Source organism: Diadema antillarum, unplaced genomic scaffold (genome assembly GCF_040938485.1).
Source record: "Diadema antillarum isolate AM-2024a unplaced genomic scaffold, OU_Dant_1.0 seq00000690_RagTag, whole genome shotgun sequence".
In the NCBI taxonomy this organism is placed as follows: domain Eukaryota; kingdom Metazoa; phylum Echinodermata; class Echinoidea; order Diadematoida; family Diadematidae; genus Diadema; species Diadema antillarum.
In genome coordinates this window covers 6,839-117,384 of record NW_027271595.1, presented here as the reverse complement: position 1 = coordinate 117,384, position 110,546 = coordinate 6,839, and the positions used below count along the sequence as shown (strand labels likewise).

The window sequence follows — 110,546 nt, the reverse complement described above, 5'->3', positions numbered from 1 at the left end:
TGACAAGGAAAATCCCCAACACCTACCAACACACGTACAAAACGTACAAAACGTACATGGTATTCACATAGCATCCGTGCCAATGGAGTGCTTTATGATAGCACTACGCGCTGCCCCATCATTTGCTTTTCTTTAACCACTGTGTTTTGATTTTTGATCGAGACCGTCATACCGTGCGCGTAGATTTCTCAACCGTCGGGGCGCACCTGCTTACGTTGACAGTTATATCTCTGCCATTAATCACGTACACTGTCACAACATCAATCTACCTCGTAGTGCCTTTTTTTTAACTATTTTTTTTTTTTTGCCTTTCACGAAGTTTACTTCCCCGAGAACGCAAGCACTGAAACTTTTTTTTTTTCCCCAGCAATGCGATTATGAAAATCTGGAAGTATAGGCCGATCACAATGAAGAATAGAATACACAGGGCTCCGCACTAAGTTTTATCGGGCCACCAATATCATTGATTTTTATTTTCTGGTGGTCGAAAGTAAAATCTGGTGACAAAAAAAAAAAAATCTGGAAACATATTAGAAAAACTAAATCGGTCCTACTAAACATAGACAAATTAATATTAAGCATTATTGAAGTGATACAGATGTCCATGTCTAAAACAAATGAATAGAAAATTCAATCATCTTACTCTGTGTTTAAAGATTTGACAAATAGGCGTAGATATTATTATAAAAGTTGATGGCCATATATTGAGGAGGTCAAAACTTACGTTTGAAATGAGAAAATGGGAGCATTTGCTGACATTTGTTAGCATCCGACATTTGTTTTAGCATTGTAAAAAGCCGAAGGTTACCGTTATTCATTTTTAAATGTAAAAGCAAACAACCGACATTCATTTTAGAATCTTACGGAGCTGAATACTATCCTAATCCATTTCCAAACGTGAAAGCAAACATCCGCTATTTGTTTTAGCATCTAACTGAGCGGATTAATACCATTAATCATTTCCAAAATTTAAAGCAACAATCTGTTATTTATTTTTGCATCGTACGGAGCAGAATATTACCGTTATTCATTTCAAACATCCGACATTTATTTCATTATCGAACGGAGCCGAATGTTACTGCTGTCCACTTCCGAAAGTGAAATGAATCATCTGACAATTATTTTATCATCGCACGGAGCTGAATGTTACTGTTTTTCATTTTTGAACGTCAAGGCAGACATCAGACATTTTGGACTATGAAACGTATAGCTGAATGTTACTGATATTTATTTTGAAATGTACCGTAGCAAATATCCAATATTTTTTTTTTATCATCGTATGGGGCAGAATGTTACTGCTGTTCACTTCCAAACATGCTAAACGTAAAAGCAATCATTCGACATGTATTTTAGCATTTTCCGGAGCTGAATGCTATTGACATTTACTTTCGAACGTAAAAGCACACATCCGGCATTTATTTTATCAGCGTACGGAGTTGAATATTATTGTTATTCACTTCAGAACATCAAAGCAAACATTCGACATTTATTTTAGCATCTTCCGGAGCTAAATGTTATTGCAATTTACTTTCGAACATAAAAGCAAACATCCAGCATTTATTTCGTCATTGTCAGGAGTTGAATATTATTGTTACTCTTTTCCGAACGTCAAAGCAAACATCAAACATTGATTTTGCCATTAAACGCAGCTGAATGTTACTGTTATTCATTTCGAAATTTAAAAGCAAACATCAGACAGTTATTTTAGCATCATATGGACATGATGGAGCAGAATATTACTACTATTCTCTTCCGAACATAAAAACGATCATCTGACATCTATTTTAGCATCTTCCGGAGCCGAATGCTATTGCTATTTACTTTCAAAAGGAAACATCCGACATTTATTTAACCATCGTACGGAGTTGAATGTTGTTTTTCATTTCCGAACGTCATAGCAAAAATTCGACATTTATTTCAGCGTCTTCCGGAGCCGAATGTTATCCTTATTCATTTCCGAACGCAAAATCAAATATCTAACATTAGTTTTAGCACCATACGGAGCTGAGTCTTATCGTTATTCATTTCCAAAAGTATGAGCAAACATCCGACATTTATTTTAGTATCATACCGAGTCGAATATTACCGTCATTCATTTCCACAATTAAACGCAAAACTCTGACATTTATTTTAGCATCTTACGTAGCCGATTGTTACCGCTGTTCATTTTGAAAAGTAAAGGCAAACATCCCACTTTTTTTTTTTTTTTGGTGGCGCGATCGGGCCACCAAAATCTTTATTTCTGAAATGTTGATTTCATTTCCGATTTTCACTCAATTCATTCATATAAAAGTTAATTCAATTCAAATTGACAAGCATGCAAACAATCAGTATTCACTATAACAGACACCATGTTGAACATCGATAAACGTTGAACATCGATAAACATCGGATAAGTCGAAGAAAATTCGACGTACGCGTACCTCGAAATTCGCGTACGTCGAACCATTTTCTTCAGTCCCGACGAATTCGAGGTATCCGAGTTTGACTGTATAATCTGCTCAGTAGAATGTTGGGGAATTTTTTCCAGCTGGAATGAATATTGCAGACATGTATATGGCTTCAAAGTCATGTACAAACATGCCACACATTGTAGACAAATGGTGAAAACAGTGACATAATAATCACCATGATGTGTCACAAGTTTGCATTTTGGATTTCCATCTGATCTGTTCTTAGTTATGAGCATCAAGCACAAGCCGTTTGAAACATGTTTGTACATGTACTCTGCAGTAATTCATGGGAAGAATGCTTTAAAACTGTGATTTCTAGATACAAGTTGAAAGTCAAACAATATCGTATGTGAGCAGGTTCATCCACTATCAAACAACAAATAAAAGTGACACATTTTGGGGAAGGAAAAATAATTTGTGTCTTTCTCTTATAAAAACATAAATGATTATCAGTCCCAGAAATATATGGGTGTGCATATCATATAGCATTCAGAACATCTTTTATCTCTTTATTGGTTTTCATCATATACTTCCCCGATCATCAACCGTCCTTATTACAACTAGACGTCAGTTTTGTTAGCATTGACGAAACAATCTCAAGCAATGAAAAATAACACACACACACAATAAAATGAATTTAATAACTTTAAGGCAAATGTAATGACAAAATAATGATTTTCGACAAGTTAGTAGCAAAGTGGAATACAATTCATTTCCTGAGAATGTAGTGCACAACGCCTGATATAAGAGCTGGGTTTGAAGAAACAGGACCATATTTGCAAAAGTGATGCAACACACCGTGATAGATTGAACACTCCGAGTCACAATACCATATTTCATGTAAATTGCGAAACAGAACACCTACAAAACTTGTTTCTGAGTTTATAGGACTCAACTTTCAGAGAGTTAGTGAGAATACACATGTCCAATTTCATGCAACTGGCACAAGCACAATATATACCCAGTGCTACCAATTTCTGCAGATCTAAAAACATGATGCAAATTTAACACTTTTTGATAAAGACAAAATCATATTTGGCTTTAAAAATGGGAAAATTATATATAGTGAGCATGCTGATATCAGATTTTCAAAAAGAACAAAAAAATGCTTATTTCTTGTGAAGATAAAAAAGACATGATAAATTTTGTTTAAAAAAAATAAAAGCTGGCAGCTCAGTAGGTGCAGTAAACAAAGCCCATGTTTGAGATTTGTTCTCGTGACTGAACTGTAACCGACAACCTTTTTATCATGGAAAATAATGGATTAACCCGTTGAGGACGAGCCCTGAGTATACTCGGGCAGGTGTCTATGGGAAATGCGTGTTGTAGAAAATTAATCAGGCCGTCTTTAACAAGTTAAGAGTACATTGTAATTTCTCAACGTTTGTATCTAGGATTCTTTTGTGTGTGACCTGCACCAGTGAAATAAGCCTCCACGGTAAGACTCATCGTTCATTCTACATAAAAGCTTCAGTGCAGTGTAGACGCATCGTGTTTTACTATTATGGTCAAGGTGAACCTTGTTTTACTGTCCATCAAGTGTTCTTTGATGATTTTTGCCTCTTTCACAGGTGCTGAATTCAAATCTCGATGATGCAACTCTTGAAGTCTTCAAAGCTTTGAGAGATTCAAAATGGCAAACAAAATGGCCAACAAAATGGCCTCCAAAATTTGCAATTCCTACATATTTCTGTTGACATAAATGGTGAAAAATTGGACACAACAATGAAGGCTTTACCTTTTTTCAAGGGTGCTGAATCCAAATCTGGATACAATTTTAGCTTCCTTGAGGGTTTTGAGATATTCAAAATGCCACCAAAATGGCCACCAAAAATCTTCAATATCTCAAACCCTCGTGGATGCAAGTGTTGCATCAAACAGACTCAGATTCAGCAGAATTCAGAAATAGGGTTTAACTACCAATTTATTTTCAATTTATTTACCACTTACAAGAAAAACTCATATTAAAGTTGCAATTTTTGGCAGCCATTTTAAATAACTCAAAACCCTCAGGGATGTAAGAGTTGGCTCATTCAGAATGGATTCAGCATCCTTGAAATATGTTAAACCCACCAAATCTTTTAATTTTTTTTTTTTACTATTTATACAAAAATACTTATCTTAAAATTACAATTTTTGGTACCCATGTTGGATATCTCAGAGCATTCACGGGTGCAAGAGTTGCATCATCAAGATTCAGATTCAACCATCTAAAAATATCAGACGGACAGTAAACTACGGTTAGGAAAAAAAAACAAATCTGACTTTGGCACCCACACTATTTCATATCCCTCTTTATTCCTACAACAGGATTCCAGAAAACTAGCTTTAAACCCCTCCCTTTCTTTGTTAAAGAACAGTAAAAGACAGACATAGCAGTTTGTATGACGAATAGCTCGACTACCTAGTGGGTACAGTCAAATACAGTACACGTACACAGTTTGTCAAGGAGACAATTTTGTCATGTCTTTTTAAAAAAGTTAATCACTACATAAAGAAATTAGATGTGTCATTGACTCATGAGGCAGTAGGTATTGGCATGTGCATTAATGTTTTGAAAGACTTGCACTGGAATGCTAAACTTGGTTCTCTCTCACTGCTATAATCATCATTGAGAGTAGGACCAAATCTTTTCTAACATTGTAGATTAATTTACATTTAAAATGGCTTTCAAAAAAAAACAACAAATATATTTCACTGTAGTCACGCTTCCTTTGGTGTAGAAGACAGGCAGATATCAACTTCAGCAGAGTTGAAATCCAGCAAATAAAAAGTAAAAAGTTGAATTATTAGGTCCACATGAATGCAACATAAGCAAGGCCAGCCGAATGTCCTGAGCAAATACATCAACAAATGCCAGCTTCAGCACCATCAGTTACATTTTATTGCAGTCAGTCATCAGTGAAACATTCCTTTCAATAAGCAAAATATTTTTCGGTTATTCTCTCCAGTAAACCCTCGATGCTGTGATCATGCCATTGCACACTTAAAGCATATCGTCTTCGTGCATCTGCCTGGGCCCTGGCACACGGATGAGAATGATGACTGCATGGATGAGGATGAGGAGGTTGGCGAAGCAAGGAGCATCTCAGGGCAACTTTCATCACTTCCCCTTCCCTTACTGTCCCTCTTTTCCCTTTTAGTAGTTTCCAGGCTCACATCACTATCAGTGTGAATGAACAAGTCACAAGATCTCTGTGAATTCTTTAACTGCAACTTCCTTGGGGTGTTGCATGAGTTTCTATGTTCACTGTGCGAACTGCTCCGGGGTGTATGTGCTTTTGAGGATGGATTTCTCCCCCTTAGAGGACTTCTCCCCGCTGGAGGACCTGTGCTTCTGTCGGTGGTGGAACCAAGTCGCCTACGCTTGGAGGGAGTGGATCCATTTGTGGCTGGCAGAGCAACACACAATGGAAAAAGAGAATTTTCAATGACTTATTGTAGTTCATGATGAAAGGCATGCTGAAAATTGAACTGATAAATGCACTTCCCTTTCTATTTAGATAAGTTGTCTTTGGCAATGTCTGTCCTGACCTCAACTACATCTAGCCAAAACTGTAATAACACATTCAAATTAGTCGGACTTTTCCTTTTACTGTCAAGCTTCACGAATACAGTCCATGATCTGAGACTCCAACCCCAAGCACCTTGAACAGGAGACTTTCCCTGCCCGAACCCCTCAGCAAGCTGGAGAATCTGATTGCATGAACATACGTGTACACACATCACAAGCTTGGAGTGCAACATCCTTTGCAGCCTGTGTCCAGGGCCCACTCCAGGGCCCTGGACACATACCATCATAAATGCTCTCTAGTGTTTTCTCAGCCATTTTCTAAAAGATAGTCAACCTCGCCTAGTCGAATCTATTTGGACTGAAAGAACAGCTTTGACTTTTAATAGAGAAAATTTGACTTATGAGGGATTAAAAGCAATAGAACATGAAGAGAAGAGGACTTGAAAAAAAAACCTTCGACTTCGGTGATTATTTGACTTAAAGGACAAGTTCACCTTCATATACATGTGGATTGAGTGAAGGTAACAATATTAGTATAACACATCAGTGAAAGTTTGGGGAAAATCTGACAATCCGTTCAAAAGTTATGAATTATTAAAACATCTGTACAATCACTGCTGGAGGAGAAGACTACTACAGTGTATGATGTCACATGCGTACAACAATATAAGGAAAATAAAAAGAGAATTTCACAAAACTTGACTTTTTGAATAAAGTGCACATTTCTTCTACTTGTTACTGACGTATGTTAGGGGTAACATTATTCCCTCTGACTTCTGAAAGAGAGAAGTCGAGTGTTCTTTTATTATGTGAGAAAAGTGAGAATATCTTGAATTTTCTTTATAATTTCTTTATATAGTTGTACTCATATGACTACACAAGCTATAATAGTCTTCTCATCCAGCCGTGACTCAGCAGAAACTTCAAAAATGCATAACTTTTGAATGAATTGTCCGATTTTCCTCAAACTCTCATTGATGTGTTCTACTAAAATTGCTGCATTCACTCAACCCACATGTCTATGAAGGTGAACTTGTCCTTTAAGCAAGGTTGACTGTATATGACAAAAAGAAAGTTGAGCGGAGAAATGCAAGTTTAAAGCAGAAGAAAACACATCTTGAAAGGGAGGCACACAGTTAGAACAGGAGAAATTCAAACCCAAGTGGGTAACGTGGGAGACATTGAGAAAACGGCCTCAAAGTGGGAGATCTCCTGCTGAAAGCAAAAGAATTGGAGTCTCTTCATAATATGTTTGTAGAGTTGTTTAATTCAATAAAAAAGTAATAGACAAAATTACATCTAGAGGTACAAACAACTCTTAACCACAATGACACTGGCATTGACTAATGCACCTATGATATGTGCACCTATGATATGATATGATATGTTATAAAGGCACTCAGGGCGAGCTGACCAAAAATTCCTCCAGAATGACTTCTATGCTAATCCAGGGGGATTTCATCTTAATGAGCTCAGATACAACAAAGGGACAACATTGACTTAATTCCACTGAAGTCAACACTGATCACTGAGAAAACAATCTGCATATGGCAGGTTATACCATGCAATTTTACGAAAAGTAAGTATATGTACCTTCTTGTCTTCCATGACTTTGGTGGCATTCTTCTTTCGTGCGCCATCTTGAGTGCCCCTGAAGAGAAGACTGCTTCCTCCTCCGAGATTTTACCTCATCTTCTGGGTGGTGATTTCTTCGTTGTCGGTTATCATCAGATGCAGACTCAAAGCAGCTGTTGTATTTGTTGTGACAGTTGACATCACTGGAGCCATTGACGTCAATCCTTGTGGAAGACAGAAATGACATATGGCCATCAAATCCTTCCTCCTGCTCCGTGCTTCTCCTGCCAGTTTGGGGTTTTGGTATTCTATCTCCAGCGCTGCTCTTACCTGTCGGCTTGTGGTGCCGAAAGTTGCTGTGGGACTCCTTCAACTGGTAACATTCCTGTTTTGTTTGATCAAGTGCAGCATTCTTCTGTATCCTGTGCCCTATATGAGCCGGTCGCTTGCCATCCTTGTCTTTTGATGAGTCTCTCTGACTAGGATGGTAGCGCACATGGTCTTTCTGAGCTACAGCATCAGACCCATTAGAGCCTCTATGAGGATGATATTTCTGAGAAGTGGTTTGTTTCCTGTCTGAACAGGGAGGGCCATTAGCTAATTTGGAGAGGCAAGAAGACCCACTTGCAGGATTTTTTGGCCTTTCTGACTTTATATTTTCTGCTCCTTTCTCCTCTTTGAATGGTCTGTGTCCACTGGTTCCACAAAGTCTGCGGGCTTGAAACAAATCATCTTCAGCTCCCTTTGCCTTGCTTCCTCTGCTCTTGGAAGAGTGATCATGCACACATGATTCATGCAGGTTTGACTTCATGCAGGCACTTGCACCAAGATCATCCTCGGAGCACCTGAAATCCTGGATGTGCTGCTTTCCAGATGTAAACAGCTTTCGCTCAGGCAGAGTCAGTTGTTCAGAGCTATACTTTGTACTCGGGGATAGCTTACAATCTCCATTTACACGCTTTTTCATCTGGACCTCAGGCTTGTGGTAGTTTGGTTTCCTTGACTCTGGAGACATTTCTATTAAATCCTCAATCTCTTCTCCACCAGTGTCACTGTCGTCATCGTCACTGCTAAAGACCAATATTTCCATGTCCTTTCTCAGGCCATTTCTTGATTGCGCACATTCTTTCTGCTCCTCTTGAAACTCAAGGCCTCTTGATGTTGGCTTTTGTTTTTCATCTCTCCTCATACTAACTTTGTTCGATGGGGATTTTGCAGCAGAATCCAACATCATGTGGCCAAATGGTGAGGTAATGCTTGGAGTCTTAGCCAACCTTGTGAGATTTCGTGAAGACCGCTGAAAAGGAGAGGGAGTTGTCATGGTCTCCAGTGTACATTCCTGCCCACATAATGACTCTGCCATCTTCAGGTCATCACTGCTGCTGTTAGTTAAGAGTGACACGTTGCTTTCGTCGTCCTCACCACTGGAACATAACTCAGCTGCTTGCAATTTGGAAAAATGGCATTTAGGCACACTTTTCTCCAGCTCGTTTTTAAGCTCAGCAACAACAAACGTGTTGGATTTCCTGTCAGTCTCTGAATGATCCCTCACATTTTCCTGGGAACCCTGGGTAGGAGATTCCTGGTGTTGTTTGTCAATAGAAGCTGCTGAATCTCGAGTGTCTGTCACAAGGTCCTTGATCAACGTCTCCCTGTGGGGGCTGAAAGCTAAACCCCTACCAACCCTCCTGCCCTTGGCAGTCCTGCCAGTGCCCTCTGCCTTTGATGATAAGACTGGCATTGGTCTGTTTAACAGCTGTGGTAAGGGAGACTTGAAGAAGTCCATGATGTTGCTGAGGATATCTTCAGAGGAATTTCTACCCTTCATTCCGTCGCATCCTATAGGGTACTGGAATGCTTTGCTCTGGGACTTTGGCACATTTCTGCTATGTGGTGTTTTAGGAGTCCTCAAAAGTTTGCTGCACGACTCTCTGACATAGTCTGATCCATGATCTTCATGACCACCTGGAACATTCCATTTCCGTGGCAAAGGTGAAGCGGGAGATATGGCATGATCTTTCTTCCTGTGATCACTTCTTAGTGTGGCCAGTTCCATTTGCCCTCCAGGACACTTCACCAGTTCAATACTACTTTCTCTTGCATGACCAGTAGCATTAGTGACGGCATCAGCATCTCCAAGCAAGTCAAAGTCACTTTCATCAAAATGGCCTGCTAAAATAGTGCTCCCATTGTGTGCAAGGAATGGTGAGTCTTCTGGAGACAGGTCTTCTATCTCTCTGCTGTTGCTTACATGAGTTCTTTGGACAATGTCTGACTTTCCAGGAAAACTTAGAGCTCTTCTTGATGTGTTCCTTGTAGACTCTCCCTCTGACCCATTTAACTGTTCAAAATGTTGCTCATGAAGGACAGAGCTCCTCTTGTGGTTGGGTGCACCCGATGTCTCTTCTGTTGAAACAGAAGCATCATCTGTGGCACTATCCCCATTGTTTTCAACAAGCATTGACTTAAGCTTCCTCACAAACCTAGCCTTCACTTGAGCGAGAGACACTTCTTCTTCGACAAGCTCGTCACCATCTTCAGTCTCATCACCACTCAGTGGAAACAGATCTTCTGTTGAGGAGTCCTGGCTCTCTTCCTCTTGATCAGTATGAGCCAAAGCTGCTGTAGGATGCTCACCATCATCATCCAAGATGGGAGTAGTATCTTGGATGCAGGCATCCTGGAATGCATCATCACTCAAACTGGTCACTTGCATGTTGTCACTGGGAGAATGGGAATGTCTGCTTTGATTGACAGCTTTCTCCCTTGTCAGAGAATCTCTGTCATCTCCAAAGACATCCTCCCCTGCATCTTCATGTCTTAGAACACATTTTCCACTCCATCTGTCAGCCTCGGGTGTATTCGTTGGGCCACTGCACACTGATTCCAGATCATCGTCTGATTCATCTGACGAGTCAGCAGAAGAAAGCCTGCCTTCACCTGACAAGAGGGTAAAGGAATATCACAAAAAGGTCTGTTGATACCCATTTCATATGACAAGACAACGAATCACACAGTGAACAAAAGTTGTTCTTGTCAATTATACAGGCTACATAATTTGAGTAAACAGTACAGGATATTCTCTTTCTTTACACAAATTATTTGCAGTCTCTGCTCCTTTCAACTTCTTTAGAAATAATTTTCTCTCCTATAAAATGATGCAGTTTTATTTTGAACTACGTAAATGAGACAATTATGTACCGCTATATCACTGACCTTAACATGAGCAGAACATTTCAAGAGTTTTAATTGATGAACTGGACGTTTGCATTAATTGTACATAAAAATTGATTACTAGCAGCAAATACATCTGTCAGCATTGGATATTCAACCATTTAGAATTAAATCTAGTCTGCATCTCCAGTGTAAAGACAGACACTTCTGAACATATTGCTTTTTGATCTATTGACTTGAAGTAACATAAAGGAATTTAATAAATAACAGATTGCAAATATTTATTGTAGCAGTTTGCTGAACTGTCATCTTATCACATTTTAGTTGATTAAAGAGAGATTGGTCAGCTTGTGGTGACATCATACAATCCTGTTGTAGCTAAAGATGTCTATTTGAATTATCGGATTATGATTTCATCATCTATATCATTTGAGTTTTCATGCCAGATTCTAAGAAATCAAACACATAACTACAGTGTACTTCTGATTATTGCAGAGTATATGTTCTGCTATACATACTCAGAACTTGAATTAAACTGTGTAAAGTCTAAGTTTTACCTTGTTCCATTCCAATAATTTCTGGATGTGCACTGAAGGAGTTGTACTTGTAGCGCATAAGTGTACCCAAAGCAGAGGAAGTGTCATTCGTGAAGTCAAGGTTTTGCTGGAGGAGCAAAAACAGAATTCATATCAATATAAGTAGCGAAACATGTGAATCAGTCCACTCAACTTCAATTAATTCAATTACTTTTACTGATCTCTTCCATCCCTCAGATATAACATCAAATGGAGGACCCTTGTGAAAGGGAGTTAAGTCTCACATGTGTAAAAGATCCCACAGCACTTCCTTGCAAAGAGCAGGGTGCTAACCCGGTCCATGTTCCACCCTACACACCCACTCCAGAAATCGGGCGAATAATGCCGACCCCTCGTGGTTGGCCCCAGCTGACTTAGTAATAGTCAGCATCAAGATCAACCAGGCACATTGTCTCGTATGAAGAATAAGAAGAGGACTGATCACTTGCTTTAAATTCTGTTTTCATAATTGCAAGATTTGTTGGTTCCACTTTTCAAGGGGAGGGGCAGTTGAGGACTGTATGGATGTTCACATACGTAAAGCTTCAGCTCATGTACTGATATGCAATTTTTCATATTAGACAATATTAATAATAATAATAATAATAGCTGGTTTTTATATAGCGCATTTCACACACTTCAGGGTTTCAATGCGCTTTACAGACTATTATTACCCCGGTCACTGGAAACATTATTTCCAACCAGCACTAACAGTGCTCATTCTCCACTCCCTGGGGAGCATTCCAGCCAGTCGCAGCCATTTTACAGGCGCGCACATGCTGATCAACCAACATAAGCTTTCTCATCCTACCGGGTACCCATTTATACTCCTGGGTGGAGAGCAGCAATGTGGATAAAGTGCCTTGCTGAAGGGCAAACGTGTCGGGCTTGGCATGGGCTCGAACCCACGAACCATACCACGCTCATGTCGTTCACAGACGAGCACTCTTATCCACTCAGCCACGACACCTCTCGATGTCATAAAGACAAAATAGACAAACAAACAAAAATAGAATGTTACCAGCGGGAAAATTCCATCTTCTCCTCTTGCTTCCTCATCAGTGAAAAAGGATGATGTCTTGGATGAAGAAAGAGTGGAACCCAAGGCACTGTCTGAACTTACACCTCCCTTCCTCTTTAATCCTGGCAAATTGAAAACAAAAACAAAAACAAACAGTGAGGTTATTCGCTTCGAGACACTTCAGCCTTTCACACTCTACTTACCTTGGAAGGTATACATATATAGTCTGCGCATTGATTGCTCTGAATGGTAACATAAAGTTGGGTATATTTTACTTGTTAAATTATTAAATGAAATCACATTTTATCTAATGATAAAGCGTATAACAGAAGTTAATTTCATCCAGAATATGTGCAAAAGTGCAAATCTGAGGTGTATGTTGTGAAAGTATTGGAAACTGTGCCCTCCTGGAAAGCCAATATATCACCATTCCAATTAATTGCAGCAAATTAAACTACTATGATATATGCTTCAAGCATGGCTCTCTATGTCAGATTGGTGTTCAGACATATCCAGTCAAGTTATTTGAATTTTATTTCAGCAATCTTTGCACAATTTCTATTTGCGCATCCTTGTGTCTTTACCGTTACGTACCACTCATATTTTATACGTAAGGATGGTGAAAAGTAATGACCAAATAAAACATAAAGACATATCTCCCTCTGAGTGTGGCAGGTTATTATGCAATGAGACCTGAATCAATTGTCTTTCTATCAGCGAGGCAGATCAAGGTTGGCACATACTTTAAATATTTTTGAGTGGAAATCAAATGGAATAAGACTGTTGTGACTCCATCCCTTGAACCTCCTTCTAAAGTACACTGTATGACATGAGTATCGTGATGATAATCAATGGAGAATAACATTAATTCCTGTGGTCCACCTTTTGTTCAGAAAAATACATTTCTACCACTGTCAGAATAAGGTATATTTCATAGGAAAGTTGTTTCCTGATCTTTAAGATACATCAAGGAGTACATGTATACAACACTACCTTTTTTCAGATCAGTTGCGAGGACAGTCCATCCAAACGGCTGAAAGAAGTTCAGTTTTTTAGATTCTACAAACAAAAAATGAAAGACATGGCATGTTAAAGTTAAATCAACAACATTTTATTAAGTTCTAAATTATAGAAAATGCTGCAAATGACCTTCAAACACTTTTATTTCAACTTTTAAAAAAAGGAAATAAACATATTTGAAAAGTGTGTTTTTAGGCTTTTAGCAGAGTGAAAAGTCTGAAATCATATCAAACTTCCCTCTCACATCCCTGCATGACTATCAACAAATATTGTCAACAACAAACAATAGGACTTTATTAGGAGTAGCAATAGAAGAAGTAGAAGTGAAGTTGATAAGCAGAACTGCCATCACTGTTAAGATACTTGTTACATACACCAATGAATTTTCATGAATAGAAGACAAGAACAAAGAAGAATTGGATACTATGGACAGATCACTTGCCAGCAAATGTTTGGAAAGCACTTACAGTCATCATGTATTAATCAAATTATTTCAATGCTTCAGAGATTTTTAAAAAAAACTGACTCCTAAGAAATAACAGTATACATATAATATGAGAGCTACAGCTGTATCAAAATTGACAATAACACATCCATAATTCAACCACCAGCTACATACATGTAGAAATCTTTTCATTCTACGGGGGTTTAAATTTGGTACGGGAGGTCAAATTTTGGTATGGGTACCTGTGCATTAAGCCGCCCATAAATTCATCCACAATGGCGTCCAAAATTTGACTGCCTGCTACATGTAGACACCTTTGCTTTTGCATGGAGTCAATTTTGGGCATGGGAGGTCGAATCTTGGTGTGGGTTTTTGTGTCATGAAATGAATTTTAATACCTCCTTTAAAAGGATGAGCATATAAATTCAAACCTTACCAGTTTCATTATCCACTGCCAGCTGGTTGAGGTCCACAACTGGAGAATCTTCAAATGGCTTGTCATACTTTAAAGACAAGAAAAAAGACGGGATGTAAATTTATGCATAGAAATTGAAGGGAATGCATTCCAACTTGATGCTACTGATGCAGATGTGGATACAAAATAAGATGTAGACAGAAAGATCCGTCTGTCCGGAGGACTCTTTTATATTTTGCCATTAACGTTGTCCTCCGTAGACAGACGGAAGGTTGCAGTACCCATTGCTGTGTGGATGTTCTTAACCACTGTCTCTATGGAAAATTGGGTGAGGTACCTCACCCTTCTCGATTGCGTCTAATTCACGGCCCTAGGTCGGCAAATTTAAGCTTGTATGGTGAAATTATTTTTTTAAGAATACGTTACACTCACCAGATTAATGAATAATCCAATATTTTAGGAGAATTTTCAACGTAAAACACAGCCTGTCGCGTCGTCACATTCAAACTGCAGAAACATACACTATGAATCTATTAGCCAATCACATGCGAGGTAGTTTCTACGTGTTTGTTTTACTAAAACACGTACCTCGCATGTGATTGGCTTAGCAATTGTTACAGATTCAAAATGGCGACTTACTGCTCGCGAACGGCGATGTTGCGATATCGATAAAATTTCTGCATTATAACCGAGGTCATGTGAGTATTTCGATTGCAAAATGTGAGAAATTTATCCCAAATATTGCTGCATAATGTGTCATGTCATGTCATACTTGTTTGAATGTAAAAAAGCTGTCTGAAATTTGGTTTATCGTAACGTTTGATCTGTGCGCGACTGCTCCACACAGGAGCGGCAATCATTGACTTCGGTCTGTATACGGAGGGGATCCGTGAAGCCAGACGCAGTCTCCGCGGAACATTCCCCGACGGACAGATACAGACCGATCTTTCGGTCAAAATAAGATGAAGCTTTAGACAGGTATTTGAACATCTTAATCTAACCCTGTATTTACATTATTAGGCCTACTAGATTTTATGTCCATCACATGTTCATAATTGCAAGATTCATTTATGATTATGAAGCCAACAATTTGCTGAAATTTACATGATTAAAATTTATCTACAGTCGTGTAAATCAAATTTACTTTTAGACAAACAACTTACATGACTTATGTCTAGCTAGTCATGTTAATTATTGTTATAGTTAGTCTAGTAACAAAATTACTAACGTGGAGAGTCTAGACTTGGCCTTAACGTAGTAAAGATCTTTAAATTACTAACGGTAACCATCGGTTGAATTAGGAATAACAGTTGAGTTAGGATTTATTCTTTCGACTCGTCACTTTCATTTCCAATCTAGCAAAGCTATTAAAGAAGGAACACTCAAAATTGACATTTTCCTAATACAACAAAACAGCCCTTAGGTTAACCACCCATTTCTTACTCCTACCTCATGTTCATTATTTGCAACTCTGACTTTTTTTAGAAATAGAATGTTCAAAGTTCAAGTTGGTTAGACAAATTTGAGGTAGATGCATGCACAAACTCAAATATCATTATATGGGACTGTACAAATACTGCGGCCACCGCTCGCTTGCTTAACTTGACAACACTGCGCGATATGCGCGTATATAAATCATAGCTACTGCAATACTAAATACCTTATTGATAATGGATTCAAAATTGAGGCGAAGTCTGTCCTTGACTTCCATCGCTCGTGAATCTGCAGAGCATCTCTCTCTACAATTCGTCCTGACGGTCGATCGTCTATTCGTGGGTGGCGCCATCTTTTAGTTTCGCAGTGAAGCGCCACTCGTGTTGATCGCCTCTCTTTTTCGAGGTCGAGGTACTACGCCACCTACGATGGTCAGGAAAACTAGGAATTTTTTAAATAGCTGTGTTTGTTTGTTTGTTTGTTTGTTTGTTTGTTTGTTTGTTTGTTTGTTTTTGTTTTGTTTTGTTTTTTTTGTTTATAGGTAGACTATCCCACGTTGCTGCCTGAAATCTTTCGGATGAGACCTAAGGGGAAAAATAATCACAGTTCTAACAATTTATTGAAATATAGATCTAGGCCTAATGTAAGCGAGAAAAGAAGATCACAATAGGCCTAACAAATGTTACAGGCGTACTGCATGGCCCATTTTTGCCCTCGGGCTTTTCAATAATATTGCTTTTGCCCCACTGCACTGATCTTTCATTCGGGGCTTTCAAAGCGTCTTCACCACTCACTGGCATTACGTTATTGCACTGAGTGATCTGTATGAATTCTGTCCGGAAATTAATTATACTGAAAATGAAATAGGGTATTTGTTTTCGTCGGGTAACAGACATGGAAGACGAGGGAGTAATGGATACAGGCCTTCCAAAATACCTGCTGGTGAATCGATCAACAAAATGAAAAGAAGTGTAAGAAAAGGAGAATAAATTCCCCTTTGCGTGAATGGATCACACTAGTCGTGAAATGTGTATGTGTATATTAAAATGTTATAATCATTGATGGAAATGAAATAAGCGAAATGACATAAAATGAAAGGTTGAGTTTCCTTACATCGCAAAAGCAAGAACGCCGGACACTCACAAAAGTAACAGAAACATGGACCCGTTGAGAATGATGACCAGCAAAATCTATCAAAATAGCCCATACGGTGCAACGGACTATGACATAGGTACGGATGTTTAGAAGTGCCACCGAGAATACGAGATAATTCATCTCCTTCTCGTTTTTGTTTTTTGTTTGTTGGTTGGTTTTTTTTTTTGTTTGTTTGTTAGTTTGCTTTTGTTTGTTTGGTTGTTTGTTGTTGTTGTTGTTGTTGTTGTTTTTTGTTGTTTTTCGTGTTTTTTTTTGTTTTTTTTTTGTTTTGTTTTTTTTTTTTTTTTTGGGGGGGGGGGGGGAGGTGGGGGTCAGTCCAAACCCGGGAACCGATATCTCATTGTCTTGAATTCCCTGTTCAGATTAGAGAAGACAAGATCTCCCATCACACGGTCTTCTATCCCCAGGGGTAGAAGTCGAGAAGACGAGTTCTCGGACCATTACAGACTTGGTTCTATCACAGAGACCTGATATACAAGCAAACTACGATAATGGATTGACACGCATAAAGGATCTGCTTCGACTGTCGGTACCTTTTGTGAGGAAGGGAGGGTGAAAATGTCTAACTGGAGAGTACAACATACTGTGTAAACATCGCGAATAGCTTAGCTTAATATTAATGTCTGCACCACATGATTTAATACAGGGAAATTATCTACTTCTCAATGCGCATATAGTATATACTTGTAGATTACTGAAAATTGGGTGAGTGCCCAACCTAGAGTTCTACAAGGGTAATATGGATAATGGAAAGAGTTGTCAAATGGAAGGAGGACGCGTTGTATGAGCAGCAGGACACTCAGATGATGGCAACACTGTGAGGAGAACTGAAACCTGGGCCCCGTTTTATCAAAGGATAAAATTGATTTTAAATTTCTTTACCACACAGGTTCCTATAGACTTACAGTTGAAATCAACTACAATATGTATAATAATCAATTTTAACTCTTCATAAACCAGGGCCCTGGGCCCAAATGTAATTACTTTTGCATAGGAACGATTCCGCCTACGAACGTTGTGCAGTGCAAAGCCACACACACACACACACGCACACACACACGCGCGCACACACACGCATACACACACACGCACACACACAAAGAAAAGGCATCGACATGCATAATTGTATCACATTCATGGTGAATGAAACTTTCGAACATATCACCATTGTCTGTACAGGTACTTCGTTATCTGGCCAAGAAGGATATAAAGGAAGACAAACTCTCGACGTAACAGGTGGTATCCCGATGAATCCCGCCGAGAGCAAAAGCGTATAGGTCCTACTATAATTTAAAAAACATCATGTCGCGAGACTGCCACGTCTAGATGAATCATGTCATCCAGGACAGACGACCCTGATTATGATTGCGATCATGATCTTTTTACTTTGATGTCCATAGAAACAGTTGAGTAGGAGCTAGAGAAAGAAAGGAGATAAATGGATGAATCGTATTATGCCGATCGAGAACTATAGAAGAGAACATCCCAGAAGGTTGAGAAATGTGAGGACAAAAGTGATATTCTCATCGTGACTGTGGCAATACTAAGATATCTATACTCAGTTGAATTATAGATTACTGACTGCATAATTTCAATGCGACGTCTTGGAATAACAGAGCCTCGACGGAGGGCTATACCATGACCTGTGCAAAATCAATTCCTTGAACAAGAAAATAATCAGGTATGTATATTGTACGCAATAATAATTGATGTCACTGAAGAGCATAACAAAATATTAATTACCTCTGGTAATTACCAACGTAACATTTTATGTCATTGCACTGAACACGCAATCGGAAAGACAACAGGCTCCTCGTTGCATCAGCAGCAAAGTGATATCAAGCAATTTTCTGAAGATTTGACTGTCTTGAATATTGGCGACTCATTGTCCATGCGGTCAAAGAGCATTTGTATATAATTGGATCGCATTGTGAGCTCGTACTCGTTGTCCCAATAATTATGAATCTCTCCTTTGGGATCTTTATTGTTAATCCCAACGGTATAGTGGACGCATTGACAGGTTGGTAAAAAAACTAAACTTTTGATGCACCTGAACAAAAACAAAAACAAAAAGTTTAGTTACTAAGGTCCGGGCTTGGGACTTGATTGTTTCAAGACAAACAACAGTGCTATGATTTACAAATTTGGCTTTTGGATATAACGTGAGATGTGTTTGGACATACGTTTGGACGTGCGTCTGTTTGTTTAAAAAACCGCGTTCGATTTTCTGGCAAAACTTTAGAAGGGATATTATTTTGACTGTAAACAGTATTGCTCCAATGAAATAGAAATAAGAATTTGTTGAAACAACGTGCATGTATTGCGCTGGGTAACCTAAATGCTTGAGTATATTCCGAAACGTGGAATACGAATTGTCGAGCGAGTAGCACAGAGTTAAGGCACGATCAACAGTTTCGCACAAAAGCACGGTATGATCATGTTTCCAGTCCCCGCATGCAATCCCCTGTAAAGACCATATTATTATGGACATTAAGAAAGGATGAGCCATAATAAGAAACACTTTTCTTAAGAGCTCAAACTTATCAAAATTATTATGACCCTGTATACCAGCACAAAACAGCAATAACAATCCCCGACGCCCACAATCATATTAATAGACTAGCCCATTGTTTATGACTGAAATGAATGTATCTAAAGGTTGTGTTCAGCCTAGAGTGATAAGGTTAAGCCCCAGAATTTTGATCTTTGATACTGTGGTCCTTTACTTAATATTCAGAACTACATACAGACAAAATGAAATGCTTTCCCAATCATCTATAGGGTAAGGCTAACTATTGTGTGTGTGTGTGTGTGTGTGTGTGTGTGTGTGTGTGTGTGTGTGTGTGTGTGTGTGTGTGTTTGGATTTATACAAATTACAACTTTAGGCATTTCACTAAACAGTGAATAGAGTTCAGTCTCGTTATGCCGAAACTATAATCTCATAACCAGCATTCCAACCCCCCCCCCAAAAAAAAAAACAACCCAACAAAAACGGCTGCAATAAATTGCACGAGGTCTTCATTATCGTTTTCCTGGTGTCTCTCTTCTCCCTCCATCTCCCAATCTGATCCTCTCTCCCCTCCCCCTCCCCCTCCCCCTCCCCCGCCCCTTCCCTTTCTCTCCTTATGCTCTGATAGACTGATAGTCATCATTAAAGTAATAGTCCTTGTTCCGTAGCAGACACATCATGATGTGCTCTGCAATCTCATTAGAGAAGAGCTTTTGCGTGGATGCTTTTTCTTCCCCTTTTTACCGTTTTTTCTTTTTTCTTGCGAAGCTCCTAAAGACGGACCAGCACCATCGTCAACGCGCCAGCCACATAATTGACTACAGGTTTCACCATTATGGTTACAAAGGCCCACATTTACTTTTTGAGAAATAGAAGACGATGAGGCGTGGGATTAATAAAGTGTTCGTCTCATTCTGAGGGAGGGGGGGGGGGGGGTGAGGGAGACTTTTTGTCTAGATCATTGCGAACGATCCCCTTCTTACTGCAAAAAAAAAATGTGAATCATATTTTGCAAATTTCTGATGATGATCATTATTGAGTCTCTTCAAGCATTGTTAATTAGAATGTAACTCAGTGCATTTTTCCGCAAAGCACATAGACACACACACACACACACACACACACACACACACACACACACACACACACACACACACACACACACACACACACACACACACACTCAAGAACACGCAAACAGATGCATTTTGAATCTTACCAACGTATACGTATACGTATGTTCATATCTCTGAGAGAATGACGGAATTAGAACTCTTTTGTTAATCGACATCTTTTCAAGATAGGGTTGATAGCATGTATTAAAAAAAGAAATTATTGGTAGAGAGACGAAGTATATTAGCATTATGGAATTACATTCCTCTGAATGTATGGTCATAGACCTAATCGTCATACGATATGCAATATCTATCTTCTCGTAAAGCTAGATCATGTCAGAATTCAGCCACATGTAGTAAAATTCCATGGACGTGGGACAGAAAGACAATAGGCAATATAACTTGTAAGACCTGAATGAAAAACGGAAAAAAGTCCTGAAATTTTGCAGAAATGAAATAGGTTTGAACTAACGTCAGTTATTGTCTTTCCCTTTATACTCTCTTCCTTTAACCGTCTTTCTCCCGACTCGATCCTCCCTCTCTCTCTCTCTGTAAATTCCCACTTTCTTTTCCTCTCACTCTCTCTTTGTACACGTAATTGTTGATCAATAAAGAGTAACATCAAAGCGGGTATACCGTAAGGGTCAACAAAGGTACTGTTGGTGGTTTTTATGCATTTTTATTTCATACCAGTGCTGTTTGGATTTAAAAGCGGAATATCTGTAGTGGAAAATATGACACTTTGGATATTTAACTACTTTGGCAGGAGGAATTATAATTCCTACATGAACTGATGTAAACTGATTAATTTCGAACACAGATGACGTTTGTTTGAAAGAAATTGGTTCAGAAATGGCTGAAATATCAACGGAATATACGTCAAGATTTGTACTCAAGGTGCATGTCGTGCGAAATTAATGCACTTATAGTACGTGCATGGAGTCATGTTACCAACAAGATTCCCATGCGTGCGAACAACTAAGCGCCGTTAAGCCGTGAGAGACAGGGTAGGTGGTCCGTAGCGAGGGGAGAATTAGCAGTAGATAAGTGATCATTAATTTTGGATATTCTTGTTGAAAATTAGCGGAAATCACAAATAGATAACCAGATGATCTCACTCATGTACAGGATAGAATGAGACCATCTTTATCAGGAACATGTCAACTTTCATTTTGCTACATACCATGCATTACTGATCTGTACCCTTACGTAAGACAGTGATGCCGCAAAGGCAGGTCCTGGAGTTCAGGTACACCACTGACCACCAGGTCATCCAGAAACCATGGAAAGTCCTTGGGTTTAAGAGGATTTGTAAGGATTTTCAGACTTTTATGCTTTGATTCTCTCTTTTTCGTATGATAGATGTACATTTCGTTTAATGTAGGCAAACTGTGTGTGTATGTGTGTATGTATGTATGTGTGGGAACTTATTTTAAACTTCAATTGCTGATATGAAATGCATGAAAAACATATTTATACTTTGCCCGGCAGAAGCTGACAAATTGCGAAAGTACAATGACATTTTTTTTACATTTATATTTGTCATCGAGAAGAAAAACAGATGGCATACATTTATTGATGTGATTCCCAAGGCCCAGTGGTTTACAGCTGTATGAGCACACCAACGATGGATGACTAATGACTGAAGGATTATGAAAACATTTTGTATGAAATAATCATTAATTGTCAAATACTACTTGTGCTGAGATCTCATTCAATGCAATGTTTAATGTATAGATCAATCACACGCTCGCGTATGAAAATTATACACCTGAATAATATGTACATAAAAAGATCAACATTGCTGATGATGATTAAACTTAACCGAGTATACCTCGTGAAAAGAAAAAGATTAAATGACGTTTAATATAGATTAAACAGGCGGCGCTTTTCTAAAAAGCTTAATTGAACGAAAGTGAAAATCAAGTTCAATTTGTGTTAAAGTGCATTAGAATCGCGAACATAATTTTATGGATGTATAATGGCAATCGCAACTATACATCCCATCTTGTCTTCTCCTGGACACGAAAATCTCACTGAAAAAGCAATTGCTTTTTCTTGATGAGCTTGGGCGATGATTCATGACAAATTCTTCGAGCTGGAAACGAGACCGACATGGTGATGCGATCACCACTTTAATTTCATTTTCATTTCCACGACCCTCGTTTTTCAGATCAGTGGCAATGATCGTGGTGTAGCAATACTCATTTGAAAGAGTATTATTCTTTCATCGACGTTCCCTGACCACCAAGATGATAACGATGGTGAAGATAGTTATAAAGGTAGCAATTAAAAAATTGGAAAGTCAATATCGAAATGAATATGATAGCGTTAGTAATACTGATGATGATGATGATGATGATAATGATACTAATGACAATAATAGTAATTATAATAGTAATAGTAGTAGTAATAATAATAATGATAATATTATCATTATTATTATTATTATTATTATTATTATTATTATTATTATTATTATTATTATTGTTATCATTATCTGTTCATTATTATCATTCTAAGTCATTAAAATAGAACGAGATGAGGAAACTGTAAGAACGCTGGGTTCTTTATTACTGGATATCCTAATATATATTCCTGAGTGTTGTGCAAACCAAACGTCTAGAATGAGAAGACGTCACTCCCATGGTTCAGTCCTATGCAATTACGTGTTGTACCCCACGTGATATAACAAGAGATGCCGAATATAGAGACACAGACACAGACACCGACACCAATGGGTATACTTCAGTCAGAATGCGATGGTACTCCAACCCCCATCATCGATTATAAATAAAAGCTAAATTCATACTGCAAACACTCATGAACGTCTCCGCCAAGTCGCTTCGTATTTGACAGTGATATGAACTTGAGAATTTCATTCCATTCGATGGACATAACAACTGGAGCTCACATAGGGCACGTATATACTCCGATTAACGGTAATACAGTGTCTCGATATCTTCTTGCCCGTTCATTTTGGCTGCAGTCACTTAGTGATTACATCAAAAGAGCAATGTCTTTCAATTGCTTGCACGCAGTCTGCAGGACAAAGCATCAGACAACATACCAGTAAGTTCATCTCCCGTCCGCGCTCACTGTATGATTTTAATCTAGGTCAAGGTCTAGTTTATAATCATGAAAAGAAAGGCAGTGCCTTTTACTGTAACCATTTCGCCATCTCCGAATGGCCCATAGTTTACGATAGGAAGTAAAAACAACCCGGACGATGTAGTAAATGCATGAATAAACTGCAGGACGTACTGGTACTGTAGTAGTTTGAAATATGATTATAATTCTGTGCTTGTAGTCGACATTGGCATCTACAGAAGGAAGGCACCAAAATTCCTGCCGAAATAACCACTGTGGTGACTGGAAGCATTTAGTGTTGGTATATGTGCTTCATAGGCCTCTTGATACATAGTTAGCATGCATTTCATACGCATCATTTTGTGCTTATTCTTTTCTTTCGCCAGGTGTGGCTACCATGGAAGGAACACCAAGGAAAAGAGCCGGATTGACCAGTGGGGTGATTCCATCTTTGACCCGGAATGGATGATTATTCGGAGAAAAGAGAAAAAGTTGTAACTTTATTACAGTCGTTGTTAAAATGGCAAAGAACTTGACAACGTCATTAGACTCCATTATTTTGCACGAAGCCCCCTCCTTCATTACGTTCATCCTTGCCCCCCCCCCCCCCCACACACACACACACCCTGTTCGTGCAGCCGCTTATATTTTATTCATACAGCCGTTATGATGAATAAATGGACGAGAGAGCGACGAGACGCTTTCGTGTAATTAGGCCGAATGGAAAACGACAGTGGGAAAAAAAAAACTGCGTTGATCGGATGACTTCACGCATTAGCCTCCCAGCTTCACCAAGTGATCACTCTATTCAAAGTGACCGGGGATAGATTATCGATTAACGCGTACTCCTCCTGATCCGTTTGAAATTTTAAGAAGAATTCAACCCTCTTAGGAAAGGAGAACGTAAACCGGTGTAAGAGGATGTTAATAGATGGGAATACCACTATGCCTAATCCACTCCAAATCGGTGACGACGAGGCGGGGCGAGTGGTTTGGGTGCCACTTATCGATGCTGTCCTCGTTTTTATCATCGTCGCGTCTGTCTTCGGCAATCTGTTGGTTTGCATAGCCATCGCCATCGATCGCGATCTCCGAAAACCCAGCAATCTCTTCATCGGTTCTCTCGCCGTGGCCGATCTCCTTGTCGCCCTCCTTGTCATGCCGGTGTCGCTGTCTACTGACCTCATCCCTTCAAGCATTTTCGGAGATGTCCTCTGCAAAGCCTGGATATGTGCCGACATCGTGTTTTCTTCTGCATCGCTCTGGCACCTGCTTTTGATCAGCATCGACCGCTACCTACACATCAAGAAACCCTTCTTATACAAGCGATGGATGACAAACACCGTTGCTATAGCAACGATTGCTACCTTGTGGTTAGTGACCATTGCCAAAACCTGTATACCAGTTTATCTGGACTGGTATTCGAATGGTCCTTCGACTGGCCACAACGCCACATCAAGTTTAGTTTGGAAGTCTCAGTCAGTCGGAGACACGGGCAGCTCAGGGTGGACTCTTGCCGGATTTATCTATTGCGACCATGCTTACAATTTTACGTTCTCTATCGTGTCGTCGTGTATGGATTTTTTCTTCCCCAGTATAGTTATGGTAACTGTGTATGCGCGTGTCTACCTGATCGTCAGGAATCGCGCCAAAAAGTTACGCAGCGGCCACCTCGACGCGAGTAAACGCCATGGAGGGCGCGACGAACATACCACGGGTGAAATACGCGTCAGCAATCAGAATGCTTCTGACGTGAAAGCGTTGATCACGCTCGGCACCATTATTGGTCTTTTTCTCCTCTGCTGGTCTCCGTTTTTCGTAAACCTTGTAATCTGCGCCTTTCGTAGTTGTTACTCCTTTCATTCTCCCACTGAGGAAGTTTTCACCTGGTTCGGTTTCTTTAACTCTTGCCTAAACCCCTGTGTGTATGCAATTTCAAATCGCCAATTTCGTCGGTCATTCAAATACATCTTGCATGGTCGACCGAGGACCTGGATTTCGTACGCGTCTCGGAGACAAAGGTCGAGAGAAACTAACAGCTTGGCCCTCACTGAACAACGCCGAACCCATGTCCAGCGTTTGTAGCTGATATAAAGCACAATAACGATTCACCTTACCTTTACAGGGTAATATTGTATTATCGGCTAAAGAATTCTGAAGCTGTGATCAGATTTACAAAATAAGATCACCGTAGATGGAGTACATTGGGAACACCTGCGTCTAATAACCAACTGAAGAAGAGAACAACCGTATCCTGACCACTAACACCTTGTTTCTGGCACGTCGAACTTTGCGCAAATTTCCTCTGATTGTTAGTTTTCACCATTACTGGGCATTAAAAGAAATACGTTCAGAGGCAATTGTTGCCTTTGCAATTTGACATAAATTATAGTACGGGACCATCAACGCAGGATGGACGGCTCTCAGCGAATATTTGGAAATCGTGCTGAGAGAGAAGTACTTCGATGCTCAAGTCTTCTTCGATATTTTAAGTTAATGAATCAAACAATCAGAAGGTAGAAATTTGATTAAAATCAGGCGTAAAGTTTAAAAATGGAATGTGTGAAGTTTTATAATAAATGTTCAATGAAGCAATGACATTAGTAACTATCACTGTACAAAGTAGAGGAGGTAAGATGACTATAGAAATGTTAAGAGATATCTTGACAAGGCTGACAAGGTGGAAGACATCTTTTTCATTTTTTGTCATGTTATACATGACCTTAATTTCGTCAAACTACAGTTCTAATTACTAAGAACAATGTATTCACTCCACATTCTGATTCAATTGTCTTATTCACCGCAGTATGCGGCGTGAAACTTTGGTATAATCTGTCAATGATCTGTCTCTTCACAAGACGTCAGTTCCAAGTTGGAGATAGTCTGCAATGACCTCTGAACCACAGACTTCACAGAACTTGGATTGATCTTTGATGTTGAAGAGCAGTTGAAACCAGCTAAACACGAACGTGGTAATTTCCATTTATAAGTGCTGCATGAATAGCCATTTCATTTTAATTCAGTTGAAAAGTATTGACATTCCCCTCTACATTCCGATTTGTTTAATATGCACCTAGTTTATACATGAATATTTATAGCATAGTTTTCATGAAGACTATCATACCATTACGGTTTTAAATACCTCAGTAACAAGTCAGTTTCAAAAGGTCTGCAATGACCTTAATTATAGACACCTGCTCACGTTGTAACTAGGAACTGGCTTATTATCCAAATTATATCACTTTATCAATCTACCCTTTTCCACTTTCAATCCAAAGTTGCCTCTAGCTGTTATTACCCTGTTAATTTTTCTCCGCTCGTGTCTCCTTTCATTTCGTTTTTGTGCTTATAATTTCCTTTAATTATATAATTTATGATATATTTATGTGGAAAAGATGCGTACTGAACGCAATTTCTATCCATTATACGATCTTGTTCCGCTGTGTAAGTTTTGCTTTAGCAAACGCAGCAAAAAAAAAGAGAAAGTGAACACTTTTTCTATTTCATATTTTTCACAGAAGATTTAGACAAAAACCAATGTATTATATATCATATTCACAGTGATTTAATTGTCTATCAACGTGGTAGATTGTCACAAAGGGAAATTTGCACCTGAGTGAACACATTTGTTTTGTCCTCCGAGGCACAAAAGCAATATTTACAAAAATTGACACACGCCATTCATTTGCAAATACCATTCAAGATAACAAAGATAACAAAATATCAATTAAACGCAATGAGAGACATGAATAAAATACCAAAAATAAGTTCTCATTCTTTCATATCTCTTTATAGACTCAAACAGAAACAACGTGGGAAAATAAAGGGGAAGATAAGAATTTTCTGCCAACTCCAACTTCAATAATGACTTAGGGAGTAAAGCCACAAAGGTGATTGGATGGATAGAATTTCTTGAAAACAAAATCATTCTTTTGATTTAGGAACATAAGAATTCACGAGACAAAGTCAAGAATAAAATGTCATTTTCATTTTTTTTTAATTTGAAATAACAATTACATTTCTACTATTTTTGTTACAATTGATTCTTTTCTAATGTAATTTGAATTTGGGTCTCTCAGAAGATTTTTCATTTTCCTCTAGTACTTTTAGCCTTTCTTTATCTTTGGGGCTACAAAGACGCTACAGAGATAAAAGGTTTATTTTTGCATAGTGATTCATGTTTCTCATAGCGTTAATATTTCATCTTTTGTTCTCATTGTTATATGGAAAAGCTCTGAAGCAATGAATGACAATATTACTTTTGTGCCATGGAAGAGTAAAACAAATGCATTCACTCATTCATAAAATTTCCCTCTTGATTGACCTGCCAGTTTGATAACCAATCAAATAACCTTTAATATGGTGTATAATGCATTAATTTCAGCCAAATGCTATATGAAAAATATGAACTTGAAAAAGTGTGTACTGTCTTATTTTTTTTTGTGAGTGCATGATTTTATCTTCATTGATATACTATATACAAATTATATTGATATGTTAATGCATTGGATGAGGTAATGATCAAATTGTTAGATAGTTGCATCAAAATAATGTAATAAATGGTTACCCAGTGATTGTGTAAATGTAGTAGATTTTAAGATAACTCTCTCGTATACCCGTCAAAAACGAAGCCGAGTATAAATAGAGGCCAGACTTCTTCTTCTTCTTCTTCTTGTAAACACGGGTGTTATATTTGATTTTGTTTATGTGTCTCATGTTCTTTACAGTCTCTTTACGCTCATTAACTAAATCATCCAATAGAAATTCTTAGAAACACACACACACACACACACACACACACACACATATATACACACACATGCACCATCGTTAGGTATAGGCAATACAAATATAAACACATAACGCACATACAATAATATTAGAATGAAACTGTTTTGCATCAAAGTTGCAAATCATTAATATGGATTCTCGATGGTATTAGATACTCATATATTCTTAGTTATACTTGACGAGCGCGTTTGGATCATATCGACATCGCGCCTGCGCAACCAACAGCGGTGACAACCTTCCATCAATAAAAAAAATGCGAAATATGATGGATATTCATCGTACAGTTTGTTTCTTATTTTGTCAAGGACATATAAATCGTTTAAGGCCGTATCACATCTTTCCGGGCAAGTCTTGGGTGCGACTTGCGAAGAACAATTTTTACTACCCGGAGGTCCCCGCAGATGACCGCACATGACAGTACCTAGCACGTATCTCACTTGTAGTTACCCGGAGTTGCTCACGCAAGTCCTATTCACCCGTAGCCAAGTTTAAGCCCTGTCACACCTTTCCGGGCAAGCTAGGCGGGTTTGTTGCGTGTGGGGATTTTCCAGCGAGCAGGACAATTTTTGCAGGCGGACAAGGATTTGGGCAAGTTTCGCATGCGTCTTACCTGCTGGACCAGTGCTACTTACGTTCTATTTCAGAGTGACCCGAGTGTCAGTTGCATGGGTGGCGAGTGAGGGCTGACAACTCGAAGGAATCCCTCTGAAGGAATGGCAGAAATCCCACAGAATGTCATTATCTTGGCCGCATACGGGGACTGCGAAGTACCTGCGTGGGGGTTGCCTGCAAAGTGCTGCCGCTAAGCGCCTCCTATACTGGCGTTCTGCGTGGACCTCTGCGGGCAATCACCGCGACTCACCCGGAAAAAGTTTTGGTCATGCTCAAAATGTGGCTGCGGGTAAATCGGACTTGCGTGCGCACCTCCGGAAAACTACGGGCGAGATACGCGCTACGCACTGTCAGGTGCTTACCAACTGTGGAGAGCTCCGTGTAGCAAATTTGTTTCCCCGCAAGTCAACCCGCAAAACTTCCCCAGATACGGTATGACAAGGCTTTGAGCATGCTCAAAACTTGTTCCGAGTGAGTCTTGGGGGTTCGCTCGCAGAGGTATACGCAGAACACCAGTAGGAGACCCTTACCGGCAGCACCTCGCAGGCAACTCTAACGCAGGTACTTCGCAGCTGTAACGCAGGTACTTCGCAGTCCTCGTATGTCGCTCGCGAGCTGAAAATGGATCGGTTTCAAAGCTCTCAGGCAAATCACACGGAATACACGCAAGTAGCAGGTAAATAACACGCGCCTAGCAATAAGACGCAAGTACGGAACTCGCTAACAACCTTCTCCGCCCGCAGAAAATTCTCCTGCGTGCTGGAAAATCTCTACTCGCAATTACAAGCCCGCGTAGCTTACCCGGAAAGGTGTGACACGGCCTTTACGGGGAGACAAGCCCTACATTGGTTGAGAGAAGACTCTTTTATATGTACCACCATGCTCTAAAGCGGTGCATTGGCAGCCGACAAGTGCGGATGATACATATGGTTATGTTTGGGAAATTTAACATGACTGTGAAAAAACAAAACAACTACGCGTCGATTTCTAGTTTACAGAAATAGATTTATGACAATCCAACGTACAGATGCTCCAAAAGAGAAATTTACGAGGATGCACTGTTACAACTACAGGCCTATGTATCTACTGTAACTTTATATGGGGCCGTGCATCTGCTTACCTTTTAAAGAGATTAGCGGTGATACAGAAGCAGGCTGTTCGTCTTTGTACCGGCTCACATTACCGTGGGCATATACACATGACCTATTTAGACGCCCTCGACGTTTTAGCTTTGTCTGATTTGGTTTTGTATAAGACGGGAATGTTTATGCATGAGTTCATCCATAATAAACTTCCACCTATTTTCACTAATCATCTCAAACGCCACAGTGAAGTTCGCTCAAGAAACACCCGGCATCAATCTTATACCTGTATTATGTTATTCATTTTGTTTCCGAAAAGTTCGTGCCCAAACACAGTCTTTAAAGTTTCATGGATCTAATACTTCAATATCTTCTTGCTTTTTCTTCAGCATAGTCTGACTGTCAAATACAAATTATATTATTCTGTTAATTATCATTATGCCTTTCACTCGTGCTTCAATCAGTAATGCTATCTTGTGCTGTTAACACGTATAATTCAGTCTCGTTCGATACCTCGTTTAGTTTAGTTTAGTTTCGTTTTGTTTTGACTTTCTATTTGTTTTGTTAATATTTAAGTGTGTTTCATTCTTTCCGTGCTCCTTTTTTATTGTCACTAACTTTTATCATTTGGTATTGTAATGTTTATATTGCAATATGTGTATGATTTGATTTTTAAGAGTACGTTTTATTTCAACAAGCCTCTGGTTTTCACAGAATTGTACCTGTTACATTTTGTATATTATACACATTTCATACTGTATACAAACGATTGTTATTACTGAATAATGTAAGATTCAATGCTAACCATGAAGCGTGTAATAACAATCTGTCCAGCAATCATGAAACTTAATAGTTGAAATTGTAAATGTCGTAAGTTGCGTTTATGAAAACTCAGGAAGTCATAATATGGCGGGAGAGGGTGGAAATGTTTTCGAATATTCTCACTAGACCTTTGTACAGAAGCGAAATGATGCTACCCTCCTCCACCTTGAGGGACTGAAACGGCTGATAAGGATGAGTCTGATATCATATCCAATAGATAATTGTAGCTGAAGCTTGGTTTCCTTGCCTTCGCCATTCAAAACGCGCAATATTGACAACCACACCGCGTATACGTCAAAAATATTTCATTATTTGTATGCTTTTCTCTTGCTGAGATGTGGCTGTGGACTTATGTGCTTAAGTGGAAATTTGTTTGATCTCGTCCATGCACGAACAATATTGTCTGTTTGCCCATCAATCCAAACGGAAGGGACGTAGAATTGTCACAGTGAGTGTCCGCTATCTTTCACGTTTCTCCTAAAGAAGGGAGAGCGAGATGATTACGGTACAGAAGAATGGACGGATATAGACAGCACGCTAGGCGGCTAGAAACATGAATCAATCATGCATTATTAGTAGAAACACAAACACGCAAGCACACACACACATGGTGTATCTATTCATTCACTGATATATCCAACTATGTTAAGGAGAGGTGAAAGTAAGATGTAAGAGTGTATCCTAATATTCCGCAAGCAGTTATTACAAATTACTTTTTTAGATTGCTGCCGTTAACATGCAGTGTCCTTTGAAGTGCAAACAAAACTTCTAATAAATGTGCAGCCGTACTAATATGGGCACCTAATTCCATCTCAACCGCGGGCAACGTTCAATCCCAAAATGAAAAATACAAAAATGCCTCATCGTTTTCTACAAAAATGATAACTGCCGTAAGTGAGGAAGCGGTGTTTACCGAGTCACATCGTACTGTGCTATTATCCCTCACGTGGTTCGCATCCAATTAAAGTACAAATCCACCCAATGCTCTTGACGGGTTTGATGATTAGTGTAAAAACAAACCACGACAATATAGAAGATTTGTCAACATGTGGGCATGAAGCTAAAAGACAGTGTTGAGTGCCGCACAACGATGATTTTACCCAGGAGTAACATGAATTATCTTTATAATGATGCTCAAAATCTTGCTTTAGGACATGATTCGTTTGGGTGCCAGATAACGTGTAATTTTGACCAAAGAAGGGAAAAAGCAAATGAAGAAACTGCATCTTAGGATGCAGTGTCTACGGAAATCTTAGGATGGAGCTTTTGGAATTTCGTGTTTGTGCTTTTTGTTTCTTTTTAACGAGCGGAAAAGATATGTGTGTGTATGTGTGTGTGTGTGGTGGGGGGGGGGGGGGACTGCAGCCCCCACCCCCGTTTCGCAGCCCCTGTATACGAGACAGACGAGAGAGAAAGGTGGCGAATGAAAATCATATTAAGACGTGTCACAGATGAAATGCCTCGTTAGTCGTAAAAAAGATCAGTCACAAGGGGAAAGAGTGGAGAGAAGAGCTGCAAAATGGAAGTAGAGATAACAGGGAGTGCAGAAAAGATTACAATTTGAATAATTACGCAGTACCCGCTGCATGCTATAGGGATTAGAACCAACACTTGCTGTCGGGCGGAAGAGCGGTGGTCTAGTGGAGATGACGCCTGCTCGGAGATCTGGAGGTCGTAGGTTCGAATCCTGCTCGAGTGTGTACACCCATGATTTATTCATTTATTTATTTATTACTCATGGCTACTACTAAAACACTGATCAATTCAGCGTTTATTTACGTCGATGTAGGGCAATTTGTCAATTAGTTGCAATAAAAACATCTCGACGAAAGAATTAAATCTTCATGAATTTGGAGAAAGATTACAGAAGGTTGACAGAACTGACGTGTGAAGTTGTACGGTGAAAATCAGCTAATGAGAGGGATGGGGGCAGTTGATATGTAGCAACTTTGCTAGGTTAATCAATATTTTTAAAAGGTAAATGAAATCAAAATAAACATGTGGATTGAGTGAACACAGCACTATTAGTAGACCACATCAGCTTGCTTTGAGGAAAATCGGAAAATACATTAGAAAGTTTTGAATTTTTAAAGTTTCAGTGCAGCTACTGCCAGATACTACAGTTTGTGACTTCATATACGTTAAACAATATAATGGAGCTATAAAGCAGAATTCCACAAAATTCCTTTAAAAAAAACAAACTAAAATTACTTATTCCCTGGACTTGTTATTGAGACATATTAAGGATAATATCATATTATTCCCCCCTGCTTTTTGCAAGAGGTAAGTCACATGCCCTTTCATTATGTCGGAAAAGTGAAAATATATTGAATTTCCTTTAAATTTTCATATTATCAATACATGACATCATAAAGCATTATGGTCTTCTTCTCATCCAGCAATGGCTGCACCAAAACTGTAAAAATTTCTAAATTTTCAAAAGATTTTCCTCACACTGATGCTGATGTGTTCTACTTTTATTGCTGCATTCCTTCACTCCACACATATTTGGGTTTCATTCCTTTCAAACCTTAGGTGTCATGTCTATGATGCATATTGCGAGCTCATATCACTTGTATCATCTTGCAATTCTCAAGAACAATTCAAAGTATAAAGGGGTTGTATAGTTTGGTGGGATGGGAGTATAGGTTTGAACTTTTTGTGACATAATTTTATGAGATAATAAAGAGCATACAATTTCAAGAGTAAGAGGAATTCCGAATTTTCTTGACGAAAATTGGTTTTGAAACAGCTGATATATCCAAAAACAAAGTGGATCCTCCTTTTATAAGGACCACTTTGTTTTGCACTGTTTTTGGATATCTCAGCCATTTCATAACATATTTTCATGAAATAAACTTTTAATCCTCTTAGAATTGTATCCTCTTCAAAATTCCATACAAGTGGTTTCTAATTACCTTGCAGAAAGTTAAAATCTGAATCCCCATCTCAACCATAACTATACCATCTTTTTAAACATGCATGCACACACATATATATAAATACCACACATGCACACACAAACACAAACACACATACACAAACACACACACACAAACACACACACACAGAGGAACACCCAATAAGAAGAGAGAAATAGATCAATATTTGTCATGTAATATGTTTTGTTATTTTATTGAACCAGAGAAAGGTAGAAAGAGATTTCTCTGCTGTAACAAAAAATGCTGACTTTAAACCCACACAATGGCAAGTGGCAGCAAGGCAGACTTTATCATATTTTTTTCCTCAAGTCACATGCCCCTTAAATATGGTGCCACAACACCACCATAATTTTTCCAGCTTTTTTATTTGAAAACAGCAAGAGTGGTCCTTTCCTTCTTCTTTTATTCTTTTTTTGAACGTAGTAATATCGTTTTCCAGTGTAAAATGGTGCTGAACAATGGTAGATTAACTTTGTCATAGCAAAGCTCAACATAGTTGCATAGGAAAATGTCTGAAGTCTTGTCATTCCATTGTTAAGTGGAGAGGAACGCCGTCTAAAAAGCGTTTTGATTGCGTTGCTTGTCGTCGCAGAGTACAAGAGCGAGAGAGAGAGAGAGAGAGAGACTGTGCCACTTCCAACCAAAACAGTTGGAGAAAATAAAACGCGGTGCTCAAAAATGCTTTGAACACATCCGACGATGCAACAAGACACTATGTCACCAAGAAGTCTTCTTCTGTTGTATACTCTGACAACATTACCTCAATAATTGGTGCACAAAGAGAGGCAAAAACCCACGGTCTTTTGACCTTTAAATACACAGCAAATACCCATTACAATCGTAATCTCCATTCCACACATAAACCTTTTCGTCTTCTACATGCCAGCTATTTACTTCTTCATCGCAAAAAGAAAAGAGCAGAAAGACTGTAAAATGTAGAATCCATTTATAAAATCAAACCGATGTGAGTGCTGAAAAAGGTAGAATGGTTTAAATCTTTAAGTTGAACGTCACAACACTTTTGAGTCAATAATCTCTGCTAGTCTACGCAAGAAAAAAAAAAACCTTTCCTTATGTCCAGATGATTTCACTAGATGCAGGAAGTTTTTAAAGTAAGCTTTCACAATTTCTCAGATCCCTAAGCATCACTGTCATCCATCACCATGATGAAACCAGACCATAGATTAAACAATGAAACAACCACTAACATAAGCCATGGTATATATTATTGGCATATTTGACATGTCTCTTTAACAATGACATATACCATCCGCTGCGCACGTCTCACATTCAGTAATAGCTACACACGCTTTAACTGTGATGTTACGTAGACTGCCGTTTCTCTCCCATTTTCAGCAAGTACATCTCAATGAAACAACACGTACTGTACACACACCAATGAAACATTATTTAGTAGTGAAGCACATTATGGGCCATCTGCAGAAAAAAAAAAAAAGGATGGTTGCATTACAATATATGGAAGTATATACACCTCAACATCACTTGCACCAATGCCTTTTGAATTGGATTGGTTTGACGAGAAGAAAACCCAAAATGGCTGACGCACTTGGAGAAGACAGAATTTGAAAGAGCTTGAAACAGAAAACACGAAGGAAGAATTAGCGCAGACAAAAAGAGGGCGACACAGATGCAAGGCTGCACACAATGCATAGCCAAATCAAAAGTACAATAGGAATAACTCTCAGCTAAAATTAAAAGAAGAAAAAAATATCACACAAAATTTGACGTCAAGAAGAAGATATGTTATTGCTGAAGAGATGATCGAATGAAGTGGTAAATCAACTACGCAATTTAACTAGAAATGCTCTCATATCTGCCAAGCACCTTTTACTATAAAAACTATCCTATCCAGCAATTTTTAATTTCCAGATGGTCACTGATGTCAGAAAAAACATGCATAAAACCGAAAATCATCATTTATGTCAATGAGTTCTCTTGATTTTTCTCCTGCATGCCTGTAGCATCCTTATCTGGATCTCAACAGAAGATGCCTTTTGGCCTACCTATTTAATCTAACATTGCAACCACAATTTGTCAGTAGTCTCAGCTAAAGGGATTAATTGACTGTTTGGCGAAACCTGTTCCGTGCCGAATTCTGAAATCCCCATAGATTTAATACACAGGCCGCCAGGTTCCTGTAGGGAATGGGTAAAAGAGCTCCTCTGAGCTTCAAAACCATTCAGTAATTTTGGAACACGGGCTGAAGCCTTCAATAAACTAAACAGTGCACATAAGTATGTAACGGAAGCGCATACCTGACACACATGGCTTGGGCAAATGATCTGCAGTGGTTCTAGAATACTAATTCTGAGGATTGTCAGGTGTAGAAAAATTCAGTCTTAAAATTCTTTTTTTTTTCCCCCCACATTATGTACAGACTGACAGAACTTAATGAACACACGCATTGTGATCTTAATTCCTTCAAAAACATTGATTAAGTCTTGCTATATTCTATAACTCTGATGTTCCCTTGTTCTCCAGAATCCTCTTCTTTTTTTTAAAATAAATATAAAAATAAATAATTTAAGCCATTAGGAGTCCATATGGCAACAGAGGCCCAAGGAGACGACTTGGTGATCATAGAAAATAGTTAATTAGCAAATACTCAACAATTCAACAGTGCAAAAAAAAAATATATATACCATGTTGGCATACACTTTCCCCTAGGCACTCGTCTTCTACAAGCCAACAATGAAGTACATTGAGCTTTGGCATTCTTTATGGTGAATGAAAGATACCACATTGCAAGATAATTGTCAAGATAACCACCCATCAAAACTCTTCAGTTTTGTAAATTGTCTACGACATCTTGGCAGAATCTACAGTAAAGTTATTCCTAATTGCACATATCTAGTTCAAGGAGTCAATACTAAACCACAAATGAGATTTATTTACTGAAAAGGCTAAAGGTTTGTGTTTTTCCATACTCTTACAACAGAGACAAATGAATCAGCCAATTGAGACTTGAGAGTTCCATTTGAAATTGACATGCCTTTTGGTGCTTCACATACACACTTAACACTGAGATGTACTTGCTGGAACCTATGATGACATCACAAAGAGAAGTTCAGTAAACACTACAGATAATCTGAGCCAGACTCAACAGTGAGAAAAGGAGGCAATAGGAAATCAAAGACACAGAGAAAGGGAGGGAGGAAGAGGAAAGAATTAGCAATGCACTCTGACAATGATTCAAGGATGGTGATAGAGTCAATGGGATAGAGATAGAAACAAACAAACAAAGAAAACAGAGTGGAATAATATGGCTATAGATGGGAAGAATGAAAGGAGAGAGTGGAGAGAGGAAGGGGAGGAAGGGGATAGGATAAGGGGAGGGGGAGAGGGAAAGGGAGGGGAGAGGGACGAGAAGGGGGAGGGGAAGGGGGAGGGAAGGGGGAGGGGAAGGGGGAGGGGAAGGGGAGGGAAGGGGAGGGAAGGGGGAGGGGAAGGGGAGGGGAGGGGTAGAGGAGAGGGATGGGAGAGGGAGGGAAGAGAGGAAAAAGTAGATGGAGGGGAGGGGAGAGGGAGGGGAAGGGGAGGGGAAGGGGGAGGGGAGAGGGAGAGTGACTAGAAGGATAGAAGAAGGGAGAAGTGAGGGAGGGGAAGAGAAGGAAGGAGGATAGAGGAGAGGAGAGGGACAGATTTGAATTAAAGATGGTGTCTGTGTCTGTGGGGTATAGACAGAACAAAGATGAATATGAAAGAGAAGGAATATTTTCTGAAGGTTTTCTATTAAAAGTAGAATATCTTTCAGATCACGAGGAGTAAAAGGCAAACAGGAGAAGGAGTGGTGTGAATGATGGATAAGACAAACAGGCTGCAGACAAGAGTACGGTACGATAGAAAGAAATGCTCTCTTAAACATGAACAAGACACAAAAGAACGAGGACAGGTGTAGCATTAGATATACAAAGACAAAGGAGGAAAATGACGTAGGTCTACAGAGACATACACACCACAGTCTTATACTGTATAAGCTGCTATTTTCCTGAGGGCTTATTTTTCGTGAATTTTGCAAATCAGAAACGGACGCAAATTTTAACAACACGCGAAAAATGTCGCCACGCGCTAGGGTAACAGCGCATTTGCAATAGCCTCGGTGTCAATTCGCGAAAACAACATCTCACAAAAAATATCTGTGACCTCCTCATTCGCGAAAATAACAGCTCATACAGTAACGACCAGTGAATGGAAAGAGAGGGGTGAATGCGGTGGACATACAGACCGAGAAACAAGAGATAGGACGGACAGAGAAAGAGTAAAGGAAATACATGAGGAGTTTATTTGCAAAAGGGGCTAGATCCACTTTTAGTACTTTAGAGAAAAACTGGGTTGTTTGTGAGAATTTGTACACAAGTGTACGGAAAATCAAAATCTAATTTTGCTATAATTTCTATTCAAATGTTTGTCTGGATTTGAAATTTTCACTGTAATTAACTCAAATGGAATTCTGTGCAACAATGCTAATAGCTCAATTTTCATCAAAAATGGATCTAACCCCTTTTGCAAATGAGCTCTTCATATGAGGAAACATGTAAGAGAAGGCGGCCAAAAAAATGGGAGAGAAGGCTTTGTCTACACATCAACAGTCTTTATGCTCTTTATCTACTTGTCTGATCCATTAATGTCATTCCAGGGATTGGGTGCCGCCCCATGACGAGGGGGCCCCCAGATGCCGCTCTGAAAGGGGTCAAAAGGTCGTGGAGTTGCCTGGATGAGAAGACAAAATATCAAAAAAAGGAAATAACAATGAAATTGGGGTTACAATCAATTTTCACTGGCACTAAAAAATTTGGAAATCACAAGTAAGTAAGTAATCATGTGCCTATTTATGAATATCTATGCAAATATATTTGTTTGATGTCTTTTCATTATCACTGTACACAAGGTGAGGTTTGAACATTGTAAAAAGACCGTTCACATGGTTGCCAACCTTGTTAACAGCAGTGCAGTATTCTAAAGGCTGAAAAAAGTACATTTGGGGTGGAAAAGCAGTATTTTCATCCTTTCTGTAATAGACATGTGTCAAAATATAATCTGATGTGGGAAAAAAATATTTCCCATGAAACAGACGGTATTTTTGGCAAAAAAAAACCCCAACAAACAACGACAACAAAGAAAGACGTGAAGTACAAAATCCTGCAAAAAAAGTAACAGGGCCCTGTTTCATAAAGCTGTTTGTAAAGTTATGGATGACTTTACGAACGACTGGAATATGAAGTGCCAAATTGGTGGGCCTATTTTTCTTTCTTTTACATTTTAACAAAGTATGACTGTACGTCAATAGTTCATCTACAATGGGACAAAAGTACACTTTCAACTAAAAATGTCTGTTAAACATGTACTGTAAGAATAATCATTATCATAAGCAAATTTCAACTTTAGCTATATCGAAATCAGCAATGATTAGGAAACAAACTTAGCTTGCCATATTTAAGTCGTTCGTAAAGTTGTGCGTAATCTTACAAACAGCTTTATGAAACAGGGCCCAGATGACATTTCTGTGTATTGACCGATTCGGGTTCGTTGAGGGCAGCAGACATTTCATGGCACTAGGCGCAGCCATAGTGGGTGTCTGAGCCGACCCCCCCCCCCCCCCTGCTCTCCCCCACCCCAGGCAACATGTTTATCACGCACTTGTAACAAAGGTTCGCGCACTAAGCAAGCATTCGCGCACTCAGTACGAGACGCCCATTGGCTAAAGCAGTTTTTCATTTTGCGCGCGCGCTAATGTAGGGAGAGGGGTGGGGAAGAGGAAAGGGGGGGGGGGGGGTCGGCTAAGACACCCACTATGGCTGCGCCCATGCCAAAAATACACATAGCGCGTCACAGAATCGGTCAATACGCCTTGTCTCACCTCTTGGTCTGAGCCGGAAAGAACTCCGCTCGTTTCCAGCAGGGAGCCGCCGCTGGTGTCGGACGGGCTGCTCCAGATGGAGTTGTCAAACAGGGTGGTGGGGCCGGATCCATGCCAGGAGTTGTCTCTCTGGGGCAAGGAACTCGACCACAGGTTGAAGTCCTGTGCATATAGTAAAAAAAGGAAAAAAAGATGACTGACTTACTCCCTTTTATAATGAAACTAAATTGCGCACATACCGTGGAATATGTCAGATGTGGAAGTTAGCATAGCAGGCACTGGAATGAGAGAGTTCTACTAATTCTGGCAATAAATACACTACTTGTTCAATAGGTACAAGGATGGTAGTAATGATAATTTGTTCTTTTTTTGAAAAGTCATATCAATTATCATCTCCATCACTATCATTATTTTTATGATGGCTCATCTGAAGCCATTTTTGTCTTTCATAATAACTTTGTCACAGCTATGATAACAGTCTCAATCTTGTTGCATTGCATTCTACTTTTTCACATTTACTCTTGGCATTTGCCAGAAACAATGGAAAGCTTCACTACAATCACCACCATCATGACTATCATCATCATCATCACCAAAACCAACCTCACTACCCTCATTAAAATGCCAGCACTTTAAAAAAAAATCATCACCCTCGCATCATCATCATTGGCACTATCATCATCAATCACTATCATACCTATTTTAACCATCAAACCTCCATCACAGCTGCTTCCAAAGCTATCATCATCACCATCTGGTCAATTACTAACGAGCGGCACTGTCGAAAAACCTACCAAGGCAACAGCGTTACGTCTACCAATTTTCCCCAACCATTATTACCACCACCATCCTCCACGGAGTCATCACTACTATGTCACCCATCACCATCAACACAAAAGGTTTTCGGAAACTGTCTGCCTACCGAGTGGGTGTGATGAGGAGAGCCGGTATTGGTGGACCAGGTGGTCGCACTGGATGCCGGTGGACTGGTGGGATTGGTCTCCCACATGCTGCTCCCTATCGGGGCACGGCTCACCCCAAAGCCAAGCCAGTCAGTGCCTGGTGCAGGAAATACCAACAAAAAAGTCGATGATTTCAGATATTTTCATGTAGATACCATTACCCCAAAGCCCAGTCAGTCATTACCCGGTGCTGGAATCAATACAAAAAAAAAAGTCAACAACTTTCGATACTTTCACGTAGAAATCATTACCCCAAATCCAAGCCAGTCACTACCTGGTGCTGGAATCAACACAAAAAGTCAAATTTTCTAGATACTTTCATGTAGATATCATTACCCCAAAACCCAGCCAGTCACTACCTGGCGCTGGAATCAAGATAAACATAAACAGTATTAGATACTTCATTGAATATACCATCACCTTCAGGCAGTCCCATTTACATGATGTTGCACCTCAGGGATATCAATATAGAGCATTTCAACTATTATGTATCACTTTTTTTTTACACCCTCAACATCCCCCCCCCCCAAAAAAAAGAAAATCAAACTAGAAATGTCGCTATGGCGACTGATGCCTCCGCCATAATGCATGATTCTCCCAATAGGCGTATAGTACAATGTCTTCACAATGTGTGATCCATGACAGTTTCACGTAACTGGCAAAATATTGAAATGACAGGTTTGTCAGAAATGTCTTGAACTGGGTTTGCTTTAATTTTCTAAGAGTGCAGGTACACATATTTGGGGAATTGAGAATTTTTACTTGAATTCTGACAGACCGTTTTATAAGTTTATGCATTGAGTAATTTCCAAGGTATGAAGAAAGAGTGTAATGACGGTACAAAATTGATTTTTTTTTTTTTTTTTTTTTTTTTTTGGGGGGGGCATTGAAACCTGGCCTTTGACCCTTAACCTTTGACCTTTGACCTTCTGGCTGGAAATTTCCAAGAGAATCTCCACTAGGTAATGCATGTAATAAGTTTTGAAACTAATAATGCAAGCATTGCATATACTAGTATATGAGGGAAATAGTAAAATTTTGAGGAGTTGACCTTGACCTTTGACCCCTGACTATTAACCCATGACCCCTAAATTCCCTAGATAATCCCTGCCAGTCAGTACATGCGTATGTACCAAGTTCCACGAAGATACATTAAAACCATTTGCAAGAAAAGTGATATTGCAACATTTTCACCTAATCTTTGACCTTTTGACCTTTGACCTTATGACATGAAACTCTCTCTGGAGAATCTTTACGCAGTAGTACATGTCCAAACCAAGTTTCAAGAAAATACCTTTGGGCATTGCATAGATATGGGGGGAATTGCAACATTTGTAGCATTTGACCTTGACCTTTTGACCTTTGACCTCTTGCCAATGTCACTAAAATCATATCAACTAATTGTCCCATCATACATCATCCTCCAACAAAGTTTGGTGAAATTTACTCCATCCAGTCTCGAGTTATCGCGTAAACGGATACAATTTCATGATTTGACCTTGACCTTTGACCTTTGACCTTTTGCCGATTTCACCCAAAATCTAATCAAATAATTGCCTCATCATACTTCATACTTGGACCAAGTTTGGTAAAATTCCAGTGAATATTACTCAAGTTATCGCGTAAACGAAAGCGGACGGACGGACGGACGGACGTACGGACGTACGGACGTACGGACGTACAGACGTACGGACGTACGGACGTACGGACGGACGGACAACCCGAAAACATAATGCCTCCGGCACCACTTCGTGGCGGAGGCATAAAAATCAAGGTAGCTTCGTTTGACAAATTAGTCATACACACATTCAGATCATTCTGAACAAAGCAAAAACAATTCCATTTACAGTAAATCATAGAATTGTGTTATTTACGTTACTTTGCATGTCTCTCTCTTTCTGGTAAACTTTACAATACATGGACATCCATTTTACAAAAACAATAATACCAAAAAATAAGACCAAAAAATGAGGCAGTTTCATGGATGAGAATTTGTATTTCTCTCAGAGATGTGTGTTTACTGCTGAGAATATTTGACATCAGTTTGTACAAAATCACTAACCTTACATAGCTGTCAAGCACAACATTTTACTAGAAAATTGCTGTTCAACTGACAGAGTGTTTTACCAGTTTGATTATCATAACAATCTGAAAATAAGCAAAATTGTACAAAGTGCACCCTAAACCAAGAGAAAATATTTCTAGAGCATAATATAAAGAAGATGCACAAAAAACAAGAACACAACAGATGATTTAGAGAAAGACATGTGCAAGGGGGTTCCCATTTGAGAGAGTAAAATGGCCTGAGCCCTTGCAATATCATTTACCTTGGCTGGATGGGGGTGGGGGCAGTCCAGGGGGTGCAGACACGGAGGTGGTGGGGTGGGGCATCCAAAGGGAGGATGTCATGGGGTCTCCTGCATGGCAAAAGAACGTAAAAGGATTAAAGGTTAAAGAGTCTTCTAACAGGCACTATATCTCAACTGTCCCACGACGCTGGCTCTTAAGAGTGTGCTTGTCATTCATATTTGACCTTGCACAATATCTATAGTCCAAATCAAACACGTCAATTGGCTAATAGAGGCTTCCTCTTACACCAGGCTCACCCACATTTACTTCACTGTAAAGATCTGGGCTCTAACCCTGAACATACAACAAAGAGATATGTGCAGTTCATCTAAAGTAAATCTCAAGTAACTGCGGTAGTCCAAAATATATAAACATAAACAAAATACCAAACCGTCTGATTATCATCTATACTCATTCATCATCAGACATATCAACAAGGTCTTCTTTGCATTACACATCCCTGTTTACAAATCACTTCACAATGGGCGTACTTATTTCCTCAGGCTTACCTCCACCAAATGGGAAATGAGACGCATTCGGCATGGTTCGTTTCTTGGCCTTGGGCAGTCCAGAACCTTGGTCCAGCTTGCTGATGCCAGATCCAAAGAAACTGGGACTGAGTTTGGGAGAGAACCAGAAGGAAAATGTATGTGATAGGTCTAGAAAAACACTTTCCTTGCTTCTATGTGTACAAGCATACCATGATGGCAAAATCAACAACTGAAACATACAATGAAAGAGATATTAATTTACTCATATACACATACATCCCATTATTGAGAATATATACATTTTGTATATTGAGCATTGTCACTAGTCGAATGAAAGGAGGTACATCCTGAAGTCTGTACACAGTGGCCACACACTTTTGATTCTCCACAGAAACATCATTTTCTTGGTACAAACACTGCAACCTCCATCTTTGCTACACATTCCTGCGCCTTACATATCTCCATTATTTCTGGGCAACAGCAATCTTTGACCTAATACTCATGTAATCGCATCGTAGAGAAGGCATCGATCTAGCGACCAATCTGCTAAGAGCTAACAACATCCATCCATAACTAGACAGTCAGCATGTCTCTCGACAACATTTCTGGCACATTGAACACTTTCACTGTAATACCTGCAGTTTGAATGAAGTCATCTCCACTACATTTTGCGATGATAACACACACCCTTCCTCCCCCAATCCTGTCCCTACCTACTGGCAAGCACACATGTAAAAGAGGTAAGTTTGCTCTTACCTGGCAGGTCCGGCAGATGATCCACTGTTGGTGTCTGAGCTGCTGCCGCTAGCCTCCACTCCCGCCGGCCCCCAAAGAGAGGGCCGGTTGGGCAGCACGGCGGAGCGCAGCTTGCCACTCTTGGTCTGGCTCTGTTTGGTGCCAATGGTCCCTGATAAATGCAGCAAAATATATGAGCAGAGAGTGAACTAAGAGTTAGAACGCAATCTTGACAGCATAAATGGGCTCCACATGATGAAAGGTACATACACATTGATTCAAGAGTTTCTTTCCTGTAGGCAGTAACTCACATGCTTCAGATTTCTAGAAAAACAAACAAAAGAAAACAAGAACACCCAGATGATGACTAATTTTAGCACCAGTCACAGGAAGACTGATGAATAATGCAATACTAATTGTGGGTCACTAGACATCACAACATACCTTGGATATCAGCAGCTTTCAGTGTTGATCTTGCAGAAATGTTCATATACGAGCAAACTGCAAACAAACGTTGAAACTGAATAACAAAATAGTTGGGGAGTTGCATCAGAGAGTCTTACCAGGGTGAGACGCACTCTCGCCAACAGTACTGAACGCAGACTTCTCAGGTGCCGATAGCTGCTTTGCCAATTTGGGCTTGACAGCATTGTTGACTGTGGCGAGAGTAGCCGGTGGAGTCACTGGGACGTTGGTTGTCACGGCAGGCGAAGATTCCCCTTCCCCAATGACCGAGCCCGACACCGCACTGCTGTAGCTGATGGGCCGCGTGCTGGCGCTGCCGACAGGGCCAGAGCGCAGGGAGGCGGCCTGACCGGCAGCTGCCGAGGGTTGCTGGGTCTGGGCCGTGGGGCGTTGGTGGGCGGGGCCAGATGGGATGGGCTTGGCCTGGTCCCACAGTGGGAGGGGCGAGTCCTTGTCAGGTTCGCTGCTCGTAGTGCTGGTAGCATCACTGTCTGGTTGCTTAACTACTGCAATGATCAATGAGAATAGCAATGGTAACTCTTTTCTGCTCCTGCCACTTAGTGTACCACCAAAATGACATGGCAAATAAAGTGATTACTGTATAAAAGAAAAAAGAAAATTTGCAGGAGTGGTTTTTTTTTTTTTTTTTTTTTTGCGCTCAGCCAAAATGAATTTTGCTTACTTTTAATTTGGGGGATTGAAAATATTCGGTAGCATTACATATAACAAGCACAAAAAAAATGTGTGTGCTTTTGTTTTCGAAAATAGTTTCAAGAGGCACAAAATGTGCTAAGTATGCACGTTTACAGTAATACATAATATGTTACACAGAGATAAAAAACACTGATTTGCAAGTAGGTATCCACAAGGAATTCGATTGCAGAGCTCACTGAACCAGGATGCCTCCTTTTTGTCAGGCAGTCACTCCATTCTCCAATCAGTAATAGATGGAGAAATGTGTACATGCACGTGACGTTGCATTAATGTCAGGATTAAAGTCTATATTTTCGCATGTTTAAAATTAACAATAATAAAAACCCTGCGAAGTATATGGTGTATAAAGTGGGTAGAAATACTGCTCTTGAGAGCTAAGGAAGTCAGGTTTACCCTTTGGAGTTTTCATGTGCTTCTTGGTGGCCTTAACAATCTTCGCTGCGATAGAATGTGGCGAGGTTGGCTCTTTCTCATTGTTGTCATGGCGACGGCCTCTCTCCAAGGGTGTACTGTATGGTAGTTCGTAAGTGCTGCAACGTCAAAAGAAAACAAGAATATTTTCATTGGTTGCTTTTCAAGTAATGACATTACCACAACTCCCATTCAAGAAGAAGTGGCCTTAAGTGGAAGCAACAGTATGTACATCGCAAACTACAGTGTGTTGCATAACAATCCATGGAAAAACTATTTCCAATCAATGTTATCCTTCAGTTTCCAGATATGAAGCCGAAACGGAACATTCACACAAGATTTGAAAATCTCAGTCCTTTTACGAAAGAGACAGCTATCTAAGTTCACTCACTTCAAAGAATGGGTTGCTAGATAAGTTACATGGAATCAATGAATATTTGTCTTTCCCATGATTGCCATCTGTCACTAAACATCTTAAGAATCTGCTTGTCCTAACCTTGGTCTGCAGACGTCGCCGTTGAAGGGTGACTTGGAACCGGTCTTGGAGGAGCTCTTGCGCACCTTGCTCTTGCTCTTCACGTTGTGGAACCGCTGGGATGGGAGGCGCTGTGTCTCGGTCTCCTGGTCCTCTACCGGGGCCGTGGACACGCCCGACTCACTCAGGCTGGCGTCGTCGTCAACATACTGCAAGACAACGCAGGTAACCAGCATTTGATGAGGCTCACCTCCATATTATCACATCAGTTAAAACTATTAAGTTGTCTTTGTCGAAGACATCATGACTTTTTTTCTCAACTGACTCTTGTTACTTTTAAATGACTTGATCTCACACAAATTTGAGAACTGTTTTTCAGCAATAACTTACCACAGTAACTTATGCTGAAAAAAATGTTTTCAGCATCACACTTACGATAGTCTCAGTTTCTACTTTTCACAGAATTTCACAACAAATCAGTCGTTCCTTCCAATTCAGTTCTGTTCTTGTTTGAGCTGACACATACACATGTAAATGAGTCTGCTGCCTTTCCGAATCTATCTATCGTTTAAAATGGCAGTAGACGCGCTCCGTTAACATGAGATATCAAATGTGCTTTCAAGCACGCAGACATTAGACTTTAACATTTGTAAGGATGATTGGTTAGAGCAGAAGTTAAAATAGGGGGAAAGTTGGGCTTACTTGTCTGTTGCTCTTCTCTGAATACTCTGACTCTGCGTTGGATTCTTCGGTTGTCGTTGATGATATTTCGTCCCTGTCAAGGTCCTTGACCTCTGACCTATGGACTTTGTGTCTCTCGGTGTCATCTCTCCCCGCTGTGTACTCTCTTGACTTGGCTCTGCCGCGGGTGTTGAGCTTTCGGTAAGAAGTGTCGTAGTCTGTTGGCATGCTGGCATGACTCTCGTCCACCAATTCGCTGCTCACTACTCTACCATTGCTATATTCACTATGTTTGCTGTGTGACACCGACTCCAAGTTATTCTCAAAGTCGGGCGGGAGGGTCCGCTTGCTGCGCGCCCCTTTCCGGTCGTGCGACGAGTACGTTGCCTGACCGGCAGCCGACCTGCTGCCTAATTTTTGGGGCTGCGAGGCGGTAGTACTGCTAATATTGTTGATTTTCTCTCTGTCCATGGACCCTTGCCGCTCAAGTTGTCGGGCATTATTGGCTACTGAACTGGCTGCTGATCGGGACTTGGACCCCGACCGGCTGCTTGAAAATATGTTCAGTTTTTCACCGATACCCGACAAACCAATAGCAGACAGAAGGCTTGTTGCTCTGGAAAGAAATAGAGGACAAAATGGAATCACATTCACTTTAAGGTTTACATTTCTCCTCAATCAATTATATTTTCATATATTTGAAGTCAGAACAGGAATAGAAGGAAAGGAAACACATATCAATTTTCACTAGACATCTCACGACAAAATAAGAATGCATAATATACAACTGAATATTCATGACTTAAGAATCAAATCACAAATTTATTTAAATTCCAAGAAGTTAAGACAGATTAGGTGTTCAAATGACTGTTGGAAACCCACAGAAGTGTGCCATAGGATCTAAGATCAGCTATCACCATAGTGAGCAGCATGGCTTACCTTGACTTTTTGTTTGACGTTATCACCATAGTGAACTAGACCAGCTATCACCATTGTGACCTAGACCAGCTAACATAGTGAGCAGCATGGCTTACCTTGACTTTGTTTTGTTTGACGATGCTGTTCCTCCTCCCCCATCACCCCCTCTGTCACCTCCACCCCCTGTGGATGCGGTCGTCGACGACGGCTGCGACATCTTCAACCCCGCGATGTTCCTCAGGTCGAATGGCTTGATAGTTTCGAGCTCCGCCCGGTCCTCCTCCGACAGCTTGGCCCGGGAGGCACCGCTGGGCTCCAGGTAGCGCACCATCTCCAGGTAGGAGACAGCGACGATGACGAGGAAGAGCAGCGTCATGAGGCAGACGGAGAGCAGGTGGAGGGGGATCTCCCAGTGGGGGCGGGGGAGGGCGGCCGTGCAAGGGGCCAGCATGTTTGGCGGCAGGGTGGCTATCAGCGTGAAGGAGAGCGTCTCGCCGGTGAACGCCACCACCTCCAGCTCGCGGGTCACACGGTTCAGGGTGAAGTCGGGTGTAAACCTGCCATGGTAGATACAAGGAGAGCGTTTGTTTGCTTTATTTTCCTCGGGGAGCTTGTTGGAAAAGCATTGGACATCATATTACCATGATTCCCTTGGACAACTGGTACTACTTCTGCCACTACACTGCTTAGCACAGACTGTTATCTAGGATACCACTTGGCCGAGTCCTGGCTGGCTCAGGAATATAATGCAGGGAGTTAAAATAAGTGACGCACAGTGATGAGACACAAAGTCTATCTCATGATTAGGACAGAGGGTGTTCATCATTTTAACCCGCACCTGCACTCACAGATTGGGGGAGGGGGAGGGGTGTTGAAGCGGTGGAAAAATTGAAAAAACAAAAACAATCCAACAAAATTGTTCCAAATTTACCAAGATAGTACACAGTCCTCCCTGCACAGTCTTCCTTATCAACCCAGTGCACTCCCATTATAACCAATACAGTCAAGACAAAATTTTGCTTACAACAAAGTCACAATATTCAGGTCCCAAAACTAATACGTCTTTATACACAAAGAGCAGCAGGCTATCACAAAATGTTGATATTATGAAAGAAAATGCCGGTCCCGAAGACTTAATCTATTATGAGAGCTGCCTGATTTGAATATTAAGACTCACGCTATATCCAGCCTCCTGGTCTCATTGGGCAGGATCTCCATGGCACGACACTGCAGCACCCTGAAGCCGAAGCCCTCGCACAGTCTCCCGTTAATCAGGAAGGTGTCAATGGACAGCGGTAGCTGGCCAGTGTTCTTCATGTTAAAGGTACGCTTCACGGTGAAGTTGGGAGGGCTCCTCGCCTTGGGAGATGTTTCTGATTTTGATTGAAGACAAGCAACAACACAAATGAGTTTCACTAGAATTTTTTTTTTTCCCATTAAAAAAGATTGGAGAGGGCTCTCATCAAATTGAACATTAACTCACTAAATGTATCTCTCTAGAGTAATGCAAACAATCTACTATCACGCTTATCCCGTTTGAGTTCAAGACTGTTTAAAACAAAGGCTCAATAAAAGTCCTACATATCAATGCAGACAATCTACTACCAAACTGAACTAATCAAGAAGATTTGAGCTTTGTAACATTTTGATGCCACCAATTATTTTCCATGAGAGCGTAGCAAGTCCCCTGTAGTTTGTTCTATATTTTCCACATAATGTTAACAGACTACTGTTGATGGTCTCATCATACGGTCTTTATCAATCTGTGATGTGCCCAGCCACTCAGCTGTATCACGTTGTGCTCCTGCCTCAATACTCTGACAATTCCTCCATACTTTACTTGCTTATAACTTCGTCAGCACACTCAGGCCTAACAATGTGCCTCACTCCCATGTGAAGGTCACAGTGGCACAATGGGGATCAAGTGGATTAGCTCTATTCACTAGCAGTTAGTTTCCACACATCTGTATTAATCAGCAAAGAAAGCACTTTGGCAGACATGTCAATCACAGAACAATGCAAAGTACCAGTTTAATCAGTATACTGATCATTTTTCAATCGGTTTTATGACCATGAATTTGGTGATTATGAGGCTTTTAGTGAGTTTAATGCAAACTTCAGTTTTCATTTTTCCTGTGTGAGAGAGAGTTCATGTTTATAAAATTCATTTCTTGTATATATCACGTTTTATCAAGAAGGACAAATCGTCAGTGCCATGGTATGAATGAATATCATCATATTCATCCTCATTAAACCACATTAATGTTTTTCACACAGCAGCATCAGAATATCTGCAGTGAAATGAGGAACTTACTATTGCAATCGACAAGGTGGCTACTCTTGAGCTCAAAGAGGAGGTTGCTGTTCACCCCTGGGCGCTTGCTGTTCAGGCGTAGCTCCCCTGCCCCGCCCTGGCCTTGTACTGCCACAGCATCCAAGACCGTCAGGTTGTTCCTACGGAAACCGTAACAGTTGGTTTGTTTTTTTTCTTCTTTCATCACTGATATACTGCAAGCTACTGATGTACTCCCAGTAAATTCTTTAAAACTCACAAGTATGAGGAACAGAGATGGGGGGGGGGGCAAGTCTCGTAAGAAAGAAGCACACACAGAATTTCTATCAGTTCCTTTTTGTTGTTTCCTTTAAAACATAAAAATGTGACAAAAATGGGTGTATTGACAATGCAGAATATCTTATTCCCATTTTGTATTTCCAAAAATCAAAATGTATAGACAAAGCTACAAAATATAACTGCTATGAATTTCATGAGTGATAGTGATTATTACAATTTCAGCGATATAAAATGAAAGTGGTTTTGCTGTTGCCTGAGAGACATTGTAGCTCCTCATACTGTCACTAAATGACAAACCTGTTTCTCATTAGCCAAGTGATAATCAATAGAGCGTCAACTTTAGTTAGGAGTCATTAGGTTTGTTTCTATGGGGAAAAGACAGCATCTGAAATTACTTCAAAAGAGGGCGCTTCTAACCTGATGAGGATGAGGGAATATCTCTCTCTCGTGTCCGTTGGTCTGAAGCCAATGTGCACGGTGACATTCTGGCGTGGCTTGAGGGCCACCACGGTAGCATCGGCACTCGGCGTCACGCCGGTGGCGCTCTCCACCGCCTCTCTGTGAGACTTCAGGCATTTTCCTGGCGACGACTGCACAACAAAAACAAATGGAGGTATGATAGGACACGATATTTACAGGACTCTCTTTTCTAACTACTCATCAGTTTCTATGCTCTGGTAAGGAGAGGTGCAACACCAATGCAGGTCTTGAGATGTCGGTTACAGAGACGTTACCCTGCATTCAGGCTAACTGACCTTTAAGATGTGGCTACGAACAAGAGGTATCTAATCACTATTATCAACATCATCATTTCATGCATACAAATTTATTTTAGATCTATACTTTTACTGATAAATAACATCAAAGGAAGCATTGTAAGCTACATGGGGAGAAAAATGTCAAAGTCTGATTGCATGGTTCTCTTTATAGAATCTTGAAATATTTTGGTCTTACTAGGATACACAATGACATCACTTGGGATGTTTTTCTACGATTCAGCAAACAACAACGAGGCACACATTCATAGTTACTACACACTTCAAAAATTATCAATCAGGGAACAATGGGCTAAAAATTATGATGTTCTGCTGGAGAGCACCGACATTGAGACTGGTGACAGTGGTTCACATGATTCGAACACATTCTAATTCTATGTACTTTAATTCTTTGGACTCACCTTATCTTTAACATCTGCTAAAAAGAACACACTAGGATCGTCTATTTCGATGAACTCAGGATCCATCTGCTCATTGCTGGTAGGTTGAAATGCAGTTAAGAGAAATGGGAAGAATAGAAAAAAATAATAATTTAGCAACCTACAAGACATACAATGCGGTCTAATGTCAAAAAGCATTCAAACTTTTCACATCTAGCAGCTTTTCTCAATCACATGCATTCTCATCCAGAAGACAAAAGAATCATAGTCAATTATACTGATTTCACATACTTGCATCCTACTCGTACTAGTTTTAAAATGCATGAGGTAGTGTCGCTTAAATAATGTGTAAAAAAACAAACAAAATAATGCCATATCAGAGAAATTTCCATTGCTTACAAATCACGAGGTCTTCTTTCCAAATGTAACACCAAAACCCATCCCCCCCCCCCAAAAAAAAAAAGAGGAGAAATATTCTATTCATAACTACTGTATTTCTGAACCTATTTCTATCATTCTGTACCTGGTGCATACCATATATTTTTTCACTTCATCAATACAAAAATAAATTAACTCATCAAATCATTTTGACAATTGAAGAAATTCATGTATGCACTTTGAGTTTATCCTATACAATGGACCTCAAAATTTCTGAAATTGACTGGCCAATTAGAGTATACCATGCAAAAGTGGAGTCATGAATCTGTATAATTTCTAGCACATTTCTGGTAAAATGGTGTATGGTAATGTCTTGTTCTTTTTTCTTTTTCTTTCCTGCTTTTTTTTTTTTGGGGGGGGGGGGAGGGGGAAGAATTGGATGCATGACTCAATGTCATTTGACACATAGGGGGAATGGGGGAAAATGGTGCCAATTCAGGATCATCACTAACCCATTTTACTTAAAATAGCAACCTATCAGTTAAATTAACTTTGGAACAGTGTTAATACCACTTGGCTGCAGCTTACATATTTGCACCACTCCAAACTGAACTCATGCATCCATTCTCACTGATCTACTCTAGATTATGAATCACATCTATACTGTTACTCTCACACTGCATGAGTTATTCATTATTCTGTAAGTACTTTTCATGTTTACTATCAATCACTTGACTAATGAAGTGCATGCAATGTTTACCTGTCTGTGAGGAGGTCCAGCGCACCAGCTGGGTCCTGGTAGGCTGAGATGGGAAGGAGCTGAGCTATGACCAGTCTGTCTGTCGGGTTCATCAACACCACCTCCGTCGTCTGATCGGATGGACAGAGAATGAAGGACAGACATACAGACAGACAGACAGACAGGCAGACAAATAAACAGACAGACAGACAAGCAGGCAGATAGGTAGATAGATAGATAGATAGATAGACAAACAGACAGACAGACAGACAGACAGGCAGGCAGAGAAACATACAGACAGACAGGCAGGAAAAAAACAGATGGGAAATGGAGAGAGAAAAGAGACAGATACAATTGTACATTAAAACCTCACTAGTACAGATGCAGTCTCACAGAGATTGAACTCTTTCAGTCCTGGGGACGATGTATTAATGTACAATGTCAACAGGTCCAAGGAGGGTTACAATACCATTACACAAACATAACTCAGCTGATTAATATTGCATATTACGTTAGAATTACCCCTTCAGGACTAAACCATGATTAGCAGTGCATGTCCAACTGTAACAAAGCACCAACAAAAACATCAAGAAATGCATTATTTTTTTCAAAGAGAATGGCCATATGAAACACACTGATTGTCCACGAAGAAAATCAACAAAAGTATTCAAGCGTGTACATTGTCTGAGTAACGTCTGTGGTCCGTGTCATTGTCTGTATGATATGTGTTTGTGTCTGGGAGATCGAGGTGTCAGTGTCTGGTTTGTGTCTGAGTAATCAGTGTGAGTGACTGGATGATCTGTGTTTGTGTCTGGGCGACCAGTGTCAGTGTCTAGTTTGTGTCTGAGTGATCAGTGTTAGTATCTCTATGGTCTGTGTTTGTGTCTGGGCGATCAGTGTCAGTGTCTAGTTTGTGTCTGAGTGATCAGTGTTAGTATCTCTATGGTCTGTGTTTGTGTCTGGGCGACCAGTGTCAGTGTCTGGTTTGTGTCTGAGTAATCAGTGTTAGTATCTCTATGGTCTGTGTTTGTGTCTGGGCGATCAGTGTCAGTGTCTAGTTTGTGTCTGAGTGATCAGTGTTAGTATCTCTATGGTCTGTGTTTGTGTCTGAGTGATCTGTGCTAGTGTCTGGATGATCTGTGTTTGTGTCTGGGTGATCAATGTCAGTGTCTAGTTTGTGTCTGAGTGATCTGTGTTTGTGTCTGGTTTGTGTCTGAGTGATCTGTGCTAGTGTCTTGATGATCTGTGTTTGTGTCTGGGCGATCAGTGTCAGTGTCTAGTTTGTGTCTGAGTGACCTGTGTTTGTGTCTGGATGATCTGTGTTTGTGTCTGGTTTGTGTCTGAGTGATCTGTGCTAGTGTCTGGATATCTGTGTCAGTGTCTGCTTTGTGTCTGAGTACGTAGTAAGAGTGCTCACCGATGTGTTACCGATGTAGGTGAGTGGGAACCTGGCCTCTCTTCTGTCTGCTAGCTTGGGCCACTCCAGCTCTGCCTGTACCTGAATTGGGATCTGCTTCACCAGGTTGCTGTTCAGGTACATGGTCGTATTCACACTGCAAATAGGAAATAAACCAGTCTTTGCTAGACAACCATAGACTAAATCAGTGTTTCTCTGATACTGCATTACAAAATGTATGCCTTGCTGTGATACTAGAGTGCTAGCACTGCAAACAGGAATCGTAAGAAAGTTTCTGCTAGGACTAGAAGCCTTTCCTCATACAAGATACATCCAGTTTATAGGATGCTGCTCTGAAAGTGCCTGAACATTTGAAATGGGAAGCAAACAAACAAAAATTCCACGAAGGTCTGTCTCATATCATCATGAGGTCAGGGTCATACTGCAGGCAGTTATGGTGATTTGACTATTGTACCTATTCTGCAAACTTTACTTCTGATATGTAATTGATGGTAATGAAGATGAAGACATCAAATTACCTAATAACTTGGGAATGTTTGTCATACTGATTGTGGTGACGGTCCCCATAGGGGGAAAAAAATAACTGAATTGATGAGCACATTTTTTTGTATGCCTAATATTTTGACCTAATCAATACGACAGAATGGCTGTCTTGTCATGAATCAAGATATTCACGTAGTCAACTCCCACTGAATTTGTAAAAATGTGCAAAACAAAACTCTGCCATCATTGTCAAAGTGTTTGGCTTTCCTCAGGCTTACTACATCATTTAAAGAATATGATACAGAACAATTTTGAACAAAAACATGTTACAATTTGCTTTGCAATTTTTCTGTAAATTGTTCTTTGTTTTGTGTTGAGCCCTCGTCACATAAACATGGTAAATTTACTCAACAGCATCACAAGTTTCCAACATATCTTAAAAAAGAATGTATCATTAACTTTTGTCAACAAGGACGGGTTGAAACACCAGAACTTCTCAGCTCACAAAGTCACCACAAGATGTACAAGAGGTGACTGGTCCCTTAAAAAGAAAAGAAAAAAAGAAGTTGCTCCCTGCACTACTTTTGTCTTTACCTTCTGTCACCAGACTCCACGAGTCTGTACCACTTGTTGCGTAGGTAGTTATAGGACAGCTTGTCTATCTCCTGGGTCTCATCCAGCAAGGCCAAGGATGACAACCACAGGTCTGAATGGCAGAAAGAGAGGGGAAAAATCACGGTAATATCTTGGGAGGGCAGAAGTATGTATGAATACTTCTTGCAGACTGCATCAATGGCATATATAATTCTATCAAAATATACTATACCACATTCACAAACTGGAAATCCCTACTACCTGAATATGCACAAAGTACAAAGAACATACAACAGGTAAATACATTCACATGCTTTAATCTTCGAGCTCGTTTCTGGTCATGCAAAATGTACAAAGATTTCCACACCACAAAAATTTCCACTTTAACAGCAATCTCCCACAGGCTGGAGGGAAGACAGTAAATAGATTCGGTGTCATTTTTTCACATGCTCTGTCTCCATAAGTATTAGATTTTACTCAGACTTGATTATCAAGTCTCTGAAATGTGGTACTGTAACTAGATTGTCTCAGCTCCCACATTCAAACAGTAAGTCATCATGTCACGGTGATCACTCTATTCTGCACTTACTTAATGAGTTTACTGGCAGCCCTACATAGCAGTCACTAGCACACGACTTTCTGGCATCAAAGACTATTCTTCCAATCTGAAAAAGATACATAACAGAAGAACATACAAATAAGCAATACTTAAGGAAAATACATAATCATTTGTACAAAAGAGATGGAAAAGAATTGGGTACAAGTTAAACTGCAACCATCCATACATTCTGCATCTGCTATGCTGGGTTTTGAAGCATTTAGTGCTACTTGTAAAAGTGATGCAAAATCATTGTTCAATTCTCTCATGACAATGAGGGCAGCATTCTCTGCAGATCATATTTCCTGAACTGGGGGGGCATTTCACGAAGCATTTTGTCTGACAAACTGTTTAATGCTACTGAAATAATTGCATCTGATTGGATGAGAGCAAATTTGTCCCGACATGAAATGCCCCCCCCCCCCCCCCCCCCCCCCCGACTGATGTTTGTATGGTGCGAAAAGTATTAGTTCCCACTGAATCACTTATTAAGCTGTAATCAAAAACATTCAAGCCACGGTGATGAAAAGGCTGATGAGGATGTCAACAAAATTTAAAGTTTCTGCTAAAACAGGAACTCATTCATCACACAAACTGTCCCTTTGTCACCATCTTGGCAATCATCTTCACCAGAAAGTCCTATCATCTACCTAACAGGGCACATACAGTGTCATACAATTGAACATACATACTGACACACACACTTCTTTGTTTTTGTCAATCTTTTATTTTTCTTTCTTTTTTCATATAAACAATATACAAATTAGTTAATTACAAAATAATACACTCATTATGACAACATAAATTCCACATTGTCAATATTACGAATGAAAAAGAAAGAAATTTGTATATAAACAAGGATAAAGAAAAGGCAAACACATCAAACAGAAGGGAACAAAGCAACCCCCACACACACACATACATACATACATACATACATAAATACACACACACTGCTAAAACCAAAGCCATTTACCTTCTGCTTTTTATGGGCTTCAACCTCTACTTGGGTGACTTTGACGGGTGGCTTGTAGTAGAAGCGATCGTCGGGAGGGTCTGATGCTATACTCTCTATTCTAAGGCGGTGACTGAAACTGTTGGTTACTGTGATGCTTTGGGACTGTGTGTACCCCTAATAATAATAGAAAACACAAATAATTAGACAGTATTTTATCATGCCACTGTCACTTAACAGTCAAAGCTTTAATTACACTCATGTGTGTTTCATCGGCGTGATGTTGCTCCCAAATGGACTTCATTACAATGTTGAGTCAGAAAGAGCAAATCATGTCAATGTCAAACACTCCACATATTCATGACCACAACTATGAATTGCATGCAAACACTAAATAGGCATCAATAAATCACATATAAACACACTTTTCAAACACTGAATGCAAAAGCAGAAACTTCATATTAGACAAGCAGTCTGGGCATAGATTATTTTTTATCATGGTGTCCTACACACACATACACACACACACATGATAATTCATATCCATTCACTACAAAATATTAATGAATACCCGCATTTGACTATCCATTCCTCCATTCATTCACAAATTCATACATTAATGATTGTAGATTTCCATTTCTGATATCAAGTGCATAGAGAATTAATGATGATTATTACGTGCTTTCTATCATCATCATTATCATCACATGTGAATCTGTGAATATGGGGTATATCTGCTCACCGGGAAAGACGGTTTCATGGTGATATAATCCGGTCTGACGCTGAGGAATCCCTCCACTGTTTTCAGGATGGCTAGTACCCTCTTCTCCTCAAACGGAGTGTTGAAGATGACCTCTCCAATAAACTGACCTTCTGTTAGGGGCGCCGTCACGGTGACCACGAATGTGGCCATGTGACCAGCTGGTATCACAACCTGCAAGGAGAGTAAGGATGGGGACTTTGCAGTCTGTGGCAATTTGTTCGTCAGTAGAGATGGATACAATTATGATATTGACAGCAAGACATCCATTCATTTAAAGTTTAGTCACGTTCAGTAAATTCGCTCTCACAAAACAAAGATTAACTCATTGCACATAACTCAAATATGCAATATGAATATCAGTTGGTTATTTTGCCTTCTGTTATTAAGCATTTCCCCTTCCCCCAGTTTCCACAAAAACTACACGCAAACAGCGCAGTGTTGATTAAACACATATAAGAAAAGCTTTAACTCCCCACATCCCCCTCCAAAAAGCCCGGCCTGTTTAGGGTTAATAGCTACAACTTTTTTTAATGGTCACAGAAGGACATCACAATATACTCACAGCGTTGTGGGAAGGGATGACTGTGTCTTGGCTGCCTTCCATGTTGGAGTCATCTACTCTCTCTATGCTCCGCAGCAGCATAAAGCACTTCTCCAGTGTACAGGAAAACGTCTCTAGCGGAACCTGGGGGCAGAAAAAAATCACACTTTATCACATCTCTGTCTCTCTCTCTCTCTTCCTAGCATCTTGGCAAGAAACGGAGGAACATCTCCCTCTAGGCTGGTAATGTGTTTTTAGCAACTATCATCATATTCAGATATATATAACTCTTTTTTTAAAGGGGTGGGGGGTGGGGATGGTTAACTGTCAGTTGCTATTGGACAGGTTTTCATATGTAATCACGAACTGCCTCACACCATAATATCCTATATCCCAACTTATTCTACTGCAGTTGCTATCCATCTGGATTAGCTTCAATATTTTTTGTTTTCCTGTCACTCGGCAACACATTCCTTTGAGAATTACACTGTGTAGCTCATGCTGATGAGTGTTGGGTATTTGAAAACCATAAAACTACTTCGTATTGCCAGCTGATTTGGAAACAGGAATGCACAACTTTGAGTCATAATTTATGTTTCCCTGTGTATCAGTTTCACAAGTCTAATTAGCACAATAATCACAAGATACATTGTACTGCACTGCCTGTATGATGAAAGCCTGGCATGGGGGGGGGGGGGGGGGGAAGAGGGGGGGGGGGGCACAAGGGCAGGGACTACTGTAGCAGTCTGATATATGATTAAAAACATTCCTACACCAAACATAAAAGTCAAAGGCAACAGCAACACACCAAAGGACACATTTCAAATCTTGTTTTAGTGCCAAGAGGGGCATTCTTCTGGCTAGGGGCCACACTTCTGTATTCCTTCAGAAATATTCGACTGAATGAGTCACCAAATGGTCCCTCGTAATATTAACTGGAATTCTACAAATCGACAGGAAGTATGGAGTGGACTTGCTAACACATCCTCTGGCCAAGATTCATAATCAAAAGTAACTGCACACTAAAGGTCTCCTAATCACTCAATGCTAACATCAGGAAGTCCTGATGTTTTCATCATTTCTAAGCTTCTTTATATGAAAGTACCTGTAAAACTTGCTGATGCATCCAGCATTTAGATCAACTCCAAGCACACAACATTTAGAGGATACTTCAGGGACTGCTTGAGAAAGGAATCAGAGACAGTTCACTCGCTCTGGTAAATCAACAAGACATTTGAGCATTCATCTGTCTCATTTCTAACGTGGAACACAGTGTGATCTGCCAGTATTATTCTGATGATATACTGCATCTACAGCAGGGTATGGTGTATTTCATACAGAGATTTAAATTCAGGTCTTGTCTACTAACTCACCTCTACTGGATTATTGTTGACTACTTCTATTGTGGTTGTTCGTGTGTCTGTCACACTCATTGTTCCAAAGTCTATTTGTTTGTCCTTCTCTGCGCTTATTGAGAACTGTTATGCATCAAAAACAAACAGAAGAAAAAGAATAAAGAGAACTATGTCTGGAACGTATGTCAAAAAACAGAAATTTATTCATACACTCATATTTCTATATGCAAGTCCTTGCTTCATTAGGATCAACATTAATATCAACAAACAGTAACATGACCAACAGAAATTCCTACCAAGGTAGTTTCTTCCATAAACACACTTCAATTGATACAATCTTTGGACCAAACCACTACTACAACATGCTGGGTGCCATCTACAGCTAATCTGTCCAAAGGGCAAAATTTAGATATCAAAGTGATGATTTACACACATTTCAAAATGAAAACTATTGTCCCTCACCGATGGGCTATGAGTTACGAGATGGCCAGAATAAACATATCTTTCCTTTCCCATCTAAAAAAATACTGACATAGGTGTGTGAACACACACACAGAAATCATCTTGCTTGGTTCTCCAACAGAATAGGAAAGTTGAAGCACAGTATGACTCTTTAACCATACATTACTTGCCATGTACCTTCAACCTTTGAAGGACTTTACTTTGACACCTCAAATAGTCAGTATCAGAATGTACACTGCATAAAAAAAAACCAAAGTCAATTGTAAGAAATCTCACCTTTAATCTACCAGTGTACGCGTAAATGGGAACTGTGAATACGGAGGCATTGGTGCTAAGCTTGAGTGTCGCCGAAACGGGCTGGGACGCATTGGCTGGGTTGAAGCGGAGGACTAAGTCGCTGAAAGTCTCTTGGGGCATTATTGATACGGGGAGACTGATGTTTTTTACCTGCATTGAAAAAAGAAGAGGGGCTTAACATTATTATTATCATCGAATTTTTATCACCATTATCACATCCATCTTAAACATCCTCATCATCACTTTTTCCATCTTTACCTCTAAAAAATCATCATCATCACCATCATCATCACTTGGATCATTGTTTATTGTGATGAGAGTCATCTTTACCACCTCCAATCTCCATTATTGTCTTCACTTCTGAGAACAATTATTTCAAATTTTTGCTTTCATCATGGTGGTCATCATCTTCATCACCAACATCTCTCCCAACTCACTCATTTTCTATTTTGTTTTCTTGCTTCTTGCACAACAATGTGATGTGATTTTCTCTCATTTTTTCTGTAAAACATTTCTGTGTTTTGTGACAACTCTGCATCGTATACCTCTCTTTTCCTGTAATACAGCCAAAAGTATGCTTATCATGTGGAAGTCTGTCGCATCAATCACAAACACCTGCAGTCTTGACACGATGTTGGATCTTTTCAGACCCATAACTCCAGATGGCTAAAATGTGAGAGTAATTTTTTATTTTTTTTGTAGGTGCTTACAAAAGTCCTTTTCCCTAGAGAAAAGAGATGGTGCACACCGGTGGTCAATGCTGAATCTTTTCAGACCCATAATTCCAGATCGCCAAAATGTGAAAGTAAGTTTTTATTTGTAGGTGCTCATAAAAGTCCTTTTCCCTAGAGAAATGAGCCGGTGCACACCGGTGGTCAAACTCACCGTGAAGACCTCCATGGCATCGTCCACCAGCTTCATGCTGTGGAGGACGATGGAGAAGTTGAAGAGGTTGGTGAGAGACAGGTTTCTCTCCGTTGTCTCCTTGGGAGGCGGCTCCGCCAGATAAAACAAGGTGTTGTTGCGGTTGTACCTCAGGATGCTGGGGGAAAAACAAACATATATAAATACCATCATAAAACATCATGAACATATGAGATCAACATTCATGGGTAATAAATATGTGGTTGGACCCTTCAAATAAAATCCAGTAGCCGAACTTGCAAAAAGGGTTGTTTTTTACCTGTAGAGATTTTACTTTTAATCTTGGCCTCTGACCTGTGTTGGAACTTTCCCAAAATTAATCTGTGAATTGTTGTCTAAATATACCTCTGTAACAGGGTGGGTGAAAAGCAATTAAATATTTTTGAGACCATCGCATCACAAGCAGTTTTGATGCACAGATAGAAAGACAAACAGACAAACAACCCTTTAACATACCAACTCAAGCACTGGTGGTGTGGAGATATGAAAAGGAGAGTACAGCAGTAGACATGTCATCTAACCTCTCAAGTTGTTGATATTGATGTTACACCAATTTCAAAGATGTAGATTTCTGCATAAAATTATCATCAGTGAAGAGAATATAAAACAAGAGGGCTGTGGGTCAAAACTCTACTAGATGATTGTTAAGTCTTGTGCACATTGCAACACAAGACATCTTGACTAAACTCATCAAAACCAGGTATTTTCATTGCTTAGCTGTATAACAAGTACATTGACAACTTCCTAAATTATCAATTGTTATGGTTCTTGCTGTTTCTCATCAAACTGACCATGATTCCATTATGACCCCACCCAATGACACGCCCCTCCTCCACTCACCCCTGAAGGACGTGTGCCTGGTAGGGCACCTGTAGTTTAAACCCCTTCTCCTTCGTCTTGATGATGATCTTGCCGGACCACAGTCGCGTGTGGTTCGCCCGGCGGGGGTGAAAGGTGATGTTGGCCACTCGGACGTGGGTGTCTGAGGGGCGCAGACCCATGGGGCTGAAGTCTATTGAGATGGCTTGGTTGGCTCTTACTAGGGACACGGACTGCACAGGAGAAATCAAGAAAATGTGGAGTAGGAAATGAGACCAAAGAAGTGTAAGATGAGATGATATCTTGGGTGCACACAGTGCAATAACATCAATATTTGAGAAATCAAAGTTGATAATATACATGTATGAACGCTCAAATATGAAACTTTGTGAACACAGGTTGACAAGAGCAGGAAAACATCTTCTTCGAACTTACTAACAGAGGAACTAGCTGCAAATATTAAGAGCAGTAAAGATAAAAATCCAGGTGAAATGAATGAAGCTATGAATATAGTATACAGTAATCCTAACGTCACCATCAGCACAGTCTCTTCATATCTGAGAGCACTGTCATTTAAGTCACTTTGCAGAGATGAGTCTGCTTTTAAACTGAAAAAGAAGCAGTACAGAATCATGCTCAGAACTAACGGACTTGTTGCTTGTGAGAATGACAATGGCTCTCTCTTTCCTTCGCAAAAGGGCAGATAAATCTTGTCTTTCAGCATATATGACAACTGGCATGATATTTGCCTGTTGTCACAGTCTATCACTCATGGGAATCTTTGCTTCAGTTAAGTGCAATCGTCCATTAAGGACGTATGATGGTAGCTGTGCTTGTCTGAAAGGTGTTGTTTCAAGTGCTGCAAGTACACACAAACGTTCAATAGAATCTAGCTATCATGCCCTTTGTGCCATTTGTCAACTACTATTGCTGTCTATTATTCCTGACAAATGGTGTTTATTACCAGTACTGCAAAGATCACATCAATGAATGCACATGCACATGCACAAAACCAAAAGTAACAAATTAAAAAACTATCTGTACTCACCGATATATGCACCACTTTGGTACCCGTATTTAGTAAATAGAGGGGAATGGTTTTGGGTTCATCTTGAGTACGGAGAGTTCCAAAGTCCATCATTTCCAGTGATGAATAAATACCTGGAACTGAGGAAGAAAATTTGAGCAAAAACTGCAATGAGATTCTGACCAGAAAAGAAAAAATAATGCTCTTATCATGAAGTATTAATGCAATAGAAAATATCGTCTTCACACTAGTGTACATTAGCACTTACAAAAATGAAATTAAAGGACAAGTTCACCTTAATACACATTTAAGGATTGCAAGATTGCAGCAATTTTAGTAGGACACATCAGTAAAAGTTGAGGAAAATAGGACAATCCGTTCAAAAGTTATGAAATTTTGAAGTTTCAGCACTGCCATCGTTGGATGAGGAGACTATCACAGTTTGTACTGTCACATATGCACAACGATGCACAGGAAATGAAAAGGAAATTCATATTTTCACTTTTCTCACATGATAAAAGCGCAGTTGGTTTGCCACTTTTAGAAGTTTAGAGGGCAAGGGGAATTTACCCTTAACATACATCAGTAAAAAGTCAAAAGGAATGTGTACCTTTTTCACAAAATGAAATTTTGTGGAATTCTCTTTACATTTTCTTTGTATCGTTCTATGCATGTGACATCGCAAGCTGTTTAGTCTTCTCATCCAGTAGTGACACACAGAAACTTTGAAAATTCATTGATTTTTTTGTCAAACTTTCACTGATGTGTTCTACTGATTTTGCTGCATTCACTCAATCCACGTGTACATTAAGGTGAACTTGTCCTTTTAAATACAAAACAACCCATGTACAGTGTATGCAAGTTTCAAAGGTGCTTAATTTACACCTTAAAAAAGTTACCCTGTCCACAGTTCGTCTACTGTCTGTATAAGATAATCTGTATATTCTCCATGCATGACGAAACACGAGTTATGCACAGATCAACATTCTAGGAATAGTGCATATACTACATTTGTATTGTCATTAATACACCACAGCCTCCATCTGTCAACAGCCTTTAAACAAAACAACATCAATGCAGATATTTGATACACTGATTGATAAATGCTTCAAATAGCACAAGGTACAACACCACCTCATGCCCTGGCAGGTATCTGTACAAATACATCAAACATTGATTAGTACTCATTCTGCAGGTAGTCAAGTCAATGGTAGTATGCCAGCACAGTTTTGTATTCTATATATACTGTATATATGTTATCTGAGACCATTGTCAACACAGATACAACGTAGTAGTCACTTTATTGGCTGTAGCATCAGAGTTTATTTTGAAGGAGTAATATAATGTATAGGCAATTATGAACATTCTCTGCTGTAACTCTGCATGGATTTAAAGGTAAGGGTTTGTGTCTTCTGCACACCCCTAAACATAATGAGTGTCATCACATCAACCGAGTGGTGATTTGGGTCAGTCGGTGGCGCGTCTATTTGGGCAAAATGCATAAAAATATTTTACCGTTCTCTGATATCCAGTATGGCATTTGGAATCGAGAATTCCTTTAATCCTTAGACACAACATGGATATATATTTTACACAAATTTTTTTTTCAAAATAAAAATAAATAAATCATACTAAATAAATCATACACAGAATTTGACTTCAAGTTGACATAATTGCTATCTCTGTGCCACTCGTACGTTAGTGATTTGAAATCTCCTTTTCAATCCTTGACCTGGAAAATATAAGATTTACAAAATACACACATTTTCCCTTTCTCTCTCCAGCAATTGGTTGCAATGACAAAATCAGATTTTCACTCTGCAGCTGAGTGAAAATGTCAACATACTTTTAGCAAAGAGTACAAGCAGCAAGTATGTTGTACATCCCTCCTTTCATCCAAATAATGACTGGGGATATATGCATGACAATACCTAGTATGTCTCAGACTAGCTGTATTCACAGCAGGTATGTGTTCTCAGTGATTATAAATGCAGGAAGGCATGGTAACATCTCCCAGAGATCTGATGCGCTCATTCACAGTGAGACACACAGAGAGCAGGTTCTACTTCAGGGGGTGACCTCGTTTTGATTACCTCCCCCCGCACGTATTTACACAGGAAGATGAGCAATGGTGGTATTCTCCACCCGACACGTGAACCCTCATTCTCGTGTGGATCATGTTGCATGCGCGTGAGGTCACATCCAACCCAACCGTACGCATCGAAATCAACCCAGCCTTCAGCTCTGGTTTCGTTTTCCTAGGTACCTCATTGACGACAAACTTGACTTTACCAACAATCAGCTGAGAGATGATAAAACTGAGCTTAAAGTAACAGAGCGAGTATTCCCCTGAGAATGCTAAATGAGAATTGTCGGTGCTTGAAATATAGAAGTGACTGCTAATTGATAGTTAGATAGACTCTCTGCAGTGTTTCATCTTTAGAGTCTTAAACGAGGATAAAAATAAAAACATCAGAGCATCATCAGCATTAGTATTCACTGTGATATCTTGTGTTGGTATAGAAGCTTTGAAGCACATTGGTGAGTAGACTATCCAGTGCACTTTAGATTTGTGTCCAGGCCATAGCACAATTGTGCTTCATTCTCAAGTGTATGAATGAGAACTGACAAAGATGTTAGAAATATATATAACAGCCTCGTACAAGATGCCCATACCTTAAATGGACTGTATCATGGGGAGAGTATGTATTATGAAGGTTTCTTGATTAGAATATATTTGGGAATCCCCCAATGCTTTGTAAAATGCTCACACAATAGGCTCTACCAAGCAGAGAAGAGAAAATTATTGAGCAATTACAGACTTCGTTCAGCCTAACTCCCAGTTCTCACTTTAGATTTGTACTGTAATACGCTTCAGTGAACATATTTGAAATTCTAATCTAGCAGGCCTATGCTAGCCATGGTTTTCGAATGTATCGCAGTGGGCAGCAAACGAAGATCAATTCAATCCACGAACCATAACATCTGACGATTGATTCCCTTTAAGGAGCAAGAAGGGATTGCCAGTTGGGAGGTTATAGGCAGTGCACATCACTCCACAGGCTTAAGCCTCACTTATCGCCTCTGGAATCACAAGTGATACCACGAGAGAATGTAATCAGCGACAATATCAAAGGCAAATATCTTTATCCTTGTCTCAATCTCTGAACAATCTAACCTGCCTGAGAGTAAGTGACTGCAATGTGTATCCACAGAGGACAATATAATCCGTGTACACACTCAGTTCCCTGTAGCACTCCAGAAAGCTAATGCAAAAGGAGGAAAATAGTCCACCCCCTTTGATATTGCGTGGTTGAAATGATTTCATCAAAAACTCGTTAAAAGAAAAATCCCTCCTTTCAAGGTATCTCCATAATTCTGAGAGAAATCAGAAGGGGTAATAAGCACTTAACATACAGAGAAGTAGTAATAAAGAGAAGGCCTTCTTTTATACTCTCACTACAAATCAAATCTGAATACTGCATCAACATAATCAAAAGATATGAACAGAACATCTGTCAAGAACTAGTTAGGTAACTCTTTGCTAATCTAAGCAAAAGTATCATGGTTGTCACAAGGAAAGAAAAAAAAAAGGTTTCTTGTATTAAAGAAAAAAAAAAGTACCCATGTTTCTGTAACTACATCCCATGGGCTATTTCTGGACTATCTGTACAAATATGCTAAAAAGTAGTAATAACCAATTTATTTATTTATTTTTTTTTTTTTTGCAGAGAAATTGATGGCATCACTCAACTAAAGCGGTGAAAACTATAATGAAGACAGAAATGAGACACACAAGTGAAACACAATCACATGTATATAAGGGTTTCCTCTTTTTGCTGTCATTACAAGAATCAGCATCAGAGAGATATAACAAAGTAATAATCTCTTGATGCATTCTCTGCGTGCTCATCACTTTGAAAGTAGAGGGAAACCTTTGCAACTTGAATACCGCCAGCTGATATTGTAATTCACCTCAGATGAGCCCACTGTGCAACCCAAAATTGACAAAAATTGTCACCCATGAAAGTGGGGTGCTTGGAAATCTATGTCTCTGATATTGTGCAAAAGTGCAGCCATTATAAGAAAGGGAAAAAAGATATCAAAATTAAGACTGAATATTTTTCAAAAAGTGAAAAGTGAATGACCGCACTCTAAACTATTTTTTTTTTCATGGACATTAGTGTTAGAATAAGCAACTTTGGTACACAATTAAATAACATGAGAATAGATCTGATCATAGATATCTTGATAGCACGATTTTGAGAATTTCTATTTGCTTACATGTTTTCGTTCTGTTTGTTTATTCACTTGAAGATCATCATACACCTTCGTCAGGCAAAGTTAACATTTCTGTTTTGTAACATGAATAACCCCTTAGAGAATTGCTTGGCACAAATTTCTGAATTTGCCCACAGTGTTTCCCCACCACCGATCTGTTCAAGTACACCCGACACAGCACATTTTGAAGACCACAAAAGAGGAAATTCATCAAGTACAGCATGGCTATCAGCCCGTCACATTTAGGCAGTGAGAGATATGCATTTCCCTTTTTTGTTATTTTGGTCGAAATCAACCCTAGTATTTCTCTTGTAGACATGGCTCAGAGGTGTCACACTTTGAGTCAGCACACCATGTGTGCTGGACTGGTATAATTGCTCCGCTGTCCCTGTTTTGTGACATATCTGAAAACATGGATGGTATTGCAATTGGTACCCTTGCGGCCTTCGTGACAACTTCCTGCTTGGCAGGCAGTTTCCTTCATCTTCACTCTAGAACTTCTCTTTTCTGGCCCAAAAAAACATGTTTGGACTTCCAAAAGATCTATCTCGGTGCAAAGTCATTGGCTCCCAAAAGCTGACTTATTATTTTGATAGCTCATATCTTTTCAAACAAACCTGTGAGCTGAGCATGTTGGGGTTCATTAGTCTCTCTATTCCAGCAAAACCAGGTCAGCATTAATAGTGGATACACGCATTATGCAAATCAGTCTTATCTATTCGTGATCTTTCATAAAACAGGGATATATTGTGACATTAACAGCACCAACTTGAACAAGTTTTTGAATTGCATTTAGTAAGTTTGTACAGAGCTGTAGTCACAAGCCCCCCCCCCCCCCCCCCCCCCACCACCACCACTGCTGTACTGCAATGCATAGCCAATCATGATAGTCCACTGTCCTACAGATTACCATGGACTGGTTAGTCCATACATACCACATGAGGCTTTACAAAGTTTTATATCAGAACATGCTTATCAATTTTCCCTCTATGCAACTACAACACACCATATTTACCCTGCTCAACATGCCGAGGATGAGCACCGAGAATACTCGGGCAAGTGTCTATGGGAAATGTGTGTTGTAGCAAAATCAGCCCGTTCTCAACGAGTTAACTCAGCATGATTGATCAACTGCATCAATATATAACACATAACATCCTTGTCAAAGGGAAGAGAAATTCCACAGTATGACTGCATACATAATGATTTGCATTTTTGATGTACAACTTGTATGTAATCATACAGACTTTAATCAGATTTTTATAGTTGATAAGCTTTTATCACAGGAAAAGCTGCCAAATTTGCAGAATTTTATAAACACACAGATAACATGTGCAACTTTACATTACCTCTGCCATAGCCTCATCATAGAGCGATAAACATACTGGATTAATAAAAGACAAACAACAAATGACCATGTGCACATATACAAGGTCAAGGATCAATACCCCACTTAATACTTCCCAATGCTATGTAGTCTTACCACATTTCAAAGTGAGGCCCAAAGCTACACTCAACCTTTGACCTCAAGTGACTCAAATATATTTGCTTTGTTTTGGTTTCCTGTCCTTCACACTCAAGTGCTTTTCGGTTAATCTTCCCGGAACCATTACTGCAAGTTATCATATTGAACATGTAACATAGCACACATATCCAATGCCACGTTATTGATGGTGGTAATGACAGGCATTAAAGGGATGGCATCGTATTGCTTGAGGTGAGGATTCAGCTTTTTAACTTTTTGCGAGATACTTGGAAACCACTTAATGAAATGTTAAAGAGTATACAATTATAAGAGGAATTCAAGGTTTATATGCTGAAAATTGGATTTGAATTGGCTGAGATATTAAAAAACAAAGTAAAACAAAACGATCCCAATAAAAGATGGGTCCCAACTTTTTTTGGGATCGCTTTGTTTCGGATATCGCAAGAATTTCAAAACCAATTTTCATCAGATAAACTTTGAATTCCTCTTATAGAATTACACGATTTTTCCTATATGAGAAGAGGTTTCTCATAATCTCACCAAAAAGTTGGAAACCTGAAGTAGCACCCATCACATCTCAACCAAAACTATACCATCCCTTTAACACGTACTAGGGCTGCACACTAACCCATTTTTTTTTTTCTACTAGTCCGACCGATCTGTCTGACCAGTAGGTACCCAGTTCCTCTATTCATTTTACTGGTCCATTCCTAAAGTTACTGGTCCGACAGTGATATTAGGGAGCTTTAGATTTTAGACCCGTGGACGTTCAGATAGGCCATGGGGTGAGCTGGTTTTTTCGCTTGTTTCGTTCCGACAACTGCGGCACTAAAATTTCTCCACAGCTACGTGTAAACAAATAACCAAAAAGGCTACAGGAAAAAGTTCGACACAAACCCTCCTGTTGTATTTTGGTAATTTAGGGGAAAACAGTGAACTTTTTTGTCACTGAGGAGCTGAATATGTACACTTTGCCGTGTACGATATTCATTCGCGAACGATCATGTGATGTATGTTATCCAATCCGAATCGAGAATTATCGTTTACGAGTCAAAATGGCCGCCCCCTGTGAGCCTGTCGACGCGTCTACGTCGTCTGCTCTGCCGAAACTTTTAAGATGCGTTTTTATGCATGTAACATCGATGAAGTTTGAAAATTTCACGGCTATGACAAACCTAAGATAGACGAAACCTATTTTGTGTGCCAAAGAGTGGATCAAATTGAGTGGGGGAGACCGTGAAATCGCAGACCAGAACGAAGTGATTCAGCTGCTCGGGGGACAGACTGCAACCTACGTAGGATAATTTACAGGTTAGTTTACGTGCGTACAGTCATAGCAGTCGACACTGCAATGCAGTCTCTCTCATGTTATATGCGTAATGTTAATGACCATGATGACTACAAGTACGACGTTAGCTATGTTATGAACGTTGCTTGTGTATGTTATGTATGTTATAATGGGCGCTAATGCAGTAGCTTAACCGTTAGCGTGTCTGTTACATTTTAGATAAATTATCTTGAATTTCACCTTGGCATGGCATAGCGCCGTTATAATGTAGCCTAGATGTAATTTTACATGTTGTTCTATGTACAGCCCAGGTTAGGTTGATGTAGCTGATCGGTGATATTGTTTTGTAAAAATCTTGACACACAGGACTGGATTGAAAAAGGTCTGTAAAACTGCATGTAAATTTATATTTTTATAATCATGGCCATGGAGTATTAATATTAAAAATCCATCCTGTTTCTCTCACCCCGAAATTGGCGAATCCCCCCTCAAAACACACATTTAGCATCTCATTAAATTAACGTATTAATATTTGATATAAATAGGTCTAAAAAAACCAACAATGACAATAACATAATTTCAACAACTAAACTCCCTAAAACATATGATTACCATTATGTTGTGCCAAACTGTAAAGCAGTGGGTGGTGGCGATAAGGATTACTAGTATTAATGATGATAAGGCAGTTGTATTCATAATTATGATAATTGATATTGCATGTGATCAGGTGCTGACAGCTGTAGATGTAATTTAAAATCAGTAATTGCACTGCAAGTACAAGTTGAAGTAGTTGATGATGACAATGATCATGAGGTGTTAATGATTACCTGGCATAGTACTAGGGCCTATTGGTAATTGAGTATATGAATATAAGAACGACCCAAGTCCATGGAAGACCATTTCGAGTAAACTAAAAAAAAAACTTCATATCTTTTTTGTTTGTCCAATAATATTCTATTTAACTGTGATGGGAAGGCAACATTATATGTATATATACAAAAATTAGAACATATATACAAAAATTAGAACATATACCATTATGACAATTAACATTAACATTAATTGTGGAGACGCCATTTTGTGTGATGGACTTGGGTCGTTCTTTAATTCATATGGACTTGGGTCATTCTTTGATTCATATACATGAAATTCTGCTATAGAGATGAGAGAAGGACGAGAGAGGGCGCTATAATATGAATGTAAGAATGACCCAAGTCCTTCATTCTTACATTCATATAAGATTTAACTCATTTATTTCAGGCACTTCCGGGGGTAATTAGGATTTATCATTTATACACAAGATGAGTCCATGCATAAGCTACAATTTCCCATGTCAAACTGAATTTGGCCAAAAATTGGACTTGGGTCGTTCTTATATCCATATACTCAATTACAAGATTCAAATATTGGCAGTCAATAGTCTACCGTACATTTAATGATATATTTAGTGTAATGTTCAACCCCTCCCTCTAGCGTTTAGCCTTTTTTCCCCCTAACAAAATCCAACGGCTAATCATTGCTGTTCATTTCTCCATTGTATTAAATAGGATTCCATGAAACGTGCTACAAGAGGTTTATAGATAGCAAACGCCTGAATCTTGCTAGGAAACGAAAGCTGAAGGAGGAGCCTGGTCCGTCAGCAGGAGCATCTGTTTCCTCCCCTAAGACGCTCACATCAAGATCAAGATTTTCTTCTGGAAGCTCTTCAGGTTCTGCTGTGTTGCCTGTAAAATGCATCATTTGCAACAGAGTCAACCTGCTCATTACTTGCCAAGGGAAATAGGTTAATATGATTGATATTGAAGCATGAAAACATTGTCATGTTACTACAAGTTGTCCTTGATAAAATGGAGCAATATATATACACCACTGAAACATTCACACAAATACACAAAGAACTTCAGTGCAAAGTTCAGAAACAACAGAATGTACTGTATATGCACCAATGCTTTGGTCAATGTGATTGATATTCAAGAATTGACATCTTACCAAAGTTGTGCATGATAAAATGTCTTTGTAATACAGATTGCTTCCTGTATTTTGAATGCCAATGTTTATGCAACATGTTTTGACTCCTTGCCTCAGTATATGATTGTTCGCCCTTCAGCAAACATTTCTGCCCACTATTATGATTTGATTAGGGTTGAATTATTCTAAGAACAAAGATGTTTTCCTAAGTGTGGTTTTTTTCATAAAACTGAATGACTACAATTAAAATTTGTTTCTCCCACTCTGGGAAAAAAAAATGTAACTATTATTAATACTGAAACAGAATGTTCATGTAGAAAGGTCAGTACAATGTAGGTGTGAGTACAAAATCAGTTTGCTACAACTAATACACATTAGCCAAATGAAAATTGTGCATAAGTTGAGTCAGGTTTGTACAGATCCTCTGATATTGGAAGTTAATTGCAATGTTATCATAATTTTTAATGCCAAACCTGTTTTATTCTCTCCAAGATTTTCAGGTACACATTGCCTCCAATACAGAATCCAACAGTTTTCACTCATGAATGGGTAAACTATAATTTTGCCTTTATTTTATATATTGGCATTTTTCAAAACTTTTACACCCTTTCAAGGATATTTGGACCATGGAATGTTCCAGGAAATTTATTAAAACTAGAAAATTTGACTGATTATCATTTTGAACTATCTTACATGAAAGGAGGTAGTGTCCCACCATGTTGTAACCTAATGATAGCAATGAAAACTTCAGGAAATTTTATGAAGATTAAATTTTCTAAAGTACTGTATAATATTTCATGAACAACGTGATTGCTATGTGATCTAAGTATATTAAAGCTTCTTAAGAAGAAGAAGAAGAAGAAAAGAAAAACATGTTTACTGATAAACAATATGATCTGTTTAATAGTAATGTCTCATGTGTGTAAATGAGTTTGTATGTGTGCGTGTGAGTGTATATAATATGTCAGCGTTTTTATGCACCTGCGTATGTGTAATGTACTGATCAATACATGTATTATATCATTGTGTGTGTTCATGTTTATGATAATCTTTTTTATGATGCTGATGTGATAAATGGCCAAGACATGTAGAATAATATTTTAATACACTTGGGTATATTGAATCTTCATAACTATGTGTGTGCGTATGTGTGTGTGCATGTGAGGGTGTGTGTGTGTGTGTGTACAATAAGATTCTCCCACATGCACGCGGACACACACACAAACAAACGCACTGAATTTTTTTTCTTTTTTTTTTTGCCTTGATTAGTCATTTGATTAATAACATGTCTTTGAACAGAATATAAGGCATTTGCCTTGACCTCTGACGGTCAGTCAGTGCTCTCTCTCTTAAGGTCTTGAACCACTTTGCTCTTGTCTTCCTTTGCATAGCCAGCATCAGGAAAAGCTGAAACATGAGATATAATGCAACTATTAAACCAAAACTTCATTTTTTTTCTAGGTATATGGCTAAAAGCAGTGCTTTACAAATGTGTATATGTATTTCAGCTTAGAAACACTATGGGAACTATACTGCGGCTAGCAGCCCCATACGCATAACTGCGGCCAGCAGCCCCATACGCATAGCGTCATGGGGCTGTGAACTGTAGCATACAGGATCATGACTGAAGTTTAATCGCGGACAAATATCAACTTAAAATCGAGAGAAAATCTTCAATTTGAAGACTTATTAATAAATTTGAAGTATTGATAACAGAGTTCGTGCAAGGTTTGCTTCTGCAAATAGTTCCTTTCTGTTCAAATTGATGACTAAATGTGACTCGGTCAAGAGGAAACTGGGAGAACTACACTGAATTGACGGTCAGCGCATGCACACACAGACATCTAATATCCAGTCAATGGATTCGAAATTTGTGCGCAGTGATGTGTGCGCCTGCGCTGACCGTCAATTCAGCGTAGTTCTCCCAGTTTCCTCTCGACCGAGTCACATTTAGTCATCAATTTGAACAGAAAGGAACTATTTGCAGAAACAAACCTTGCACGAACTCTGTTATCAATACTTCAAATTTATTAAAAAGTCTTCAAATTGAAGATTTTTTCCCGATTTTAAGTTGATATTTGTCCGCGATAAAACTTTTGCCATGATCCTGTATGCTACAGTTCACAGCCCCATTACGATATGTGTATTGGGCTGCTGGTCGCACTTTATAAAATATGGATTTTCGCAAAAACTACAGGATATTTCGAGGAGAACTTTTTACAGTATATTTAGGATGTACACAACATCACATTTCCGCATTCAGAAAGTAGTGCCAGTGTTGCTGGAACGAAACCCATTTTCTAAGCCTCTTTTTCAGCTTCACCCCATGGCCTAAGAGGGAAAAAACATGTTCTGAGCATGCGCAGAAGTGCGCGTCAAGTCACTCTATTTTTAGCTTGCGTCGCCTGAGTTTTTCACTACGCATACTGGGCTGTTTTTACGTCCGCACAGTTTGCAACGTAGAGAAGTACTTCATGCACCGATCACATGGGGGCGCGATTTTATTTTTCATACGTTGCGTCCCAGCGTAATCTTAAGCTATTTTTCAACACGACGCAGGGAGAGGAGAACGTCCGGCGCACTCGTCATCTCAAACATCCGCGCGTCAAAATCTAAAGCTCCCTATTTACTGATCAAGGACCGTCGGTCAAGTGCCAGTATGCAGTGTTGAATATGTACCATGCTACAGATATCCAATGCAATGTTATTGATGGTGGAAATTACAAAAGTTAAAATATCCTCACCTGCGGAAACTTCCACCTCCACTGGTAGCATGAGAAACTCCCCTTCCTCCATCTCCAGGGGGCCCTGCTTCTGCGACGTGCGGTTGGTACGGATGCGGATGAACGCCGTGTGGTTGTTCTCGGTCCGCCCCACAAAACTCGCCCGCATCACCGACTTTGTCTGGTAGGGGGCAATCTCCTGTGGATCAGACGTGAGAAGGTGCTACGTCAGGCAAGCCCCACAAGGCATCGTCACAATATGAATACACACTGCCATAATTTGGAAAATGATTACCTAATCTACAGGGCAGCATCCTTACAATAACAAACCACTCCACCACATGGAGCCTTATTTCTAACCAAGCATCAAAAAGTGCTCATGGAGATGAATCTAACTTTGCATTTTTCACTTTTCACTTTTATTTCATGATAGTTCAAAATCCATCCTATTACACATAAGCCTATAGAAGGTAACGTCTCTGTTATTATAATATGTAAGGTTAAAGACAAAAATCTGACTTAAAAGGAAAGAAAAAATCTACCATGTATATTCAAACCGCACATATTATATGTTTGATATTCTCATTGTTCTCTAGAATCTGGCTCATAAATACATAGTTAAGATAAATATAATCTGGCATTGCACAATACTCAGCATTAAAGTGCTGTGTCATGGCAGATTTGGATTTTGACTAAGAACTGTACACAAAACATTTGTTAAATTGCACAACTTGGGTTGTTCACCCAAGTACAAGGCAGAAAGGAGGTGTTTTAAGATAAGGAGCCTAGGTCCTTTTGTGTACTAGGAGACAATTACAGTGTACTATGTAGCTGAAATCAAACAACGAAAGATAATGAAAATTATGATTTTGCTGGTGAGACTCAGTCGGAAAAACAGGGTAGCATGACAAAGACTTTGCTCAAAATGAAATGTGCTGTATGGTTTGACTCAGTATTGTTGTGCATGTGAAAAGGCCAAATTAACTGATTTACTGCATACCATGAAATACAAGGGAAAGACTGGTGGGAATATACTATGCAACAACAGCCAAAGGAATTTTAAAAAAAAGTTAACTGCTGTTCAGATCTTTAATGTACACTTATTTCAGAATGATACATTGAATCAAGTACTACACAGATCGGTAGAACATCAACAAGTTTTCACTTCATTTTTCTGAATAATCATTTTTTTTTTTGTTGTTGCCTTTATCAGTTAACACTAAAGCAATGTCATTCTTAACAACTGGACAAAATCTAATTCCACTGTATTTTCATTTTTCAAATGATCCAACATTCAAGGCAACATCACGAATCGATATTAGTAAGCTTGTAAAGGCAACAGGATCTGAACAATTATCTCAGTTTAGCATTGTACCCGCTTAAGTTGAGAAATCAGATTCAAAGTCACTTTTGTCGTGCTTGTGGTTTGCCACATGTTGTGCAAATCTTAATCAACTGAAATTTGATGTGACAAATGAAATTTAAGTCATGAAAAAAAAAAATGCACACACACACACACAAAATACTAAAACTAACACATGGCTTTTAAAATCATTTAACAGATATGATAAGATATGGTTCCCAACAGTTGCTACATTGTTTCGAATGAAATTGTCTTCAATATGGCTTTAGAAAGAATTCCCTTTTCTAAAATTCACTCCAACACATTACATTGTATATATATGATGTATTCTTTCATACCACTGTGGAATGAGGGTTTAAAGTCTGGAAAAACCTTCAGTATTGTATCGTCTCATCACTATTACAAGTATGTATGTCAAGATAACTGTCCACGTTACAAGTTTACAGGCTATCACAAAATAATGTTGAGCATATCAAGAAGACATCAGTCCCACAACTCGGACAAACAATGCTTAATTCAATCTCTTCATTGAAAAAAACAATGTGATTTTAAGGTTGAATCTATATTACTTATTCAAATACCAATGATGATTACTGACTAGGCAGGCAGATACTGTGAATGAAGCCACACAAAAACCTAAAACACACACACACAAAGAAAGATTAATGACCTTTACTAATTCTGTGCAGAGAAGCCATATAATAACCGTAGATATCTCTTAATTACTACACTTGGTTGTCATAGTGACAACATCCATCTGCAAGAGCTTTGATACACCTCCAGCTCATTCTGCTTTCATTTATAAGAAACAGACAACATGCTATATTCATTCACTCGCTCATAATGATTTAAAAACAAACATAATACAACTTCATAGTATGACTGTGCACCACTAAACGAACATAAAGTCGCACACACTGATTTTGCGTGAGGACTGAAAATAAGTGAAATGGGTCAACCTAGCCCATCTTGACTTTTTCATATTTTCTGAAAGAGCAGGTCTTCTTTTACATTATGCTAAAATTTGGTATCATAAAATGGGCGGGAAAGTGTGTTTTTTAGCAGTTTATCTCGAACATTTTAGGTAGAATAATGTGATTAGTTGTGTCTTTTTCATTACTGAGAAACCTTGTGCACACTCTTCACTTTCAACTCTAATAACTTTTGAAAGGATAGTGCTACTGCTTTGAAAGTTGGCAGTAATTACGGACAGAATGTGTTAATGAGGCATGCTTAATTTCAGTTTAATCTGATAATCCCTTCATTGTTGTTACTCTGGTGGTTTACTTCCTGTTTTTTTGTCCCATTCATCCCACAGCCAGCACGGTTTGGTAAAGATTAAGCACTTGAATAGACACTGTACTTGAGAGCCTCTTTTCTCAGTTCACACTTTTCCTGAGTTTGTGCTTTCTTTCCAATATTTAGATAGGCTAGGAATGTCCATTTGATTGGAGTTATACATCATTTTAAAGCTTAAAGTCTGCTCTTTCAGAATATGGTCTTCACTAAAAATTCATGTCTGGCGACTTTTTGTTTGTTTTGTGGTGCAGGGTCACATATGTGGTACTCAGCACAACACAAAATTAAAAATGACAGTCACCCAATACCCCCACCCCTCCCAGAGAGAGACAGATGGAAACATATCAACAGGTGGCAACATTCTAATGCCCTGGTAGTTTAATGCACATCCATCCTACACCCACAAACTTTGGTTTGGCTGACACCATGCCCTCGGCATGCCCTCACACAAACCTGCTACATGATACATGATACAATACAGAAACCCTCTGATGCTGCCAATCACATGTTCCCATACTGCCATGGTATCACACGATACATGACGCTCACATCATACACCATACATACTACAATTCTGCTTTATGGTTTTGTTTTGAAGTGGCCACTCATCCAGCAAAATAATGCTTGAAGGCAAAAAACCAAAGGACCAAGGCTCTAATTTAAGTTCCATCCAAAGGATTACGCAGTGAGAACAAAGTGCCTTGCCTAGGGGCACAACCACAGCCAGGGGTCTTGAACCTCCGACCTCATGATTGATAGTTGATGGTCAAAACCAAATGAGCCAGAAAAGCTCCTAAATGACTTTAAATACTGACCATGGCATCACGCTTTAGTGAATGACTTAATTGGAATCAATGGCCCATTTCAACTGACCATGCAGGCTGATAATTTCAAGTAAGAATTCTGTCATGGGAACTATCAGTGCTCATCAGTTCATCTCTCAGTTCTTTTCTATAATCAAAGCCAACCCATGATATTCAGTAATTCAGACACACAAATTGAAACAGTTGAAGTTATTTCACATTGATAAAGCTACAACGAATCATCTCAATCTGTCAGAAAACAATGACAGCAGAATGACAGAAAATCACCTCTACCATCACCACAATAGAAAAATAACCAAATATAGTTATGAAACATCACTAATCTGTCAAACGATGTTCGTTGATCGCCATTACAAAATAATGCCAGGATAACGATGGCCCTGGCTGCCTGATAATGTAACACTATATACCTAACAAGGAATGCGTGATACCAACGAAGACTCAGTTACCAAGCGAAGTACTTGTCTTGTCTTCTTTTTGACAGCTACAACTACTATCACTACTGCTGCTACTGCTGCTACTACTACTACTACTACTACTACTACTACTATTTATATTATTACTATATTAATACTACAAATAAAAATGTGTAATTGTACTGCTAATGATGATGATGATACCATTAACAATGTTAAGAAGACAATGATCATCTCAATATTGCCTTCAAGGTTGACGCTAACACGACACCTCTGACCATGATTGATGATTGAACCACACTATACTCACCCACTGATTTTGGGGGGCTTCTTGTGAACCTGAGGGTAGCTCTAGATGGAGATCACCTCCACTGCTGTACATTTCTGTCACCTGAGAGAAGAAGCAATGGAGCAGAAAACTCAATGTGTGTAGGTAAAAAAGGGGAAAATCCTTGAACAGGAAGTTACATGAAGAAAAATACTATGAACCCTTAGGTCCCTCGGAGAAATGGAATACTTGAAATATTTTGTAACAAAAAGCTATTAATTGACTTTCGGATCCTCCTACTAGGCACAAGTATCAAAATTCATGAAATTATACAAAATGTAGTGACACCTTGAAAAGACTCTTGCTGTACACAATATAGATCATATAATCTTAACTTCTAGTGAAATAAACTTGGTTAACTTGGTTTTCCCCCAGCACCCTGGCATTTAAACTCTATGTTCACCATTCTGCTCGTCTGATTTAAACTGTATAAGCTATCTTGAACATGATATGGTACTGCACTTTACATTTGGGTTGCTGTTGCAGAAGACTACCTAACATGGAAAATTCAGTAGAAAAAAATGGATGAGTACATGGTATGTACGACAAATGGGTATATTTTGATAGGTCCGTCAAGGTGACACCAGAGGGCCACTACATGTACTCACCATGAGACCTGAGCTGAAAGGGTTATGCATTTTAATTAAAGGTGAAAAGCTGCTGTTGAGGGGGACCCGCGCGCCCAGGAACGGGCGCAACCTGTACGGGTTGGGAACACCTGTGCCAAAAACCTGTGGAAGAGACAAGAAAAGACAAACTATTGTAGAAAAAAAAAACATCCTTGAGAAGAACCTAACGACCTAAGAACGTTGAAGAATGCAATTATCCCTGCCATTGTCACAAGTAGGTTAATTGAGATAGAGATTTTTCTACACTCCAGCACTATAAAAATGCATACTGCTCAATCCCTTTCCATACTATTTTCTGTATTACTAGCTACTACTACTAAGTAACCAAAGAGCAGTACTAATCAAGCAATTTTTAAACTGTCTTGCAAGAAATTTCCAAGCAGTATGTTATCTTCTTGATTAGATTGATAGATATCACAGTTAAAAGCAAGAAAGAAAACTTTTCAATCCACACCACTTTCATCTGAAGCATATGCTAATGTCCTGAAATGTGCATTGATCATTTAATCTATCTTTTCTCTTCAGGTATCAAAGTTTATTCACAATAATCCTTTATATCAAATTCCGGAAAGAACAGCTAGCTACACATAATATGTACATAAAAGGACCTTCATACACTTGTTATTGGTATTCGAGGAAAAACAAACTTGACGGGTAAACAAACACGGATGAATACAAGGGTTCAAAGGTCCATCACACTGAACTACAGAAATATCTCAGTGTACCGATGGCACTTTTCCAGATGCTCAGTTTCTGGGCGTCCTTTATGCCAAAAAGACTGCTCAACTCTCATTTTTTCCTCACTATTGAACAAAAATACCACTTGCATGTAAAATCATTCATCTAAATCCTAGCATTAACATAATATTACTATGAGATATGACTTTTTATTTAACTGTCTATCAGTTTTACATGTTAGTGCCCTTACCGAAGAAAGCACAGCTTGATTTTTGTTCCACTTTGTTTTAAGATACTCTATACGCCATATATTTAGAGAGTCTAAATTTTCGCGAATCGAGACTTCCTGACGATTTCGCGAGTGGTTAAATTCGCGATCGCGGAGTCCTGCACTGAAAGGAGAAATGTATACGCGTACGTCACATTCATATTGGGATCAGTGTCAACATTTTCGCGTGTTTTTAATTTTGCGAATAGCAGCTGACTCGCAAAATTCGCAAAAATAAAAACCTCACGAAATATTTAGCGTATACAGTATATTATGTGCATTTGTGCCTGGGTGGCTGTGTTTGCAACTACAATTCAGGAGTTATTGCCACAAAAATGTGCTGCAAATGTTGACTTTAGTCAGTGCCTAGCGACTCACTTGGTAAAAGATGTTTGTGCTGCTCATATCTCAATTGACACTCAATTATGTAATCTACTGACATTTCATCTATTTCTGCATTCCACAATGATTTAAATAATAAGCCAATATTCACCATAATGTTATACTCAAATACCTCAAGTCTATTTAAAATAAGGCTGATTAAAGGTAGGGGATACCTTTTACAGACCTCCCAAAATGCAGCAAAACATTAAATATGAACCTCAGGGGACTTGTTTAGGCCACTGCTGAGAAATTTGGAAGTCAACAGTTATCTACAATTTGAATAATGCACAAAACTCAACTACTCAGTAGGTCCGTGTGTCAGCCACATTTAGCCTTTTTGTTGCAGTCTTCTGTATTTTTTATCTATAAACACAAATCTAAAAGTATAAGAGCTGATGTAATAACATATAGAGTATGTGGCAAGAATGTATATAGAAATGTATGTAAGTTTTGATGAACTTTCTTCACAAAATATACATGATGGACACAAATGCAGTGCATGGGTCTGCAAAGCTAGCCTAGTAATGTACTGGAATTTACGGTGAGCCCCGAAAAAAATTTAATTCAAAATCTAACAGTCAATAAAAATGTACTAAATGTTACCTTCCACTTTCAATACTTTATGGGAGTTTCTAAAATGATACTCTCTTCAACATACCACTGTATTTATACAACTCTTCATTTAAGGCATGCAAATGGGATTCCCTACCTTTAAGGTTCACATAAAACTAAAGAGAGAAAAAAAATCATATACAATTTCTGTATATTAGGCTGAAATTTGTGATACATGTGAGCCACATGAGCTAGTGCCAAGAAAACTCTCTAATAACAAAAACATCTCCCATGCTTGGACAGTAATTGAAACACTGCAAGAAACACGATGTGTACTAGACTTTTCTGAACACTGCACATCTCAAAATTCTGGGCAAGAATAAGAACACCTTGAAATGAGCCGAAATGAAAAGACAGCAGTTCTTAGCAAAAATCTTGCACATCCATGTCTCGATGGCCCATGATAATTCATACAGCATACAGGAAAATATTTGTCCTTTCATTGCTGATGCAGAATTTAATGGACTGTTTTATTGTTTCCCTGAGCCAAACCGAATGAGAATGGCCACAGATACTAGTACGCCTGTGGTGCTCCCACATTATGTGTATGCAGACTGAAGAACGTCGGCACTATGCCCGGACATCACGAAGCTCACACTCAACAGGATACACAACTACCCGTTTGGCAACTCGCCAATGCCAGTTCGCAACCTTTCATCTCCTCTTCCTTGCAAACTACAGCTTCGATGTCTAGACCATCGTAGTACTAGCAAAGGTGTTAGCAATGTTAGTAAACAAGGCTAACACAATCTGCGTGTGCATTGGCACCAAATCACAATGATCCACTCAAACTAAACGAGAATCTAGCTTGAAAGGAAAATGGATCTATACTCATCTATGTACATTTGTATGAATCTACTTGTAAATAAACCAAAATTTTCATAACTAATCGTATCCCTTAACAATACTTTCTTTGTGGTTTTGTTTTATTTCGCTTAAATCAACGATTAAAGGAAAGTCCACACAGACAGTTACAGGAGAGAAGAAAAAACTCTCCCATAAATGGTGTATACAGCTACAGGTGTAAAGCGAAGACATGCCTGGGAGATCTGGCTCTGGTTTTGGCCCAATCAACGGAGACAAATTATGTGAAAATCGTGCTTGGTAGTATTCTCTTTTTAGATACAGAAAGTATTTTTGGCAGGACCAGACTCGGTGTTTTCTAGGATATGACACGAAATAAAGGCAAACAAAGATAACAACAGTCACTCCAGACGGTGAAAATTGATAAAAACGACGGACAGCTGGTCTTATCATCCATGGCTCATGCAAAGAGCTCCAGAGTGGGCTATAATCAAAATGTTCAACATCTTGTCAATGTATCACCAAGGGTTCCTCAACACGCAACCACAAAGATCTCTACAGGTCACCATGGTCACAGCACAAAGATTCCATGATTTTGCCCCGTTCGGTCCACATCATTGTGGGAAGGTTTTCACACCTACGAAAACAACACGTCTGTAAGCATGTTTCTGACATGTGTATCTCAACATGTTCACAGAGTTACAGAGTCAAAATTGAACCTGGTCACTAACTGCTATAAAAATACATAAGCAAAGAAAAATGAATTTATAAAAATGAATAATAATAATAATAATAATAAATAAATAAATAAATAAATAAATATATATATATATATATATATATATATATATATATATATATATATATAATCAAAAAACGTATACTGCAGCTGTGTCATGAATTGCAAGCCCACCAATGAATCAAACAACTCTCGACTCAGCAACGTGCCAAAGTACTGTATGCTTGCACCATGTCAGAAGTGCGAATACATGGAAAAGCTTAGCTATATCTCCTACTAAATGTTTTAGAAGTAAGACTGTAAATGCACAAAAGTTGTGCACAATTTTATCATGACTGGTCGAACACAATTTAAAAAAAAAAAAACCTAATTGGGAGAAACAAGACGCTCTTAGACTTCACCAAAAAAAATTGTTTCAATAGCATGATATGTCTCTAAACATGTTTAGTTCTTTGCTATTAAATCTCAAAGGGCTCCTAAAGTGTCTAGTAAAATATACGTTCATAAGCACTCAGTTGCTTACCTGGTATGGCGTGGTCCCGGCACTTGTGCGAATAAAAATTGTATTTTCTACATTTCCTGGCATTCTTGCTAAAAAGACTACATCAAACGTAGTGTTCCCGTTTGGCGGTAAAACCTGAAAAGACACACACATAAAAGAAAGAAATAAAACAGTGAAAATGCTCAAATATGAACATCAATCTCATGAACATGAATTTGTACATACAAATAAAGAAACTAAGAATACTTATACAGGTTCCAATTCTTCTTTTTTCTAAACTTTGATGACTTTAAATGAAAACAAATATTTCATTGGTCTCTATAAATTTTGAGAAATTTCTCTCGTACTGTATACATAAACTACTAGTATACAATTTGAGAGGTTCTTCTTCTCCTACTAGTGTAGTCAAGTGCATGCATGTTAATCATATTTCTGAGTTTGTGAAACTCTTAAAGGGATGGTATAGTATTGGTGTAGATGAGGAGAGGGCTGTTAACTTTTTGCACAAGACCAAAAAACCACTTATGAAATAGTGCAGAGCATACCATTCTAAAAAGAACTCAAAGTTTATTTGATGAAAATTGGTTTTGGAATGGCCGAGACATCAAAAAACAAAGTAAAACAAAGCAATCCTAATAAAAGGTGGGTCCCACCTTTTATTAGGATCACTCTATTTTGTATATCTTAGCCATTTCAAAACCAATTTTCATCAAATGAAAGTTAAATTCCTCATGAAATTACCTGCCCTTTCACATTTCATAAGAGGTTTCTCATTATCTCACCAAAAAAAAGTTAGAAACCTGAAATTATGTCTCAACCAAAATTATACAATCCCTTTAAGCTTTTCCTGTCAAGTGAACAAACAATTTATAACGCCCCTGAACAATACTTGTTAATATGTTACATTCCTTCAGATCTTATGACCATGATCCCTCCATTTTGGCATGGTATACATAGATATGACTTTGCTTGATGACGGCATGGAGGAATGAGAACTTGCTATCATACAACAGAACATACATTTGTGTACTCAAAAGTCAGTAATACGGGGAGAAAATGAATGCATGTCCTTGTTTTGAGCGTTCTTTTGGCCAAAGAGACCAGGACTTGTCCAAATAGTTTCCGCTTTCTGCCGGAATTCAGCAGAATAGGAAACTTTGTGTTTGAATATGTGTTCAGTGGCATCGGCGGAAATTGGATGGCATTGCAAAAAAAAAAATTCCTCAATACAACAGTGAACCAACATTAGGTGGCCCTGGGGTAGAGAGAGAAAAAAAAATAGACACAAAGCCCTAGGCGCACACACACACACACACACACACACACACACACACACACACACACACACACACACACAGTTTGATGAGTAAACATTAGAGTTCTACGTTGTTTTGAGAGGACACTGTGTCCACTGCTTGTTCTGACACATCCACCAGTCACAGCACAAACAAATCGTGTGTGCATGCCAATTACCTTGACATCTTTTCATTTGATGTCCTACAACATACCAATACTATGATTAACAATTACAAGAAACACTTGAGCAAACACGAAACAATGAAGTTGACAAGAACCTATTATTGCACCAGACACCCATACTTTCTTTGATTTCACAGGTCAAGATATGTTCTCATTTCTTTATTTTGATGACATGAGCTGTCATATTTTACTTGGGGAGGGCCTGCAAATATTTAAGCTTCGGCACAAGAACCTCTTGACTCTAATGAAAACTGATGACAAACGGCATTGCAAATACAGTGTCGTTATTTCTTGAAAATTGATTGTTTCATTTTTATTTATGCAGTCTTAGAACGTGATCACGCCCTTCTCGTTCTCAGCTGGCGATATGTAAGTTTGTGTGGGTGTATATACGTATACCAATGATTGTGAAATATATCGGATACTCAACTTGTCTGTATATCAATTGTTTCAATGTATTATATGTACATGTGAGATTTACTTATTTGGAAATTTTGTTCATTATGTGTCATTCTATTTCTTTTTTTAATATAGGCCTAATGATTGTATAGTTTTATATTTTAAATGAAGTATGACTGTATGATTACTTATGTTATTACCCTATGGAAATGTAAAAAAAACTCTGCAAGTCAGCCATGTGGCTGAAAATGAATTTTCAAAAAGCCGTTACCATTACATTGATTTATAAAGACCTATTCTCACAAACCATACATTACAAAGCTCAGTCTGTACTACGCACTCGTGTTTAGAGAGCTTGAAGATGAACAGATAAAAAAGAGATAGAGAGGAACATCTAAAGACTATATAGACAAAGAAGGGTAAAGGAGAAAAGAACAGACAAAGACTATAACAGACAGAAAGAATAAAAGCACACAAGCCATAGCCATACGACAATACACTACGCCTGATCAGTCAGCCTGAGAAGTTCAAAGTCTGTGGTGATGCCATCATGCAGTACTCATCACAACAGGACTGGTACAAAGCAGGCATGACTCAGCCTCAGAGTTTGAATCACCGGGCTATTTGTCCAACATGCTTCCCAGCTCCTTTGAACAATCATCGTCGATTCTAACAGTCATACCGACTCATATGGTACCGACACAAAATTCTGTGATTGTTGCCGTAGAACACCTGGATGCCATGCTGACATTACGTAGTGGGGTTGTTTGGTGTATTTAGACAAACATGGCTTTAACCCTTTGCGTGCTTGGAGTTACCGATTGGCACAAAAATACCATGGTGTTGTTCACACTGTTCAAAGTGCCTGGCACAGAAAGGGCTAAGAAGTGAAAGATTCTCTATCTCCCTATTGCACATAGACACACACACACACACACACACACACACACACACACACACACACACACACACACACACAATCCAAGCACAGCCAAGATCACCGAACAAGAAGGTTACCACTGCAAAGTCAATATTCATACACTGTGGCATATCAACATGAATTGATACACATGTAAAGACATTGGATAAAGCAAATGTAGACATTTATAAGCAAATATCAAGAATGTTTACAACTTTTTCAGTGGTGGCAGGTCTCGATACCATGACGCTATAAATGGACCTTACAAAACTGACGACAAATTGTAGTCTCGCCTCCTTGTGTACAAGCCACATGAGGATTCAAACAGAAGCACAATCAGGGTCATGTCATCCACAATTTCATTGTTCCCATGGTAACCATTTACATATCTTGCCAAATATTCCAGCTGTTGTTAGTCTCCTATTGTACACATTTGATCTCCCCAATAAATCATCTTCTTCAACTGATTTTGGACATATCATGTTTCAAAAACTTCACTCTGTAAGGGAAAATCCCTTCCATGCATGGATATCGAGTAGCCAATCAGTTTTCATGCACTGTGGCAACAGAGTCCACGATATTTATTTTTTTTAATGATGAAAATTCTAAATGTATCCTGATATGTTTTAACAAAGTTCTATATTTGGTTCTCTGTAGTGTAAATGACAGTTTCGGGTTTAATAGAACATGCCGCAATTCTGCCATCTATACCTTACCTTGTGAAGCAACAGAACATGAAAATTATCGCTGGAATTCCCATTATCTTCGGTCTCTCCTGAATGATCTTTGTAACACCATCTTCTATGGTCACATGGTCAAATGCCTGATTCACATGTGTACACTGTGTCACATCCCTGACTGAGTGACATTGCAAGGTCTTTGAACTTCATGGGGCAAAAATGGACTATTAAAGTCACAAGCCCTGGAGTATGTGATTCAATCAGGGAGAGTGGTAGTGGTCACTGAAAGAACCCAAATGAGCTGTATTTCCTACAAGTACAATCCTCTTGTCGGGAACCTGTTACTATGACAACATGGTATTATCTCTGCAACTGATTGAAAAATTGCCCTACATCGACGTAAATAAGCACTGAATTGATCAGTGTTTTAGTAGTAGCCATGATAAAAATCATGGGCGTACATACTCGAGCAGGATTCGAACCCACGACCTCCTGATCACCGGACAGGCATCATCTCCACTAGACCACCGAGCTTTCGCCCGACAGCAAGTGTTGGTTCTAATCCTTATAGCATGCAGCGGGTACTGCTTTGTTATTCAAATTTAGGAAGAACTTCATAAATTTGAATGGTATTATCTCCTACTCCATCCACCCCCCACCCCTTCCAGAGAGTGCCCTTCTATTTTGCACATTTGACTTCATTCTTTAGGCCAGTTTCTGGTTTGATGGTGAATACAGTCAAACCTATGATTTGGACATTCCTGTGCAAATTCCCTTTGCAGGTACATCAAATATATTATGCATTTGTTCCTTGCAATAATTGGATGTGATGCATTCTTACTCCGCATTATTAAGTGTACATTGTTCTTATTCATTTGAGAGTTGGAGTATAGTATATGTATATCAAACCTGATCATATGATGATAAAGTATGTTTCACTCATCAAACCAAATCCTCCCCCCCCCCCCCCCCCCCATGGTGTGACAAATTTTGTCTGCACCTCTTGAGGCAATACAATATTGATTCACACATTAAGACTTGTAGGGTATGGCCATTTCGACACACATATCAATACTTTGGACTTTACCGGCTGAAAACTATTGATCCAGGTAACTTGGAAATGGCATCAGTTACATTTTGCTGCGGTTTGATTATCGTGAATTTTTTTCACTCTCCTGACATTTACAAAATCAAAAATATGCCAGAATACTACCTCTTGTAAACACAAATGCAGTCTATGTCATCTGAATGGTGGAATATTGCAAACTTTACTGCCTGAAAAAAGGTTATTCTCATATTCGTACTCTGTCAATGCAATTATTGAGAACCACATGAAAACTGTCTAAATAAGTCCACATTCAGGAAATATTGCTCTCACAAATATATCATTTAAAATTTCTTGAAAGGTAGTGAGCACCAATACAGAGGTACAGGACTTTTTTATTTGCTCAAAATTAAAGCCACTTACAAAAAAAGGAAAATATCATCCACAATTATATCATGTTGGCCCTTTATTCCCCTCCCCCCCCCTTCTCTTGCTCTGTCTTCATACAGAAATTGCCTCTTAATGGTCTATGCAAAATCAAGATCTACTTTTGTACTTCTGATTTTTTTGAAATTTGTCTTTATTGCTTTTAGTTACGCTGATCATAGACTTTGTCATGAGAAGTGGGGGATCAGAAATATGAAGCTCACAGAAAAATGGTGAAACAAGATTTTTTTTTGAACAGTTTGTGATGGAGCAATGAATTTCTTCACTAAGTTTTGACTCTTCAAGGGAGTGATAAAACAACATACAAGTGGAATCGTCAGAGTGTATAGAAACAAAAACAGTTTCTGCAGGTCTTTGATGATATCCAAAAAGATTGGGCCAATTTGGACATTTAATGCCATTATCTGCAGTCATTAATAAACAAAACACTGTATTTTAATTTTTATAGACTGCAGTGCAAAAGCGGCTAATGTCACATCTTTGGTAATCACAGCAATGATAGGAATGTCCAATCAGTTGACATGAAGACAAATGCCTCCCTGCATACTCTGGTTTTATTTTTTATTTTTAAGGTAAATAAAAAAACCCTCCATTGGCCAATTCTTGAATAGCAGTGGTCATTTCAGGATACCAAACCGGAGGGAAAATTTCCTCCTCGGACTGACCACTGATTTCATTATAGATCTGTCGCAAGCTGCATGGTGACTGATTTAGTCATGAAATCACTTTGCTGGTAGAATATTAGCGCCCTGACAGAGGAGATGGCCAAATGAGACCTCACCCAGATGACCAAGATATGCCAACAGGTGTCCGAATCAGTGACAGTCATGGGAAGCTTTCACCACTTTGGTCAACAGTCAATAGTTACATTCACATGCAGTTGCCAAACTTGAAGTTTAGGTCGAAAACTTAACTGTCGATGATTAGCTCCACTTGTGAATTCACGACGTGCGTTCACACGCGCACCTAAACTTTAAGTTACAACTTACGAGTGAGCCCCACTCGATGATTACAACGGAAGTGCAGAGTCTTTGCTAGATGACCTTATGCCCATACAAAATAGCGCAGCAAACGAGACGCAATGTTCAAGCTAATTCACAAGCTCGTTGATTATTGTGTCCACACGGAGCGAAACTACGAGTGGGGACCCCCGTGGCTCGTGGAGAGAGCGTAAATCCTAAGATGTCTTGCAGTTCTAATCATCGCCTAAACTTTGATTGCTAACTTTCAAGTGCATCCACACGGTGATAAACTAGAAGCTAATCATCGAGATTTAAGTTTTCGACCTAAACTTAGAGTTTAGGAACAGCATGTGAACCGAACTAATATTGAACAGGGCCAGATCACCTATACACTGTATCTCACCACAACCTGAAGCTGGACAGAGTTCAAGGCAAAGTCTACTGCAGTGAGGGATCCCTTTTGGCCCGACCCTCAAGCAAGTGAATACTTTTATGAGGAGGCGTGGCAGGGGAGAGGCATGTTGTAAAGAGGTTGTATGTATGTATGCATGACTAAGAGCATAGAACTCTCCTTTATTTCTCTCTATGTTTACAATACTTACTATCAAAAAATTAAATGAAGCATGTTTCACACAAAATAGGGATGAATTAAGTCATTTTAACAAGATGGTAAGCATGTTCGTAAAAAGAAAAAGAAAAAAAAAAGAATGGAAAAGTGTAGCAAACTGAAAGAGAATAGTGTCCCATAGTAGCAGCATCAAGGGTTTGCAGTGATGAGATAACTTGATTAGAAAGAGTTGATTTGCACAGGAATGAAACACATTACAATGCTGGAATAGTTAACCACAGTTGGTAGATTAAAAATGTGAAATCAACTGAAACTAGTATCTAGCGAGGAGAAACATATTCAATTATTTTTTAAATGTCCTGATCAATCTGTGAACGTGGAATGTTGTTAAAAGATTATTTTGAGTCCGGAACTCAGTCATGTTATGCTTCGCGGACCAAAAATTGCAAGTTCCAGTGTAAAAGTTTTCTGGCAATGTTCGAGGTAGCCTTTGTTACTGCCTCCAATATTTCTGTGTGACAGGAAGTGTGGCCGCACTTCTATCCAAGGCTGAATTGGGGTCACTTGTTTGTGGTATGTGTGGAACCCCAGTGTGATTTTGACAAGTTCGCGACATAAGACATTACAAACTACTAGTACATGTAAGGAAAGAGTGTAATTGTTGATGCTGTTGTTTATGACTCTCTTTTGTGAAGATTCAATTTACTACATGGCTGGGGGGGTATGAATGTAGTCCTGTTTCAATGCATGTCAAATCATGACATCACAGCAATGTATCTTCAAAAACAGCTCATATGTGACCTGCTACAACAAAAGGATCCGAAAGTCGGGGAAGGACGATTTTCTGAAAATGGCATGATGTTATTCCCGTGCTCTTCTACTTTAATTTCATATATAGCACAACTCATAAAAGTACTCGGTTGCGGAGATATCAATGATTTAATCAGCGCATGTCAAGTGGTTGAGGAAATCAGAGTTTCGAGAAAAACGCCTTCAAAGTTGTCCTTCCGACGCTATCATGGTCATGGGGAGGCGAGACAGTTTTCACCGCTTGACAATAGAAGGCACGCTCCTAGCGACCTCCGCCATGTTCAGTCAAGCTTAGCGCCAGCGGTCTACGCACAACCAATCGGTAATCAGGATGCCATGTACTGACCAATAAGATCACTCCCTCACTGCTAGGGGCGGAGTCTAGCTGCGGCGCTAAATCCAAATCTTCGGACACGTTTCTTGCCTTTCCTTTGCTCATTTAGCTTCGAAATTTCGGCAGATGATGGACAAAACATTAGACTACAAAATTTTGCCAAAAACAGAAATCCGATTGTTTTGACCAATTTTGATGATGTGACTTCAAACTCGATTTTCTCGGCGCGGGTCACATATACAGAAAGTTGTTGATGAATGCCAAGACATTAGAATATACAGAAATACACTCGCACACGAATGCACACACACACATACACACACAGTGCTAAAAAAGATTGCATCACTGACCATTCCAGACTTAACCAGTGACTGCAGCCCTTCTGTCAGACCCAAGTTGTCTCACATTCGCTTAATTCACTATGTCACTTTGCTTTAGACAGATGACTATAAAAACAACAACTGAATTTATTAAATGAAAGAGAAGAAAACTATTAAAAAACATCAAAATCATACGACAAACTCTTACCTTTTCTTGAAAAAAAGAACAATGAAAATGCGGTGTGGTTCCCGAGATTGACAGCATCCGCAATGTGTTTTCGGGATGCGGGTTGACCACTCTGACTGTTCTGATTTCTGGCATTCCCACCGCACTGCACAAAGAAAGAACAATGAAATGTTGATAAATTCAGTAACATTATATAGATGATGACTGGTGGGGGAGAGAACCTACCGAATGTTCCACCCGAAGGGTTTGAAATGCTATTGAGGGAGGTTATAAGTCCCAAGACGAAGTCGAGGGACTTATAGCCTCCCGAAATAGCATTTCAAACCCTTCAGGTGGAACGTTTGGTACATGTTCCCGACAACAAAAGTCATCATGGGTAGAAAGTCGAATACCATCTGGTAGAAGTCATGTTCGCAACGTCGACTACCAGCACAACGCACTTGATCGCTCGCGCAGGGCCAAATTCACTGCGCGCAGGTCCTTCAAATCACACTTTCGTACGCATTACAATAATCAGTCATCTGCTTTTTCACACTGTATTGCATAGGCAAATTTATCCTATCGATAACATGAAAAATATGACCGTTCAACCGTTTGGTATCGTTTGTCATTTGTTACATGAAAATGTTTTCCCGTGGGAGAACATTACAAAAATGTTCTGCCCATGGGTGAACATAACCGGTATTTGACTAACCCATTTAATATAAATACATGTTTTATTGAATGACTGCAGACCATACTTTATTTTTTGTTTATTATTAGCAATATAGCCCACTGTATTTCATTTTTTCAGAGTATAAACTATAAGAAACTTAAAATACACATATTCCTTCTTTCTGCCCTCTCCCCAACAAACACACAAACACACACACAAAAGGTGATATACTGTACACTGTATGTCTAAGACACTATTCATTATTACTGTACTAGTCAAAGGCCAGTAAAAAATGTGACTGCCAAGCTAAAATCACAACTAGCTGACCAGTTTTAACTGGCTGTAATATGCCTGGCTCCGAAAGGAAGTCTACTTTTTGTGTGTGCATGTGTGCGAATCAATCCTACTAGTTTTGCTCAGATAAGATCTGTCTACTATTGTTACTCACAGCTTTAAGTGCAATTTTGAGCAAATGCCTCCCAAGTGACCATAAGATATTGAACATGTAGTCATTGTACTCTTACCCTAACTTACAATCTCTTGCTGCTCAATTTTGTAGCAGAACACTTGTCCGAACATGAATTTCATTACTATTACTACTGAACTATTCACCTGTAATTGTTCAGGACTTCTAGAATCGAGTGATTCCTAGAATGTCACAAATAAGCTCATAGACTTGGCATATTTTGTTGGACACACAAATTAATTTGCTCTTCCTGGTTTATGCTCCACATTTGCCCACAAACTGACAGACTCGTGCATCGAGCTTGGTGCTGCTTCTAGTCTACATATACAGACCCAAATACACCTGTTTTTTATCAAGGAAAGTATGACTGCAACACGAGTTGCAACTTCATCATTATAATCATTAATTCATACATTTCTTTTTTCTGTGGAAGTCAAACAGTAGGTAAATGTAAAGCTGTTTGATTATGGGGTTAGAAACGCATTTCTGAAATGCTCTAAAAAGTGCGATGGAAAATGTCTTTGAGCCAGAAATGTGTTTCTCCGGAGTTGATAATTGCAAAGTCGTTTTGAAAGCGATATTAGCTCGGCCCTGCCCACGCCAACCACTGTCAACTACACATCTCCACTCCTCAGGTCAAACTGCACACTGGAGCTGTGCAGTAATAAGGCCCCCAATCAACTCATGACAGAGTTGATAAACGCAACAACTCGAAAAACACAATCCAAAAGGCATTTGCAAACGTGCTTTGATAGTGGGTATCAAAACATGTTTGAACATTGGAAAGCTGATAAAGGCAGCCAAATAGCTATAGATAGAAGCAAGGGCATTATGAACAGTGGATTGATTTTTTTCTTGGTATGTTTAATCCCCACTCCCCCAAGATCAGGTAAGAATATGGTATCACATCAAACACAATTTAACGAAACATCACTTTTTAGTACTTTGCAGGAAGACCAACCTTTTGTTTTTTGTGGGGGGGGGGGAGGAGGGGGATGTAACATATATGGCTAGCTCTGCCACTAGTGATGGAGTTGTGGAAGAATGATAATTTGGAAGAAGCAAATTCGCAAAAATTGCAGTGAGATTTAATAGATGAATACATGGTACTGTACCGCATGAAGTATGTGACATATATGAAGATAGTCATCTAAATACAACAATTTGCATTGCTTTCTTATCATACCTACTTCATGCTTAAAACAGAATTAAAGAAATCCCGCCTCGAGTTCCCTGCAGCTTAGTGGGGCTTCACATTTTAAAGTGAAATCAGTAACTGAACCCTGCTACCGGATTACCAGAGTATTAAGTTCATGAAAGCATGTTTCCTGCCGCAAAATCACGAATATTTCTCCTGCATCATCTTACAACATCCCATCGGAGATCAAACAACATTCTCAATGCAGGCCATCATGGGACATTCTTGACACCCAAAATGGTTGCTTGTGTGGCCCCGATTGTGTTACAGACACACTAGGCGTTTTCACATCAGCCCGATGTTTCGAAATAGCGCGCTATTCTGCTGACTATTTTCTGCGAAAAATATCTCGAGCTTGGATTTTTATCGGGCTGATGTGAAAACGCCTACTGGGTTATAAAGCAGGAAGGAGTATCAACTAAGAGATGGCTTACAACAAATTCAGTAATCCTGCACACATGCACACACACACACACACACACATACAAACAAACAGAAACACACACATCCATTCAAAGAAACATGACCCTAAAGTTTGTTTTTTGCTGTCAACAATGACAGATAATGGATCATCACCTTCAGTCAGTCTCTGGCAATAACAAAATTTTGTATCACCATTTGAAACGCAGCATTACATGAACCCACTGCGAAATTTGCAAACGCATATCACGGCTCACACACATTGGCTGACCTCAAATCATAGTACAGTGTAATGCTATACAGGGAAACACACACATCAACACTGATATCCATAGCACCATTGTAATGGGCCTGGAATATACTTCAAGGCTTACAGCCTGCAGTAAAGACACATAACATAAAGGGGGGGGGGGGGTGTAGTGGCTGCTACCACCATTCACTGTTCGTCAATGCTCCGCTGCACATGATCCATTAGCTTATTGTATGGAAAGTTCATCTGCATTAATTTATTCCTTTTTTTCCAAGCTTTACTTTTTGTTGTCATGGCATCAGCCTTTCAGTCCACTGTCCCACGGGTATAAATTCTGAAACGCTCTTGTTCATTCTTCATGCCAAATGAATTTATCATGGCAAACTACTGAAAGCACGGTAAATTTCATCAACGTGTAATGGTGAAGACAAAGTGCATCACGAGCAAATAACCTCTAGAAGTGGTGTGTCAAAGAGTTTGAATCCACGGAATTGGGTAAAAAAAAAAAAAAAAAAAAAAAAAAAAAACCTTTCCAATTAGAGTGGATGCTACAGGAAGCTGGACAGCAGTTTTGTTTTGCTCTACAATACAAACGTTGTCCCCCCCCCCCCTTCTTATTTCTATAGAAAAATCCCTGAATAGCGTTCGTCACTGATATTACAAACCTGGCCCCATCATTAACATGACTGTTTGCTTTAGACTACTGTAAAACAAAGAAGACAATTTGAGTCCATTCTTGTTTCGCGAATTTGGCGAAACCCAAGGTTTGAGAAATCAAAATGCGTGCGAAAGTTCTTATCTACACCATATGCATTGAACGCCAGTGACAGCTGGCGAAATTTCATGCCACGAAAAAGACCATCGACTCCAAATTGCAAAAATTTCATGCCATGAAAATATCTTGCTTAACAGTATTAGAGTTGTCAATAACACAAAGGACAGTCCTTATTGCTTACATTTTTGATAAACCTTGACATGTGTTCTCAGCAACCTCTTATCGCCTTGCTCTTAATTTGATATGCTTTGGATTTCCATGACAAGAGTCAATTGGTTGAAAAATCAGATCATAATCTCAGGAAAAGAAAATAATTACATAAGAACCTCACACATACCTGTCAATGGTTGTGCTTTCCATTATTGCATAGTACAATTTCTTTATTGGGATTCTGTACCAATGTTTCGATTTTGCTTTCCACACAATAATGAAAAAATGAAAACATGTATTACCAAACACTAAAGAAGCCACTTGAAGCTTGTAGCTTGAAGACACACTAGCATTAACAAAAATGTATAAAAAAAAAGAAAATAAAAATACAATCATCATCATCATAATAACAATAATAAATGATGCTTCTGGGGCACAGCAGATAGCTACAACTTCTGGACAGCCCACTTCTTCAGTAATAAATACACACAGTATCTAAATACGCTGCACTCCTATTATAACAAACACAGTTATAACAAAGTTTTCGCTACAATGAAGTTAAAATTCAAGTACCAAAATCATTCTTTCTCTCTTTGTATACTTTATAGTTCAGTCATAATGAAATTTTGATACAATGAAAGAAAATTGTCAATCACAACGGCTTTGGTATGACAGGAGTCGCCCGTACTAAAGACCATGGCAAAACATGATCCTGAAAGGCAGGAGTTATTTCAGCTCAGGTTTTGACCTAGCCATGACAACCCTGATGAGATATCAAGTTTGCTCCTGGGCAAGCCATGAACTCAGTGGATGTTGCCCTACAAATCCCTGAAGTGGAAATGTAAACAAGGAGTGGCCCTGAGTGCCTAGCATTCATCTGAGCCGGATAGAAAAAAATATATATAACTTTCCTGAACTACATGTACAACATGATTCAACTTGATGATTTCCTGTATAGTTTCATATCTTCCACCACATCTTTGTAGAAACCGAAAGGATACATTTCCAACTCGTAGTTCAGTGGTTGTAAGCCCCACCACCTCCATCTCCCACCCCCCCACCCCCCCCCCCCCCCCCACACACACACACATCACAATATGGATCCTTCAAGAATTTATCAAACAGATCATCCCAGCAACAATTCTTAATCCTTACCAACTAAAAGCACATATATGTGGCATGATAATGACACTAATGGTCTGGACTAGATAACATTTTTTTGAAAAATTAGCAGCTTGAACATATCCTTGGCCTCCTTATGCATCAGAGATTCAAATTTAACAACTTTGATACCCTTTACCCTAAATACAACTCCTGTGAAGTTTTATCAAAATATGCTTGTTTAACTTTTTTAGGAAGAAGTTGAAAATGCGAAAAATTCACATCAAGTAGACCCCCAACCACCACCACCAAAGAATATTTACTACTGGGTGATTGCTATGCCTGAATGGGGAGCCTTTGGCTATGAACTCAGGGAGTGCTACACAGGACCTTTGTATTGAGATGCGAATATATATTATATATGGCATTATGCCAGATGGACCTACTTAGTAAAAGTTTTGAAGAGCCAAAGGCTTTACATTCCTTCAGCACAGCCATAAAGAAATGTTTCTGCACTTCAAAGATTTTAAAGAATCAGAAAGTGTGTCCTTTCATTTGAGGTCATTTACACTTTGTAGCTACTCAATACACTTCTTTTTTTCATAATAAATGGTGTCTGTGCAAGTTGAGGCCATCACACTTGTGCAAGTTGAGGCCATCACACTTTTGCAAGAATGTATTTTCAAAAGTGAAACCTTCATTCTCTGTGAGCAGAAAGCCATTCACTGCCAATGAGGTATTAAAAAAAAAAAGCAGTAGGCTGATGTTTGTTGGTTCACATTTTTAAAACTCCACTAGCCTGGCATTTTGGGCATTTTGAAGAAAATCAGTAAATCCTCTCAAAAGTCATGAATTCGAAGTTTCGTTTAGATCTATGTGCCATTCAGGCTGGATAAGAATGCCACAGCAGTTACTGATGTCACAGTAATAGTGCAAAAAATTGAAAATATAACAAGAATTTCATATATTTTTATATTTCTGGCAAAAGGAAAAAACACTTGCTTACCGCCTTTAGAAGGCTGGAGAATAATATTCCCTTAACACATATGAATTTGAACATGAGGAGGGAATTTGTACTTTTCATTACAAATTCAATTTTGTGGAATTTTCTATTATTTTTTCTACATATTGTTCCACTACTGTGACATCACAAATTGTTGCAGCCGTCTATCTACCAATAATGGCACATTTAGGAAAAAAAAAAAACTTTCGCTAAAATTCTTAACTTTTGAATGGATTGTCTGATTTTCCTCAAATTCTAATGTGTTCTATTATCATTTCTGCATTCACTGAAGTCACATACACATGTTTGGTGCAACCCTCCTTTAAAGTTTACCAACATATTGGCATGATATGATGCTCTTTAAAAGTCATTAAAATAATAGTAATTCATGGCCAGCAGTGACCAGTCGCACTTTAACAATAACCACTCATCCAGGTGGACAATGCACACTGCCTAGGTGTTGAAGTAAGGGTATACAAAGCAAAAGAAACAACAAAAACACAAAACAGAACAAAACATTTTGCTAAATGAAACATAATCAACAAAACAGCTTTAATAGGTGTTAGTGTTTACTTACTGTTCTCCAAAGTCTAAAAATTTTGGTTCCAACTGAAGTGCTGAATTCCACAGGTGTAAAATATCTCCCGAATGTTGCATTTTGCCGGCTCTGAGCATGATGGGAAGATAAAGAAGAATCAGGAATTAATGAAGTAACAGGGTATTGTATCTAGATGGTGGCACTGTCGTTATACATATTGGCATCAAAATGCAAATTTCATCAAATGAAAAGAAGGTCTTTGTGCACAAGACTAGCATCAGCCAACCTTGGTTGGCATATAGGTAAATCAGCCCTGTGCAAATTGCATGCATTATGAGTCTGTCCTCTCACGCTGATAATGGGGCGACCACAGTACTACCACTGGACGCACATGCCAATCAACTGATGGGCTAAGACACCGTACATCCAAAAACAATAGCCTTGCCCAACACTGCGGGACAGTTGCCTTGGCAATGAAAACATGTAAGCATCAATGTTTAAAAAAAAAAAAATCTCTCCAAAGCAGTCTCATAATGACTTCCACTGCTGAAGTTACCTGACATAATCTAACAATGAAATATTGTATCTACAAAAATTAATCCCACTTTTGGTGGCTCCATCATATACACTGTAGTATGCAGGCAAAGTCCATATGGTGCATATTCAAGATGCCTCCGCCCCCCCCCCCCCCCCCCCCCACCTTTTTCAGATAAGAGTGCTCAGTAACACCATGGACCTGTTAGGTCCATGGTAACACTTACATGTATATTTTGCAAGCACTGTTTGCCTACTAGGAGGACCTAGCAAATCTCTTCTGCAACTCATGGCCATCAAATGTGAATATATTGCTGTGATTTTAAGCGATGAGAACTTGGTGTGCAAATGACACAGGAGCCTGATATATTATGAGTTAAATGAGATGGCCAGGCAATCCTCATTCCTACCATGTACTGTTCAACAAGACTATTGCCTGAAGACATCATGGTGGTTTCTCCAAGAACAGGTGCACTGCACTTTCAATACAACTTCCAGTCACATAGGAAACTTTACCTCACTGCCAATGGCATTCAGTCATTCTAAATATTGCTAACACCTTTTTTCATTTCAACACAAAATCAAGGCTAACACTTTCCATAAGAATACAACTATTGCCCAAGTTTCGTGTTTACGCTTGCATCATTTGGCATTTCATACAAACCTGCCTACAGCTGCCACCCAAGGGAGATGAAAAAGTGGCTGTTGTAGACAGGTGGCCACTATAGACAGGGTTATTAAAATGGCTTATCTCTTGGGGGGAATTGTGTTGAGTGGCCACATAGGGCAGGTGGATGCTATATGATAGACAGTGGTCGCTATAGACAGGTTTTTAATGTATATGAGCTTAGAGATAAGATCTACACGTGAAAGCTAGCCTGCCAAGAATGAAAATCAAATTCACAAACTCACTCATTCAGATGCTATACACAGAACAACATGTTTTTACAGTACATTAGAAAGGCTTATCAGTTACTATCACTAGGAGGCCTGCTTCCTACTTCTCTCATTCCTTCCCTTGTGTTTCAACAAATTCCTGTCTGCAATCATTGATTTTCAAGCTTCAGGTTCCCCTTCTTTTCCCAAAACTTGTTTTCAGACTTTTTTTGTTTAATGCAACCAAAAAAAAAACAACAACCAAAAACAAAACAAAACAATATAAACAATGTACAAATGACCAGCCTATAGCAATAAAAAGTGTTCAGTTAAAACTGGCACCTCCGATGAAAAAAAAAGGGGGGAAAAAGAGGGAGATTGCTACATCAGATCTACTTTCTTACAGCAGGTATGTTCCCGTATGTCATTGTCTCTATTTTTCCACGTAAAACAGCAAACAGCAAAACTTGTCTTGTGATCCTGGGTCAGCATCTTCAGAGCTTATAACATCAGAAGAAGTATTAACAACATCAGTGTAGCTACACCAGTAGTTTAATAGCATACAGTACGCGCAATAGAAAACGCCCGACGAAAGTGCGTCCAAATTTCGTCCCAACGCTTTTTTCGTTGTTGATTTCGTCGGGGACGTTTTCAACGCTTTTTGCGTCCAGACTTCATGGACGGATTTTGGACGAATTCAACGAATTCAACGAAATCCCCGAACGCTTTTCCGAAGCTGTGGACGCATTCAACGCTTTCAGCGCTTTCAACGCTTTCAACCCTTTACACGCGATCACACACACAGGAAAGTTAGCTCTAATCGCGAATTGCTAGCTCTTCTTTCGTCGAAGTTCTCTAGGTTTCCCGTCCATTTCTCTCATTTTCTCTCTTTTGCTTTCGTATCATTGTATCCCTTTCTTTTCAGAGTACAATCATACTTTAGAGAGTATTTTTTCTCATTTTTATTAAGTGATTACCGTGTTTGCCACAATTTGGGGTGAGTTTTTGTTCGAGTGTTTGTTGAGTTTTTCGATTGAACGATGTGTCGATTATCTTCGTGTGTGCGAGAATATCGTACCCACTCGTTTGTTTCCGTGTAAGTATTTTTACCGTAAAGTGTCTTCATCGTTCGTCTTCACGCATCGGGTTTTCACCCTAGTTTTCCTCATCGTAGTTTTCCACATCCATTTTTTTTCCGGTGCAAGATACTCTGTGTATTTTCTGCTACGGTAAAATGCCATCGTCGATATTTTTTGTGTATTCATCGTAGTTTTCCACCTCCATTTCATTTTTGTGTGCAAGATGTGTAGCTAGGTCTGCGATGTCTGAATCGTTTACAGATGTGTTTTGTGAGAGTATTAACCACGATGATTTTGAGGATTTTGAGGGTTTCGCCGTGGATGAGATCGACTGGAATGATAGTGATAATGATAATGAATCTACACTATCTAGTGGTGTTGATATAAGAGCTCTTATGATGATGCAATTTATTTCGTGTGACCGACCATCATGACGTTGGCGATGACGAGTACGAAACGAGTAGCCTATACATGTACAATGTAGGCCTGTAATGATCTAAGACGAGAGTGACACTGACGACATGGCCTGGCCCTGGGGGCTGTTTTAGTGTTGCCTGCTGAGTAGGTGTTCCATTCTATCCTTTCAGTTATCTTTCTATCACTTTCTTCTTTTGACCCTGGATGAAAAAAAAAAAACCCTATCTTGCCATGTAAAGACAGAACACATACCATCATGAAATATCATGACATTACTAAAGTAATAAAAGAAATAAGTAAGCGATGAAAATTCTTGTTTGTAAAATCATAAATCAAAGGTGATTTCATATGAACCAGCTCTTTGAAACGTATTTAATTTGCCTATTGATACTTGCTTTGCAAGTATACATTTTCTCTCCCATGGACTTTGTGTCCCCCCTTTTTTTATGTGCTTTAATGATTATTCTAATTTGTTTTGTCAATATCATCATTATTGCTGTATTAATATTACCATACTTTGATATGGTTAATTGCATTTGTTGATTGACTCTAACTTTCATTTTGTTGCCTCCTCTTGGTACTTGTACAGATCCTTTCTAGGGCTTGCTGTTTGCTCACCCCCCCCCCCCCCCCCCTTTGCTGTTGCTATTTCACTCTTTACCTTTCTTTGTCTCTCTGTTGTTCCTTATCTTGTTTGATGTTGCCTCCATATTCATCCTTTTCCTTCAATGGTTGCCCCCTGGCCCTCACGACCATTACTAACCTTCCCCTGCCTTTTGTCTGTCCATCCTCCTGCTCTAATCCCCCTCCCTTTACCTGTTGGGCTCCTTGCCCACGACATCCTACCCTCTCCTTTTGTTTTCTTTGTTCCTTGTCCCTTGCCTGTTCCTGACTGTTATTGTTGTGTGAAGTCGCTTTACATGTGTGTGGTTGCTTTTTCTGCCTATTTGCCATTTTGCTTCTGACGAAGATTCTGCTATGATCGAAAACTTAGGTCCCTTTTGACTCTATCCTAAAAACATTCATGTACACTCCCAAAACTTGCTGGGCTAGTAATGAAAACTTCCATTATCTAGCAGGGGAGAGGGAATGCTTTCATTTTCTCAAGAGAGCTTTTGTGTGAGAGAATGCAAAACTTGATTGAGTGTTGCCAAGTTGTTTTCAAACTTCTTCATTTTATTTGATCTTAAGCATAATCACTTTCGTAAGTACATGTACAGTATTACGATTTCTTCTCCCCTGACTGTAATCGGAAAGTTTGCCATAAGGACGATCGCTAATGTGTTTGGATGTGCCGATATGCGAAACACGTGGTTCAAAAGAATGCACCATGTGCTACTTACAGTTGTACTGCCTTAAAGGTTACTGCAAGTTGAATGGATCGAATGCGCCATAGGCTTAGTTACGGTAAACAGTTTACGTTCGATGCGAATAATTATTACGTCTTTCAGGATCGAGGAATAATACACACAAAACATGCAAACAAACAAATCCACGAACGAGTGTTGATAACCAAAATCCATATGAAAAGTAATAGGCAGTTTTGATGAGCGTGAAATTTTATTGTCATGATTTTGCCGTTTAATCGGGTGGTGGCTGCATCACATAGGACATCTCAGTGAATTTGTCTAGGCATATGAGACTTTTCATATAAATCTGTGATTGCATTTTTGAGTGATTAATCAATTCCTTTTTACAGTTCGGGAACCAGAACATCAGAACATCTTTGCAAAGATTCCTTTAACTCAACTCACCCGCGAGTTCTTCGATCGATATACTACACCAAATGCGCGCATTCTTTCGTCTGGCACCTGGGGTCTGGCACGCACCTGGTTTTGTGGAAATTTCCACAAAGGGAGAGGGTGGGGTTTTTCCAATCCCAAGAGACCGCATTATACACAAGAAGACAATCTCGTCGCTTCTATCATTTTCCGTCACTCGTGTTTTCCCCTTATTCTTTGCTAATAATGAACATTTCGATTGAACTTAACGATGGTTGTTCACACGTGGTTCCTTTTGTTGTGAGGTGTAGGTATTTTCTTTTTTTATCATTCTTGGGAGGGGAAAGAAGAGTAAAAGAGGGAAAACTTATTTAAATAAACGAAGGGCACGTACGCTCAGCATCCACAGCAAGCCGTCTTTTACATCAGCATCGTTGATTATCATCACTTGCACTATCATCAGGCATCACTCGGATAATTTTGTCCTTTTTTTTTATAAACATTTAGAAATACGATCACCATCACTCGAGATAAACACGTAGCAGTGGCAGATCCAGAGGGGGCGCATGAGGCGCACGCCCCCTTTATTTATCGTGGAAAAAAAAAAAATAGAAGTGAAACCCGGAAGTGGCACCAGAAATATTAGTTGCGCCCCTCCCCCCTCCTGTACAGAATTCCTGGATCCGCCCATGCCTGTACGAAAATAAATGTCAACAGACAAAGTATCAACAACCTCCCTGACAACCACATAAACATTACCACAGAGCACACCGAAGCGGCTGGCATCAAACACCCTTCGAAATACTGCAGCAAAGCGCGAAATCGCCGTTACGAAAATGCATGTATATATACACAGTGCGAGGCAATTGAAAGATTACCTTTAAATATTTCAGAATATGAAAGGAACAAATAAAGTGATATGAAACGAAAGAAATCGTACACCAAACGAAAGGTATAACGACCTCCAATAGGCCCTTAGCCGCAGCATATCAATAAACATGACGTATAAGCACACGGAATATGCGTGTTTCGGATTCCTCCCTTCTATATTTCTTTCCTGAACTATTCCCAATGCCCGAATAAAATAATGACTAGTTTGTTACACTGATTTCTTCTTCTGAGGTAAGGAAGTTCGTTCGTCCGAAAACAAAAGGATTGACACTCCGAAGGTTTGCTAATCGGGCAATGCCCCCCCCCCCCCCCCCAAAAAAAAAAAAAAAAAAAAAACAGCCCACAAAATGCTCGTTAATCAAAACATTGGTTAATAATGTTAAAGACGATAATAATAATAATAATAAAAATAATGATAATAATAATAATAATAATAATAATAATAATAATGATAATAATGATAATAATAATATAACAATAGACAGAAATAAAACAATATATGGCCCCCTATAGCAATTACCCGCAGCATGATTACATTTTCGAATCAACAAACATGGATAGGCACAAGGAATATGCGTGTTTCGGATTCGAAATAACGCCGTAACCATCGGAATAGCGCACCCGTTTTCTTTTTTTTCGGAATAATGAACACCACGGAAATGAATAAATGATTTCAAACTAAGAATCCATCGTAATTCTTGCCTTAAAGATTTTCCTCCCTTCTATATTTTATTCCTGAACTATTCCCAATGCCCGAATAAAATAATGACTAGTTTGTTACTCTGAAACATGGTGTTGTGAGTTAAGGAAGTTCGTTTATCCGAAAACGAAAGGATTGACACTCCGAAGGTTTGCTATACCCATCGAACAATGGGGGAAACAAAATAATAGTAATACATTTTATTTTCACACTAGGTACGAACATCTACAAAGGTGTAAGGATTTTGCGTGTTACGGAACATTTTATCACTTTCGCATCAGCGAACTTTACGTGCATTGGGTACTACAAAAATGCCTCCCCCCCCCAAAAAAAAAAATGTATATATAATTACACCAACGCTTGAGCATAACAACAAACAAGCAATCAAACAAACAAATAAACAACTTAAGATTTAATCTCATAGCTGCTTTGAATATTTCACGTTCCGTCTGCATGACTGTATATATACTTCTTTTCAGAATTATCTCTCGCTTCCCGCTTCACAACTAGGAAATAAACGATGTCAAACTACAGGTATATAAGAATTAAACTTATTGTCTTACTCTGAATATAAAATTCATTATTTCAAAAGTTCGTTTATCCTTGAATACAACAGGCTCGATACTACAGTACTCCGAAGGTTTGCTAATCCGACAATAACGCACCTATCCAATCACAAACATTCGTGCATTTTCGAATTATGAATCATAATTTGACTATCACATTTACGAACATCTATTTTTCGTGTAGGGAAGTCGCGTGTATCTGAATGTTTCATTTTCGTCCTAATGAACCTTATGGGTGCATGGGTACAACGAACATGAACCTCAAACCCCCCCCCAAAAAAAAAATAAAATAAAATAAAAAAAGAAAGAAAGAAAGAGCCAAGTCAAACTAAGAATCAGTCTGAATTAGTCGCTTTGAAAATTCCACGTACCGTCTGAATTATCTCTCTGTCCAATAAAGAAATAAACGATATCAAACTAAGAATTAAACTTATTGTCTTGTTTTGAATATTACTTTTTTTTTTTTTTGCTTTTCTGGGGCCCGTTGCATAAAACTTACCATTGAATTTCAATAGTAACTACCGTCAGCATCAATGATTATAAAATTTACCGCTGATTTAAGACTTACCGCATAGAAAGGAGCGGTAAGTCCAGCGGTAAGGGTTTTATGCAACAGGGCCCTGATTCAATAAAAAAACGGGCAATGTAACGCGCAATTGCTGAAGAAAGAAAATATATTTAATGACCAAATAACGGCGAACAAATCCTTCTAATTTCTTTTTTCCTCTTTTTGGGGGTTAATTTTCTTTCTATACTCAAATGGATTTTACGTACACGCAATTTTAGTGAAACCATTTTCTTTTTGGTCGGCATTCTACGATAAGGTTCCTGTGGGTTCCTGTGGGTTCACCCTCGCCAAAATTGCGTGATTTCTCTTAAATACTATGAACCCGAATGATCTCTGATTGGTAATTTAGTCTATTTCATGATCAACAGTTGTTTATTTTCTGCTTGTAAAAAAACAAAAAACAACACGTGAACAATTAGTAGGCCTTATACTGGGTCTTGTCATGTATCGTACATCTCTGTTTCGTTCAGCCGAGCGAGCCATGCCATGGCAATTGCGACGCACATACGGCGCACTCGCCTTTCCCACACGTGCACATTCCCTGGTTACATGCAGCCCGCATACCAACATGTGATGTATCAGGTGACTTACAAATGCAGTGAATAATCTGCTAACGGTGCCGTACTTACAGCTAGGGTAAGGGAAACTAAAACTTTTACAAATTGCTTCAATGAAAACGGCATCGATGTATGTATACATGTTACCATTCTTAATAGTATTATGTGAATCAGGTGAATTCCACGCCTGTCTACTGTTCTCATTCCCGACCGCTGTGCTACTACTAGTACTTGTTGAGTCTAATCTTGCAGTGATTCTTGCCGGCTAGCGGCTGTGGATGTGGCCACTACACACACACATGTGTACTGTATTCCATGTGCGCCTTGGATCACGGACGCTTTTAACGAAATTTGGACGAAACTGCCGAGCTCCGAACACGCATTTTCCGAACGAGCAACGCATTTGCCGAACGAAATTGAGCGGGCGGTCGTGCGTGAAATGCGTCCACAAAGCGTCAGAATCGTTGCTACTGGATCGATAACGAAATTTCGTCCAAATTTCGTCCAAATTTCGTTGCTACTCGATCGATAACGAAGTTTCGTTGGAAAACGAAATTGACGGAGGCGTTTCTTATTGCGCGTACTGTAGTGTTTGTTGGGGTTCGTGTGTGCAATGTGTTTGATAAATTTGTGTTTTCTGCATTTCATCACTATTTCTTTACAAGACACAAAAAGTTTAAGAAAGACAGAGCCGAAAGGTGTGGTTAATCACAATCATCCAAAATAACAAGGAACCAGTATTTCGAACTATCAAATGCCTATGGATTATGATGCAAAATACAAACTGCTCAAAAGACACAATAATATCACCTTGCTGTGTTCTTTCCCGCATGCTGCTAGCTTTATTCGAAAGCATCATACAAACTGAAATCTGCTTGACTGACAATGCTTATTTTGCAATGCCATTAGAAATCTCCAGGACAAATATGTGTCATTTGATAGTAGCATTGGCTCAATAAGCAACAGCGACATCAGGAGAGAAAATATACTTGTTTGAGAAAGCAGAAATGAAGAGGGACCAGTGAAGTTTTTGCAAACTTGTCAAAATTCAAACTCTGTTAATTCATCTGATCGAACTTCAGCCAGAGTACCGGGTAGACCTACTGGTACTCCACCATTTGGATTTCCGACAAAGTCGCTGGTAAGCACAGCAAAGGAAGACAACTGCTGAGACAGCTACTGATTGAAAACTTCCTAAATTCCCACACATTTCACACAAACTGCAACTGCTCACAGGATTTGAACTTCTGTTTATGTCTACAATAGTCCTTTTTCCTCTCTCTCTCTCTCTCTCTCTGTGACACAAATTTGTTTCTAACACTTCTCAACTGATGACGGCATTGAACTTGATGACAACTTGGTACTTGATGACGCTGATGTTATACTCCTGATCGCACTGTCTGCACCTTGTGAGCTCTATGAGGCATTTGACCCCAAGTCACTGAGAAGCTCCTGGGTTGGACTGGGTGTCAAGTACAGTGGGTTACAGCATCAACGTGGCTGGCTAGCTGGCAGGCTAATAGTCTCTGTGTGTAGTCTCATACGAAGCACCCTGAGATTCTTCCCACAAATCCTTTTCTCTCTTTTTTTTATTCCTTTTTTTTTTAAAGAACAGAGTATAAACTTGATTCTGACCATTCCTGTATTTCAATCACTCTGCTTTAACTACAGTGTACTATGACAAGTATGGGTATTACTTACCAAGAGTTATGCTGAAATGCCAATAATCTTACAGAAAAAATGAGCAAAGAAAAAAAATGCCTAATAATGCACATTAAAAATTACCAGCATATAACCTTGACTACAGTCATGTAATTAGCACATTGACAACTATGCTAACCTACCAATAGAGCAAGTTCACACTTCCCTTTACAAGATTACTACATTGTGAGGTGTGCAAGCTGCATTAATATCCATACAGTTTATTCCATTTCAATAACATGTTCACATTGTGAGACAAACTAAAAACTCTCTTACTGATCCAATAGAGACTGCACGGCTCACTAAAGGCAGGTAACAATTAGAGGGTGTGGGACATACGCTGATCATACTGGCACGACTGATATCTTCACGCCTTCAGCTTGCTGTAGGCTAGAGGTAGAATGAATGGATGCAAAGATTGCACAACTCATGAAGCTGATATATCCTGACAGCAATTCTACCAACCCGGCTTATCGGTACATTCAAACACATCGCATATCACCACGCCAAGTCACTTTAGGCTCGCTCTGTGTATATAAAATCTCCCACTTCTAATTACAATTGGCCAGTCCACAAGGATGTTCTAAAGGAAGCACACTGACATAAAAGTGAGATGTCTCTGTTCTGATGCGTACGCTGGAGGCTGGCGGATACTGCCGTGCCTTTAAGACTACCGCACATGGGAGTGAACCGAACAGAATGTCCTGCATGGCAGGGTCAATTATGCCAGCTGCTCTTGCCCTGCCATCTCCCAGTAATAATGTCATCCAAGTACCACCTCAGACATTAGTCCTGTTCACACACACTTACCATCAAGTTTCTTCAAATTTCATTTTGCAATTCAATGCAAAAACCATCAAATTCTTGCGGGAGGACACACATACACACACAAATTGTTAACCTTGAGATATAAAATGCATCACGATGCAAAAATCAATCCAGACGATTTTTTTTTTTTTTTTTTTTTTTTTTTTTTGGGGGGGGGGGGGGGAATTTTGCAATAATATTGCCCTGTACCGCAAACGCATATAGCACAAAGAAGCATCACTTCTTTTAATCCCACAATGCAACCCACCATGCCAGTTGTGCACACTCTGGTACACTGGGGTCGTTGTTCAGGCATGTGTAGACTGGATCTATTCAAAGCACTTCATTTGCAGCCTTGCGCTTTTTATTGCCATGTGTGAACGGTGGCAAATAAAAGCAATTTTTCGCATCGCCATGCTAAAACTGATAAGTCCTGTTTTAGGAGCCAATTCTACCATTGCCTGTACTAAAGTCTCCTAGAGATATCTACATGTAGAGACGTTTCTCATACTGTACATATCATATCATGCATACAATGAAATTAGCAAAATACTTTGTACACACTTAGCTACTGCAACAGCCATGTACTGTTCTATTCTGCTGCAGGGAAATGTGCATCAGGAAACATACAAAAGAGAGATGATATCAGTTACAATAAGGAAAAATCATATCTAATCTCATCTTCCTACAGTGCATTTCCCTCGTTTCTCTGAACTCATGCTCCACACATTTCTCTGCCACATAAACTATTGACTCTAAAATTTCTGCAGTCACATACTGCGAACATTCTCATCCACCAAAACACCAGCCAATTTCCAACATTACCTCTCTATCCCTCCGATATCAGGCCGGCAGCACCCATCAAATTAGACATCTCAGTTTCCCCTTGCAGTACCAACTGATGATTTAGAATTCGCCCAAACATCACAGTACTGCTTATTACAGAAATGTCACTGCTTCTCTTATTATTCCCACCTGGCATATCAAACAAAAAGCCATGCTTCTGACACTTTTACTTTGTTAAATCTAGCTTATGAGGGGAAAAAAAGAGGTAGCATACCCCTCTGTTACTTTGTTTCTTCATATTAAAAGGACAATGGCATTTTGAGACGGCAATCCTGAGAGGAGAAAAAGCCAAAATATAGTACTCAGAAGGGCTCAAAATTCATCTTCCACCATTTTGAATTTGCTTGCAATATATCAGAAAGCTCCAATAAGAAGCTTGCCTGGCTGATGCAATTTGCCAGGTTAATGAGTTCTTTTGTCAAAGCATTTTGACATCAAACGTTCAGTAGTGCATACTGTTGAACGCTGCTTGTACGTGATGATAGAATCGTGTCCAAGTAGTAGTCCTGAATCGCATGCTGAACAAGCTGTAGGCAATTCGCTCTCACATACAACGGCTACTGCTATGGCTAATATTCTAATCAATACAAAACATCATGTAACCACATTGTACAATCCGGTGAGCTCTGAGACTGTTAATACATCTGGCAAAGGGTTTTGGCTAATTTTTGGCATTTTCATCACTATCTCACTGTAAATGTGTTATCACAGCGTTAATTCACTAATTTTTCTTATGCAGTTGTGCACATTTTAGAGCAAAAATTGACAGGTCTGTAGTCATACAAGAACAATGTTTTCACGTTATATCAAAAACTAAAACATTGCTTGGAAACAATTTAAAAAACTCAATCAATTAGATTGCTGTGCACTCGACTGGGATGCCTCTACTTCTCATTTATCACCATATCAAGCATACTTGTAATTGTAACATGACCCTTTGTTTACATTTTGAAGCTCATTGATGAGGACCACCAACCAAGGATTCACATTCAACTCTCTCTGCGCAAAGGAAACGTTTTCCAAATTATTTCTATTCATTACACCAAATTACATCACTACCAGATTTCTACATAATGGTCAG

General features: G+C 39.2%; 2 protein-coding genes across 2 annotated transcripts; one reads left to right on the top strand and one right to left on the bottom strand.

The window, feature by feature from the left end:
* The first annotated feature begins 24,441 nt into the window (after positions 1-24,441).
* On the top strand, positions 24,442-26,314 carry LOC139737346 (dopamine receptor 1-like). Its single transcript, XM_071648023.1, has 2 exons — positions 24,442-25,314; positions 26,303-26,314. The coding sequence occupies exons 1-2, from the start codon at positions 24,442-24,444 to the stop codon at positions 26,312-26,314; spliced, it is 885 nt and encodes a 294-aa protein (XP_071504124.1).
* A 12,002-nt stretch (positions 26,315-38,316) lies between these two features.
* LOC139737354 (transmembrane protein 131-like) lies at positions 38,317-98,471 on the bottom strand. Its single transcript, XM_071648031.1, has 33 exons — positions 98,242-98,471; positions 91,668-91,791; positions 83,518-83,631; positions 79,489-79,611; positions 78,863-78,943; positions 74,672-74,849; positions 62,926-63,044; positions 61,899-62,110; positions 61,020-61,176; positions 60,114-60,284; positions 59,394-59,498; positions 58,042-58,164; positions 57,459-57,650; positions 56,738-56,893; positions 55,753-55,828; positions 55,164-55,275; positions 54,087-54,222; positions 52,691-52,800; positions 51,574-51,649; positions 50,814-50,986; positions 50,139-50,278; positions 49,002-49,197; positions 47,941-48,381; positions 46,928-47,522; positions 46,247-46,434; positions 45,733-45,869; positions 44,724-45,131; positions 44,182-44,332; positions 43,444-43,550; positions 42,913-43,002; positions 40,546-40,682; positions 39,624-39,785; positions 38,317-38,476 (listed from the first exon to the last, which is right to left on the bottom strand). The coding sequence occupies exons 1-33, from the start codon at positions 98,337-98,339 to the stop codon at positions 38,372-38,374; spliced, it is 5,493 nt and encodes a 1,830-aa protein (XP_071504132.1). The 5' UTR covers positions 98,340-98,471; the 3' UTR covers positions 38,317-38,371.
* Positions 98,472-110,546: the final 12,075 nt, after the last annotated feature.

Coding starts and splice junctions, on each gene's coding strand:
- LOC139737346 (XM_071648023.1), top strand. CDS start 24,442: ATGCCTAATCCACTCCAAATCGGTGACGACGAGGCGGGGCGAGTGGTT.
- LOC139737354 (XM_071648031.1), bottom strand. CDS start 98,339: ATGCTCAGAGCCGGCAAAATGCAACATTCGGGAGATATTTTACACCTG. Junction 50,279..50,813: donor TATTCCCTCATCCTCATCAG/GTTAGAAGCGCC, acceptor CGGTTTCCGTAG/GAACAACCTGACGGTCTTGG. Junction 44,333..44,723: donor CGAGAGTGCGTCTCACCCTG/GTAAGACTCTCT, acceptor TGCATTTATCAG/GGACCATTGGCACCAAACAG.